Source organism: Chelmon rostratus, chromosome 19, assembly GCF_017976325.1.
Source record: "Chelmon rostratus isolate fCheRos1 chromosome 19, fCheRos1.pri, whole genome shotgun sequence".
In the NCBI taxonomy this organism is placed as follows: Eukaryota; Metazoa; Chordata; class Actinopteri; order Chaetodontiformes; family Chaetodontidae; genus Chelmon; species Chelmon rostratus.
This window is the reverse complement of record NC_055676.1, coordinates 15868670-15978648: the sequence shown is the minus strand read 5'-3', so window position 1 is coordinate 15978648 and position 109979 is coordinate 15868670. Positions and strand designations below refer to the sequence as shown.

Genomic DNA, 109979 nt, shown 5'->3' with positions numbered 1-109979 from the left:
ATTGTAAAAACATATGAGCCTCAATCAATCAATCAATCAAACTTTATTTCTACAGCGCCTTTCAACATCCAAAAGGAGCACAAGTCGCTTAACAAAGAAGAATAAAAACAACAAATAAATAAAATAAATTAAAACAACTAAAAAGAATTTAAAAAAACACACAGTCAGAAGGAGACTAAGCCTTAAACGCCAGGCGGTACAAGTGCGTTTTAAGATGACTTGTATTTATTTATTTAAATGCAAGATTATCACAGATTTAACACACATGTCTACATTTTTGACACAAATAACTAACAACTTTTAAGAGAAATAAATCACAACAGTATGAATAGAAGCATAATAATTTCCAGATTTCAGACATTTTACATGGTCTACAATGTAAAATTAAAAACTGGCACACAATGCCAAACACTGAGGCTCTTCAATAGCTGAATGTATCTGATATTCTAGAGCTTTTCTACATGTTCCTCAAAAATAAATAAAGCTATGCATGGTGACAGTCCCTAACATGACAGTAAACTGCTGATTTATATGAAGATCTGTTCCTCTCACTTGTTTGTCCTGCCAAAAGCGGCAGCTATTGTTATACGTTGATCATTAACTTGTGGTTATACTTTCCTTTATTTGTCACGCACACAGGTAAACAGTGTGTGAATAATCTCACATCTACTTTCACAAAGTGATTGATAAACCTTGGCAGAGAGCTATTTGTTGTTATTTAAGCAATTAGCAGCGAACTGAGTAGTTGGATGGTAGGACAGGAGGTATATGGCAGATCAAAGGTGTGAATGTATATACTTTTATACAATTTTAAACAATTTTGGTTCATTCATATTTCTCAACCAAAAATCCCGACCTGATGTCTGTCGCAGAATTACACATGTAAAATGTCAAATAACTGCAGATGCAAACCTGCTGAAAAGTCTTTTCAATGTAATCACGACCCCTTGTGGATGATGAGAAAAGTGCAGCTGACTTTTTTTTTGCTTGTGCGTGGTTCTGACGGTTTGTGGATGTGTACATACCATGACTACACCACTGTGATTTATCAGGGTCTTCAGTCGGTACTGCGGACAGCTGGAAGACAGAGCTCAGACAGATTGACTAACAGCCAGACCTGCATGCAAACATGACACACATCTTCCAGAAGTAAGTTCGACACCAAGAACAGACAAAATGACACACAATATAGACAGATAGACAGACAGACAGCTGAGTGGAAGAACTTCCCCCCGCTCCAGATGGCGACAGAATATGTTCGCCACCACAGTCAGAGGCTAATTAACTACCATGGTGTGATGGAGACTCCAGCAGGTTGCTACACCCCCCCACCCCCACCCCCTTCTTCTTCTTCTTCTTCTTCTTCGTAGTCTCCCTTTCCTCCCCACTCCCTCGCCCACTTCTATGTCTATCCTTAGTCGTCCCATAATTACTTTGTTGTCCTCCTCACATCACCCGCAGCACCGCCCGCCATTCATTGCTCCATTTCCCTCCCATGCTGCTGTGCATTTTCTCCACGCAGATGCTCCATATCCTGTCGTCTGCACATGAACTCACCTGTAGCTTTCTTCTTTTGATATGTCTGGAAAAAGTTCAACCGTTGATGCGCTGTCAAAGCAAAACTGTCAGAAAACTAGAACTTCATGCAGCAACACAGTCAAATATGTATCTGTCTTACATTGTAATTCAATGTGCCTGCTGAACAGCACATTTGAGGCTTGTGTGAAGAGCAAAGGTGTAAATGTTTGTAAGATTCAAAGTAATTTGCATTGTTGCCAAGGAAACAATGGTGTTGAACTGCTATATAATTTCTGTATTCTAAAAATGTCAGCACTTATTGCAACACACGCAACACTTTGAAACGTTGTTCATAAAAACGAATCCATTAACATGATTTTTTTAACTTTTTAACGTTTGTCTCTGCTCTTCGTGTTATATTAAAGAAACCCACAGAGGAGACATGATTGAACTCTTTCTCATGGAAACTTTTATTGTTTTAATGTGTTTAGTCAGAAACGAAAGGGGTGTAAGCAAACAAGGTCATACAATGACCTCAGTCTCATTTGCATGTAGGCAATAGCAGACGTTTATGAGCATATATGAATATACATATAAACATTAATCGTGTTACAAGTTTATTTGGCCACTTTTCCTTTTGTTGAAGTGAACTTTGCAGTTAATAGCCAGACTAATGTTGGTTTGACTGTGGTACAGTAAATTGTGTGGAGAGAGAGAAAAGAAGGAGAAGCACAGGCTGAAATTGGCCTTGCTCCTCAGGTCGCCATGCACAAAGCTGAATCCTCACCAGAGGGATGGTACCAAGGCACCAATTAGCAGTGGAGAGGGCGCATGATGATATTTCCGTGTGCTTGTGGCCTGGGCAGCTCCGTCTGTGTGTTATAAAAGGCAAAACCATAAACATGGAATTAGACAGTACAGGCCCCACAGCTCTTAAGGTCACAGACTCTGCCCTCCTGTAGCTTGTGAGAGCAATGCTGCGACACAAACAACACCGGCCAGCGAATGGTTATTATTGTACGTACGGTTTTATAACAGGGCGGCTGATTATTTGTGCTTGTGTTCACTAGGCCAGCGGTCCTGATGCAGCGGTGCACTGTGGTTCTGCTCTTTTATTGTTAGGTCGAATAGGTGCAGGAGATAGGTGTGGGAGAAAGATCACTGTGAACTACATAGAGAGAAATGAAGTGGGTGGAAGTGACTGAACTTTTCTTTGTGTAAAACACACATGGGCTCACACACACACACATTAACGCTCAGACAAATAAACACACTGAAATTGGCCAGGGTTCAATTTGTTGAGTAACAAAAACATGATAGCTTTCTAACCAGCAGGTGGGGGCAGTAGACAGATCATAGGACGGCTGTGCACTGAGCAGCGCCATTATGTTGGGCTCTAAGTCGGAGATCCAGCCTAATGTAACCTACATATACAAGGGATGTAAAGAAAATCATGAAATACTTCATCAGTATACTGTAACACAATATCCATGCAATAAGTACTGCTGTTGTGGAAATTAATCCAATCTTTTCAGGCTGTCGGACATGTGTTTGTTCAATTGCATGGTAAAAAAAAAAATAGGAAAACATCAACAAACAGGTCTATTAATTTAAAGATTTCCCCACAAACTTTATCTACAAGCAGCAGCCTGAATAGTGAGAGTGGATTTTTCTACCTTACTTGGGATGAATCCTCTACAGATCATAACAATTTATACATTATACGAAAGCACAAAGCCTCACGTGTCTATCAGTGTTAACCATTTTAAGATCCCAATATCACAGTGACAAAAGTTGCTTATTTTGTAACAGCAGAACATACCAAACAGAACAGTAAAATAAAAAAAGAGGAGAAAAAAACTCACATTTTTGCCATGTTTGCATCACATATTCTGACCTTTTGTTAGTAAACCACAATCAGGAAGGTGGAGCTGCAAATATTTTCTTTATTGATTAATCAGCCAGTTATATTCTTAATTTATTGGCAACTGTTTGGTCCCTAAAATGTCCTAAAATAGTGTCCTTGGAATAAGCAGGACATCAGTAAATATCAAACTAACAGTCCATAATGATATTTTCTGTAAAGCAGTACATTTTCACATTTGTGAACCTGCAACCAAAATGTTTGGCATTCTTGCTTGAATAATGACTTAAATGATCACTAGTTGCCAATTTGTTTTCTGACCATCAACTGATCCCATGATTCGACTAATCGCTCTATTTTTTTGTGTGTAATTTTTTGGCAGAAGAAGTCAATTTATCCTGGATCAAATGTAAAACCAGGGATTATTCAAGTTTCAATATAATTATTTTGTAATAACTAATTAAAGTAGATCAAACATATTTATTTGCTCTTCACTTTGTCCTTCAGCAGCTTTCTTCTCCAGGAGCAGAGGGGCCGCCCTGCTCCCACCCACCCCCCGTCCTGTCCCCGGCAGCCTGACACTCCCCCTGCTGTTGAACTGCGGTAGAGCGTGGACCGTCTGAGGAGTGCGTTGACAACTCCGGGCCGTGTGTGCCCGCCTGCCTGTATGGTGAGCACCCGTTGAGTAGGTGGGTCTGCTGGAAGGGAGTGGGAGAGGTGGGAAAGGGGCAGATGGAACACAGAAGGAAGTTCACCAGCGACACATAGTGTGTCAGAAAGTGGAGAGGGACGGAGAGGGAGGGGTTCAGGGAGAGGTAGAGGAGGCAAAACTGAGAGAATGAGGGGACAGATATGCAGAGAGAAAGGGCGGCGGGTGGTGAGAGGATGAGGGGGGGCAAGGTGGAGTAAAGGATGGAGAGGGGAGGTGAGAGATGTGTCAGGTACCAGAGGGAGAGGTGAGAGAGACGCAATGAGCAGCAGGGGTAGGAGGGAGGGTGACAGGTAGGGATGGAGGGTGGAGGAGTTGGGGGGTGATAATGATGTCAGGTGCAGGAGGGTACTGGGACGGGTGGATGGTGGAGGGAGAGATGTCCTTCTGTGACCTTCAACAATAGTGATATTTGAATGTGACAGAGAAAGTAAATGAAAAAACGTGATATTTGTAGCTCTGCAGCTTATGTTAAAATATAATGATCCATCTGACGTCTGTTGGAAGGGTTGAAAACTCCCACTCTTAAATTTGACTTTGAACGCAACACCTTTTAGTCTTGGTATCCCACCTGAGAACGTACCAAGCTATAAATTAAGATATCAGTTAAAGATTTTGCTTTTGGCAGCAATAAATAAATAACACTTTTTTAAAAATCACTTTTTCCTGGTTAAAGCCTCAGCCTCCATGTATAGTACAGTGGAGACAGGATTGTGACCTTGAGAAGATCACAGCGAAACTGCAGCTGAAAACAAGTTTATTTTTGAGTTAATGCAATAAAAATGATTAAAAAAATGAAATAAATTTTTTAAAGAACATGTTATTTGTGTTCAAAAGTCAAAGTCTATATTAATTTTTGCACTATAAATATATCTACAAATTTTTGCTGAAAAATAATCAGCATTATCATTAGAGATTAGAGTATATAAACTGAAATTCAGTCAAGAGCCCCTCAAGACATGGTTTAAAAGACGAAAGAACATAAACATAAGTATGTAAGAATATGCTTGGAATACTAATTAAGTATATATATATATATATACACACACACACACACACACACACACATTAATAATAATAACGTTAACAATTCTTAAAATGACATCTACTCCTTCTCCCTCATTGGAAAATCAATATCAATGATTATTTTAATTTCAAAAGTTTAACTGCTGTGTACATGATGTCTCCTACTTCACTGAAAAGTCCATCCTCGGTGTAAAAGCGCACTGGTGCACACTTACATTTGAGCCCGCAGCCTTCTAGTGTCAAGCTCTACATATACATCATTCTTCACAATGAAGCTCAAACATCCAAGTGAAGTAACAATGAGCACAGCACATTTGTAAAGGAGGTGTGCTTTAAATACAACTGTTCCACATTGCTCAGAGTACAGAAGACTTTAAGTAATACTTAACCATGAAAACCCTCCAGATCTGTATTCTCATGAAACCCAAAAACAGACACTACCCAACACGATGTAATGTTTTAAAACTATTAAACTAACTTTTTCGTCTGAACGCTTGTGACAGATGTCGGTGACATGTTTCCTGTTCATTTACGTCAGCCTTCAGGGATTTTTCATTATCCCTCATGTCAATGTGCTGGCAGTTTAACCTAGTCTAGTCTCGCTCATTTGTGGGCTATGTAGGAGCATTATGCTGTCTGGGCATGAGTAAAAGCTGGAGTCATTTCAGGCATTTTGAGACAAAAGGAAAGTTGAAAAAAATGTGAGGAATTGCATTTACAGCCTTGTGTTAATACTCCAAGTTAAATGTGAATTTGACCTCCTTTGAGAATTGCTATTTTTTCTAAACTTATACTCTGGGATTTCCTGTGTATTAACATTGCATACATTGATTACCAATAGCTGTCTCTCTTTCTTTCTTTACAAATAGTTCTCTCACACTCTTTGCCCTTGCTTACTGATATGAATGAGGTCTGATATAATGTCTTTACTTTTGATTAAAAAGTAGCTTTTTAACAACAGCCATTTTTGTCTAACAGTAACTTTCTTTCCCATGCATATTTCTTTGCATGATGTGGCTACATGGTTTCACTTCACTCTTTTCCTCCTGTGTATGGGTGTGTGCGTGTGCACGTGCATGCAAGGACACGTGTATGTGTGTGTATGTGTGTGTGTGTGTTGAGCAAGAGGACTCCAACTAGGGGTGTTAAAACCGAAATCTCAGCCCACTGACTGACCTTGTCTGAACTGTACAGGGCATGCAGTGATAGCATGAGGTGCCTTCAGGTCAGAATAGGGTGTTAAAATTACCCAACATAACATCTGTGTGTGTGTGCTTGTTTGTGTCTTGTCTGGGAGTGGGGGGGAGGGGGTGAAAGGAGTGTGTCTGGTTATACCGCGTTCATGCCCAGCCAAACTACATCCCACACAAGGCTGAGAGACTGTGGGCTCCTCTGGACCTTTTTTTAATTAAAACTCCTCACTTTCTTCTGTATGTGTGTGAGAGGGCATGTGTATGTATGTGTCATGGCTGCAATCATGTTAATGCATTCAATTCTCACGGATGCTAAAATATATTTATTTTCCAGACGTCTCTAATGTGTGTCATCTGCATGTTAATGAGGTCAAATCTTTTTCTTTTTTAATAAGCACTATGTTGCTGCCATCATTGTGGTCAGAATTGCAAAGTTAATCAATACAATTAATATAACTGCGTAATTAAGATTACATTGTACTAAAATTAATATACAACAATAGCTATTTGTTAAAATATCTTTTCTTTCATTTATTTTGGATCTTCAAACTTCAGTGGATCCTGTCAGCTGTTTTATAACACATGGTATTTCATTGTGGGCTGAACTTTTTAACCAAAGCAAATGAAGGTTATAGATCAAGCTGTGTCATCAGATGGTTCACTTGCACATCGAACTGGCTCAGGTGTGCTCTTACAGCAGAGAGTTGCTATGGTATTCACTTGAATTTATCTTTAGTTACTGAAGTCTGAGTTATTTTAAAACCGTTCTGCGTCAGTGTGACATACAAGCTTATATGTCTCTTCAAAGGCATTTAGATGAAACAAATGAAAAACGCTTATATGTTCTATTTCCACTGATTTTGATTGTGTTTAAGTGACACAATAAAATAACCTGAAATCTGTCTGTTTTAATCAAAAAAAAAAAGAAATACACCCAATAGTGTATGGAACTCCAGAGTGTTCAATATAAAATAAATGAAAAAGAAATAATGAAATAAATAAGCACATGAATGAATTATGTAAAATGTATACAGAAAAATAAATACCTGTGCAATAACTGAAGGAATACTAAAAACATTATTATAAAATGTTATTTTATTATTAATTTACATAATTACATTTCATTTCTGATTTTATTACACATTGACATTTCAGCCAATCACGTACCACCTGCCTCTCTTAAGCTAGCAAGCTCAACTGCCACCAAATTTAGCCAGTTAGCACCTGTGAGCTAGAGCAACAACAGTGCCGGCATTATTCAGAATCAGCACCAATGGCTGCTGTACATAAAAACAAAACACAGACACAGTAACTGAACTTGACAAAATTGCTTATGCTATCATTGTTTTTCAGTATTAAAGTAAAGTGTGAGTGTTAGCACTGACAACTACCTGTTTGCTAGCTTGACCAGTGTGACAAGACATGAGGTCTTTGTTTATCTTCACAGAGCTTTGTCTTTCTCTGAGAAACATCATTAGATTCAAAATGTGACAGAATTAACCAGCTAACTTAGCTGCTGCTGTTAACACTGGCTCTTCACATTGATGTTGAGTTATAAATTAAACTCACAAGCCCGCCTAGCAAGCTCGGCAGGTAGCATACGCAGTCTTGTTAAGCTAGTAAATACGAGGACATTAGTTAGTGTCTGCGTGCTGTGTTTATTTATAGCAGCAGTTAAATAGCTAGAACTATAAGAGCTATAACTAGAAATTTGTGACTCTAGCTAACAAGAGCTAACAGTCTGAATCAGTTGTTAAGCATGCTTGCCGAAGAATCGGGACATGTGATGAGCATTGTGGAGTTCCACACAAGGGACATAGCTGCTCTTATTAAGTCTGCAAAGCCTGAAGTAAATACTGAAGCACCAAATTCAAACCCTTAATAACAGCCCTGCAGAGACAAGTTAAGTGTGCAAGAAGTGTGTGCATGTACGTGTGTGTCTGCTGTTGGTCTCTGGCCGTCATGGTGGGGGGTGGCAGTGCAGACCCCAACTGCACTGTAGCTGTGGCTAAAGATGTGATCAAAAGTACAACGTTTTTCATGTGCTGATATATACAGTATGTGTACGTCTCACTGAACCTTCCCAATACTGTAATGTATGGTGCTTTGTGGGTTGTGTGTACAGCAAGGACAAGGTATAGGTATCTTTTCATTGTGAACAAATCGTACTCAAAAGGCACACAATGTAGAGGAAGACAGCAATATGCACCCAAGTTTCACATTTATTCTTTGTAATGGAAGAGGTAAATGCACACTGACACGACGTGCAAGCAATCTGATTGGTGTTTATTGCCAATAGTCACTGGTTCCAATAATTTGGACAGAGCGTGTGCGTGTTTGTGTGTGTGTGTGTGTGCGATTGTGACTCATGCTGGAACATGCCTGTGTTTCAGATTTCTGAGTTTTCTAGTCAGTCACGTTCTGTTTGTTGGCAGAAGTGGCAGTTTCATCATCATCACGAATACACACACATACACAAACAAGCAAGCGCAGTCATTGGGTTTAAATGAGGCCACATATAATGTTCTTCTCAATGTACACAGCATTCAGAGAATGACATTTGACATACACAGTGATGAGATTTCATTGAAACTACCTTTTTCTAAAGACATCGTCCCTATGAAAACTGTTCACACTGAAGTCTGTAGGCTGCTCAGAGTATCTGGGACTTTCTCGCTGTAGAGCTGTGCTGCTGTTGATTTTTTAAATGTGTTTTTTAATGGTGTGAGCAGCACAAACAAATTTACATTCACCTATATTGTATTGTGGTGGCAGCTGAAATAGCTGAAAAGTACATACATTTAATCATGCACAATTAAGCACAGTTTCTTGAAACTCTGCCTCACTGCAAACAGTGAAATGCTAAAGCGCCAGTAATAATTAACCAATAACAGAATATATAAAATATAACACGCAGGGGATCATTTTTCTGCATACCACTTCCTTTACTGGTAATATGATTATCAATGCAGATATTTTACTTCTAATGGAGTATTTTTAAATTGTGCTATTGCTTCTTTTACATCAGTAAAGGACACATATCTCAAAACCTGGACAAATAACTATCTGCACGGCAACATAAGACATGAGCTAAGTGTGGAAATATGTTGTTTTTTGGAATTTAGGTGAACCGACCCATTATGATGAACACAAAAAGATGTACTGTCACTGGTTATACATCTGAAGGCAGGGCTATCTCATAAAATTTGAGAAATGCTTTTAGATTGTGAGTGACGCACTGAAATATTTCTTTCACTCCGGGTTTGTGGAGAGTGTTTTTAATTCGCAGTTAACCGTGTGGCTGCAGGCCGAGTGGCCACTGCGGTGGAAAGGCAGCAGTCAAGAGTCCCTTTTTCATGACCTGTTTGGGTGAGGAACTCTGCTGACACACAACCAACATTTATGTGCATACAAATACACTCATGCTCGGACACGCCCATGCTGCATGTGCACAAACACACACATGGCATGACGCACACACGGGCGCACCACTTCATAATGGCAAAACATGTGTGGATATGTGCACAAAAATATACAGTAAATTCAACGTATGCAACAGATGTATACAGGCATGCACGCATGCCCGCACCTCAGCACACACACACACACAAACACACACTGTAGACACACACAGTAGACACACGCACAGTATTTATTCTAAGAGTGTATCCCTCCCTGATGACCGGTTAGGGTAAGGAGTGCTGCCGGCAAAGCGGACCAATCCAAGTCATTCTACAGTTGATTTACTGTCCCACCACCAGTCCACTACTGTATAATTACCTTAACACACACACATGCACGCACACACACACATGGGCACAGGATTACACACGTAATTACACACACAGTCCCAGAGCTGAAGCACGCACTTACTGTTCACACATATGTACACACATGGATAAAATGTGTAACACAAGGCTAGAAAAATAAACAACAAACAACGCATGGACAAACATGGCCGCTACGCTGACACAAAACCTTTGGCTGTTTTTTCTGTTCTAATTCACAGGGTTTAATTATTGTTGCTGTATGTGTAGGTGATCATTCAAACAAGAGCTCGACTTTAGCTTTTTTATTTTTCAAATCTGGTTAGATAGAAAATCAAATGTTCCTGTGTCTGTTTCTGCAGCAAAAAAAAAAATCAGTAACATATTCTTTATGTATTATTTAGTTTCATATTCAGAATCCAAACACAATATTTGCTTGTACAAGAGAAAAATGGAAATAGGAAGTAAGAACTTATGGTATCACTGAATTTGCAATATTTAAACATTTTATTTTTAATTTTTGTTACATTTTAATCCCCCCCCCCCTTTTTTTATTTCCAGGAGGTAATGTCATGTTGAGTAATTTCATAAACTTGATTTTATATTTTTCTTAATTTTTAAGTGGCAAATAAATAAAAAAAAATGTTTTCTGATCTAAAAAGTCAAATCCAGTCAAAATAATCAAATGGCTGACAATGGATTTATCAAACATCGGGCCTCCCAAGGACCCAGAAATAAACAAATAATCAAAAAAACAAGCTAATTTGTAGTGGAAGTGCAAAGATAAACAGTGTGAAAAGTAGAAACATACAATCATTACATTAACTTCACACTCATGCATGCAAACTGCATTCTCTAGAGACTCTGTCTATATCTGAGTGTCACAGGCGTCTACAGCCTTTCCCAGCATGCATCTGGTGGACAGGAACAACCAGGAACAGGTTATTTAGATATTTATTTAGATATTTAGATTTAGATATTTTTAATAAACTACCAAAAAATGAGTTTGCACCATGTGTACTGCACAACGCATCCATCTTATCTTTAATATTGTTGCGAAACAGCCACTCCAATGTAGCGGCTTCCCCTTTACTCATGTAATTTTGCCCTTGTCCTCGGCTGAGCCTGCCTGCCTGCCTGCCTGCCTGCCTGCCTGGCCCAGTCCGATTTGTCACTCTCAAACCTGCAATTGTATTCAAGGCCAAATATAGGGGTGGGAATGCTAGGGTGGGCTGCCTATGTGTCACACAACAAAGCTTCGCACAAGGGTGTAGCCCTCTCCCTTACATCCTCCCACCTAACCGCCCGGCATGGCCAAGTTGTTTGCATGGAAACGCGCCTGTGTGTGTGTGTGTGTGTGTGTGTGTGTGTGTGTGCAGTGAGGTCCAAGCTCTCCCCACCCTCCTCTCCTCTGGTGAGGCAGGGAGATTACTCCCTCCTCCCTCCCCTCTCGCTGCTTTATTTGGAGTGTTTCTCAAAGATTCGTGTCCTGTCACTCCTTCTGTCTGCAACGCTGACCTTCGCTGTTTCTATCCGTCCCCCTCTTCCTCTTGATCCCTCTGAATTTCAGTTTCGCCTCCGTTTGAAATCCACGTCGACTCACTGACTTCACCAACCAAATTTATAGACCATCTTCTTCAAATTCTGGTCAAGTTTTTAGGAGTCTCCACAGCAAGTGAAATAAACACCAGCGAGGAAGCGCCGGCTTTTTCATGGGCATGTGATTTGTACAAAGTTACAAGCCGTTGTAAGACATGAATTGGAAGTTCCCTATTATTACATGGTAGAAAAAATGAGTGGCCTTTAATGTCAAGACATGGAAAGGGAGATGATTATGGTCTATGTGCCAGGGCATCCCGATTATACGACCACAAAAACCCACACTGAGTCACATAGGTCAAGATAGGATGTGAATGAAACAAACACACACAGAGAGACAAACACACATGCACACACACGCACACACACACAGATGGCAAGAGATCAGAGTGAAACATGATAATTTTATCACATAAACAAGCAATAGTTTTACTTTCTCACATGATTTACATATATTAATCAGCCTCCGTCTCACCTGTTTGCTGTCAGCAATGAGTGCATCTCCATGAACACACTAACTTCCAGCAGAGTAATAATCTCATTAGGCAATTTGTTGACTAATTTTGGTGACATTCTGGGTTTGGGATCTGAAGTTTTAATTGCTAAAAATAATTGGACACAATTTGACGTTTTAGCTCTGTAACATAAAGCCCCAAAGTGCTCATCACAAATACAAATTTGTTCATTCATATTAAAATACATTTTACATTTTGTAAAATGAGAAAACTTCATCTGCATATTTTGTGTTTTGCAATTATGGTCCTCTTTTCTACAGTATGGGGCAGTACTGGATACTAACATAGTATATGTTTGTTCAATACATCTGTTTTTGCATGCCAGCAGTTGGTATACTTTCCTGATGTGTGTCTAAAAATGTAATTGTTTTTTGTTTGATTAACTTTTCTAACTAATTTTACATTTCTAAAATTTTTCACAGAAACTTCTGCATATGCTGCAAAAAGCACATGATATCAATACTATGTGATCTATTTTAATATTCAAACTTAAAGGGTGAAATCATTTCAGCTTTTACCAGTGCAGTTTCTCATTTAAATATATGGGAAAAAAAGTTTTAGTGCTTTTTCATGAAAAACAAGTGGTGTTACGTAAGCATTTAAAGGGGTTTAAAATTCGGAAAAATAATCATTAATTAGCTAGTTGTGATCAGGATTGATGTTGGTTGAAAGATTTAACTAAACAATATCAATATATAATATTTTTATGCCATTTTTTGACAAAACATTTCTGTTTGCTTTCATATTTTGAGGATGCTCTTTTAATAATGAGGCCAGAGGGTACTTCTATTGTATGTTAATATGTAATCCAAAACACACTAAACATTTACTATATGGTGTTCACATACAAAGTACAAGTGATTACATTTGTTTTCAGGCACACTAGCTGAGTGGCTCTAGGGATGGAAATGTTGGCCTCTCATTCAACCACTTCCGTCCAGACTGAAATATCTCAGCAACTTTTAGATGAATGAAGCCGAATGTGTTTGGTGATCCCTGACTTTTCCTCTGGTCCACCATGATTTTTTTTTTTTGTGTGTGAAATAATCTGACAACTGATGATTGCCGTGACATTTTGTACAGGCATTCAAGTCACCCTCAGGATGAATTTTAGTAACTTTAGTGATCTCCTGACTTTTCTTCTAGTACCATCATGAGGCCAAATTTGTCCATCACTTTGGTCCATAACCAAGGGCCTGCTGCCACATCTGTAGTTTGTGTTTAGTTCTAATCAGCTAAACTAAGACAGTGAACAAAATTAACATTGTGCCTGCTAAATATTAGCATTTTTTTCACTGTGAGCATATTAGTAGAATGATATTAGCATTTAGCTCAAAGTAGTGCTGTGCCTCAGTACAGCCTCACAGAGCTGCTAGCATGGCTGCAGGGTCTGATTTATGACATCCATCTACAAACCTGCATGCATTACATACAGTACATGACAAAGTGTCCTGAAACATTATGCATGTGATTTAAAATCTATTTCCAATAAAGTCCACAAGTGTGACCTGCAACATTTTCTTCAACACATGAGCTAAACCCAACATACTGGCATCATTTTCATGTGGGTATGAATGTGGCTGCTAAAAAACAGGCCGGCCTACTTCTTCTTAAGCGCTTTAGAGAACTTCTTTCTTTTGCACACGTGTCTCTGAACTCAACCAACAGGTCTCACTTCCATGCTTAATTCCAGTCCACACTCCCTGCTCAACACAATGAGACATCAGAATAATTTGTCTGACGAGCAGGGAGGCACATGGCGCGCCCCACACTCAAGTGCCCCTCCGCCCCATGATGATACTCCTGAAATATGCAGCGTGTGTGACAGCAGCTACACCTGTGATTCACCTGTGCATGTCCGCGCCCCTGAGATATCCCTCACCCGTCACTCCCCCCACCCTGCAAAACCCCTACACACACACACATATATACACAGGTCACCAACACCACAGAGGGCTGGGAGGGGGTTCAGTCTGGGTTGAGGTGCAAGACGCCGCCTGCGCGCTTTAATTTTCACCTACCCCACCATGACCCTCTGCAACTGGTGACACAAGTGGCCTCCTGCTGCACGTCTCTCCTGTTTTCCTCCTCTCATGTCTGTCCCCTATTCCTGCCTCCTCAATTTTCTCTCCTCGCCGGCCATTCTTTTCTTTCCACAGCTATAGTTCTTATCGTGTCTCATGAAAAAAACAAGACACAACAAGTCCTCATTCAGGGTAGCAAAGCAATATGACAAACGGGAAGCAAACATTCAAAGTATTAGTTGACACAAAGAAGGGATCTTTGGCTCATGTCTTTCTCCGCCTCTCCTTTTCTCTCCTCCCAACTCATCCACTGGCAAGGTTACTGCTGTATCCAGTTGGGTGGATTGTTGTTTTTTGTCATTTGTATACCCATCGTTTCAATGCTGATGCATGTACAGATTTTAAATACCTCTCAAATGCATTTGTGCACTCATGTTTACATGCACATTTGCATTTATACATGTATACACATGCATGTGTCCTATTCATTTGGGTGTGTGTTTTTGTGTCTCTCACAATAGTCATACTATGAGGATCTTCTGCACTGTGTGCAAGTGTGTGTGTGTGTGTGTGCGCGTGAGTGTGTCTCATCAGCTGATGAGGTGTTTACTAGGTTCTGTCTCTAGCCTGGAGGGAGCCCAAGCACACTCTAGTCCCAGCCACCACACACTAGAGTAATTGGCCTTTTCACACTGCATAAGCTTCATTACCTGCACCCCCATTTGCAATGCAGAATGTAATGTGCCACAGAGTATATGGAGTGAATACATAAACAGTTTTGGTTTAATTCATTTTTGGGAGTGTTTGGGGTGTGGAGATCACAATGAATGATTTACAGGGCCCGCTAACTGCTGCAAAATTTCCCCCCTGCACTGTCATTATGGCCTGTTGAGTTACTAATGGCTCAGGTTCAAATGGTCATGTTATGTCTCAGTAGGTGTTTGCTATATAGAGCCAGCCAGTCTGTTGAGGCAGGTATTCAGTCAATTATTCAGTCGGTTTTTCAAGGGGTAACAGTGAGTTTCTCTTTTCTGGAGCCAAAAAAACTGCAGCAAAAATTAAGCTTAACAAAAGTTAAAACTATTCTCTGCAGGGATTGCTGTTACTGTTTGTAAACAAACTGTTTTCTTGGATGGGTGCTGCTCACAGTCTGGCACCTGGTTCTGACCTCAACTGCATGCTGTTATTGACTGGGGGCTAGACACCCACTGCCCAAAGGCTGCAGCTCAGAAACGTCCCAAACACAGAAAAATACGAAGGAAATAAGAAAATATAGGCAAAGGGCACGGTCTCTACAAAGAAACTCACCACTTCGCACTGCTATGATGACTGAGTCTATACAGTGTCTTTTATCAAAATCTGGCACAGTCTACCTCAGTTAACAGTACAGTAGGTAAACTAAGCACAAAATAGCTGCATTATGTTGGAATGTTATAAAACTGAAACCTGACACTTTAACCTATAAAACGAAGCTTGCAACCGAAAGAAGACTTTTGATACAATCATTTTCCTTTAATGAAGTTTCTGCTGGGTGGCAGTTTTTTCTTTGTCTTCTGTGCTCGCTCTGCTCATTCTAACTACTAGGTTCTCATTTAGATTGCTCCAAAATAAACTGCTGTTTTGCTACTGGAAGCTCAGAAACTATAAAACAGCAAGAGGTTCAATTTTCGGTCCTAAAATCTAACGACTTAAAATACTGCTTTTGCATATTCATCATAGTAGTCAATGTTGTATATCACTCAAACAGTGCTGTCATTTCCTGCATATGTTCCATGTGTAGGGTAAAGCATGAATGTAATTCAGCATGTGATTGTGAGACTGTGTTGCCAGAATCAGTGAGACATTGTGTGTATGCGTGGTTTCACAACATCTTAAATCTGCCCTTTACTCTCCTGAACCACATTGAACTACATGTTTAATCAATGCTGTTAGAGAAAATAGATGTTGAGTTACTTGAGTATTTCCATTTTGTACTACCTTACACATCTGGACAAGCAGAGGAGGAAACTGTGCCTGTGACGTTTTCTCATCACAATTTAGTATCGACTCAGCTCGCTTGGAAGATGATACCAAAAATTTCACCATTTCGTATTAAAGGCTGTACATTTAATCAAGTATAGTACTGCACTTGTGCTTAACTTAGTGTTGCTACACTACATCTACTCCACTACATTTCACAGGGAACTTTAATACTGACAGCTATCACTTTTCAGATTAAGATTTTAAATAAAAACAAATGATTAAATGAGTTCTTTCCAACATTTTTGGCTTGTGACCTTTTGTCATATTTAAGATTTCTGTTTGTTAGCAGTTCCACCAAAGAGACATTTCCCCTCTAAACTTGTCACATTGCTTCCTTTCGCTGGATTTAAGTGAATATAAAGAAGTTAAAAAGAGCTCCATCTAAGCCAGCCACAACAGAAAAATGCTGCTAACTCATTAATACAATCTAAAACAATCTAATGTAGTCATATATAACAGTTTATCACTAACAGAGGTCATGTTTAACATTTTATATTTCAACTATATTTTGTTGTTACTTAAATGGGTTTTGAGTATATAACTCTTGCTTGTAATATTAGGAATTTTACATTATTGCATCAGTATTTGCATTGAAAAGATTAATATAAGCAACATTGTAGAGAATCAAGCGCTTACCCTAACAAATTTCAGTTTCCTCACACCTCTGTGTTTCCTGTTCTGTGCTTTTTTTTTTCATTTTTGGCTTTTTGTGAAGCCTGTGCTGTACCATTAACACTCTACAACCAGTCCTCCTATAAAACAATGACAGTGGTGAGGCCATATGTGACTGCTAATAGGCATAGGATGTGAGGGTGAGTAGCTGATGCTATTTTAGTCTGAGCAGGGATAACTGGCTGGACTGTGAGACAACCGGGAGGTGCAGTAATGGTCAGCGTCTCCTGGGGGTCTAAGGGTGAGGTCAACGCCACCAGGCCGTGCCTCTGCTTCTCAGGCGGGCAGGAAACGCATCGGAAGGGGAGGGGTGGACAGCGGGGTGGAGGGATGAGGACATGGAAAGAGCACAGGGAAACTGGTGAGAGTGTGTGAGAGCGCTGGCTGCTGCGCACACACTTGGATACACCTGCATGGGGGCACACACATGCACACAGACACACACACAAACACACACACACACACATCAGTTGCCTGCTGCGTAGTTTCACCCTACAGGAGAGAAAGGGGAAGCGCCTATGCATCACCATGGCGATAACCACGATCAGATCTCCTTGACAACCAGTGAAATGTCCCACAGCCAAAATCTGACATTCTTAATCAATTACTCTAAGTAGGCCTGTGTAATGTTATTCAGAGTGGTGGACAGTGGGGCTTGCTGTATGTGTAGCATACACTAAAGGTGAACTGAAATTTGAATTGTGCTCAGTTTTTGTGAAAATCGCACTGCAGATGTTGTGCATACATGTTTATTGCTTTTCAAAAGAAGAAAAAAACATTTTTTTGACATATTTGTGGAAACAGTATCTAAGCGTCAAGGATCTGGGCAGCATTTGAGAGTTGGCGTTTCAAGTCATGCTAGCTGTGGTGTGCTAATTGGATTACATCATTTCCCTCTTTTGACCTCATGCGGCCCACCTATTCTATTGTCTGCTCTACTTCCGGTGTTGTCTCCTAATTTCCAGTTGTTGTTGCATCATGAACACACGTCCACAGCGTCTGCCCTTATCGGGTCACACAACCTACTACATTTCTCAAAGTTGGGAAAACATGTCCACATTTTTGACATCCACTGCAAATATCTGGATCCACTGGATTATTAAGGCCATCTTTAGTCAAAAAATTTTCTGCTGCCTTACAAATAGCTCAAACAGATTATTTTATAGTCGTAGCAGTAACGTGATGTTTTAATGTAATAAAATGTAGATTTTATAAGTAATATAATTTAAAGCAATCAGCTTCTTATGCAAAAACATTTCCCATGTAATCAAAAACTGATGTGTAAGTAGTAGTGTAACTTACCAAATGAGCGTGTTTTGGATGAGGAACTACTGTATTAGCACACGATTTGAATGACCACACCCTATCGTATCATATTTTATAAACAGTTCAAATTTAATATACAACGAATGTGTATTTTGGACATTTTCTTTCCACTTGTCTGAAAGATGACATGGTATGGATAGAAAATAGCTCAAATTTTCAACATTGACTAGTGCACAAAAAAATTTGGTTTTGGTAAAAACAATCTTCAAATACATACACAGTCGAAAACAAACACAAAGGATGCATGTAGTGATTTCTTAATAAAAATGAAGTCAAATTGCAGTTTGACTCTAGAAATACATAATCAAAAGATCAAACACAGACGGTTGCACAAACACACAATGCATACGTGATGTTTCCTAATCTAAAGGGGTCATCGTATGTACATCCTTCTCATCTTTGCTGTCAGTTTTTGACTCAGACACGAAGTGGAAAGGCCCACCTCATGATGGCCTGACATGGTCTACCCACAGTACTGACCCAGAAAGTTGTCATCTGTCTACATAAACGCAACAGATAGCAGAACTCAGACCGGGTGTTCTACTTGTCTTCTTGGAAAAAGAAGGAACATGATCTCAGTTTTATGAAAATATCAAAAAAATCAGGTGGTTTCTGAACTATCTGATGAAAGCTGCAGCAGCTTGTGCAGGACAGAATGTACAATGCCTATCAGACTCGGTATTCGCTGTATTCACTAATCGTACCTCATCTTTTACACTGTTGAAAGAGGTAAAGAAGCACTTGAGTCTGGTGAGGAGGCCTGGCATGAATCTAAATGTGCCGCCAATGCTATGAAGCTAAACAGCTGAGGAGCAGCCTGTGAGGTAACTAACCCTCTCATATACAGCAGAGTCCTGGAGACTCTTGAACTGAAGCGCGTGTCTCCTCCTGAGGCTCGGGCAGAGGGACCTCCCCTGGCAATTCACAACTCCAGCAACCAGCATTGTCTCTCAGAAGAGTAGATCTGATAGATCAGTACAGTACAGAAAGGGAACTACGGTTTCCCCCACAGTTTCCAACATGTAGGTATGCCCATCCAGTGATGCAGGAAGTATTCAGATCCTTTACCTAATACTCCTTCACAAGTAATTCAGCTACACAAAAGTATCTAAGTCTAATCAGGAAAATTACAGTGTTAAAAATAAAAGTACTCAATGCAGAAAATTGGCCGCTGTGACTGTAATACTATTATATATAATGGTATTATATTTTTTGACTGACGCATTGATTTGATGCAGGACTGTCGTAGTCGGTTGAGGTGGAGAAAATTTTGAACTAATTTACAGGAATGCAAGTAATTATACTAACTATTGTATTCACTGATTATTTTCTTGATTAATCAAGTAATTGTTTGGTTTGTAAAAATTCTGAAAATAGTGAGAAATGTCATCATAATTACCCAGAGCCCAAAGTGACACCTTCACACTGCTTGTTTGCTCGTTTGGCCCAACAAATAATGTGAAATTCAAAATCATTAACAATGAATTAAAATCACAAATCCTCACACACAGCTTGGTGAAGCTGGAACCATGAATGAGTTTAAGTGAAAAGTCCTGATTAATTTTCTGTCAGTTGACTCATCAATTAATCGACTTCATCAATTCATCGTTTCATCATTTAATTAATAATTTATAACAAAACATGTGCAAAGCTGTGTTTTGTGTGCAAAAATCTTAATTCGTAAAATAACTCAAATACATGCAGTGAAGTAACAAGTACAATATTTCTCTCCCTCCATCTATCTTCATACCCTTCACTGAAAGTCTTTAACAAACAATATGATCTGACCTTCAAATTGCACCAAGTCCAAATCCAGAATCTAGAATGGGTGTATGTGTGTGTGTCAGCATGCATTTGTGTGTGTCGGTTGATGTGTTTGTGCCATTTAATGGTGCGGTGAGAGGCCCAGGAAGGATTCTGGTGGTCCCAGTGTGGACTCGTGTGCCGTCGGCCAGAGGCTGATGCCCAAGGAACTAAGCTGATTAGAGCTTGCTCGCGCCACACAATACAGCAGCTATGACCAGTGCAGGCTCAGAGGAAATGTGTGCACCAGCACAATGCATAGACTAACCAGTATACAGTTTGTAAAAGATACATTACTGAAGACTAGAACATTTTATCCAACCTGTTTACTTTAAACTAATAGTTATTTTAAGGAAGCGCTTTAGAATTCTGTGTATCTGAGTAGGATCAGACCCTTACAGAAGGAGCATGCGTCCGTGCTACCATTGTTCTGTTGCTTGATTTCACGTGAATTTCTCACCAGCAGAAAAACTAGCTCACCTGTCACTCATACCTACCGGCTGAGTGGGTAGGAGACGGGAGAATGCATTCTCCTCTTAAAGCTACCTATTGTGTGACATTAGTCAGAGAAAGCATTCACATGTTTAAGTCACACATGCACGATATGTGTGTTATGTGCGCGTGCAGCAGGTGCAGTTCCACATGTAAGACTCGTGCTCAGCCGCTCGGAGTCAGTTCTTCAGTAAAAAAATATATATAATAATATAATATATACAATAGATAAAAGCCCTGCATTCAAAATTGTGCTATTAGGAAATTGTACTAGAAGTATGAAATGTAAAAGTGCTCATCATGCAGAATGGACGCCCTCAGAGTATTATATTATGTATATTATATCATATCACTGTAGTCAGTTTTCAGCTTTCACAAATGACAGACATTTGGTTTCTAATAGCTGAAGAAAGAAAAGAAATGCTTCAAACCTGAAGTTTATCCTGACAACTGTCTAGCGTAAATGTCTCATATGCAGAAATAATAAATAATAATAAATAAAGTTTGATTGATTGATTGATTGAATGGCCAACTCAGTCTTGTGTGCATCATCCATGTATGTATTATATTACTGGTTTATGAATATGATCTTTCATACACTGCTGCAAAGTTTATTCTATAATAAACTTCGATGAATAAAATGAAAATACTCAAGTACAAGTACCTCAAAGTTGTACTTAACAGCAGTACTTGAGTAAATGTGCTGGCCCTCAGCAAATCTCCAGGCTCCATCTGTCCATCACTTGCAACATCCTCTAAGCATGTTTCCAATACTCCACACTGTCTAATGTCAGACATGGCTGCTGTGCTTTGGGTGACTCCACTTGTATTTCAGCTCACTGTGTCAAATCACGACACTTTCCCACTATTTATAGCACCGACAATGAGTACAACAGCCTTGGCCGTCCTGGTACACATTACACTTTTTGTCTCTATTACGGCAGAGTTTCACGTCAGCCTCCGTTTTCCCAGTTACTTGTTTTTGTTTGACACATCAGCCATATGCGCCGGCCACAGCTCTTTGCCACGATGCCCCTTCCTTCCTTCTTTCCTTTGTCCTCAGCCTCTTCCTGTTCTGCTTTCTTCATTCTCCTCATACAAGCACAAGCATGCAAAGATCCAGTCCCAACTCCTGCATGCACACCATCCCATTGCAGGATTGCTCACCGTACATGAAGTTTGACTTTAAAAACAGAACTGCAGGTTGTTACTCCATCCCTGACCTCCTCCCTCTTCAGACTGTGTTGCTCTATAACAATGTCACCTGCCCTCCTTCTGCCAACAGACAAGAATCAGAATTCTCACATAAACAAACACTTTTCGGCATTTGCTGAAACTACTGATGCTGTTGTTCTCTTAAGAGGACAGTCTCGCTGGTTAGCATAGCCTCCTTTATTTCATTTCTCAAACAACATGTGTTCACATTTACAGTATGAGGTCACATGTGATAGCATCATGATTGGGTATGAAAGGCGCATTCTAGAATGGCTCAGTCGTTCACAAGCATGGATGGAGCGAGGTTCACCACTTTGTGAACACATGAAGAATATTACTACATGAGCTCAGGAACACTTCGTAAAACTGTTGTCTGTAAACACAGTTAGTTTGCAAATGACTGCATTCTGTTTTTATTTACGTTTTAATCATAAAATAATTCAAAAGCACTCATGCTTAACTTATTTGCGCAACTCTGCATTAATGCATGAATGTTATTTTTTGCTTTATTATTACTCCCTCTGAAATTATACACCCAGTTGCCAATTTATTTGCCACATCTAGCTTAAACTAATGCAGTCTAATACAACAAATGTCCAATGAAAAAGCTCTGGAAAGCAGAGAGCACCAGACATTAAATCTGTCACCCTCTTCTGTCTTCTTCTATCGTGCACCCTAATAAGGGGAAATACTCCCTCATGCACTGTAAGCATGCATTGTCTTGCCTACTGTGATAGTGAGTCCCTGTCAAAAAAAAAAAAACATCACTGACTCCTCTTGTTTTCTGTCTGTTATTCAAGATGATGACACCTGATATGACGCCCAACCTCAGGTCTTACGGAGGAAGTACTGCTTCTGAGAAGTAGATGTGTTTGGCAAATTGATTTGTAACCTGAGCCATTAGATGAAGTGGAATAAAAGGTGCAAGTAAAAAAGTGAATTAACACACGCACATGATGCATGATCTGTATATTTGCTGAGTATGATCTGTTCATTTTCCCAAATTGAGTAATAAAAAAAAAAAAATTAAATAACAATTTTCTTGCGCTGTTCCAGATATAATGAACTTGAGGCTCAGTTACAGAACTGCACCGCTGAGGCTTCGTGAACTCTGCTGCTCTGGTTGAAGGATCATCTCTGCTAACACTGAGCCACCCTGCTGGGTGTGAGTTTTGTGATTAGCAAGAGTGAAATACCAGTACCATCTGTCGAGCTGCCAAGCTATACCTGACAGCACATGACGTCTGCGATCGTGGGCTGACATCTCCAGGCATCTCAGTCGACGCTCGTTTGAGGCCTAGGATGGCCTGGACTTCCTGCCTCTTGCCCAGTGCATGTTGGGAGAGGATCTGGCTGCTTGTGACCTTGAACAGTGAAAGTTTGAAATGTTTGAAATGTTTATTTTGCTGACCTCTTTGGGGGGGTTTCAGCATAACCTTGATGCACAGCTGAGGTTTCACTTCGCTCTGCTTTTTCTGAGCACAAGCATGACTTTTCACTGTACTTGTCCTGTGTTATTTCAATTCATATTCTGCTATAAATAAAAATGTATAAACACAAAAATGAGAACAGTAAAAACAGAATTGTAGCACCTCTCTCATATTAAACTGTATTAACTATAATATCTAGAAAACCGCAACCACAGTTCATACATACAGATACAATGAATTAGGGTACATGTAATTAACTTATGCCTGAAGTGTTAATGATGCTCACTGATGACCTAGACCTGATGATGTCACAAAACTAGTGTTTTACTGTCCTTTGTATCAAGAGTCACCTAATTTAAATGATGTGTGGGCAACATTCTCGCACTTCTAGTAATAAGCTGCTGAATGTTAAAACTGAATTCTAATGTGAAGCCCACTAGGTAAAACATAACAAAATACTGCTTGATTTAAATGCAGAAATGTGCTTTTCAGGCGATCAACCACGTTAACCATAAGGTTAAATATGATGTGCACTAACGAGCCATAAGCTCATGTCCTCTCTCTCATAAAATTATCATGTAAAACTGATAACAAGCCCAGAAGGTGAGTAAACTGTTGAGTGTTCAAGAAACACAACAACCATCTGCGATGCAGTTTCCTTTCCACCTCCCCCAGTTCACACACGTCTTGCAACTTCCTTCTGTATATGTGAAAATGAGGGCGATCGATTGAGCTGGAGCTGAGCGCAGGGAGATGTTGATGGTGTGCGGCTGGGCCCTAAGCGAATTGTTGATAGGTCGTCAGGTCACACACCCACCCACTCCTCATTTCCCAGACTGCACTGCTGACACGGTAGAGCTCAAACTAGTGGTAGGCGTTGCTTTTCAAGGTGAGGCTTGGGGTTAAGACTTATCTTCATTATCTGCAACTTATTGGTTTCAGTTTATATATATATATTTATTTATATATTTATATATATATATATCTGCCGCTGCTGTGTTTCACACTTTCACACATTGTCAGCAACACCAGGGTCCTAAGAAAGATGGGTATAGGGACAAAGTTTATATGGTGTTGTGGTATGTGTGTTTGTGGGTATAAAAAAATGAATCCCTCTTTCATATTTTGCATACACCTTCTTCCAGTTCCTCTAACTTCAGTCTTTTACTTAATTACTGTAAGATGAACACGTGCAATGTGTAGTAAAATTCAGGTCTGCAAACAGTCGTGAGGAAGCCGCTTTGAAAAAGAGCTTTACAAGCTACCAATTACTTTACACAGGGAGAAGTTGAACTAGAGCAAGGCTACCCTCAGGAGAAACCTAGTTTGGTTAACTAAAGATACTTAGAAGAAGTAGTTCAAGCTTCAAATTGACATGTGATGCAAAATCTTAACAAAATATGACTTAAAAAAGTCTCATGGCAGGTCATAACCAAAAAAATTAAATACCCCACTATTCATGCAAAAGTACGAGTACCAGCTTTGGTTTTTGTATACAATTAAAAATGTCTGTCAGTTGAACTGTTTTGCTTGAGCATGGCCTTGGTGAGTCGTCCTCTGGTTGAACACTGAGCCTTTGTGCATATACTGCTTATACTACTGCCAAATGAATCTAAACTACTAGTTTAATTACATCTAGTTTACTGCTCACTGTCTACAGATAAGTTCAAAGCATATGAATATCCTGCTCTTTAATAATTTAAAAATGAAGAGAAAGGTTTTCTCTTTCTTTTCTTCCATCCCTATTTTTACCCTGCTGTTTGCAAATGTAGGCAAAATGCAGTGGTAATGTACAGGTACTTGAGTACTTCCATCTCATGCTACTTTATACTTTTACTTGAGATTAATACTTTATATAAAACACATGTTATAAGTTTATAATATACAGTAGTTAAAGATTACACCTGTGCTGTGGAACTCAAAAAGCAAGTGTGGGCCCCTCACATGGTTTCATTTAAATAACTGTTTGAGGTCTAAGCAGGCAAAACTCATAAACAGTTCACAAAAAAAAAACAAAGAGTGTGAAAAAAGTCCCAAAAAATGGTCATAGATATGTGGCACAACTTTGTTTTTTGTGACAGTTGGAAGGGCGGCGAGCCAGAGGTTGGGAACCACTGAGCTAAACTACATTGCTGTGTATAAAGTTGTTAAAAGTAGCTCCAGCTCGACCAGCTACAACTGTTAAATGCTGCTTACTAATTGCATTAGTATTTAACAATGTCTCATATAATAATATATCGGTCACAGGGGCCACGTTTGATACTTTAAGTACACTCCATGCTTTTAGTACTTGTGTTGTTTTACTTTTGAATGCATAATTTTAGTTGTAATGCAGTATTTTTTAGATCGCTGTGCTGGTACTTGGATTGGAGTACTTTTCCACCATTGTGAAGCTCACATGCTACATACAAAACAGAGACATCCTGCATTTAATGTTATACAACAGCTGAAAGTCTATAATGCTCTCTTTCTTTAAAACATGGCAAACCCTTCTGCACTTTGTTAATAGGATGAAATTTTCCATTTCACTGAGCGCAAAACACAAAACCATTAGACATCATGTAAACCTTTAATCGGTCCCAGTGTGTCTGCATGTGTGTGTGTGAGCGTGGATGTGTGTGTGTACCTGCGTGTGCAGGTTGAAGGAGAGTGAGGCCTATTTTTAAATGACGAAAATTGCTTTAAGGGCACGCAACACAATTGGCAACCACCACTGTCACCACAATTGTCCTTGCCATATCCAAAAAAGAGCCAATTTTGTCAATTTTGTTTGGCAGCTTCAGGAGGACAGCTGCTACTTCATGGACCTTTATTATAAAGCTGATGGGGAGTGTTGAAGCTGCCTCAGCACATCGAGTTTGGGGAGTTTCAGAGAAACGTACGCAACTCTTAAAACAAGTTCCTCTTTTCGTCAATGAAAGACTGATCACGATAACACTGTGCGACTTCTGGTTAATTAATCCCTGATAAACAGAGCACAAACACTGAGTTGGTTTTGAGTATGAGCTGTTGTTGTGTGAGTCAACTCCTCTGTTCTTGTGGATGACTTTTTCTTTTTCATCGCTGAGTCATCTTTTCGTACAAATGGCTGATGGATTATTTATACAGTAATTGAATGAACACAAGAAATGCTAAATATGAATTTTATGGAGGTCTTGTCTGCACAATATTGTACGTTTATACTGCAATTAAGACATTGGATTCTGAATGTAATTGTAACTGTGCTCCAGCAGACATATGTTCATTTACAGTTAAGTCTGGAGCCAAATCTATACTCCTTCCAGCTCTGTTTTGTGACCCATCTCAATCTTCAGATCATCTCATCATCTAAGCAGACCCTCAAATTGATGCTTCATCCATATGTGAAATAATTCTTCCTACGCTGAGACCGCGTACGGGGATAGGTTGTGTCAAAAGTCCAAAAGTTTGAAATAGTAAGCAAAAGACTTGCCAACGCTAAGGGATTGCATAAAAATGAACACACTGAAAGAGGTGGGTAGAGGGTAGCAACTGAGAAAAATAGAGACAGATGGAGGGAAGGAGATGTAGAGAAGAGAGTAAATTAAGAAGAGATGGATGGATGATGGATGATGGAGGGGGGAGGGAGGGAGGGAGGGAGTGATAGAGAGAAGCACAAAGAGAAAAAGAGAGAGGGATGAGGATGAAGTGTGAGTTTGGCTCAGTGAGAGCAGCTGTATAGAGGACACTGTGGGTGGAAGTGGTAGAGTCGTGGGTGAGCTCAGAGTTTAACTGCCAACCCTCCCTGGTTTCACAAACTGTCCGTCACACACACACACTTGCATGCATACATGCTTACTTGCACATACATACACACTTGCACGCAGAGTTTTAGCTTGACAACCTGGAAAACTTTCCATCTCACTCAGTATATGCTAGACACGAGAGGAATCTATCCCCGTAACGAGTAGTATGCGTTCTGTGTCACCCTGCTCGTACTGGCTGGCTGTTACACGGCGGGGACAAGTGCGTTATAACTACAGTTATTGCAACGTTGGCGCATGAAAATGAGGGAAATTCTGTTGTGTGCTTGTTTTGTTTGATGTTTTGAACAGTTTGCAGACCACAACCTAGTACATGACTGGGGTGGGAGGGCGTGGGTGCGGCGGGGGTTTGCTCAGCTTCTGCCCATTTGCGCCGATGTGTGCAGTCAATTGTAGGTTGCTTCTTCTTGCCGAGACTTCTACTATGATAAATAATGAGAGCAGCAGATCCTGAAATAGAGTACCCCCCCTCCCTTGTCCCTGTGGTCCGCTCTTGTGAAGCTCCCGTCCAGCCGTGACTTTTCCAAGCGATCCCCTCCCTGCTGCCTCCTCCGTTATGGTTAGCATGCCGGCTAAATCTGTAGCCATGCGTCTGTAATTAGGCTTCGCCTTTGCTGGATTGAGTGCTACACACTGGCAGCTGGAAGGCCGGGGCACTGCAAACACACATGCACACACGCACAGTGACATGCATGAACGCATGCACACAGGCACACGTTCTGCAAAATAAGTGGATGGAGGGTATGCCAGGACAGCGGCGTCTGACTGTTGAAAGGGGGTAAAGTGCTGGGGTTAAAGAGCAAAAGCGGCTAATATGGAGCAGAAAATTCTCATCATCAACCATCTCAACCTGGCCTTCATCCTCCTCTGTCTCTTCATCAGCATAATTCTCCTCACTGCATCAATTTGCTCCTCTTTTGATTATTTTCCTCTGAGTGTCTTTCACCCTTTTATTTCTCCTCTTATTTCATCCCTATCTCCTCCTTTTCCCCCAAACCCTTCTGCCCTCTCACTCCCACTTCCTCAATCTCCCTTAGACCACCTGCCTGCCATCAGTTTTCCCTCCCCAAATCATTTCCATCATTCCCACTTCTCTTCTCTCACCTCTTCCCCTGCTCAACTCATCCCATCCCAGTGCTGTTGAGTGTAGAGTGGGCAGGTTGACCTGGCAACACTAAAAACCACAGTAGTTATGAGAGCTTTTTACTTCCAGCTATATATATTATCAAAAAAAAGCAAAAAAAGAAAGAAAGACAGAAACGTGTGATGTTACCTCAGCCCTGCTGCCGCCCAGTGAGGGGGCTCTAGCGCAAGGCAGCACGCACATGCAAAGGCACATGCTGATACACAGAAGCACAAACACCTGCAGGTATGCACAACCAAAGCATGTAAGTCAAACTATGGTTCCCATGCTGCAAACACACAGTAACCTCTTTATCAGATGTTAGTTCTGTTAACACTTAAACCAGTGATACAATAAACATTGGCATCCATAGCGACTGACAGCCACCATGTGTCACATACAGTGAAAATTTTAAGTGAAAGACAAACAGGGGCCACGTGTCTGCAATGAGTACTCATGCTTTTGAAACTTAAAACAACGTCATCTTTGGAGACAGTGATACAGATCAGTGCTAACTGATCACAAATTGAGGCACTGTGCTGTACTGCCCTATAAAAGTCATGTATCTTCCTCGATCAAACTACCATGAAGATGTTTAAATAAAACATTTCCTGTCCTTTCAGCAGTGTGTGTTTTTCCTTCTCACTAGCATGGCTTGACACCCGTAACTTGTGCTTTTGTGGCCTATAACTGCCTGCTTGTTTCTGACCAGGGCCTCTGATTCCCTGTTGAGATGAAAGGCATCGAGGCCAGTCATTTGTGTCAGCGTGTGGTTTCATCAACCCTGCCAGGGCGCTCTCGAGCTCCGCTGGTCCCTGTAGTCACATGCCCCACCAGTGGCATGGCTATTTTAACTGCTCTGAACTGCAAAACCCACAATCCTCTACTGACCAGCGCCCTCTCCTCTCTGCTGGCCATAATGATTATGTGGATATTGATAGACCAGGGGGATTATTATCATTCACTGAATATACTTTTATATTGTCCCGCATGTGACTCGCTCAATCTGGAATACAGTAAACAAGTAATCATGAAGGAGAGCTGTTTCCGTCTTTCACTCTCTGTTTTTGTCCCATTGCCCCGGGACCTGAAGTTGCCCTGCAGTATGTACATTAAGAGTATTTTAGCTAAGAATGCATAGCTATACTCAAACATATCATAAGCCGCAAAAAATTAGAAACTTATTGAAATAACCCAAATAATAAATCAGTAAGATGAATGTGTGTTGAAACAAATAAAAGTCACAAATTTCCGTTTGTGTTTGTTTTGTTCTCACTTCAGAATACTTCAGCACAGTTAATAAAATCAGATACCCAAATTTGCTGCTGCGTGGATCTGAGGTCAACACCATGCACTTTTGCTTGGAGAACAAAATATCACATTTTTTGGAGTCTAAATAAAACATTTTAATACAGCCACTCTTGGCCACATATTTGGGCCAAGACAGCTGTGAGCTGGATTCCAACCTCTGATGAACCAGCACTGTAATATGTTTTAATTCCATTTAGCTTCAATGCTGCAACGTGTTTTTCATGAAGAGTTGAAAAAACAACAAGTGATTCACATGCCCAACTGAGATCTGGTATTTTACCACTTCAGGAGGAAGGAATGCAGATTTGTGCCATCTCAAAGATATAGCAAAACAATTTGTCTGCAAATCATTACATTATTAAATTATTCAGAAGGGGGCGTATGACATTCAGAGAGGGAAAAAAATAACTAATATCAAAAGAATGTGAAAAAACAGTTCTGACTTTATGTCAAAGACATCTAAGCATTGTGTTGCAGAGATAGCTACTGAAGCTAGCATGCTAACCAGCTAGCTGCGGCCTTTCCTGTCTTTGTAATACCACTTTGTACCGCAAGAGGCGATAGTCTGAAGTATTGCCCACTGTAGTTTCAGCTGGGAAAGGTATGCAAATTTGTTATGTATCACAAGCTTTTTTAGTCTAATTCATAAATTAACTCACAAAATGTCAAGAAAAGAAACATCCTTATACCTATTTGTTGTTTTGTACAACAGCTTTACACTTTCTGAATTCAAGTTTTTCTCTTTAACCGAACTAAGATGAGCTTAATTGCTGAGTTAACTAATTGTAACACACGCTTCTTTCAAACTTGACAGAAACACAGTAAAAGCTGTCGATCGGGGCAGACTCCAGTCAGCTATTAGGGCAACTAGCTGCACAGCTAACGGAGCTTATAAGCTAACGGCAGCTAGTAGCTACAGGCAAAGATGCAGCAAAGAGCACAGCGAGCAGCTGTTTGCTGTGATATGCTGTCCCCTGTTTGTTTGGAGCAGCCTCGACAGGTGGTAGTTTTTTACACAATGCACCTTTAAATATGCATTGAAAAACTTTGATATGTTTGATATATGAGGGAAACTTTCCCTCTTTCTTTTAGTCTCAAGAGTTGTTGTCTCATCCCCACCAGGCAGGTGTATCTGCTGAGACCCACAGATATAATGCTGTTTCTGTTATACGGCCCTACTGAGAAAACCACAACAGACTGATGGCAGGTATCGAGACCTGCTGATAACAGACACCTTAACCTTTAAAGCTGTCTCTCTCTCTGTGGAGAGGAATGAATCCTACACCACATCCTGTCAGCCCCACATCATCGCGGCCTTGACAAGACTGCTGCAAAAACAGCACGCAATAAGCAGAGCAAAAAATATGGGCCAACAGAAGGATTGAAACCTCAAAAAGATGCTTTGTGAGCCCACATTTTTTCTTTTATTTCATTGAAAGCAAATAGGACGAGCATGGAATCATGTTCACATTTCCTGCTCATTAAAAACCTTCGTCAGTCGTCTCTTTAGTGAAGCAGCCACACTGCCTGTCCCTCGGTGATGGCGTTATTGCCCACCCAAAGCTCTCCCACCTCCTCTCTCAGTGGGTCAGCTGGGCCCAGGGTGTGTGGGATGTTGCTGTATGTTGAGGGAGAGGGAAACTGTGTGAAAACTGTGTAGGAGAGGCTAAGAAAAACATTACGGCCTGGCAGCAGTGTTGTAGGGAGTGGAGGACGAGGAGGAGATCAGGGGGAGCAAGGGAAGGGGGGGTGGGTGGAGCGCATGGGTATGGGTATGACAGAGGGGAAGGTAGGAGTGTATGTTTGTGTGTGTGCATGTGTGTGTAGGGGGTGGGGGTGGCTGCTGAGGTAATATCTCTGGGAGTGTGGTTAGATCATATTCCTCTCCCTGTCTTCTCATGCTGTGGGTGGGGCTTTGTGGTGGGGCTGGCTGGAAGAAAAGGAGGGGATGGAGAGACGGAGAAAGAAAGAGCAAAAAGAGGAAGAGAGGTGGGGGAAGTAGGAATGGATATGGTGAAAGACGAGTGGAGGGGGTTTTGAGATGGGCAGTGCCGGCTGTTCTCACAGAGGCAGCGCCAGCGCTACGCCCCTGAAGTGGCAAGACTGGTTCACACGAGCTCCTCTCCACCTTTATCTTACCCCTTCTTTTCTCTCATTGTCTGTCTCTTGCTCTCTCCCACTTGTTAACTAACGAGATTGTTTTTGCAGTTTCAACATAAGTTGGATAACTTAGAAAGGCAAAAAAAAATCTGACGGTACCAAAATGAAACATGCCAAGCAGACAGAAATCACTCTGATTACTTTGAAGGCATTTTTAGCCATGTCAGTACGAATGCTATATGTTCAGTCCACACTACTATTGGATATACTGCCATGACATCTGATACATTTATTCCCAAATGATAAATCTAAACGACTCTGGCGATCCCCTGACTTTTCATCTAGCGCCACCATGAAGTTGACATTAGCAGTTTTAGGTGAAATGTTATGTGAACCATTTAATGGATTGCCATGCAAATTTGAATTTGTCCAGTACTTTGGTTTATGATCATATATCCGTCAAACTAATGACATCCTTATCAGCCTCAGATAAACTTTGTGTTTAGAGTTGAATGTCAAACGTTACCACACTAAACTAATATGCACAATATCACTCGCCAAATGCATGCTAACATGCTTTCAATGACAATGTTAACATGCCTTTTTTTAGCATTTAGCTCAAAGCACTGCTTTAGTTAAGTACATCCTCATGGAGCCACTGGCATGGCTGTAAACTCTTAGTCTTGTTTATACTATGCTAATATTTCAATTAAAGGGGCAAGACATTCCTGAAATGTGATAATCTTTGCCTAAGATGAGGGTGAATACAAATTTGTCCATAACTAAATGTTCAAAGCTTCTTTATCGACATGTTGTTGTGGAATATATCTGCATTTGCTACACTTGGTGTACTTGGCAAGAGCTGTCCAGTCATTGTGTGGAGGGGTGCCAGTGTGGTGTCAGATTTTGTATGAAGGCCTTGGTGCAGTAAATGGTAATGTGCACTGAAGATAGAGATGTCCTACCACTCTCACTCCATGAGCTGAAAGATGAAGAAGCCCCAAATACAGCATTTCACTGTCATTAATTTTGTTTCAGACATGCTAATGTAATCTTTGCCCAAAGAGCTGTTTGATTTTGTATTACCCTGTCTGAAATTGAACAAATAGATGTGTTAAGAGAGCAGATACAGTCCTTGTAGGATCAAAAGTATCCATGACCATGACCATGACCATGTAGTTAATGCACAATAAGGTTATCTACTTTTAGCCAGTGAATACTGATAGTGATCGTGATAGTGACCTTACCTCATTTTCAATGATGAGCTAAGTGCCCAAGTCAGATCACAGCAACATCCTCTCTGGCTTTTACCTAAAAATAGTTGGGCATTGGTGACAATGACATGCTGTGCACCATTAACCGAACAGCACATTCCAATCGTGCACATTTTTCCGACTGTACAAATTCATAATAGCCAGATTGTAAATAATGGGAGATATGTATCCCTTTGCAGTTTCCTTCTTGTTCAGAGAAAGATACATCCAGCTGTGATTGTTTGTTTATTGGATACAGTTTAATGCCAAGATATGCAAAGACTCTTGTCCTAGATAAGGGAGTCTGGACAGGAGCTAAGTGTTTATTCACGCTGGATGTAGCCAGCAGGTATACTCTGTCACACTAGCAGGAGCTCAAGAACAGACAACAGCCTTCTGTACTGTTGGTCTATTTTAACTTAAATGGTTGGTAGTTAACAGTTCAACAGTTTCAGAAAAATCCTTATTATCTTTATTGTTGAGAGTTAGATGAGACGATTGATGCCACTTTCACTTCGGCATGTTAAATATGAAGCTACAACCAGCAGTGGTTAGTTTAGCTTAGCATAATGACTGAAAACCACTAGCCTCCCAGTACCTCCTCAGGTTGAGATATATCATATTAAATAGTGACAGTGGTAAAGATTTACCTCCAAAATAAGACAATTTCCAAAAATGTTGAACTGCTTTAAATGGGATGCCCTTTGACCTCTTTAAAGTATATTTCACAGACAGCTTCCAGTCTTGTCAGTATTGGTGTCCAGTCAAGTTAAGCAGTCATGTTAGCAAAATTGGATTTGGAATCAGATACAAACATGGTTGTTCCAGTGGTTAATACAGATTTCCTGTCCAGACAGTCAAGTACTCCACAGTCTCCATGGTGACCATGGCAGTGAGGGGATGAGCTAAGATCACACCTATTCAGGAAGATTCCAGTACTACCTTTAAAGCGTTTAATAATGAGTTCATCTCCTTCAACTGTGGTTAATCTCCCTCAAGGTCAGGGAAGTTGAAGACATGAAATTCAAAGTTTTGAACTGTGCTGCACTTGGCAATGTTTGAGGACTACTGGTTATGCTCCGGATACTTTCATCGTTTCCTTTGGCAAAATGTAAGATGAAGAACCTGTGCAACCTTCTGTACCTTTTATAGGTCAAAGTAAATCTGTCCAGCATAACTGTGTTGAGACAGTGTTCTTCAGTTGAGCTCTTTGATCCTCGCCTTTCCCTTTCTCTGTCCTCACCTCTTTCTTTCGAGCAATATTGGCATCTTCCCCATTTCTGGCTCCTGTTTTGGTGAGGCATGTTAAACTGGTTTTATAATTATAATAGCCTATTTATGGTTGCACCAATGGGAGGGTTTCCTGGTATGTTTTGAACTGCTGATGAATAGTAGTGTGTTAGCCCCTTCACCAACGTAAACCTGCCTTCACTAATCCCACCTTGTCACGAACACTCACACCCCAGGGTGTGCGCTCAGGTCTGTCTGTGTGTCTACCATCTACTAATACCAAAAGTGGCTAGAACTTGAATTGCCAGTCCTGGTCTAGTTATGATATTTAACACAGTGTCAAGGGTGACTACCAAAAGCTATACTAAAGTAGCTTACATCCACAGCTAAAAAGACCACAATTCATCACACTTAGATATATTACATAGATGAAAATAGTCTCAAAAAAGGTGTAGTTTTGAGGCATTTTATTTCTGAAAGGCTAAAACATGCCAACCCTATTGTTTTATGCCATGCCCTTTCCTTTATGTATTTATTACACAGCTCACAGTGCCTCCTGCTATTGTATTTACTTTAAAAAATTAACAATACTGTACAATGTTTGGTTACTGTATCCACTTCTGGCAAAGTTATTCATCGATGTATTCGCTTCATTGAATTAACTTTTTAAACTGAAAAAGTTACATACATACTTTTATTAGATTGCACATGGAGATGAAGATGTTCTATGCCTGACATTAAGTAAATCAAGATAGGGCAAATAACATGTCTATTTGGACTGCAGGACCATGTAGGTGGCTATAAACAACCCATTAACAGTGTTAACTGGTCTGCCTGTCTATTGACACAAATGATACGTTTAAGTTTGTACTCCTGCCATACACCGTTGGAAAACTAAGATTCTCATGAATCGACTGATAGAAACCATCTCAAGACACAATGACAACAGCAAGTACAGTTGACGCCAACATCAAACCAACAATCGTTTATAAAACTGAAGAAACTCACAGATCAAGTCCCATACAAATCCAACAATCAAATCTAACACTCTGGCAAAAATGTCCGGTTACACTGGCAGAGGCACAGATGATCCAGTTCAGTAAAATACAAAGTCTAAAGCACTATAATAATCTACAGAAAAATTAATAATTTAAATAATTGAAATTAGCTGGCAGAAGTGCTAAAAGTTTTTTCCATTATAACTCCACTGAGCATGCCAGCATAGGCAACATGTTGGTCTCAAGATGGCCGCTGCACTCTGACCTTTCAATTGACTTCTCACTTGACCAATTAGGACCTTCCATTTCACCACTACAGCCAATGACAGTCCGAGCTGAAAGGAAGGGCCTCGTTCTCTTCTTTGTGTACGGAGCAAGCCATTTGCAACTGATTGGGCACATGACTGGTGCTTCATATTGAAAATGAGGATATACTGCTTCAGTGGGTAATTTACAGCTGAATCAAGGAATTCAGTGCAAATAGGGATTTTACACACGGTTTGAAATGATAAATACTGTAATTGGCCAAAATATCAAGATATCTATCCTAAATATGAGCATAGATACCCAAATTATATATGGCAGAAATATTTTCATTCATGTTCTGTGGTACAGCTTTTATTGAGCTTGGACTAGGGTAAGGCGTCATGCTGTGGGCTGTGGTTTTACAGATATAGTCATCTGCAGGCATCTTTTTGCAGAGAAAAGTATTTATGCAGAAAAAAAAACTAAAAACTGCTCAAACGTACTCGATGGCAGTAGCACTTAAGGTGATTCTGACTGCTGGGGGTAAAACTTTGAGTGTTACCTTTCAAAAGAGACCAAAACCATGCATGTACTCCAAATGGTTCAAGATCAGTTTTCAATTTACTTTGGATATGCCATGGATAGAAGTTTAAGGGTAATTTTAAAGGAACGGTGAGAGGATCTAAAAAACGTTTTTTTCATGGAATCCACTACCATCGTGGGACTTATTGTAATGTTGAGAAGGACTTAAAATCTGGACACCGACTGTAACTATTGTGGAAGACACAAAGAGGTGGTAGATGTTTGTATCTCAGGTGTCAGGCACATGTGGCCTGGTTTGAGCCTTTGGAAGTGAACAGAGCTGCCAATAATGTTGTTGCAAACTGACACCTCCCACTCACTCCTACACACCTCTGACCCATGTTACTGCCTCTAGTTCTACTTGGCTGTATGGACAATTTTTTTTGTAGAAAGAAGGGTGGACATATATTTGGCATTGAACAGACAGAGGAACAATAGACAAAGAATATATCATGAAAAAAGAACTTCTTCATTTCATGGGACCTGAATACGTGACTGAATACTTTCTAGTAATTTCTATAGTTTAAGTAACACAATGAAAAGTAACATAATTCACAGTTCTGTGGCTGAACGATGAAGGTTGGGGTTCTCACTGATTGATACCAGTGGAACACACACTCTGCTTATAAGAAGCAATGCGCTTTTGGGCCTTAACTGTCATAACTGGCCTTTCAGCAACAGCCTGCACCCTGTCCATGTTTCTACTCAAGATGTCCTTTTGTTTCAGATGCCTCGCTGAACCCCCCCCCCCCCCCCCCCCCCCCCCACCCCCCACCCACCAAACAGTACACTTTTAAGTTAAGGTCCTCAACTTCAGTGATGGGTGCCTTTATCTCCCACTCTACAAATTGAATCTTTCTTCTTCTTTCTTCAATATTTCAGCATAGCCATGAGCTATTCAGCACCGACCATGCCATGTGACTGTCGGACACTACTGGGAGAAGCACTCTTGCACACAATTCACTACAGGTGGTTATTTATGATGAGAAGACTGCGTAAAGGTGTCCACTGCATAGTTTTATACAGTACATCTGAATATTTTCTTGCTTACATATGTTTGCATTTGCTTGTTACGCTTTAGGATGCAATCTTTGAGCTTTATAAATGAGCCCCCAGGACAGAACTTAAACACATAAAACATGCCTTTTCTAACATGTTTTTCTTTCTTTCTTTAATTTAGAAGCTCACTTTTCACATGTCTCTGTGAAACACACAGTACTCAATGACCACCACTTAATCATCGTCCATAAAACTCCATCTACGTTCTTATTGCTGTGTGGGAAGAGGAGAAGAGCCTACAGTACAACACAGAAATCTCACAACACAACAAATGCTATTCATAAAACAGATTCCATCACCCAAAACATGGCCTGTGAGCAGAAGCAGGTCTATCTGACAGATTTGGTGGATAGGATGGTCACACCCACTCCACAGGTGGCAGGATGAAAGCAACAGCAGCATGTGGGTGTAACTCAGAGTTGTTGCTTTGTGTACTGCAAGCCTTTTTCTTTACTTCATTCAAAGGGGGGTAGTCTTATACCCTGACCCCTAGTCTCATGTACAGTACAAAAACAACAACAAAAAAAATAAATAAAATGAAATATAAACAACATGCTAGCAGGCACACTCAGAGACATAATTAAAAATTCCTGATTCTAATCAGTGTTGGAGGTCATATTTATGCATGGAGAAAACTTGTTTGTACAAAAACAGAATTTGCACAAGATTATTCACTTTTAATTTGGAGAGAAATTCCAAATTCTCAAAACTCTGTCTTTGCTCTGCTGCACTGCCCTTGATGTGTCTCCTCTTGCTTAAGTTTCGAAGAAGCCCCAGTAATTAACAGGGTGGTAAACCTTGCCAACGGATTTATGCTAATGATTGTGAACAATCCCATCATGTTGTTCTAAGGAGCAATGAGAAGAAGTTTTGGACAATCTCAAAGATTCATGGCTGGACTTTGTGTGAACTTTAAATTGATTTAAACCTCAAGTGTTGAGGCCTTGTATTTGTGTGTGCCCTGACTGAGAGCTTATGGATTATTTCCTCTGGTGTTCTCCTGTGAAAATAATACAGTTCATCTAAACAAATGCATCACTTTATATACAAAAAAAGACAGAACAGTAACAGTACAGCTGTCACCTGAGAAAAAAATATGTATCATGGGTCTTGTCTGGCTTAAAGAAATACTTCAACATCAGATGCACGTATTTGATTTCTTCCCCAGAGTTACATGTTAAGACTCTTATATCTGTAAGTTATATTTGAAACCATAGCCAACGGTTGGTTAGTTTATCATTAAGACCCACAGCCCATTGAAACAGCTAGCCTGGCTCTGTGCCAAGGTCCGCCTACCAGCACCCACTGTATAAAGCTCACTCAGTAACATATTATTTTTTGTTTAATCTGTACAAAAACCACAATTTAGTGAAATCCTGTAAAAATCTGTTTCTGTAAAACCACAATCTGTCACTTGCACAGAGCCAGGCTAGCCGTTTTCTGCTGTTTTCTGGTCTTAATGCTAAGCTAAGCTAACCTTGCTGTAGCTTCATGTTTAACTGACAGACATGAGGGTGATATCGATCTTCTCATCTAACCTTTAGCGAGAAAGCCAATGAGTGTATTCCCCACTATTACTGGTCCTATAAGAAAACGGAATATAAAGAAGAAATGAGGTCTTTCTTCATATTAAGAAGACTTTCCATAGTATGACTTTGGACAAGGTGAGGGAGCGCTGCGCAAACTGTAAAGTTTTGGGAGCATTCCTGTACTGTCATGAACTGATATTACAGAACTTTTTACCCCTATTACTCTGTTTGTTATGCTTAAATTGCTTATGTGTTTGCAGCCTGTTCATAAGCAACCCATTCTCATTCCCATAGCATCAAATACTGCTTTAACATCATCCTCTGTGTCTTGTACAGATGCACAGGTGTCCTTGAGTGTCTGTATGAGACGCTGTTCAATTTAAACCCATTCTTGGCAAGACTAGACAATCATCAACAAAGCCTTCCTGCCAGAATGCTTTATGACAAGTGGTTAAAGCAGAGAAACGGTCACAGCTTAGTTAGGTTTATGTAAAAAAAACGACCTGACTAGGTATGTGAAAAGAAGACTTTTGTTTTTTTTCTCCTGTCATGTCTTTGTTTGATCCCTCCGTTCACCTCTCCCTCCTCCATCTGCAAACTTTTTTGCTCTCTATACTACGTCACCTTGCTCTAGGTGTCTAATACTGCTGCGGAGGCATAAATAAAAAAGTTAGTTCTTAGAGGTGAGATCTGTATGTTTGATTTAACAATGCACAATATCAAGTAACTTTTTCCAAGTAAAACTGACTTTGTTACGGATTATCATGGTTTCAAAATCCCCCTCCCCCCACCCCACCCCATTCAATTCATGTTCAAACAATATTTTCACTGTGCAAATATGCTCAGTGAAGTTAAGCAGCCACATGGGAAGTTGCTGCATGAGACAGGACACAAAATGATCAAACCTCTGCTGGGCGTGTATATCTGTAAACAAATGTAGTGTACTTGAGCCTAGGCTCTCAGATCCTGCGAAAGACAAATCTAGAAAAGAGGGTAGGGCTATTGCATTCTTTACTCACACTGGTATGTGTGAAGGTCTAAATTTAGCTCATTCAAACCCTAATTTATCTGTTTATTGCTTGGAAAACTTGGAATGAACTAGAGTCAAATTCAAATCTAAAGTTAAAGTCGACGTTCCTAGTATAAACCTGCTAAATGAATTCTTGTATGGCATCCAGCATTTTTCGTGACGTCTGGGAAAACCCCTGTGTGATGCCTCAGTGGCATGGTTTGCATAGGAAGCACAAAAAAACACACCACTTCATTAATTTTCAATTTCACTTCACACTCACAAATGTGTAATGTGGCTCCTGGTTTCTTCATTGACTCTTCGGGTGGATGTCCTCCAACATGGAGCTCAGAAAGTTTGAGGCAGTGGCTCCCAACCTTTTTTGGCTTGTGACCCTTACAAATGAAGTGCGTGCTTGTGATGCCTCATCACCCAAGCAGTTCAACCCTTCTTAAACTGTCGATCTTTAGAGATCTGAAATGGTAACACTATCCAGTATATCATAGTGTTTGAGCCATCACTGCCGTCCAGACTGTAATTTCTCAACTATTGCTATTCAATTTTGTACAAACATTCTTGGTGCATATAAATACCTGCAGATTGGGTGCACATATTTATGTTCCCCTCAGTGTAAGTGATTAGAATCACTTCAGTGATCCTTGAATTTTCATCTAGCTAGTTAGTTTATAACCAAATACCTGCAAAACCAATGACATTCCCTTCAGCCTCAGCTGCAGTTTTAGCTCCAATTAGCAATTGTTAGCATGCTAGAATGCTAAAGTAAGACTGTGAACATGATAAACATTATACCTGCTTTAAAATAAGCATTTATGGACACTATGAGCATGTTGACATTAGCATTTAGCTCAAAGCACCACCGTACTTACATAAATAATCACCTTTTAAGCTGATATGCTTGCTGATACACTTGTTATCATCAGTTGCCTACTTACACTTGCATCAGTTATGGAGCAACATTAGCATTGCTCTGTTTTGGTCTCCACCAACTTGTGAGGAAAGTATCTGGCTTTTTAGCTGATTAATGCTCCACCACGTTCACCTGCTAGTTGCCAACTATGTATGTGTGCTGTTTGGATTTTTAGAGCTAGTTCCCTGAAAACAGCTGCCTGCTGTGAGATGATGCGATGAGAACAGTGAGTGAGAGCTAAATCAGCAAAGTTGTGGCTGGACAGATAAACAACGAGCTGAAACTCACTGAGCTCAGTAAATTTGAGAGGGGCCGCAAGTACTGATCACGACAAGTGACTCCTGTCACATTGTTTTCACATTATTATTTGATACATTATTATTGGAAAAATATTGATTATAGCTGCCTTAAATCAGTTGATTGTTTTTCACAAGCATTCATTATCTATTATTCAATTTTTAAACAAAAAGAAATACACCCAAGCTTTATTCACCAACGCTGTTACAGAATACCATAGATTATATGTTACTTTACTGTACAAATGTCACAAAATCACAACTTTTCTCTGGAGTGTGTTTGAGAATCATCAGACCCCATGATGTCTAGTGCTCTCGTATCACTTTGTATGACTTTCAGCAGCATTTACATGTGTGTCATGGGTGATTACACCCTCTTATTATATTCCCATTACGCTGCATTATGAGCTTCAGAGCAGCACAATGGCTCTTACGTCTTGCCAGGTACGAGCTGGTACACTGAAGTACACACCCAAATACACTCAGATACTGTCACCGACTATCACACGACCTTTCTTCGACTCTTTTCACTTCTCCCCTGATATGTCTTTTGTTCGATACCTGATATGAACCCCTCTAGCTCCTGTTTGCCACAGGCAAAGACCCACCCACTGGTTCAACCCTGCACTATTCTGCAACAACCTCTTCCCCATTTTTTTCCTCTGCCCTGTTTGAAATCTCAGTGCAGGCGTCCAGCCGCACATCAGCCAGATCCAGTCTCAGTGCTCAAGTTTTCCAGCCCTTGCTCCTGGCTTGGCCTTTGCCCCAGCTCTCCAGCCTCATCTCTGGCTCCAGACCTTCAGGCCCTGGTCAGGCTTACTATGAGTCTTTCAACCCTCCACCCCCTCTGTCCTCCAGCCCCAGCACCAAGGCTAAGCTCTGTCTATTCCCAGCCATAACCATACCACCCTGTCCAAGCTCTCAAGCAGGTTTTTAGGCTTGGCCCAGTGAGTGCATGTGTGTGTGTGTGTGTCACTCCCCTCCCCTAAGCACAGGTGGACTTGTAGGGAACGCTGCCAAATACTTTTGGTTTAGGGGAGGGAGGGGTGTTGGCTGAGGCTGGTGGGTGTAGCAGTTTTTGTTTTGTTGTGTTTCTTAGATAACCGTTTCATGGAACGGTACCTTTTCACTCCTCCAAATCACTGACACACCTTCAGAGCAAATTTGAGTTTCTATCTCGCCCGCTCTCACTTTCACAAGTCTGCCAGAGCTGAGACAGTGTTGAGTTTCCTGACAGGGAGTGAGTGCACAAGAGAGGAACTGAAATCAAAACTTCTCTTCTTTAAAGGTCAGTAACATCTAACTGTCTCTTTCACTCTCTTTTCTTTGCAGTTTTTTTCCTTCGGTTTACGACTATTTCATATATCATAAAAAAAATCCTAATGAGAGGTTCATATTTTCTTTGTGTTGGTGCAAGATTTCAAAGCATGCAAGAGCTGTCGGCTACCTACTGAGCACCAGAATCAGACTAAAGGATGGCTGACCTTTTGTAGAATCAGGTTCTTCTGTGCTCCCATTTTAAGTTGCAAATCGCTCCATGTCTCTAACTTTTGTAACAGGACATACAGTAAAAAAAAAGGTATGCCCAGTTATTCTCAGTGCTTCTAGAAACTTTGCTGTTTGTGTATGTCTTGCAAACAGATGTGCACACAATGAATGCCTCCCCCTCCACACGACAGCCACACAGCGAGGAGGACGCAAGTGAAAGCATGACAAAGCTTGACCAGATTGACTGATATGGTTTTTACTATTGTTATCGCAGCTGTAGCTTGCATAAAGATGATTTATTGTACACAATTTAGATCTCCATATGACATTTTTACGTGTCATCCTCAAGATTCTGCAAAGTAGTAGTTGTAAGATTAAAAGTAATGCAGTCTGTGATGTGTGACACAGCAGTAATACCCTGATGAACAGGATGGAGTCTGTCCCCCAGGTCCCAAGTCACTTTTTTTCTTTTCATAATCAGTTAGAGATCAATTTTAACAACTGAATTACTTTGTCTGTACAACAGATGCGGGGTTAGAGGTGTGACATTCAAAATTATTTCACTCTTTCCGTCTATGACCCCCCCACCCTCCATCAAATCGCATGAGTAACTGTGAACCTTTCAGAGTATAAACACATCTTGCTGGCTGATGCATCAGTTATCGGTTTTGCAGTGTTTCAAATCTTAGACACTTTGATTAGATGATTAGAAGAATTATTATACAATTAGCAGAATTTGGTATATGTCAAGTGTCAGTTTCCTGTTTGTGAGTAAGACAGAGCTGTGGGGCTTTAGTGGTTAAGTTCAATGAAACCAGCAGTGGCTACACATGTAAAATCTTTTAGAAACTATCGGCAGTTATTCACAGATCACTTCTGCTCCCAGTGAAAACAGGTAAAAATAAATTAATACAGCTTCTGATTAGCTGAACCACATAAGTAACATGATGCTCATACATATACAGGCAGTTGTTTCTGTTATCAAACACATGATGGATAAATCTGTTAAACTGGTAAAGAGAGGGTAGTTCCTTAAAATGTAAGCTAAAAATGTGTGTGAGTGTTGTTGTGAGGTAATAAAGCATGACAAAGGTGAACTCTCATCATTAGTGAAGAAAAAAACAAGCAGAACCCATTGAGCTGTGTTCTGTCACAGTGGGGGTTAGATGGGGATAAAGTCTAGTAGACACCACCACGCCTGCTCTCGTCACACACCCTGACTACAGCCCTCTGTCTGCCTCTATCTCTCTCCAGGATTATATGAATTGAACCTGATCCGTTTGGTCCTTTGTTACAGGGCCTCTGTGAGTTTAACAAACATTACCTGAGGCAGATTTCATTCATGCTTGTACAGTCTCACCGATAGTGGACTGTATAGCCAATATATTCAAGGAGCTTTATAAAGGAACTGATGTTGCTTGTGAACAAAAGAGCCAGTGTGTAAAAGCGCGTGAGAGCGGCAAAGTGCTTGATTGATAGAAAGAGAGACTCGAGGGTTGTGGATGCGTGTGTCAAGTGAATGAGGATGTAGTTTCATAATTGCAAATTGATGCAATGTGTTCACTGTGAGGCTGACAGAGTGAATGAGTCCACACGCCTTCTTCCCACCTGACAGCGTGTGGGCATGCCCGTATAACAGCATTTACACGGGGATGCACAATCTGATTTTAACCTCCTATGACACAGATGTCATCTTGTCACAGTTGTCTAAGCTCAGATTCTGTGTTTTCAAATCCTGCTCAGACAGCTAAAACCGAATCTTATCGATGCCAAAAACGGCCATCCAATTAGCTACGCTCAAAAACACTTCTTGTATTCAGGTTATTATACGTATCATGCATGTCCACAATGGCCCGAGTAGCCGTTCGTGTACATGCGTGCGTGTCCGCCCTCCTCCGTAGGACTGAGGTCCAGGTTTTGTTGTGTGTGTGGAGTTGGGCTGGGTGAGTAAGCCACCCCTCACAGATGAATAGAGGATGGGAGGAGGCTTGAAGAGGCTGCCGTGGGTGGGAGGCCCGAGCCCTGCCAAAAAAGCTCCTTCTGTGGGATTTGTGTACTTTTGCGTTCCTCACGAAACACAGCGCCTGGCTCAAACGACAAAGCAGCCAGGGAGGCAGGCACTCGCGCTCCCAGAGGTCGGCTCGATCGCACCCTCTCCGCTTTTCAAGCTATATTCTTTCTTTCCGTTTACAATTTCTCCATTTCCACCGCGCTCCTCTTTTCTTCACCCGCTGCTGTCCCTGCTGCTGCTTCTCATCACTTTTCAGTATTATTCTTTCATAATGTGACTGATTATGACACAAATATTGACACAAAGCACACAGTTATGAGAAACTACATCACGCCTCTTGTGATATTAGAATTTTGTTTATATTATTCTTAATTTGAGCAGAATCCCTGCGAGAAGTGGTGCTTTGCATAAAACATTAGTTTTGAGGTATATTTGAAGAATTAATTTGCAGAAACAGATAAAAGCCATTATTAAAATGAATATAGCAACACAGTTTGATTGATATTCCCTTCAGTGCACAAAACCCCCATGATTTAGGATAATAAATCAAAATGGAGATATTGTTTTTGCAAATGAACCCTTCATTTTTATTTAAAATCCTTCCTTCATTACAAAAGATCATCAGCTGCTCAGACACAATAACTTTTCTGTTCATGAAATACTTTAAATGTTTATTTAACATTTTATTATTTTTTAATTACTTATAATTACATAGCACTTACGTTATTTTTATACCAGCTAAACCAGAGAAGAAATGTGTCTTGAAGTGTTTTTCATCCTTAGAAAAATTTTCATTTGTCATACATTTCTGAAATGCCAGAGGAAGCCACAATTTGTAATGCGGTTGAAGCATTTTATATACAAATTGTGGGCGTTTCCTGAATGTTACCTAGATAATAGAAAATAGGCCCCTGTAACCACTGGCAACCCACCTCGCCTCAGCCTAGTGACAAGTGAAAAGAGACATGATTCTCATCTAAGCAATCAGGCAAAATTATCACCTAGTAAATTAGAAAATTAAAGATCTACGTTTATAGAACCGAGCGGCAAAGACGTTTCAGGAAGCATCGAGTCAGATGTCATTCAGCATCAGGGAGTTAGGTGAAGAAAAGAAGAAAGGGAGAAAAAAAGAGCATGATTTCATAATGTCTAAAAGAAAGATCTGGGTTGAATAAGTGGGTCCACCCACCTGTGTGTGAGAGGCAGCAAGAGAGAAAGCAGGGCTGGATGGCAGTTTTAGAGACATGAGTGTGTGGGTTAGGCTAGCTGGCCTGCTTATGCTATCTAATCACTGGGAGAGAAAGGAGAGCAGCATGCCTTGATCCACCCACCCACCCCAGACAAACAGCAGTTAGCCTGTTAAGTACTATATGTGGTTGCCCGCAGCTCTGGGCCGAACATGGGGGAACAGAGATAAAATGTGACAGAGTCTACAGGTAACAGACATTCAGCACAATTATGTCTCATTCTGTGCTGGGGAGGAAGAGAGATGTGTCAATCTGGAAGCTACTATGGGTCACGACGGCATGTGAGAGTGTGTGTGTGTGTGAGTGTACGCTTGGTGTGTGTCACTGGTGAACATGTTGGCCATAATCCAGCAGGTTTCAGGTAGATATAAAACTAATGAGAGTTCATTGACTGATTTTTAAAGCAAATTAGCCAAATTTGTTTTAACCTAAGGCAAGTTACTGGAAATAAGTAATGGATTCACTCATGAATCCAGCATATACACACTGGTCGGGGACAAAAACGATCCTGTACGTTGAATTTTCTTTGTCTTCAATTATCAGCAGCCTCATTAGCATGATTTATGTTGCCTCTGTGTCGTTTACACTGCCTCTCTTTTGAGTCAGATACAGATTAGTTACCTGTGTGATACCTGAGTGGGTGGGACGAGATCGGGTCTGAGTCCAAAAATAGCTGACCTATGCATCACACTTGCGTATTTGCGAGTGTGCATGTGGGTGAATGCGGTCCGCCACCTTGTGCATGTGTGTGTGTGTATGTATGTGTGTGTGTGTGTGTGTGTGTGTGTGTGTGTGTGTCATGACAGGCATCTGTCTCCCCTGCCCTGCAGCCTGACTGGTTTTAATTAGGAGGTGCCAGAGTGCCCGAGGGCTCTCCTGCTGACACACACACATACACATGCGTGCACACACGCAAACATGCATACACACACACACACACACTACCCGAGGGCAGACAGAGGCTGTCCCACCAAGGCTGGCCTCCTTCTCGTTATCACCATAAGGAGTTGTCCTCATTCACCCCACGACCCTCCCAACACGCTCACACACAAATATTCACGGCAAGCAAATCAAATGAACACAACAAGCATTGAAAAGCATTCAGAAGCAGCAGTGTGGCAGTGGTGGTTGGAAGGTTTGACTCCTTCTACATTTTGTCTGCAGTTTTGAGTCCAGAATAAATCTCCATACTTTAGCAGTGGCCTTAAACGTAAAGAAAAATCATATTTGTCTTCAACAAACATCAGCACAGACATTCACGTCCTCACGCACAGCAGTGAGTTCATATACTAAACATCATGGCCACCTGTAAAACACTGCAGCTCTGTCTCCCTCCGTGCTAGTTCTAACTATGCAGCTTGTGTACTTTACCTCCCTTCTGGCAAAGCGTCCAATACTGATTAGGATGTTTGACAATCAGACAAAACAGTAGAAAGTAACAGACAGGTCAGCAGAAAGCATACGCCCTCACCTCAGTCACCCGAATGGCATGCTCCAAGGTGAGGTCTAATGACCTTCGTGCAGAGGCAGATAGGTATGTGTCTCTGTGATTGAGTGACACAGCGAGTGTGCAGCAGGTCTGCACACATGCTTGCCTCCATTTGTGTGGAAGCAACATTGGATCTGTGTGTATGTCTCTGTCCTTGGAGACAGGGGGTGTAGACCTGGGAGGCTGCTGCGATGCTCTATCTCTGCACTGTGGGGAAATGACTGCCTCCCTTTCCTGCTTCTCTCCCACACCAGGCCACACCTGGCGTCCAAGGCACCGGGGTAAAGGGCATGTGTTGGCCTGGTTGTGTTTGTCTCTACAGTTATTAATCATGGGAAGGTCTGCTAAATACTTTCCTGAACTTCTTTTCCATGTTATTTTGCCAGGTTCTCATTGCCACATAATTTTAAACCAGTTGTGTACAGTTGGCCAGTAAATTGTTCTAGTTTGCAGCACCCTGTAATTAAATCTGCCAGCATGTTTCATCAAAAGTGTCTATTGGGTGGTTGAACAACTTCAAAAACCCCTTCCCCCACATCGATCCAACACTGGAATTGGGTGGGCAGTGTCGGGCAATTTCATACCAACGTTTATGCACACTTTACACAGTGACTGGCCAGCTGTGTGTAGGTGAGGAAGCAACTCTAGCACTCTTTTCATTCTTGACACAACTACTTCTTCCACTTTAGATTTGCACAAATAAGTGGAACAATTTGAATGCTACTTCCAAGAGTGACTGTGTGAGCCCGAATCCGAACAAATCCTCCAGATTAAACATCAAAACACGACTTTTGTCCATGCCCTCCACAGTAGCACATATAAACCCTTTCTGATCTGGTCTGATCTCAACGCTATGGTTACGGTTTGGTTCAGGTACAAAAACGACTTGGTCAGGTTTAGGGAAACATCATGGTTTGGGTTAAAATGACTACTTTGTTAAGGTTTAGGGACCTTCGTCATCATGGTTACAATAATAAACACATGGTTAAGGTTGGGGGACAATTGTGGTCAAGGGTTTTCAAAACAAACCATGTTACCCTCACTTTGAAATGGGGAACAATTAGCTGTTGCCTGTGTCAAAGTCAGATGCTTTACTGAGCCATCAATCCACCCCAAAAGTCTACCAACGCACACTCTGTGTACATGGACAAGTCACCTGACTTCCTCCTTTGCTCCCAACAGACAAGAATCATAATTACTACAGCCGCTAGACAGCTTAGTCACCTGAATGCAAACGCATGTCATTTTAGGGCACTTCCTGAAACAAACGACGTTGTTGATCTTTTTGGGAGGATAGTTTCCGTTATCCTCATATTGAAACACTTAAAGCATCTCTCCCATGTCCAACTTTTCTGGGACTGCCCATTGTTCCATTGTTCCGATATTCCGAAACCCTAATAGTCTGAAAAATATCTCAATGAACTGAAAGCTCATTTGTCCGACAGCCCGTTATCCTGAAAACAAACGACCATTGCGCTGAAGGCCCGCTGCTCCAAAAACTGACCGTGGAGCTCTGCACGATGAAAAATGACACTAAAGGGTGACGAGTAGGAAGTAACAATGTATTGCACAAACACGCATTGTGACTTGTCCGGTTATCACGTCCAGATACAGATCGTATTCTAAGACCAGGTGTAAATGGGGTGTTGGTTCCACTGGTGCAGTATGTTGCTGCTACAACACAGATATTCTGATGAGTTCTTAGCTTTGTGAAAGCCAATTTTAGTCAAGTGTAGATTCAAGATATTTTTCTGTTAGAAGTCTTCTTACTGTGTTTGTGATACTGTACAGTAGGCAGAGCTGAGTACAGCATCAAAGTCTCCATGAGATCAACTTTACGTAACGATGCTTCACACTCCATCCCCCCCTCCAAAGTGCCAATCTGGTGCCCTGGTACGTGCATCTTGCTGGGCGCAGCAGGTGGCAGTAAACAGGTACGTTGGGACGCCAGACAGACAGACAGACAAAACAGATGACTCTTACTCAGCCCCTTGAATCCTCATGTCTTGTCACTGTTACTGAGCGACAAGACTCACCACTTCTTAGTGTAGCCTAACACTTCGTAGAACTTGCTCTTTAGACAATAACGTGATTGATTTCATGCTTGTGTTACAATACAGTACATAACAATGCTGCAAGCATAATCACAATGTATAGCTGCCCTTTTACTGCGTGCACACATTGCAATTGGGCTAAAATGCTCATGAAATTACAGCTCTTACACACTTATTTTGCACCATTAGACCACTGGTTTGTGTCAGTCCCATCCTATGACAGTTTGCAGTACAACAGACTGCAGTTTTAAAGAGTTTAGAACAAAGCAGTCCACACAGGTACTACTTACAGTGTGTTGCTATGACGGCAGTGGTGTGTTTAGAATAGATAGCCAATCTTATAGGATGGCAAATGTTGTTTTTCTGGCCATCTGGCTGGCCTGCTTGCAGTTAGTGGCTAACCCTGTTTATATATACTAGATGCCAATGTGAGCTGACCTCAGCTCTCACCCTGTACAAAACAGTGTAAACCACCAAGGCATGGGCTGTGGTTTGCCTGAGTCCGTGTTTTCCCCAGGGGGAAGTGGGCATAGCTGTCTGATGTACACTCTGATGTCTACTTGTTTGTGGAAGTCACCTCAACACAATTTGACTGCTTTCACAGTATGATTGTCGACTGTGATTTATGAGTGTTTAGAAATAATTTAGTAGATTTGAAGGTCCAGTAACCACAAAGATAATACAATGACTGAAGCATACTCTACCTTCATGAAACTGCTAGGATTTGTTCTTAATTGTATGTGTCATTACGGTAAGAAAGAAAAGCAGTGTTCTTTGGGTGCACAGTAAATCAATCAGGCAGTGAAGCCTCGCTGCTGTCAGCAAACTTATTTGAAAAAGAAAAAGTACAATGGGCGTGGTTTAATGATGTCATACAGGACATCATTCACATCCTGTAAATGTGCTATGTCATAACATTTGGCCAGTCTGTGAAAGCAGAGGAAACACTTTTCTGTTTCTTGCTGTGTCATAAACACACACACACACACACACACACACACACACACACACACACACACACACACACACACACACAACCTGTGGAAGCAGTATTGGAAGCCATTCTCTGTGTCATTGGGTTTTGTTGCCATGAGCTTCTTACAGCAAACTTGGCTATCTTTCTCCACATTTTATTGACGTTTGAATATCTCTCCAAACAAAGGTTTCGCCTTCTGTGCTGAAGTCTATACAGCTTTTTTCTACACCGTTCTCCATAAAGTCCCTCCTCCTCTTCTCAGACTGAGGTGGTGGCGAGCTCACCAACAGTTATCTTGCCTTGGTGATTTCTGACTCAAAACAGGAGTCTAGCGTTGGCCTTCTGCTCCCCTCAACATGGTTTTTGAAACCTTGGTTTTAAAAAAAAAACCTTTCAACAAAAGGAAAATAAGTCTGCACAAAGTCACTTTTGGTGCTTTGGTGCTGTGCCAGATATAGCCAGCTTTTAAGTAATATTTCCGTTAAAATTAAAAACACCATTCGCTGAATCAGACAGTTTTATAGGGTTCTGAATGCAGGGTGACACACGCCATTGTGTTTTAATGTTTCCAGTAATTAGTCTGTTGTGACTGAATATTTGTGGGGGCCACTCTCGCCTCTTCGACCCTTTATTGTCTGAACACATGCACAGAGGTTTCAAAGAGCTTGTTAAATGTTAGTTTAATTATAGGTAAGAGAGAATAGAAGGAGTCCATTTTAAACAGGTGTAAAACTGAAACTAAGTGGCTTGAAGTTGCAGTTGTGTTTCTGCCTCTGTATTACTGCTTTTAGTCCTGTACATCCCAACTTGAGACTAACCAACAGAGGTGCACAAAATAGTTTTCCAACTTTTCTCTCTCTTTCTCCTTTCCTTTTTTTTACCCTCCCTCAGTCTCCCCAAACAACCCCTCCAAGTTTCTTTGCCCCGGTCCCTTTATACCAAAATCCACTCTAACACAACTAAAAATTCATTTTGTCTGACCTAAATCAGAGGGTGTCTGCGCCATGGGCTTATTACACAGTGCGCTTAAACTTGTGTTGTGGAGGAGGATGGGGTATTATTATCTTCCAGCTACCCACCCTGCTATAAAAACTAGTGGTGCGACATCTCCACAGCGCAGTGCTGCTGCCCTCCCTCCCTTCCTCTCACTCTCTCGCTCGTCCTACATGAGCCACACACAACAGTACAGCCTGACTCTTAACTCCACACTAGCCACTCTGCTACACAGACAGACCCAAGAATCACACTCTGCTCTCCTCTGTTGCGCTGCTTTTGCTTCTCTCCATTGGATATTCCTCCCTGGGTGTTTCTTTTTTTTTCCATTTTTTGTGAATGGGCATCCGTAGCCAGTGTGGGGAGCTTGTGAATGGACTGACTGCCTGGCTGACTGATTGACAGGCAAGGCAAAGAGAGAGGCAGCTGTGTTTCAATTAAAAAGGGCAATGCTGAGAGGTCAAGCGAGGAGCAACAGAGCCTCTTAGTAGTCTGGAAATACAAAGACACGAGAGGGGAATCGTGAAACTGAAGGTACGGTAGGTGATGGTTGCTGAAGGCTGTGGAATGCTGGGGAACGTATCAAGACATGTGTGAATTTATGTGGATGCCAGAGTTTTCGAGCATGCACATGGGTGTGTGTCTGTGCGTATTATGTCCTTAATAATTCGTCACATTGTTACAGAGTGTGCATGTGTGTGAACAAGCTTGCACTTGTGTGTGTTGTGTTAGAGTGTGCACACGTGTATCACTTAGCGTCCCTATTTACAGAGTGTTTATATGAGCCTCCTGCTCTAGATCATAAAGGCCTGACAAGGTGCAAACAGGTCAATAAAGTCACTTAATGACTGGTGTAATTATTTAGGCTGTGGTGTAAATATTGTGCTATAAAATTCTGGAAATAGCATGAGCGTTTATAGCATCACAGCACGTCTTGGAAATGTCAAACATGGTAGTTTTAGTGGACTTAAGTATGTGTTTTGTCTCCAACGGTAATTATACATTTCAATTTTAGATATTCCATATCTATACGACTTCTCTTTTATATCCAAAATAAATACACAGGTAATTCAAAAACTTAAAGGGGATGTTTGTTAGTGAGGACAGAATAAAAACATGTTATGGATTTGAGGCTGAGCTGTAAATTACTATTTACAACAGGCTTGTTGTCAGCCGACTTATAGACCTCTTACCTCATGTAGTTACAAAATGCCATGACCAGTATTACTATTAAAACTGTTTACCAGCTGTTGTTTTTCATTCACGTATTAAGATTTGTGTACGCTCACTAAATCCTTCCAATGAAATTATGAGCACACAAATTTAAACAGTTGTTAAAAATGTAGGATAAAATTGTCGTAAGTAGGAAATGAAATAAAGAAATTGCATTTAAAAATGTAAACTACGGGTATGTTGTATTGCGTGGCTGGTGTATCAGTTGCTGGTACATTTATGAAGTCACTTTTAAGAGTACCTGGAGCTAAACGCCTACTCAACAGGCTCACAAACATGACAGGAAATGTATTACAGATCAATGTCATACCAGTGACATGTTTCCTTAATCACATATTATAACTCTGATTAAGTCTCATTAGCTGCAGTCACCTGTCACTGTGAAATAAAGGCTGTTAAGTTTTGTTCCTGAACTTTTTTCCAAGTAAAATTCTCAATATGCTATGGTAATAGTGATTAAAACTGACGCCTTTTTTTTGAGGGACTCATTTTTGAATATCAGAAAAATACAAATAAAGAAGCATACATTTTTAACCAAGACTGCACTATAAAACCTTTTTTATAAAGTAGATGTTTTTATTTTACATTGGAAGTGAATTCAACATTTTTCTGTTGATTTCAGGGTCTTTATTCAGACCGAACAAAGACGCAGGGAAAAATAAGGTGATGTAGAATAAGAAAAGATTTGTCCTTCGTTACACAATGAATAGTCAAGAAGCAGCATTCTTAATCACTGAACCAATATTCAGCAGCGAAACCATAAACCTTTGTTTACTTTGGGGGTGAGGGATAATGGTGTGTAGCTGTGGGCCCCCCTGAAGGCTCGAGAGATGGCACTTAGTGCAAACAGGCTCTTTAAGGAGCAGAGCGAGTTGAATTGGCCTCCAGACATCTGGAGACCAGATTCAGCGTGTCCTAATATATACAAATCAAGCAATTTAAGGCCTAAATCATTGATTATCTGCTGATGTGACTGTAGTGAACAATTCAATATAATAATGAATTTATTGGTACACCTGTTGGAACATTTTAATCAGAATCTATGTTGTTTAATTTAAGGGGGGGTTTATGCTGGTAGATTTTCGGTAATGTGTTGAATCCGCAGGCCAATTTTCAGTAATATTTAATATAAGTCAGTCTATACTTTAATTAATAATGTGTGTGGCAGAGCAATAATTTCCTTAAACACCCACTGCGTAAAATGTTGTATAAATGTGCACCAAACTTCACATAAATAAGTCACTTTTCAACTTATAAGCAAGACTTGTGCAGTTAAATGCTCAAATTTGGCCCCGACATTTCATCATTATTGTAAAGATAAATCCACATCTCATGTTGTGTAATTGGCATTATATACTGTTGACCTGCTCTGACAGCAATTAAGACACAATTTAAAAACTCTTCCTATGCGGCCTATAGGCTCCAGACAGTTATCATTTAAAACGTCAACCAAGGAAGTGCCTCCTCGAGAAACAGGTGCACTGGTGTTTTACTGGTGATAATGGACTACCTTCCACAGTAGGTCAAATGAATGTCTCCTCCTAATAAGGGGGTGACTTTTGGCTGTCAATACTATAAATTATTGGCTGTGCAATTGTCCGTCTGTGACAGTTGTTTAGCAGGTGTTTGCTATGGGCAGTTGGTGACAGGGGTAAAGTTTGGCTGCTGGTGGTGATTTAGCATGTGGGTTAGGTGGATGCACTGGCCTGACAATGATGAACTAGGCTTTGGGTGTTGCAGCTTACAGGCCAAATGAGTGTCTGCCCGTGACAAGGGTTGAGATGGACATTAGCTGCTGATTTGTGGCCTGAGCGGTCAGGGCTGGGGACAAGTTAGCCGCTCTACTCTGGGCATAATGATGATACAGCTGCAACGGGGACCGGGAGAGGAGGAGGAGAGGAGGAAGAGGAGAGGAGAATGATTAGGAGGAGGAGGTGGCGGTGGTCAGAGCCGGGAAAGCAGATGAAGTTCTTGGGAGAAAGACGACACTGAATGGAGGTGACACATAATTTGGGGTGGGAGTGCTGAGTTGAAAGTGTTAGTGACTAAGTGAGGCATGAGAGGAGACGTGGCCGGTACAGGCAGGCGGAAAGAGAGACAGACAGAGAGGCAAGACTGTCCATTAGAGGTCAGTTTAATAATTGAGTTGAGCTCGGTATGAATAGTTTTCACGCATGGAGCTGAAATTCCTGTTAAGTAAATTAATTCAGCGATGAATGTGCGATCAACAGAAATAGCTGCCATAGCTGACGATAGCAACAAACTAAGACTTTCACTTATTCATTAAGAAACGGTGTCACCTGATAATGGCAGGTTGTTTTATTGCACCATTAAATGGTGCAATAAAACAGGTATTGAAGAAGTTGGATTGTCCTTCCATGACTCTGCTAGAAGAGTCAGATGGATAAAGAGCCAAATTACTTAAACAGTAATTATCAGAGCCCTTTCACAAGGCGTCCCCACCCTGGCTGCTCTGACGGGTGGAGGGGTGTGTGTGTGTGTGTGCGTGTGTGTGTAAAGGGTTAAGGCTGTTTGGCTGATGAAATGTCGCTCCAGGACCTTGTGGTGGGAAAGCTGTGCCCTCCTCCCCTCCCTGTCTATGTGGCACATCCTCCTTAGATCCTCTCCACATTGTAATTAGGGGCCGGCCGCGAAGAGCTAGCGCTAGCTAGTGGCAGGCAAACAGTGGGAACCGAGGGGAGTGGTGCTCGCTGGGGCACCAGGCGAACAAACAGCAACAGGAGCACGTGTCCCATAGTTCCAGGAGTGGGTGGGATGGATCGAGAGCAAACGAATGACAGTGGGTTCGCCAAGCCCTCCCAGTCAGACTCTTTTTCTCTCCCTCTTATCCACTCGGTGTTGTTCCAAGCTCGGCACTATTGTTTGCCTTGGCAGGCTGTTACAGGGAGGGGCCCCTCCGCTGGTGTTTGTGCAACCTGTTAGGGAACTTTTAGGGCCATCTGATCTCTCACTTGCTCTCTCGCTGGTGATTCTCTCACCTTTCTACCCAGGCTATTACTGTTATGGATGTTGTACACATGGTGTGAAATATAATAGAAGGATATCGTTCTATCTCTGTAGAGGCAACATTAATCTGCAGAGGACAGGATCAGTGAAAGAAGTTTCAATGTGGTGTGTGTTACAAGAGTTTATAGTACAGGATTTGTATGAAATTTAATACAGATAGAAGCCATTTTCCTTTCATTATTCATTATTTCTATTTTAAATATATCATTTCATCAGCTGGACACCGCCAACTTTCTCCGATGCTCTTTAGTTCCAGTTTTCCCATCAAGGTAGCTCAAGGTAGTTCTGTGTAGGTCTATGGGCCTATAGCCTATACCACCACCCCCTCTATAGACGTTTTAATTATGTCCACACTGTATCAATGGTATGAACACAGCAACAGTTACCTAGCAACAAGATCGACAAGAATAAACTACATGTAAGATGGGTATCCAAGTTGTATACCTGCAGGTTTAACTGAGGGATTTTCTGAAACTGTTTTTTTTTTTTTTCCCTCCTATGGTGAGATTCGCTACAGCACAAAAGAGAAAGCAAGACACTGGGGATGTGTGTGTGTGTGTGTGTGTGTGTGTGTGTTTGTGTTTAAGTCTGTGTGGCTTCAGCCCTGGCTCATTTAGAGCCAGTCAACAATGCAGCTGCGGTGAGCGGGCCCGCATCAAAGTATTTATCTACACATGCCTCCAGTGACCACCGAGTGTGGACGGCTAAGTTTAAGCTCTATTCATAGATGTGAATGAATGAGCGCCCTGCCAGAGGAGGTTTTTTCACTGTAACTGTAAACAACAGCACAGTGAATCAACAGGTAGGAACTAAGGCAGCGGTGGAATGACGGTTTTAAGAAAAGCGAGTGGACAGATTTTGTCTGTGCATCGAGGCAATATCTGCTGTATTGAGCTCTTAGTCACTGCGCTGTAAATCAAACAAGTGCGGCGAGGGCAGGCTGCAAAGTAAGCATTTTGACAGGATACAGTATCTAGAGTACAATCTGACCTCCTTTGTCGTTCGCTATATTTCTCACCACATCCCAATCACACACTATATTGTTCAAATGAGCTTATCAGCTTGCTTCGCACTCATTTCTGGTGGAGAGAGACAATGAGGATGGCCGTTATCACAGAAACTCTGGCAGACCTATCTTCAAACCTTGCTGCGTGTTTAAGTGTCAAACAGAAAAAAGTAGCGTTTAACTGAATATCTAATCAAGACGATGGACTTCCCAGAGTCGCAGAGTTGCAACACGTTCCTACAAGATATCATAATAGCACAGTCAAGAATAAATATTACCCGATGTGATGTTTGCTCAAAATGAGACATGCTGTATTTACCACTTGTTGCCTTTGCTGCGCAGATGGCACACAAACAAGCATGCCTACAGTATATTTCAATAAAGCGAGACTGTCACTCATTGTGTTAACAATATCAGCTTCGGTTAAGAGAATCACTCTATTCAAATATCAACGCTTTTAAAATCCTTCACCTAAATATTCCCTTTCAAACTGAGGTGCAGGTGTGAACCGAGCTGTGGACCACCCCTTTAAATCAGTGTTTTAGATCCAGTTCCATTATCTGCTTTAACATGCCCTCGTCACCTTCCTGTTGGCACTTCCTCCTCAGGAGAATCCCGCCTGCAAAATCGAGTGCTGCTTCATCCCTGTGAAAACTAAAATGTTTATGATACTGACTCTGTGTTTGCTAAGCGAGCGAGAAAGCAACAATGTGGACTGAAGAGACGTGTCACTCACTGCTGTATATCATCGGGAAAGTGACTGTGTCCAGTCATCAAATGCCAACATGAAATCAAACAGGATTTGTGCAAATTAATCACTGCATAATGTTCCTCACATATTTTCACATTTCTCAAAGGCTCTTCTGTCCATGTGCAACAAAAAATAGCTACAAAATAAGATCTATTTTTTCCCCCTTTCCCACATTGTGGCTGTTGTCTTATCCAAACCCTTATGGCATTTCTTAATCAGCTTGTTAAGCTTCATTTATGCAGGAAGTGTCATTGAGATCAAAATTGCTTCTGCAAGAAAGACTTGAGATTGAACTGTACAACATGAACCAACATTTAAAAGTTTTATTATTAAATATTATCTATATTAATGTTATTTTTTTAGCATTTTATTTTTATGATAGTGCTGCCATATTGTTTGTGTGTTCTAAAAAATGAGCGAGGAGATATGTCACTCTTTTTTTTGCATTAGTCGCAACTCGGGAAATGTGTTAAAAATCTTTTTTGTTGTGGGGCAGAGTCAATATTTTTGGATCCAGACGGAAAAAAGAGTCTTGAAGGATTCTCTAAATACTTTCAAAACTGCTGTTAAGTGTTAAATGACCTTATGGGCTTTTGAAATATTACCAGGGGTTTATCTTTCAAAACAACAGACGCTTAGCTCGCTGACTCGAACAGAGTGACATTACATGAGAGGCAAAACACTAGACACAAGACTGTTAGTAAAAATAAAATTACAAGAGAGGATTAATGGAGGCTTTGAGAGCAAAATGTGGGCTCCGCAGAATAATGCCTTTTTCAGTTTGACCTTATTTAAGTGTCACTAAACAGCTCATTGTTATTGCCTTCTATCTAGATAATCAGCAGAGACAGAGAGGAGAATGGTTCATCACAGAGAAGAGGACCTGATTGGGATCCCCTTCCCGAATCACAGCAGCGATGTCCTGTGCAGCCTCAATGAGCAGCGTCGTGAAGGGCTGCTCTGCGATGTCATCCTCATCGTCCGTGACCAGGAGTACCGCACCCACCGCTCCGTTCTGGCCGCCTGCAGCCAGTACTTCAAAAAGCTCTTCACAGTGGCCACCACTGACGGCGGGGACCACCATCACACGGCGGCCGTGTACGAAATCGACTTTGTGGCTCCGGAGTCTCTCACGGCCATCCTGGAGTTCGCCTACACTTCTACTCTGACCGTGACGGCGTCCAACGTTAAAGAGATCCTGAACGCAGCTCAGATGCTGGAGATCCCGTGCATCATCAACGTTTGCCTGGAGATCATGGACAGCGGGGGCGGAGGTGGCGGAGGAGGGAGATTGGAGGAGGGAGAGGAGGATGAGGAGGAAGAGGAGGACGCGGAGGAAGACGAGGAGGAGGAAGAGGAGGAGGAGGACGAGGAGGAGGATGTGGGGTCGAGAAAGGACGAGCAGGAGGAGGACAACGTCAGCGAGAGGTCACTGCAGTCGTCGGAGAGCAGGGAGGAGCAGACGCCACCGGGGACGGAGGACTCGCCGCCTCCCAGCACCTCCACATACCACCAGCAGTTTGACCTGTCGTCCCAGTCTCAGTCTCCAGACACCATGAGAGGAAAGCAGGTATGGTTCACTGGGTTATTTTTGTCACTAATCTTGTATTTACAAGGCAAAAATAAGACTTTACATGAACTTTCCTACGTTCAAAAGGCTGATAGCGCTGTCTTGTTTTGTAGGAGAGTATGGAGAGTCGGGCTTTGAAGGATTTCTCCATAGAGTCCCTCCTCCAGGAAGGGCTGTACCCTCGTATGTCAACACTGGACAGGAGGGCCAACTTCTCCCCTCTCCTCCCAGGCTTCTACCCCTCCATGTGGGCCGCCGAGTTCCCGGCCTTCCCGAAGCAGCTCCTGGATCCCAGCCACCACCAGCATCCCCACGCAGGAGTCTCACCACAAACCAGGCTCCCCCACGCCTTTCCCACCTCTGCACCACTTGAGGCCTCCAGGCCCCTTGATCTAGCTGTGAAAAGAGAGATCATAAAGGAGGAGATGAAAGAGGAGGTCCCTCTCAGTCTGCTCCACGGCAACTTCCTGAAGGATTTCGTCAACTCAGGCCTGGGCAGCACCATGAACGCTGGGTCGGTGCCCTCAGAAGGTCACGCTCTGGGTCCGATAAAGGACGAAGCTGACTTCCGGTCGTACCTGAGCTTCCTGAGCTCCGCGTCCCACCTGGGGGCGCTGTTCCCCCCCTGGCAGCTGGAGGAGGAGAGGAAGATGAAGCCCAAAGCGTCACAGCAGTGTCCGATCTGCAACAAGGTCATTCAAGGAGCTGGGAAACTGCCGCGACACATGAGGACCCATACGGGGGAGAAGCCGTACATGTGCACTATCTGTGAAGTACGATTCACCAGGTATGTAAAGCAGCACTTCTTATCACATCATCATCACTTCACTGCTAGTGTGCACAGAGATTCATGTTCCTCTGCCGTTTGACTACAAAGGACCACGTTATGTAAAACAGCAGAGTTAGCGGAAAAGTACCCCATGCTCTTTTGACTGAGGTTAATCTGTTTTTACCAAATCTGAATATCAAAGCGCTTGAAGTGGAAAGCCCCCTCCACTGGTTTCTTTGCATTAGTGACATCTCACTCACCTACATCCTCCTGCTTTGGCACATTTTCCACCTGTGTTTTAGAGCAGAACTTTTATGTTGTCAGTGGAGACAAATCATCTTTACTGGCTTTTAAACTGACTTCTACTCGACCATATCTAAAAGGCAACAGAAAGGCAGTGTTGTAATTCATGTGTTAACCTTTCTACCCACAACACATTGTTTGAAAGCATGTGGTTTTGTTCTTTTCTCAGACAAGACAAACTCAAGATCCACATGAGGAAGCACACAGGTGAGCGTCCCTACATCTGCCTTCACTGCAACTCCAAGTTTGTCCACAACTACGACCTGAAAAACCACCTGCGTATCCACACGGGCGTCCGTCCATACCAGTGTGAGCACTGCTACAAAAGTTTCACACGGTCCGACCACCTACATCGACACATCAAGAGGCAGAGCTGCCGCATCTCCCGCCCCCGGCGAGGACGAAAGCCAGCTGCTTGGCGATCCACACCCACCAGCAACTTCCTGTGCCCCCCCACTGCTGCCACCAACCGGTTTGAGGAGAACGGGTTAAGCCCCGCATACCAGGGAGTCAAGAATCACGGACTTGGTGAGATGCTAGGCCTCGGCAACAGGGGTCTGGGATTTAAGAGCGGGGACGGCGCGGGCAGGGAGGAACGGCGAGCAGAGGGGAAGCGCGTCGCGGAGGAGGAGAAAGCAGGAGCAGGGAGGCAGAGAGGAGTGTTTGCCTTCGCCTTGGCTGGAGAAGAAGTACTTACCCACTCTCCATTTTATGCTTCGACCTCTGACCCCTGGACCATGAGACTGGAGCGTGCTCCGCCCATCCCTGAGCCGGCCAAATGAACTGTAGAGGGAAAAAAAACAAAAAGACCAGAAAGAAAGTCTCCTTAATCTTTGTGTCTGTTCTGCTCCAGGAAGCTAAAGCACCTTTTTAAAAAGTGAAAGAGTGAGATCAATGAACCTTTTGAAGCCTGCTGATGTGGCTGTAGTGAAACAGACCTTTTCTTCTTCTTCTTTTTTTTTTTGGAGAACACAGTCTGACTAAATAATTTCACAGATGTCATGTTGAATAATTGTTTCAGCCCTGTGAATGTTTACAAATATTTTGATAGCATTGTAGAAGAGGCGAACAGTTTGACACTGCTAATGAGGAAAACATATCGGAATGCTGTTATATATATTACCTGCATTATTTATCTATAAGGTTGTCGAAAATGCTATTAATTCCAAAACTATCATTCTACAATGTCCTCTAAAGCAAGATGAAATGAGACTTTTATACTGGAAAGTATTCATATGCAAGAAAATATAAATCTACACAAAGAGCAGGACCTTGCTGAATTGGTGACTATGGTGAATGTAAAACAAATGACTACACGTACAAAAATAATCAAACATTTATTGCAGAGAAAGGTTATTACAACATTTCATAATGAAGGAGAAGTGGTGTAGACACAAATAAATAAAGTAAGTAAGCCTGCATACAAACGCAGTGATTTTTATTTTGGACAGTTGTGTTTAAGTGTAAAAAAAAGACCAGTGCTTTTACAACAAAACAAAAACATTAGAAATGGTTTATCACAGCAGGGCGTTGTCTGGCACATGTCCTGCAAGTACGTTTGATTCAAACATGGTTATTTAATAATATCTCCAAACAAAGGGAAGCCACTTGAAGTCTAATAAATCAGGATGTTTGATAATGTGCTATTATCCTTCCACTGCCTTGTTCTGATTTAAGCTCCTCGTCTGCACTATTGTACATAGACACAAACTTTTTGGCCATGGTGGTGTTCATTACGGTTGCGTTGCTGATGATGTAAAAAAAGAAAAAAAAATTATATTGCTCTTAAAAGACTTTGAGGCATCCATCCAAAGATGTGTACTTTGATATTTCACAGACTTGAATGAGACTTTGTTTTAATGTTCATGGATATGTGTCTTCAGAGGCTGTATATTTCTGACTAATCAACTGCCGCTTTAGCTATACAGTATGCTTGTGTTTTTTCTGCTGCAACAAATCAAGAGGGTTTTAGCCCCGTTTTTCATATAATGTTCATCTCTGAGTTGTGTATAAAGCGTTCAAAAATTATTTGAATTGAGATGGGAAAGTATTTTCTTGCTATTTATGCGTATTTAAATGAATGAGCCTTGGCTATATTTTGCAAATCTGTTTTATAAAGACACTAAATGTTGAACTTTGCTCTTGTTCGGGAGTTTTATTTTCATAAAATTACCAAGTTGTGTGTGTGTGTGTGTCTGCGAGTATTTGTCTGTGTGTGTTTGCATGTCTGTACTCTTATCTTTCTATCTTTGTGAGGACCGATCTGAGATTTAGAGCTTGATAGTGACAACGTTTTTAGAGTTTGAGGACATTTTGGTCGTCTTCACTTCTGTAAATCACTGCTTGGTTTTACAGTTAAGGTTAAGATTGGGGTTAGGTATGTAGGATCAGGACCAAGGAAATATTCTGTCACAGAAGATAGATAAAATTCCCTAAAAAAACAGTTTGCACATTCAATTTAATAAATAGAAATGAAGTTGTATGTGAATGCACAGAAAATTCACCAAAATTAAGTTTGTCGTATTTAATTTTGGATAAATAACCCAGCAGCAATATAAAAAATAACACCAACACGGGGTCAAAACAACCCATTTTATTGGTTTTGATTGTTTTTTTCCCCCATAGGTAATGGGTAAAGTTATCTGAGTCCGTGCTATATTTAATCATACTGGGTCAATTTTTGACGCAGTGATTTTTGCCAAGCAGATTTTTTGTCACATTGTATTTTGACTAAAACTATGACAAGTGATTTAGTGAACAAATTAACTGGCAGGCATTTGCTTTCTTTTCTTTTCTTGACCAGTGCCACACACAAGAGCATTTATGTTCTAAACTCAACAAGAAAATAACAAAGCACAAACAATAATACAATAAAATTACGACAAGCACCAGAGTCGAACATGACTGATCCCTCTTTTTAAATTGCTAGTCATGATCCATTTTGGTCTGGAGGTCAGGAGTTCCACATATTGATCCCCTGAACAGATAAAGATTATCCATCCAAAGACAGATTGATGAAAGGTTACCTTACCATTGCCTGAGAGGTCATGTGACTCAGCACCTTAGGAGCCTGGTTATTTTGGCTTTTATGGATAAGTTTGGTATGATAAAAAGGTAATTAAATAAACATACTCATTATCTTAAGAACAAGACAGTGGTGGGATCACATTGGCTTCCTATCCTAAATTTTAGTTCCACGATTATATATAATCCTAAAAGGCTTAAATGTCTATGTTGCCATAAAAGGGTTTGTAAATTTAGCTTCATACAGTAAATCAAGCGTAGGTTTGTTAAAGTGGATACTCTACACTTCCTGCCACTATCCTCTACATTGTTCACACATTGTTCATAGGTAGGCAGCATTTAGTAGTTTACTATGATGTTAGGTAGCACAACAGCTGAAATCGCTGCGAAAGTCAACTCTGAATTTGTCTCACAAATAGTCATTTATACAACCCTGATTCCAAAAAAGTTGTGAGGCTGTATGAAACATAAATAAAACACTGAATGCAATCATTTGCAAATAAACTCTGTTTACCGACAACAGTTTTACGAAGTGTCCCTGAGCCCATGTAGTAACATCCTTACACGATCATAGTGGTGAACCTCGCTCCATCCTTGTGAACGACTGAGCATTTCCAGGATGCTCCTTTTATACCCAATCATGATACTATCACCTGTCACCAATGAACCTGTTTACCTGTGGAATGATCCAAACAGGTGTTTTTTGAGCATTACACAACCTTCATCAATGATGCTGATGAGGTCAAACCTTAAATACATTGTCTTTATGCTGTTTACAATTGACTATATGTCAAAAATGATTAGCAAATTATCACAATCTGTTATATATTTCTTTGAATCTGGGTTGTGATTGATTATAACACACAGAACGTACATTTCTGATGGGTGGTTTGCTAAATGTGTCAGAGAATCAAATATGATTAATCAGAATTAAAATCACTGTTGCAAGGAAGACTCCTACAATATAATGCATGTGAGCTATGTATGACTGATTTAAGAACAAAATTGTATTAAGTTACGATTAAGTAACTACACAGTCAAGCTGGGGTATATTGGGGTAAATTCAAGATCATCTTCCACACAAGATGCTCATCACATATACATAATACTCTTTAAATGGGTTTTAAAGAGGTGGATTAATGGCTCAATAAATTATTCAGCAATACTGATGATCATACTGATGAGACCCATTCAGCCCTGTCTCTTTATATTGACCCTGTGGCTTTAAAGTCTTATAGCTGTATCAATCTTTATCGTCAGAGCAGTCACCGTGGTGCAGTTCTGTTATTGACTGAGAGTTTATTTGTCTTCTAAATGCATGATTACCACGAAGCAAGTTGAAGAGCTTTTTTCCCCAAAGCACTTGGTTACAACACTCAACATGTTTTCTCGCAAAAGCCATTTCATGACTTAAAGTGTTAATTTCATTGGCTGTGCTTCACACAGTACAGTAGAGCGCTCGTCTGTTTCTTCGCCCTGACCTCTAGTGGAAAATGAGTGGTACTGCAACCGACCCTGTTAATGTTTCCTGATATCAAAAGAATATCCAAAATTAGATGTTTGTCTGAATACACTGTATTCAATGAACAGAATCAGTTTCTAAGATTGATGTTGAAGTCACTCACATACAAATCTGAATATAAGATTAACAAATTAAGAACTAGTGTTCTTCTCACTGTTTTAAATGACTTTCCACCCAGTTGCTCATTAAAGTAACAAACTCTCATTGGCTGACTTCCTTCCACCCTGATACAGCTTTGTCCCTCCAGAGGGCACTAAAGATTTAAATTTGACTCCCACACAATGAATGATCAAAAATGAATTTGACTTCAGTAATTCATAATTCATGAGCTGCATCAGTAATGAGTCACAGAAGTATGTGTTGCAGTGATGATGTGCTTCTTCCTTTTCACGATTTAAAATTCAGGTAAAACAATAGAAACATAGAGGAAGAAGAAGGCATAAAATAAAGAGACTGTGGTAGAAGCTTTTTATAGGACACACATAAAGCACAAACCACATCCTTTAATGTGGGGCAGAGACGGTCTGCAGCAGCTGCTTCCTGATGGTTTACTTATTTCTTTGCATAGCGTTTATTAATGTGATGAGTGGCTGCTGTGGAAAAACTGTGCACCTACAGTAATGGACTGAGCGGTGACTCATGAAATGTCACAGGATAGTAATAATAATAATAATAAAAGTCGCTCACTTTTAAAATGAATTCACACTCTTGCAGCAGAATTCATTTCTGTGTCAACTTGTTAGGCCGTCAGCCACTTTTTAAGTTTAAGTGGTATTTTAAAGGGGGCTACATGTTGTAATGGAACAATATGAAAGAACTTTTGTGCAGTTCGATCTCATTTAATCAGCGTCCTTTCCCTTAAACTTGTCTTGACAGATTCAAAAGCCCTGACTTGTAGTTCAGGAGGTCAAGTGATGCTCAAAAGATATTTTGGGAAAGGTTGACTCAGTTCTCTCATATTACTGTAAATACCCCATGCATGCGGGAACTATTTTCAGCAGGGCTGCCTTGTCTATATGCACTCGTGTATTAATGTTTAGAATAACACGTAGCACACTTTCTATAGTTAAACTGAAACTCTAAAATAATACTACTGCTGAATAAACTATATTATCCATATAATCGAGGATATTTCAAATAGCAACAAGCTCATCTGCAGCTGACGCGGTCAAAGTTGCAAAAATAACAAAAATAACAGGTGTTTTCTTTTATTCAGTATGTTATTAATGATGTGTCACGTTACGGATAAATGTCCACCCAGTCTCTCCTCAGAATCAGCAGCTGTCAGTATTTGCTCTGCACAGAGCGTTTGTTTTCAATCTCACTACCTCCACAAGTCCATATTGGGTTAGTTGCAGAGGACACTGAGATCCTGTGTCAACAAAATAAGACAAGAGAGGTAAGAAGTCTTCGCGGAGCATAAAAGCAGTACAAATTTTGAATAAATGCTAAAATTAAATAAAATGTTTTAGTTGGTTTTGGACTATTTAAAGTAAAGAAATATGCTGCAGTTTATGATATTTTCTGTGCAAGTGGCCAGTTGGGTTCATCAGCTTCTCTAAAGTTGTAGCTGAGGTCATGTAAGGTCTGTAAAGTCTGTTTATCTTTCGAATGTACCATAGTTTTCATACTTCAGCTACCACAGAATGAGGCATCCACAAGCATTTAAAAAGAAACATGCAACATAACCTCTTATCAGATATTATTCGAGAAGTAAAAAGAAATGTCCACTGTGCTTCGCTCTGGCCAGAGAGGGGAAACAGCTCTATTGTTTTGGTTTCACAGTCAAATGTGAATTCTGGAGACTTGATTTGTGAGGAAGGATATAAAGAACAGGTCTCCTTCAAAGCAGCTATCATCACTTGTCACTGCAGGAAAACCACAGGTGTTGTTAATATCATGGCTTCCTTTTCAAGTGCCCCAGCGAGCCGTGACAGTGAGCCAGCATGCACAACAGCAGGACCCTGAAACTGAAGAAGCTAAATGTTATTCAGCCATCATTAATCTCATCGTTTACACCTGTGCTTTTTCAGTTTTCACATATCAATATGTTTTAATGTGAAAAGGATCTCATTACTGTTGCTTGCTGCCTGTAATGACCTGATTTCCCCAGCAGGGGATTCATATAGTCTTATCTTAACTTGTCTTCCACCAGATAAATATTCAAACTAAATATCAAACTCCAGAATATTTAGATAACAACAGGAGGTCTTATTCGGCCTTATTTGCCTGGTGGCGTGAGTCGTCAGTCTGAATGCTCAGCAACTGGAGCGGGAGTCAAGGACGGACAGTTAGCTGTGGAAACTTTACACCCACAAGACAAAGTGTAAAACTTGTCTGTGTGTACATGACTTCCTGAACCCCAACTCTACTGAGGTGTGACTTCCTGACCCATTAACCTACAGTCCTTTCTGGGTTCCTCTCTCTGTTGTTACTTAAGCCACCTCTACGGCCCGCGCTGCCTTGCCATGCCTGGTTGTGTGTGTGTGTGTTTTCTGCTTGCACACACAAAGCGTTTCTAATGGAACATCCTCTGAGGAAGCTGCGTGACAATGCAGCTACACAATGCAGCTACAAGTCAGACCACAGGGACTGTTGGAGGTAACACGGTCTGATGTTCTCTGTGGGGTTTCTGCAGGGGCCACTGAGGAAACACCTTCAACACAAAGAGCCTTGAAAAAGCAACAGCTCGCCTGTGACAAGAACTCAGATATAAGGAACAATGCGTATGACATAACCAGAAAGCAGCTCACTGACATCCATGTCAGCAGCTCCAAATGTATGGATCCAAATATTCCAGTGCTGATGGAAGACTTGAAAAAAAATATTTTTTTGTATTAGATTATATACTGGTTACATACAAAAACAGGTCCAAAAGTTTGTTTTTGGTTTTGAGAAAAGGGAAGTGTGCACTGACTTCACCTCGAACACTTCCTTTTTAAAACTAGTTAATAAATATACCAATGCACCTGAGAAGAGGCTAACCTTGCAAATACATGATTAACCAAGAAAAGCATACTACCACCTTAGAAATTTGACTTTGTCTATGTTTTGCCAAACAGTTACTTGATTACACATTCAGCAGATATGTAGCAACATTATCATTCATGTAGAGTCGCGTTTCTGGCCACCTGGCAAACGTAAGTCCAATATTTAGCCCCTTTCAGTTTCATTTTGGTCTCCACCAACTCCTGAGAAAAATGTCTGGCTCTTTAGCCGCTAAACGCTCCACTGTGTTCAGCAGCTTGTCGTTAACTGTGTCTGTCTGCTGTTTGCTGCCGAGCAGGTGGTGTACGGTGGGTTTTTAGAGTTTCTTTACTGAAAACAGCTGCCTGCTGTGGCTGAAAATGATGCTGATGAGAGCATTAACAGTAAAGCTGTGGGCTGTAAAAGCACAACAATGAGATGGGAGACGTTAAACCACGCAGCTGAGGGGAATTGTAGGGTTGGGTGCTAATCCTGTCTGGAGTCATCGCTATGAGCGATCCCTTTCACATTACACATAGTAATTTGATCACTTGTTAATATAAATAATATTGATTTGTGCCACTCAAACAATTTATTTTTGCAAAATAAGGATTTAGTGAAGCTCTTGGTTTTCGTGTTTCAAGGTTTTAATATCAGCGGGCATATCTTTGTTCTCACTTTGCACAATATGAATGGGAGAGAAAGCTGAGTCATTTATTCACATAATGTGAATGTGTTAAAGCACTTTGATGCCATTGACATTTACAGAAACGTGTGCACAGCAGCACACAGCAGACATTCTTTAACACACCATGTCTTGAATTCACAGCATGGTCTTCTCCAATAGTGCCCAACAATTACATATGTGCAATGGATCATCAACTGTCTCTGTTCAGTGTGGATGAGCAAGGGACTTTCAGAGTAATGCCGGCGACAAGATGACCTCTCAGCTTTTGTCTTCAGAGACTTTTTTCTTTCTTGTTTGTGAGTGACCTTGAAATAAATTTCACAATTCACATTCAAGGGAAGCTCTCTCCGTGTACTTTATATACAGTATAACTGTGTTTGTGTGTGTGCAAGAGAGAAACAATGACATGCAATGCTGAAAGTTCCTTTTTTCTTGTTTGTGTGGCATCACCATCACAACAGAAATTTTTGAAATGAATGGCTACTATTGCTCGTGGTTAGTTCTAAGTCAAAGCTGCTGGTAGGGGCGGAGGGGTGGGTGGAGATAGAGTTAGGGACAGCTTAGATCTGCGCATACTACATGAAGGCAAAAGAGTAGAGTTACATCTAAGCCAATGGAAGGCATGAAGGAATTTTTTCATGGAAAAAAACTTCTAAATATGTTCATTTGTTGAGATTTTAGGGATTTAATCAAAGCCAGGTGCTTTAAAAAATACTGGGAGGAAAGTGAATTATCTTAACTGTTTAATGACTGTTATGAAATAAATATGTTTTGGATTATTGCATAGCAGTTTGCAAGTCTATATGAAAGACCATCTTGCAGCAGAGAGCAATAACAGATCAAGTTCTTATAACTGGATGAAATGTTTAAACTTCCTGTCTCTTGTGGCTTTTTGACTTCACAGCAACATCCTTCATTATGTTAATAGACATTACAGAATACTGTGTGTAAGACCTCTCCCTCCGCTCACTTCAGGTTCTGCATCTTTCTCAGCTGCAGACAGTTTGTCAGCTGCAGTCTCCGTCTTTTGTTCGTCGGCACCAGACAATCACTCTGACTCCAAGACAATCCATCGACAGTCGCCAATGGCAGACTGCCTTAAAGTGTGTGTGTGTGTGTGCTCTGAGAGGTCCAGGGTCAGGAAGGCACCAGTCATACGGCCTCTAATGAAATATGTATACAGTTTGGGAAAGGAATACACAGCTGGAAGGTTTTACTAGACAAAGCATTTTCACCTGTCAGGTCAAGTCCCCACTGAATGGGTCGGGAACGTCAGAATGATGACAGACCTCAGGAAGTAGGATACAATGCATAGACATCTACAAGAAAACATCACAATAAAGTTATGTCTCCATGAGGACTGATTCTGCTTTTATAGTTTATTCATTCTTATTTTTAACAACGAAGAGATGGCGCGACAGTGACTGACAATACTTCATATACAGTAGTATTGTATTTTATGGTGTGGCTAAAACTGGATTTTTCAAAAGAGTAAAATTGGACATCTTCATCATGATCCACCTCTTAATGGATCAACACAGAGACACAAACCAGTCATGGACAGCTGAAGAGCTCAGCTGCCCTTGACTGACATTTCATAAAACCGTTGTCAGTAAACACAGTTTGTTTGCAAATGATTGCATTCTGCTTTTATGTATGTTCACACAGCATCCCGACTGTCTTGGAATCAGGGTCATATAAATGGGCTGAGCAGACTAATGTCATTTTTTAAGTTAAGCTGTGTGGTATGTTTAAAATCATATGATAATCAGAGTTTAAATAAACTAAAGAAATATTGCTGTTATGTGGACTCTTTTGGTACAGAGTCAATGTGCCACTAATATCACAAATTACTTTAAATCACCGGGTCATCCTGGGTCAGCTGCAGCAAATGTGGATAGAGAGACCAAACCATCTGACTACTTCCCCTTTTTCACCATAAGAGAGGGAACTGATTCCTCTAATAAATAAGAAACCTGCTCTGCTTAAGAACAAAAGTTAAAAAGTCTTTAAAATGGTAGCTATGTAATTTTTGGGCAGGAATCCATTCCCTCTCTTGTGGAAAGTGTGTGACTACTCATGCATCAGGATCTTGCTTTCTCCTATTTTTTATAGGGGTTTGCATGTGTTAGGAGCAACTATAGAGACAAATCAATGTTCAACATCACTGCATTAAAATCAGTGGATATGTAAGATACACGCAGTGGCATGCATGTTTGCATCTACCACCTAGATGCACAACAAGAGTTTGCAGTACAGTTTAAAGTACACCTACATTTAATCAGGCAAGCTAAAATGGTTTCCTGAACACTTACTATGCATCTTAGTAATTTCCTCGCTAGCTAAAGAGCAGTTTTATTGATTCCCAACAGGAAGCAAACATAACAAAGATTCTTTCTTGAGAAGAGTCAGCCTTGAGTCAGCCTTTGATCTCAAATGAAAAATATATTTTATTCTGAGTTTAACTCTGTCGCTATGAGATGTGAACACAAACATAGAAAAATAAAAAATATTGCATAATATTGGACAGCAACACCTACCATGCTGTTACAACACCTCTGTGTCCAGTGGATGTAAAAGGAGATACGGCACATTGATCCAACAGAACATGTACTTTAGATAATCTTATTATATAAAACTCATGTTCTCTGACTTGTGCAGATAAGCAACGTGAACACGTTAACAGAGGCTTCTGGAGGTAACTGGTTTTAAATATGCTCTAATGGGTATAGCACTAAGAAATTAATGGAAAAACAAATAGCAGTGATGACAGAAACATTGATTTGTGGTACCTTTTAGGCTAACTAAGTAACCAATTTTATGTGGCTCCCCAGTATTTGCTCACCTGCAATATGAGAGGTGAACTCTTCAAATACTGGTTTTGGTTGGTTTAATATGTAGTTGTAATGATTTATAAGCTTCTGTGATCATAATATCATAATGAGAAACTGTTTAACTGCCAACTTTTTATTTTATTTTAAGCGTAAGTGTATGTTAACTGACTCTGAGGCTAGTTTGAACATATTTTTACACTGTGGTGATGACACCCACAGACAACATGAGCTTTTTAGTGGGTTAAAATAACAATAGAGTTTATCTCTGTATCAACAAAGACTGCAGAGGAGTTAGAGTGAAAGTGCAGGTGTAGGTTTGCCACCTACTGCCACCAATTTAGATTATTGTGTTAAAGTGGAGCTACTTGAATCGCTGCCAAAACTATGAAAATAGAACACAGGTTCAATAAAAAACAGAATTTTCCTTTTACAGTTTTGAAAAGGATTCTTATTTATTCATGCATTAACATGTTATACATTGGATGATGATTTGTTTAAGTGATAAAATAAGGAAACGTATGAAAGAAGTTCTAGGGAATAGCAACTGAGTAAAAGATCAATAAATATAATGCAAGTAAGAATGTTGTATTTGAGGTTTTATATGAATGCAGGCTCCAGACTCCTCTCTGGGTTAACAACAGTGTAATAGCCATCCATTCAGCAGCAAGTCAGGCAATGACCAATGACTTGCGGACATCAATACAACAAGCTCTGAGTACTGTAGACCTAATGGGCTTGAAAGAGAAAAGCAATGCCCAACCTCATGATAAATGGGCTATTGCTGTACGCTCGCATCAACTGTCTGGAAGGCCAGTGCAATTGCACTCAACAGAAAGGGAAGGAAACGGCCCGCTACTGAATGCAGTTGCAGCATAATAGCCTGGACTGACAACTCTGCAGGGCCAAAATGAAGTCTCGAAATAAGGTCAAGACAGTGATAAAATAAATAGCAGGAGCTGCATTTACAATATGAAGCACTGCTAAGAAAAGTGGTCTCAAAATCTGTCTGATCATCAAGGGACTAATCACACTTCCCGTTCTGAGTACAAATGGGAAATGTAACAGCTGAGTTCTAGTGAAAGCTATAATAGTAGCCAAACATACGAAGAAACATGTACGGTACATAGAAATTGTTGCACGTCAGAAAAGCCTTTAGTGAGAACTGACCACTTCCCTATAGGCTTAATACAAGATAATAATAATGGTATCTTGATACAATGGGAATAAAAAATAAAAAAATACGATCGACAGATAGACAGAATAGAGTGTTAGAGAGCTATAAATGCCACAGGAAAAAAGATCCTCATCAGTCATCCTTTTGAAGGGTTTCTAAGGGTTTGAAGGTTTAACTAATGGTTTCAGATATGATGCATGAAGTAAATAATGTTAGGCATTATAAAGTCATTAGTTAGAATGCCTGTGAATATTCTCATTCATCCAGGTCATTGTAAGCTTTAGGGCATTCAATCGTTCGCAACTGGACCTCGTCAGTTTGTCTTGGAAGACGTTTTGCCTCTCCAGCAGGCTTCATCAGTTCATGTGCACCAGACTAGATAGGACAGTTCTAATCTGAGCTCTAGGGACTACAGCTGTCCTATCTAGTCTGAATGCCCTAAAGATTACTTAGAATGTATAAACTATAAATGGTGAATTATTAGGCAGTGGTGCAACAAAAACTTGTACTATCAAAACAGTGTGTGCAATTAACAGTTGATCAACGGTTAATAACTTCAAGCCTGAATACAACTCAAAAATGTTCATCTCAACAGTCAAGTCAAGTGTTTGTTATTAAATGTAGTCAAGGATCAAACATAAACTCAGATTTGAAGGTTCTGCAACCTATAGGATGCTTACACATTCTAGTCAATTTAACATTCTCATCACACTCCTCACTCTCTACCACGACCACTATGTTCTTTGCATGGTCCATGTAGAATGGCTTACTCCTTGTAAATATCAGCAGCTAGCAGCAGACTGGCGGTAACTGAAATAGGAAATGACCTGCACACATTTTTTTTTCTTAGGATGCGTATAAAAGTCAGATTATTAATCCTATCACAGCGAACAAACGTTCTTGACATCAAACCAAAGTAGGTTAGGGTTGGGTTCAGAGTGGTCATTAAATGGATTGCTCTGTTGGATGATTCTGTTGCCATTCTGTAAACAGATACACATATATGGTAATGTGTTTGTGTGAGTGAAACTTAGACATTTACAGCAGAGGACAGTAGCAGTCTCCCCCTGAATGACTGGCTATTTTGGTACAAACATTTTCCCACCAGTGTGGCAGATTTACCCGCCAAACTGAAAATCTACCTGCATATGGCGCTTGGTGGGTGTTCATTTTGGACCCTGTATCATAGTCACTTCAAGATGCTATTGGAGTAAAATCCTACATGGTGATCCTACGTGATGGGACTATATGAAACTGTATTTCTTAAATTTTGATGTCATGTGCACGTACATGGAGGTGAGGAAAATATTATGCACGCTCACATGCAGCAGAGCAGGCAGTAACCCTGGCTGGGAACCATGCAATTATCACGGAAGCCCTCAAAATGAGTCTACTACAGAAAAACTGTGGCTGCTGGGTTTTTTCCATGTTCAGTGTTAAGTGATTTCAGTCCATTAAATTTATGCTTGTATGGTAATGGTAGCCAGTTTGACACTGGATAGTCTGTTGAGGAGCCACTGTAGTATTACTGAAATCAGACCCATTGGCAGAATCTAAATAAAACCATCCAATTAATCTCTTAGCTGGAAGCAAATGAAATGGAAAATTAAAAGCACTGCACTTAATGGTGAAAGAACTAAAGGTAAGAGCACTAAATATCTCTGCAAAAGGAAGTGACAGAACTAAAGACCTATTTCTGTTTGTGTGGGCTTCTAAAGTTGGCAGATCCTAGACTAAACTGTGCCACAGCTGAAATTATGCCTCAGTAATGTCTCCGAGGCCTTGTTCTGTTAAGTTGCATGCAAAAGACCGCTGTGCCTCGAAATACTGCCGCCACAAAAGCCACAGGGCAGGAGGGGACTGCCCGCCTCGGATTTGTAGCCCAGACTCACGGGGTGTGTTTTTGCCTCAAAATGGTGAGGGTGAAATTAAAGGCAGGGTTGTCATGTAATTGCACATGGATGTGCCACTGCCCACGGCTCTGACCCCAGCTCTTGCACTCTAATGAAGGGTTGAGAGCTTGGAGAGGGCAAACCCCAGGAAAGTAATGGCTACAGTGATGCCGGCCAAATAGATTTTGTAATGTGCTTATAGTACTAAAGCGCAGGGCCCTTATCTTTATCCTATCCGGCCATTCTCATTTAACCATAAGTTCTCTGCTTTGAACGAGAGGCTATTATGTTACCAGTCACATAAACTGCATTATAATCAATTATGAATGACCTTAGAATGCTTTATATGTGTAGGCATTTGTTAGTGTGCACTGCTTTTATATTTCTTTATGATTAATAATGGATATTCTGATATGATTATGCCGAGTCAAGAGTTAGTTAAATGCTTTATATCTACAGACAGCAAGCAGATCCTGCACAAAGCTCTTTAAATAAAAGTATATATATTTCTACATCAAATATCTCATCTTGAATCTTGATTGTATTGTTCTATTTTTACCAGCAACATCAAACAATGTCCAATGGTGGAAAGTAACTAAGTGCATTTACTCAAGTGCTGTAATTAAGTACATTTCCACTACTTCATGCTTGTAATGAAGACATTTCAGAGGCAAATGTTGCACTTTTTACTCAACCACATTTACCTGACAGCTGTGTTCATTTTACAAAATATAAGATTGTCCTACAAAATATGATGTATTTTAATAGATTAAAATATCCAAATATATAATAATAATGATCTCTATTGATGGAGCACTTTTCCAAACCCAGGTCACAAAGTGCTTCACACAAAGCAAAAACTTCATAACATGCCGATCATAAAAGCAATTTCTGATCAATTAATAAGCAAATAAAGCTCATACACCAGGAGAGTCAATACAAATCTGTAAATAAAAAACTGTACAAAGCAGTACTAGTTATGGCTCCACCTTGACCAGCTGCACATTAAACTGCTGCTTCGAAATTAACGTTTAAGTATAATACTGAAATAATGTAATATATAATAATATACCAGTGACAAGGGACATGTTGCATAACTACCTCTTTACTTCTCTAATTTACTGATTATACTTCTGTAGTTTTACTTCAGTAATTTTTTTATTGCAGGACTTTTAGTTTTACTTAGTGCAGTTTTACAGTGTGGTGTTGCTACTTTTACTTAAATTAAGAATGTGAATACTTCTTCCTACCACACACAATGTCACACTTACTGCATACTGTATAAGGTCCAGGGCAGGCTGTAGTTGAGCAGTGGAAACTTTCCCTGAGGAATGGTTTTACCAGCTGTGAGGCCAGCTACCCTGAGAGAAGGAAGGTTATATAGTACAGTACTTTCAAATGTGGGGCTGCGGCTTGTCAGTCTGTACTTAAATAATATAGCATTATAATGGCAGGAAATCACACATATGGTGTATTAATGATTTAGAGGGGAGGTACAACTCCTGATGCTGGAAATTGGCAGCAACAGCGAACTTAAATTACTGTCCCACTGACAAAGATGACAGCAACATTCAGTCTCGCCTAAACCCGAAAAAGTGGTTGCCTACAAAGTAATATTTTAGTGAGGGTGGTCCTGCAAAAGTGAAAAACCCTCCACCCATGCTCCTCTTCAGTAGTCTATGAATACACATAGATGTAGACTCACTCTAACCACATATTATAGGTTTGTACTTGCTGATGGTTTCATATTTGGCTCAAAGTTTATGTAAATGCAGATGTGAGCCCAACTTCACTGCAGTTTTTTGAAAAACCCAAGGTTTTTCCAACCATGTGCCCGCTCTGTTAATCCAGCTGCCTTTACGTAGACCCACTCTGTGATTGGTCCCAGATTTGCTGTGGGTCCAAAGTAACTATTTGGCTTTTTCCCTGAGATTTTCCCATTGCTGCTGGCAGTGCGACCTGCAGGAAATGACTGAGAATTGTAACTGTAACAATGCTAATGGACCAATGCCAGACCACAGCTGTTTATTCAACCACACAAAACATTCCTCTGGGTTAATAACCACAGACACTGGAAGAGATCTACTCTTTAACGATTTGGTCTGTGACACGGTACAGTATGTGCTTCGTTTGGGGAAAGTTGCAGGCAGCAAAATGTGTGGCTCCGTATAAAGTAAAGCAACAAGATTCTTAGCGTTTGAGTCATATTCACATAGTGGACAAATCCAGTGCACAATGCTGATGACTCGATTATTCCTCGTGCAATTTCTGGATTTTGTTTGGAAATAAAGTTCAGCCTATTGTTTTAGTCACATCCTGGTAATTTTATGTTTAGTCTCAGTTAGGAAAGTCTTAAAGTCTCTGCAGTGTAGATTCCCACTTTGCCACATCTGTTTCAAAGCGGCATCATTTGTCTTTCTGCCTCCCAGACTCTCTGAGTCCTTCTCTTCTCTGCCAGCCCTGCCCATCCTTCCTGGATATGAGGTCATGACAGAAGGACCAGAACAAAGGATGGGCTGCAGTCATCTTAACTTAAACTCTTACAGCATATTGTGTGCTTGCCCTTTCTCTTTTTATCCATTTAAATGTATATATATAAATATGTATATGACGTGAAAGTATATCTGCAGAGGCAAGGCTTTTGTTGCATTGCATTCAGATGAAATCTTCCTTTACTTCTTTACACATAACATTACTGTGCACCTAGTTATTTGACAACATGGTCCTCTATTCTGTTTACATTTTGTTCTAGCTATTGTTAAATAACAATTAATCAATATTATTCACAGATTTTTGTTGTATTTTGCTTACTACCTTCCTACCTTTTTATTTATGTGACTGCACTACAATTTCCAACTGGGTTTAATAAAGTAGTCTAATCTGCCTGCATTACCAAATGTATCTGTCCTTCTCCCTAGCCAGCTAGCCGGCTAACTAGCTAACTTAAGTAGCTAACGCTTTTACATACAAGTAAGCTAGCTAGCTACCTTAAATTATTCTCAGTCACAGACTCAAAAGCTTGTAAAGCAAAGCAACACAAATGAACTAATGTCTGACATGTATTTGAAGATAAGTAACACAATTGGCGGAGATACAGTAAGCTAAATGTCTGAACAGATAAGATATGCTGACAAATTGTTTCTTCTGTTATGATGTTTTGGTACAATGTTAAGGACAAACGTATTCCTGAGGGGTTTATCACACTCCTGGGGGACATTTCAACGTGTCTGGGACGAAAACAGTGAGAATGAACTGCTGCAACATATCTTAAAAACGCTGCGAGTTTTCCACGTACCTCCTGCCTCTGCCATGCTTCAGGCATTGAACTGACCCTTCAGCCGACCCAGCCTCTCCGCTCTCCCTGCCCGGGCTGCGGGAGGGGAGGAGGGGGAGGTGTGACTTCCAGCCAGCCGTCGACAACTCCGGAGTTTAGAGATCAGGAAAAGATGCGGAGCTGCTCTCTTCCACCGAGCGACGGACAAAGAATTAAAGTTCAGCGGCTAATCAAGGAAACACGGGCAGTCTACAACACAGCAATGAAATGTGCGTCTTAAACTTTCAGCTACAGCCTGACTGCGAGCATCCCACGGTGAGTTACAACACAGCTGTCTTTGGGAAAGTGCTCCAATCGGCACAAAGAGACTAATTACATCTGCGCGGTCTAATTTAACAAGTTAAATCGATTATGTCTACAGTGTGTGATTGTTATTGAAAATACAGCTAATTTAACGTCTTAAAAGCCGAGGTAAGATTAATTTATGTCCGAAATGAGCCTCTGGAAGTATAGGCAATGAAAGAACTCCATGTAAACAAACAAACAGCATGATGATATAATATTTTAAGGTGTAAATCATATTTTTTAAAAGTTTTTTGCAGGTATTTCCCAGTTTTAATAAGCTCATGTTTTCATAAGAGCAAGGAAAGCTGTATTATTCGGTTAAAACCCATCAGACAACACCGGGAATTGCTGTGTTACTGGATAATGACTGCATCTGGCTGCTTTCTGTGATAACTCAAATGTTCCTCACATCTTCCACCCCAGCTGAACACGTTGGATCTGCTGACACTGGACTCCTCGCTCTCTTCTGACCTCCAGTGTCAGCAGCCGGTGCCTTGAAGATGGTCAACCCTCAGATATACCTCCACTACAACTACACGGGGAAGCTGGACCACCGGCCCACCGTCGGCACAAGCCGCGGCACCGTGGACACCAAAACCATCGTGTTCCTCGTCATATGCAGCTTCATCGTCCTGGAGAACCTCACCGTGCTGACCGCCATATGGAGAAACCACAGGTTCCACAACCGCATGTACTTCTTCATCGCCAACCTGGCGCTCTGCGACCTGCTGGCTGGAGTCGCTTACCTGGTCAACCTGCTCCTGTCAGGAGAGAAGACCCTGCAGCTCTCACCTGCGCTCTGGTTTGTCAGAGAGGGGAGCATGTTTGTAGCACTTGGTGCCTCCATTTTCAGTCTCCTGGCTATTGCAATAGAGAGACACCTGACTATGATCAAAATGAGGCCTTATGATGCCAACAAGAACTACAGAGTGTTTCTGCTTATAGGGACCTGCTGGCTGATTGCTATATCTCTTGGAGCTTTGCCCATTCTAGGCTGGAACTGCCTGGACAACCTGCCCGATTGCTCCACAGTCCTCCCTCTCTACACCAAGAAATATGTAGCTTTCTGTATCATAGTTTTCATGGTTTTGCTCTTAGCCATGTCAGTCCTGTATGCCCGCATCTACATCCTGGTGAAGTCCAGCAGCCGAAAGGTGAGCAAGCACAGAAACTCTGAGCATGCGATGTCGCTGCTGCGCACCGTCATCATTGTAGTTGGGGTCTTCATCGCCTGCTGGACGCCCATCTTTGTCCTGCTCCTGCTGGATGTGGCCTGTGAGCAGCGCTGCCCCATCCTCTACAAGGCTGACTGGTTCATTGCGGTGGCCGTGCTCAACTCGGCCATGAACCCGGTCATTTACACGCTGGCCAGCCGCGAGATGAGACGGGCCTTCCTGGGTCTGGTGTGTGGCGTTTGCTACCGGAAGAGGGCTTCTGTCAATGGCAGCGGGAACAAGCAGTCTCTGGAGCCCAGCCGCAGCAGGAGCAAGTCGTGGAGCAGCCAGAACAACCCCAACCAGAGCCAGCGGAGCTCCAGGCAGGCGGAGCTGGAGAAGGAGCAGGAGACAGACACAGGCCACGGCCAGGTGTCGGTGGTGGCAGGAGGGGCTGCTCAGGCCGTCCTCGAGAGTGACAGAAAAGACTGAAAGAAGGGAGCGAGATATCTACATTAGAAAGGTGAGGGTGGTCCTAATGTATAAACTCATCGAGTTGTGATTGGTTTAGAATGAGGCAGAGGCTGCAGGGCAGTGCTTTCTCCTTTGTGCTCAATATTCATATAACTGCATCATCCATAATTGGGAAGCTTATTAAAAATGTCCACAATGGGCATTGATTAGTGTATACCGCCAATATGTTCATTGACACAGTCAGTGTCAACTTTGTCAAATACAGGTCATATTTCATCACCGCCCAGTGAGAAGCATGTATGTCCACATTTGGTGATTTTACAGTTAACTGGAGGATAAACCCATTACTGGTTGCGAAAATAAACCCAAAAAACAACTGAAAAACTCTGGATTAGCTGAAAAAATGCATTTTTCTTAGCTCATGAAAGGTGGACATTTTGGAGGTGCATGGAGTTGCAGGACAATCATGATTTGCAAATGAATGGTGCTCTTGCCCTTGACAAAAAAAGCCATTAACCCCTGTGGTTACAGCTGTGACCATTTCAGACAAATAAGAAGTGAAAAAACACCTGCAATGAATACAAGTGCAATTATAGTTCTGCAAAACAATGGAATGAAGAATGATTGTAGACAGTTATTAGTGTAATTACAAACAGTGGAAATTATTTATTATTCTATGCACACTCTTCTGTAATTTTGTATTTACTCTATAATCCTACAGTATACTGTGCAGTTACTGTAATGAAAACTGCATTATAAATTGTGTATATATGTGATGTAAATGAGATAAAAACATGCTGCAGAATCAAACCTGCTACACTTTGCATTATATCAGTAGCATCATGTTCAGACTGCATGATATAGCTGTACTAACAATTAATGTAACTGATGCAGTTTGTTCAACATCAGTAGTTTTAAGTGATACTATGGCTCCATCTGCTGGTTAATAATGGTAGTTAATATCCTCAGTGCTGGCCACATATCTTCACAACCTGCTGCATGTTCAGAACAGACTCTCTTAAATTTTCTTTTCAGTGCCAGATTGAAAGTGTTGCGAGTATTTAATTATCTAATTATCTAGAAGTGGAAACGTTTAATATCAACCTTAAAAGCATGAAGATGGTAAACTGAGGGACAAGGCATGTGGATGCAGCACGTGAAACAGAAATAGTTCACTGTGTGCAGCTGTTTGTATGATGCAGTAGATTAGCTTTGACACAATGAGTAAAAAACGAGTAAACATACAGTGTGAGGATGACTCACCTGGATCACCTCATGTAGCCAGTAGAGAGTGCAGTTCTGCCTTGTTCAGTGTTGTATCTTCCTCATTCCTTTGAGAAAATAACCTTTATCCACATTACAAATAGATAAATATCATTTTCTCATTTACTTGTAGTGGCATCCAGCCATGCAGGTACTTTTTGCTTTTGCATGTCCAGGTTGTGAGAGTGCTGCAGCCACCACAAAACAGTGGAGGCGAATGGATTTTTGTGTTGCTCACAGCATTGACAAAATAACATTAAAATATTCAACAGCATCGTCTCTGTACAGCAACGGCATCCCTGCGACTCTGGATTATTCAAAAACCTCAGTGTGAACCATCTTCATGGGAACTTTTTTTTGTACAAAAGGTCACTATTAAAGGGGACATATTATGTATCTTCAACAATTTTATATGATTTCCTTGAATCCACAGTATTTTTATTTTCCTCCCCTTCTTTTTTCACTCGTATTGAAACATTTTTGGTTGGTGTTGCACACACCAGATTTTAAATAAATGAATTCCTTACCTGCCTGGTTGCCCCCTAAAAGGGGTAAAACTAAAAGATTGCTTGTGTCCTTGTTGTCACATCACAAAGGGCAATAATTCTGAACATCTTGTTTAAGCCAAATCCATATGAGGCCAAACCCATTTTTCCATAATATGTCCCCTTAAAACATTGTATTCTGCAGATTGTCCAGAATAACAAGGACACTGTTTATGGATATTTTTTTCACGGCCAAAATAAACAAAAACAATCTGCATGGCAAAATATCACTAGAAGTGAGTGAGAAACCCTGTTTTTTAAATAAGCATGAACCAACCCTTTAAAATTTTAGAGGAAACTGTGATGATACCGGCTAAATGCTGCATCTGTTATAAACTGAAATGTGTTATTATGGCAGCAGAGACAACAACAGAGCTTCTACACATTCACGGTTTTATTGCCAACAGTCATACAGAATAATGATAAACCCATACAACCAAAAGATTAAATCTGTAAACATCATTTGGACTCATTTCTTTGTTTTTATTTCCTTTTTTTTTTACTATACCTGTTCCAAAATAGTGAGTTTCTGTGTGATTCCCTCCGACAAAGATTTATATTTAGATCTGGAAATGATACATTTATAATATATAATAGAGAGGGAGGGAGGGAGAGAAAGAGACAGAGAGAGAAAACAGTAGTCTCAAGCAGCAACACGCAGCAGGGCAAAACACAACCTCTAGTGAACAGGCATGCCCCATTGAAGATCAGCTATTGCACTTTGAAGAGAGAGAGAAAGAGAAATAAAAATACCATTTGTACAAATAAAAGGCACATTTTCATCAACAGAAATCTGGAAAGAAGCCATGTTCTTTTTGTATCCCAGCGTGTTTGGTTGTATAATTTCTTTATGCCGCACAGCTAATCGTCATGTTATCAGAGAGATTCAAGTATGGAGTTGTTCCTGCTTCCTACGCTTTGTTCAAAACGTCGCGCATTTGGCCAAAGTGATTACGAATTTGCTCTTCAGCAATAAAGACTAAACCCAAAAAGAATTCTTTATATTGGCATAGTGCTTTGTAAAGATTTAGCGCATTATTCCTTCTCCCGAGATATTAGATTTGATGAAATTATGTCACAAAGTATTGGACAAAGTAAATGTTAAAGGTGGTAAAAGTGTAAAAAAAAAAAAAAAAGAAAACAATTATTCTTTGTGTCCCTTTCTTCTCTTGTATCTCTCAAAATGCCAATATTCTAGGCTGCTCAAAGGGACACAAGGAATCAAGGAAAGTCTTAAGCTTAAACCAAAATGGACCCGATGCTGGATATTTCTGTACTGCTCTTTGCTAAAATGTGTGTTGTTGTGAGATGCATGTACTGTACACTCCCTCTTGCAGCAAAATACAGGCACGTTATATTACATTGCATCTGTCTTGTCAAACTCATTGAACACATGCTGATTTTGGTTCAACTGAAGTGGTCCAGTGCATATCAAATACAATGCCCCATTCATTTGGTATCCATCAGAGTACTGACAATAGTAAGGATGAGAGCATTTAAAAAGTCTGCTAGCCAGAACTGCTGTGTACTGTTCTTTCAAAATTTGGATTTCCGCTCTACAAAAACAGTCCGTATAACCTAAATACAGTAAACTGTTCTGAGTGGACTGCAAAATGCAAATGAAGTCTGACCTGTCAAGCAATAATGGCTGAAAACTTGCTTCTTAGAGTTGGATTTTCCCCTGTACTGTACTGCAATACACAGCCAGCATCCTTTGCTACTAATAAGTGATAACACAAGAGAATTGAAGTGAGTGTGACTGACAGGGGTAAACAAACATGTCTGTGCTGACATCTAGTGGCAATAAAGTAGTCCTGCCATAAGATATCCGCACATCAGTAAGTGAATGTGATCTAATATTAAACATTCTGCATTGAGTGCACACTGTGGGAACCCAGCTTTTGTCTAATCTAGTCTCTTAAGTAAAATGTGTAAATTACGTCGCAGCACATTGGTAATTCATCGTCTTGGTGCAACTGACACAGATGATCTAACCCATCTAACGTTCTGATTGTGCTATTCATTTGTGATCGTTCAAATGAAAATAACTTTCAAGAGTTCACGAAAAAAAAAAGCCGAAAATGTTAATCAAGAATGTGAGAATATCCATTGCATGACTCAAGCCCCAGAACTAATCATTGACTACACACCTAAAAGAAGAATCCAGAGAAAACCAATTCAGAAATAATCACTGGTTGAAAAGCATAAATATTTTACAGTGTCAGCATACACAAGCACCTCTTTCAAATAAAGGGGTATCAAGGTCTACGAACAATGTCCACGAGAACAGTTGGTTTTAAGTCATGCGACTGCAGTGACACAAAATACTTCATAAAAAAAGTTTATCTTTAAAGCCATTGACAGCACTATGAAGGATGTCTGTTTGTATCCCAACACTTTGTGACTACTGCAAAGCAAAACACATTCAGTTCTAATCCCCAGTAAAAGCAGATTTCATATAGTGACTAATTGAGTGAGCTGTCACACTATTGGTGAGATTAAAGGACATTTTCCTAAGGTAATTCATTATAAACAGCATTTGTTGTCCAAACTGTTTTGTTTCCCCAACCTCTTAGCCAACGGTTCCTGTAGAAATGTGGTTGTGCTTGACAGACAAAACTAAAATTTCAGGTTTTTATCCTAAAATACTCTTGTTAACACCTCTTTGAGGTTTGATTTGCACTTCATCTAAACTACAAGAACAACTGTCTTTTTTTAAATCTTTTAAAACACCAAATCAAGATATTATGTCCAAATGCACCTATGTCTTCTCAAAAATATAGCATTTCAGTCATCACAACAAAATAATAACAGTTCTATAAATTTTTTTTAATCTTAAACAAATCTTGCGTCTTCCAGTGCCTCCAGTAAGGTAACTGTAGGCCAATTTCACAAAAACACTGTCAGCCATGAAGCCTTTAAGCATCATCTCTTCATGTTTCTTCTTCAAGTTTCAGGACGGTAGGAGAGACTGTTCAGAGCTTCCTATTTCCCATCAGGCATTGCAAGCATCACTGTTTCCTTCCAACTGGCTGTAGGAGACACAGTTCACTCCCAGCTGACACAATGGGCAGATTGTTGTCACGGTGATGGCCAATAAGATGGCTAATGCTGTCAAATACATGATCTTTTGTCCGTACCTTTGAAAAGAGAAAGAGATATTGTAAATGTTTGATGTTTAGCAAAGATAAAGTTGAGTCTTTATCTCTTACACATTGAAAAATGCATGCTTACTCATTAAAAACTTCACAAATCTCATTTTTATCAACAGTATCTACCTGAAATGCTGTAAGTCCTTTAGCCCCATCTTACCGTGCCCTCAGGGTCCACCAGCAGTAGGTGTTTGGCAAGTCCATTGTGCATGCCCGTCAGTACGTAGGACCCTGGGTTGGTAGTGCTTTTACGAACCAGGAAGTCCCCGTCGTCTTTCAGCAGTTTTTCAGCATCACGGCGGCTCATTTTGCCATGGTACCACGTCTGGCCCTCCAGCTCCTCCTGTGCCCGGAAGGCCAGCGAGCGCACAAGAAGAGGGCTTGAGTTGTCCACAGATGCTGCCTTGTGAAGACCAGAAGCCTGGGACTGGGCTTGCCCCTGGGACGGCGGATGGGACTGCGACTGAATGGCATCCTCGAAGGGCTCTGGTATGGGTGAGGGCAGTGCCACAATTATGAATTAAGAGAGGGGGGGTAGCACGATTTTTATCTCCACCTCCTGCAGCTGTCAAGCCTGGTAAACTACTGTATGCTAACCATAAAATCAGCTGCTATAATTATTAGTATGAAACGTTAAACATGACTCTGGGAAGCAGAAGGTCATTATAGCTCTGAGCTTTGAGCCTGAGAACAATGTCTTAAAGGTCCAGTGTGCAGGATTTAGGGGGATCTATTGGCAATAATAATATTCGATTCGTATGTTTTCACTTGTATACACTCACCTGAAAATAATGCTAATAATAATAGTGTTTCATTACCTTCAAATGAGCTCTTTACATCCACAGAGGGAGGATGAGGCGAGTGGTATTCAGTTGGTTGCAATCTGCAATCTCACCACTAGATGACACTAAGTCCTACACACTGGCCATTGTGTTACTTCACAGTGGTAAAAAGATTGTAATTCCTCTTCTTCAGTATATGGAGCAATGTTTAAATGAATGGGAATTGTGTATTTCACGCACAAGGTTGAAGCAATGCACATTCCTGCCAATGGTTTCACACTGTTCCAGTGATTGACAGGTGGTGGTGATGCACACAGAAATCCAGCAATGTTTGGGAAAAAGGCAGAGAAGAAGAATGCTGCTAGCAAGTAAACATGAAGGTAAACTATGCAGGTTTTAAAATGTTTAAAAATGGCTTTACAAATACTTAATGAGGAAGCAGCTGCACATTTTTTAGACCCCAAGGATACACACAATGCATTTTGGCATCTCGTGACGACTCAAGTCAGACTCAAGTCACAAATTTCAGGTGTTGCTTGTGTTTAAACCAAAAGGGATAAAGCAAGCAAAAACCCTGTAGTGGTGCACAACCACCATTATATAAAGATACGTGAAGAAAGAAAGGACACCCTAAACTTCTGTAGCCTGTATAGCAGCTACAGAGGTTTATTTAGCGAAAACAGAGCACTAGATGATGATGTGCTAAATATATAACTTATGCTTTAGTGAAAATGCATTGCGTTTCTCTCTCTTTTCCCCAGATTGGGGGAATCTGTAGCAGATCAGATTTTCAAAATACCCTGCTATTGTCTTGTTTATTTCTTTTGTTAAACATGCAACATTTTCACTTACTGAAAACATAATAAAAAAAAATGTTGTAGGCATATAGTAGACCTAGATTAAAAAGTTATTTCCATAAAAAAATATCCCCTTAAATTTAAACAATTTAAGAACATATTTATGGATTAACTTTTCGTGAGCAGTACACTTTATCAGTGGGATACCAAGGTGAAAATGACATTTCTTTATTATATGTATTTTACTGCCATTTTTTCCTCCATCTATACACTAAATCTGTATGTATATCTGTAAGTAAATACATCTGTATACTTACACACGTATGTCATATAATTTGTAACTTGATGCAATGATATGCTGATGACACAGTATTGTGCATGTTAAGTCGGCAGGTTCCATTCAGTGTCTAGATTTGTTCTCTATCTCTATACAGCAACTTTGTGCACTCACAGAGGCAGAGTCACCAATGAACCTGACCTGGCATTTATTTGGATTGTAATAAGAAACTGGTGTACACAGGACATGTACAAAGGGAGAACATGCAAACTCTACCCAGACCGAACCAGGGCCATATTTCAAACCCAGGTACTTCTTTATATGAGGCGACACAACCACTAAGCCATTCTGCATAGCCTCTTATGCCACTTTTACACCAAAAATAGCCCAGATATGCAGTTTTTTTTTTTTTAAAAAGCATGGGTAAACCTGCTAAAAATAGGTGATTGACTCCATTCCCATTACCAGTAGACAAGTTTGCCTTTCTGTTTTTTTTTTCCCGCTTGTCACGTTCGACACGTTCATCAGGTGTGCTGACAATACATGAATACGGTATTCCTAAAATACCTGCAGATATATTTTCTCTTGATACTCTCAAACAAGAGCTAATGGTGCAAATCCTCACTGTTATGACTGACTAGTATAGGCCAATGACATTTTTAGCACTATATAATAAACTGTTATATGGTACTGCTTTCATATCAGAACAGTCACATTTGAATAGTATAGTTCACTGCTCACATGTAATTTGTGCCATGGATTCTTCATACATTATTACGCACGTCTTTACATAACTGATCTTTCATGTGTAATAATAGCAAGGTTACGGTTGAAGTTGACAGGAGGAAAGAATAAAGCTGTGTGCACTGATATTAACACTGTCCCCCTATTGTCTTCATACTGGCATGGTGTTATTATAATGCTGCACTGAAGTCACTGAGAAACAAAAGCTAGGAAGCCCTCTAATTAAGAGCTCTGACTACAACCTTGTTTCCAAAAAAGTTGGGACGCTGTGTAAAATGGAAATGCTATCATTTTCAAACAAACTGTGTTCCTGAGCCCATGCAGGAACATCCTTGCAATCATGTGTTCACAAAGTGGTGAACCTCGCTCCATCCTCGCTTATGAACGACTGAGCCTTTCCAGGATGCTCCTTTCATACCCACTCATGATACTATCACCTGTTACCAATCAACCTGTTTACCTGTGGAATGTTCCAAACAGGTGTTTTTGGAGCGTTCCACAACTTTCCCAGTCTTTAGTTGCTCCTGTCCCAACTTGGTTGAAATGTGTTGCTGCATCAAATTCAGAATTTACAAAATCAATGAGGTCAATGAAGTAAAACACGAAATATATTGTCTCTGTACTGTTTTCAATTGAGTATATGTCAAAAAGGATTGGCAAATGATCACATTATGTTCTATTTATATTTTACGCAGTGTCCCAACTTTTCTGAAATCATCTTACAATGTTATTATGAACGCAAGGCGATGATCCTTTTCTGATACTCTGTAATGCTTCAACAGGTGAGACTTGATTACTTAGAGAAACTGAAATTTCAACTACGCACCAACCAGCACTTACTCATGTCAAACAGGTCCTTCGGTGGGCTCTCTTTGGCTGCAGCTGCCATGCCCTTTGTCACATTTTCTGCCTCTGTCTGGAGTGCCGCGAGCACCTGGGCGTCAATCTGTTGAGTGTTCACGTACGCAGGCATCTCTCCTGTTTTTGGTGCTTGACCTTTACTCTCGGGCAGACTGCTTATATCGAATGATCCTACAGCAGAGATGCAAAGAAACAATCATAGCCACAGTGTTGAGTTGATGTAATTCTGCAAAATTAAACACGTCTTTTGTATCTAGGTGGTGGGAAGTGTGGTTTTTCTTACCCTGTTGTATGAATATGGACTTTCTTTCATCTCCCCAGTTTTCTCCACAGTGCCGCCCCTGGTAGTATGTCTGATCTACCGAACCTGGGCCTATCTGATGACAAACAAACACATTTATCAGTTAAGAAACATTACTCAATTAAAAATGGAAATCGTGAGTTGATATTTAAAAAGACTCAACGGTAATGATGTTATTGAGATCACGTCCACGTGAGACAAAAAGTTATTCTGCTTAACTTCCTGAGATTAATCGACATAAATTGAGTGGTACCTGGCATCCATCTGGTGCTGCATTCTGATTGATCAGCCGGGTGTCGATGAAGCCTCCAGGGGGTGGCATCTTGCCAGGGATGTTATTATAGTAAGGATGTTCTGCTGACTCCTCCTCTTCCTCTGTCCATGTTAACTCCTCCATGTTTAATACCCTGAGGGAAATGTTTTGATAATGAAACTCAATACTGTCTGTGGTCAGTTTGTTTTTTCCCCAGGATGGCGAAGTCATGACAATCAGAGGCAGAGAAGGACGGGTCAGGCCTTTGCCATTCTGGGAAAAAAAATATTGCATCTGTGTGTGTGTGCTTGCGTTAGTGGACTGTACTTTTGTGAGTGTTACGTGTGTCAGGAACACCTCACCTGTCGTGTGTGGAGGACAGTTTGCTTGAGGGACACTGCAGGTACTGCTGGAAGCGAAGGTCAAAGGCCTGGCCGATGGTGCTGATGACATCCTGGGCCAGCCCATCAGAGCACTCCAGGATGTGACAAGCTGAGGATGGTGAGAGCAACAAATTTTAACGAGCCTGGTGCATGTGAGATGTGAGATATCTGTAGTCATAAAGCAATGAACACCTACCTCTTCTGTTAACAGGGTCCTTTGCTACATAGGCAACATAATCTGTTGTGTCCTAGAAACATGAAGACAAACAACATAAAGACATTTCAACTGTCGTAAGACTCCCCAACTATAAAAAACAATAATACCTCCGCAAATGTAATTTTCTGGTCAAGTCACTTTTATTACATATTAGGTTTTAATAACAGCTACTGGAAGGCTGACATGTACTTTCCAAATATGGAATAACTAATTTATAATGTTATACAATTTGGTTATCGTTACTAACATAGCAGCCATATTCAAAGAAGGATATAAAAGGTAAAAGGTCTCTGGTGAACAACATACGGTATGTCAGTAAGGCTAATCAAATCTAGACTATATATGAATTGTCTACACATTATGATGACGCATTCTCTGCACTCTAAATAAAGGTACTGCATGGAAGTGCGTTCAAAAAAATCTCAATCAATGGAGACGAGGTGGAAAAAAGGACTTTTGAAAATTAATAGTGTCAAAAAAAAAGTAAATCAGCTAAGGTTTACATTATCACAAGACACAGGCCATTGAGTTACTTACAGGGTCTCCACCTGATGCAAAGGAGATGGACTGCATGTGATGGTTGGCTATGATCTGTCAAAAGCAAAATTATTCAGTTAGCAAGTTAGCAAATTCCACTTTATACACACCAATAGATACAAATGCACATGCATTTATTGGACACACATAATACTTTAAAATGTATATCAGAATTTAGTTAATTTATTACACTGTGAGGCAGCCATATCGGAAGTATTTAGCTCTTTTCAGGTGTGGCCTTTCAAGAATTGGTTCAACATTGAGAAACGCACTTATTGACTTTCTTGCCAAGAGATAGATGAGAAGGTTGAAACCAGATAATGAAACATTTAATTAACACTGTATTTTGTTCTTCAAATATATACAGAAATGTAAAGATGAAACGCTGTTGTTTGACGGACTGACTGAATTTCTTAACATGCAACTTCAATTTCTCCAAAGACTTCAAGCAGTGGGGTTAATAGCACCGTTTCTGTAACATATAATTAACTTTCTGTTTAGATGTTTTTTTAAAAGAATAGTACTTGGTCAGCTAACCATCACTGCCTGGTTAAACACACATCTGACGGGCAGCTACAGTAGGAACTTGCATATATAAATTATATTTTGCTTTATAAATCCAGCCTGCTGCCTAGTTAGCAAGTGCCAAGAAAGGCAATAACCAGCAAATTGTTTACTTTTTCAAAACTCAGAGATCAGGACCAGAGAGAGGGGGTTAGATCACTCAGGTTCATTCTCCAGATTTGATGCTTTGTCAACAGCTTCTCCGGAGGAGAGAAGTTATTCTGTCTCATGTGAGTGTAAGACTTGAATTATTTTTTACTTTGGCACCATCTGTCTGCTGTATGAAGAAGGACACTGTGGTAGACCGTAATGAACAGTGTCACCACTGACCACTCTCGCCACAAAGAAAACTATTTCATTATCCATTTAACTGGCTAAATATAGTGATGTGCTTCTGGAGAGTCAAGTTGTGGCCTCAGCATCTGGAGAGATCACACGCTTTTGCTTGTCTTCCTCTTTTAACTTTTATTGTATAAACCTCCTTAAACAAACATCCATAACTCTCCAAAAACCATACTATACTGGCTAAAATAAGATTTCCTCTATTGTGGCAAATTGAATTAGAAAACACGTGTCCTCTGATCACTGTTTTCATCTTTTTTGGTTGGAGGTGGAGAGTCATTCTTGACCTTGGGGACACATACTGTAAAGTGCAGTCAGTATTCTAAAACATAAGGTCCACTTACTTAGCTATTCACTGTGCTTTTGAGCAGATCCCATGGTTGCTAGTATCTTTTTAGTATTACTTGCGTTGACCAATTACTAACACATACAGTATAGGTGGTTGCTGGGAGGCTTCTGCAGACCCTCTAATACAATGGTGCTACTATTTTATTACACATACTGTCATAGTTGCATCATGTATTTTTAGCACATCCATGTGGCAGAATCCTATATCTTGTTTGTAAAGGCTGCTTACTGACCTGTTTGCCGTCAGGGGTCATCAGGTTGAGGCTACTGGTGGAGATATTTAGGTTGATAGACATGCCAGCAAACTGTAGGTTGCTCTTCCCCAGGATGCTGGACAGAGCTTTGGACGGTGGCTGAGAGGACACAGACAGACACAAACTAAACAAACGTCAGCAATAAAGTCTCTTTTGGTCCATTAAAGGAATCGCTCTTTTTTTGTGGAAAAAAATGCTTGTTTGCTTTCTTGCAGGGAGTTAGATGAGGAGACTGCTACATCATGTCTACACAGTAGATATGAAGCAGCAGCTGGTTAGCAAACTGACCTGCTTAGCTTAGCTTAGCCCAGCATAAAGGCTGGAAACAGGAGCTGGGTGGCCCTGTCCAAAGCTAACAAAATCCATTTACCAGCTCCTCTAAAGCTGATGGACATATTATACTGTATCTCCTGGCTAATTATTGCATGGGTGCAGTGACTTCCTGGAGTCTCTGCTGGGGCCCGACCAAGAAATAGTCTGCCACATTTTTTTTTCTTGTTTTTACACTTTCGCATAATTATTGAACTTTAGAGGCACTGGTAATTTTGTCACATTTGGACAGAGCCAGGAGCTCTGTTTCAAGTGTTTGTGCTAAGCTAAGCTAAGCAGCTGCTGACAGTAGCCTTATATTTACTCTGCTAATAAGTCATTAAGCAAACTTCCCAAAACTGTTCTTTTAAAGAGTACAATCCATTGAAGCGTTATTTCAACAAATACAAATAAAAACAGAGGAAATATCATTGTTCAATATTTGGATCAGTGGCAGTTTTGGCCATGCAAATTTCATCTAAAAATAGGGCGCTGTGAAGTGCTGGATACTTAAGATGCTGTTGATGAAGAGTGGAGGCAAAGAGGCCAGATAGAATTAGCCAAACCCATTCAAAATCCTCGGTACAATGCTGATGTCACTGTAGCGCATTTGTCACACAGCCAAAATAACATTATCTTATATCTTACATCTATTCTGAGAGAGAAACTAGTCAGCGCTGATTCTGTGTTATATACTCTTCCCTGACATTTGAACAAGCTCTAGAGAGCAGAGTAATGCTTCATTTCACACCCCACATTCAGACACAGTCTTCTCACACTCCGTGGACACACACCATGCACATGTACGCACACACACAGAAGACAGACATGAGCACACACATGCACGCACACACACACGCTAGCTCAGCTTCCTGATCACAGATATTGTGCACTACATGAGTCACTAAGCACTGCGCGCGGTGTGCAATGCATCGTGGGCTGGAGCTACACCCACGCACATACAGTCCCATACCTCTTCATCGCTCTCCTCAGCCTCTCTCTTCTCTAAGTACAATCTCTCTCTCTCATCATTTCTTCTTCGCGCTATCTGTCTCCGTTTTCCCTCTTTTTACATTAAGGACGGATGAGAGAAAAAGAACTTACAGGGGCGATGCTATATATAGAGCGTGGAAGGGTAAATGAATATCTAATGCTGTTTCCTCTTTTTCTCTCTACTGTACCATTCACTAACATTCATTTTCTCAGCTCTCTCAGCGTGGGCATCACTTTGCCCGTGATAACTCCATCTCCCTCCCTCTCTGTCCATCCATGTACCTTTCTCTTCCGCAGAGCTCCTTTGGTCCCTGGAACAGCCTCACACACCAGGCTGATGGCTTCCCTAGAGGGTGGGCGAGAGGAGGATGAAGCCAAGATGGTGACCATAGACAGCCGCGGAATCACAGTAATTTTGGCATTAAGTTAGACTGTATTAGCTACTATTCATGATTCAACACTTTGCCAAGATCACAAAAACAATGTATTATCTTGGAAGGAACAAGAGTGTACAGCCATGTAGTGTACAGCGGCTCTGTGAGGCTGTGCATGGGCAGCAAAACTGTCAGCTAAATGCTAATGTCATCATGCTAACATGCTTTGACATGGCAGACATGTTTCATAGTAGTCCATACAGTAGTCATAACATTTCACTTAAATTCTCATGATGGTCACGGGATGCCAAAGTCAGTAAGATTCATCCTCCACGGAATCAACACAGTGTTTGAGTATTTGTTGAGATATTTCAAAGTGGATCAAAGTGGTGGATCATTCAATCCACATTTCCATCCCTGGAGCATTTTGAAGATTTTGGGTTCCCTTTCTCTCATATATAGAATATTTCGGTTCAGTCAAGCAGATTTATTTTAGGGCACATGAGCTGGTATATGTTTTTTTCTTTTTTTTCATGGTTTCTAATCATTATTTAATAATCTATTAATTCTGTCTTTTGTTTCCTTTAATTATTTATTATTATTACAGCTAGTATTTTTCTTTTCTTCAGTTACACCTTTGCATAGATTGATCTGAGAGTGGACGCGACTATTTGGGAATCCTTGGGAAATAAAATGTTGGCCAGAAGTACAGTAAGTGCATTTATATATTTGTGCTGCTGCTTTTTTCCTTTTAACTTACTGTATTCCACATTGTCCTTTATCTAATGTCATTATTGTTTTAATTAGAAATGTATCAGCTTATTATATGACTTATCCATCTACAACTGAGAGAAGAGACAAGTTAAAAGTTAAAGAATAAATGAAAAGAAATAAATACACATAACCAAAAGAAAAAAGGCTGGATTTACAGTACGCCTGAACTCTACAGGTTGTTACACATAAAATGAAATCACCTTGGCCACAAGAGACCTGAGTCAAGATTCAATATGCTGTGCAGAGTGTTTTATATGGTGCCACAGGGAATATTGCAAATGCACTGCACCTCTTGAAACAATGCAGCTGTATCTGTTATACAGCACTACACATCACAGAGCGAAATCTAAAACTGTCTTTAAGATGTGAAGTGAACTGCTTTATCTGCAGCGGCCGTCGCCGTGCTATCATTTTTGTTTAAAAGACAACAATATGTGGTTAAACAGTGGCTAAAGATAGAGCTGCTTTCATGCAGAAAAGTCACATTCTCCTCTGAGACAACATGAATATTGGTTTCATGACAGAAACACAAACGTTAATTTCTCTATCCTTTCTACCTGGATAAATCACATACAGCAGTAGGTTCGTTTAGAAAAGGGGAAATCTAAAAATAGCAACAGCATGAGACATAGCTTTATGTCTCTGTTTGTCTATCACTCTCTTTATTAGAGGGAAACAGAAACACACACACACACACACACACACACACACACACACACACACACACAGTGATAGAGAGAGAGAGGGGGCCTACTGCTGTGTGGCCTTGCAAGCTAACGCCAGTCTGGACTGACTTCAGGAAGTCAAGCATAAAAGTGGACATGACACAAACCGATTCACTGTTGGCCTTTGTCTCACTGCACACTGGTCAATGATTTCAAAGATGGTGTGCACATGGAGTCACAGAGGAGTCCATGCAAACAAATAGTGACCACACGCAACCTGAATGTACTCGAAATACATATGATATCAAGATCCTATCGCATTTTTAAATAGGATTTCTTAGAAGATGTGGATTACAGACAGAACCTTATTAGTACAGAGAACTTATGTATATTTGCTAAGGTAAGACAGAGAGCTTCTTCTAAATGTATTAATTACTCAAGGGAGTTTGGATATAAGGCCTTGGGACACAGACACGAGGCTATATCTTTAATTTAGGCACTGGTCATGTCAAAGATCTTCACTGACCAATTTGAACTGATACTACAGTTCATAAAGTTTGACAAACAATGCAACAAATTCATTACCCGCTTTCTGACGTTGCTCTACATGTTCTCTTCTTTTCATTGCTTTTCTCATTGCTCGTCTGCTCCAAAATTTGCTCCTACTTTTTTTCCTGTACAAGCTCTTAGTCACTATTATCACTGTGTACCTGCTGAAGTACAAAAGTTACAAACCATCACAAACTCAGGTAGAAGCGCAGGTAAAATTAGCATCAGATCTGTAAAATGTTCAGCAAATATCCAACTTTAACGTAACTCTTTATCAGTACATGTTCAAAGTTTGGCATTAATCAAGTTAGCTAAGACTGCGTGGTAGCTAGTATCTGCAGGTTTTGGTGAATTGGACTCAATCAGCTTGAATCTGTGCAATTTTATAACTAAAAATGTTGCATTGTATATTTGGAGCTTTAGTATTTAGTGTTTGTTTTCAACCTGGTATAAACAACAGTTTTTTGGATTTAACTGGCATGCACACGTGAAAAACTGTTTAAGACTCTGTAGTTTATTCATCACCAGAGAGTCGAGGCCCTTACAACATAACTCTTGACGGAAAAGTAACTGACTAGATCTCCCATAACCTTTTAGAGGTTTATTTTCTTTGAGTTTAACATGGTGGCAGTTTTATGTGCTGTACACAGTGAGTGGTTTTGAAATGTTTGAGAGCTGCTATTGCTACATTTTCTTCATCAGAATCCAAACATGGGCCATTAATTAAGAGGCTCGCACATATTTATAAAGCTTTTCACTTTAAATTGTCTACAGAGAAACCAAAAGGGTATTCTAACCCAAACATGATTTATTAATTCAAAATATGGGTTGTGGCCAAACGTACCTGTCAACTTCAGAGATGATTTTACAGAGTTAACAAATATTGAGTCTTAAGGAAATCTACTGAATCCCGAAAAAGTCAGAAAACTTGGTGTGGACATACCTTGTAATCTGTGATCTTGTGGTGAAATCCAAGGATCTCATCGATCGAAGAACTTCTATACAGCCCAGATACTGCAAAGCAAAACAGGTAAAATCATGTTTGAAATACGAACATATTCAATAAAATTACAAAAATTACATTCAGACTTTCATGACTAGCACATTATGACATTATGATGTACTGAAAAGCACAACTCATTTGTTTGTGTTACCAATCCAAACTCACTATATCCACATAACTGCAATGTATGACAAATCACCACAACATGAACTTAATATTTAGAAACCAGGGGCAGAAAGGGCAGCCATGAAAAGCTCATTGTTTCACATCTGACTTGTTGTTTGCACATACATGATTTCTTTTTCTGCAGTTAGCTCAGTGTTTCATATTTCTAACCTTACAATTTTAGATCTTGTGTATCAGAAATTAGTTAGATTATATATATGATTTTACATATTTAGGATATAAAGATTAAGTGTAGAAAAGACACAACGTCCTCCATGTTGGAAACAATACCATTTGAATTTGTTGTCTGTCTTTTTTAATTGATATTCTCAGTAATCTCACAAAGGCTGCAAATGGTAAATATGGATCCTTTAAAATGTGGCCATAGATATTAGTCTAAGACTATTTTACAAGCTTAGGTTTCACAGCAATAACTGTATTAAAAAACATATATACTGCAATATAACTTATTGTATTTTAAAATCAAATAAGCTGCTAAGCGTTTTGCAAAGACACTGGTTGAGCTCCATGGCTGAGAGGTGGAGCCTGAAACCTGGTCGGGCACTGTGGGTTAAGATCAATTTAACAGGTTTGTGTCAGGACTTCAGTTGCCATAGCAACCACTAGTGGCGCTATGGAGTGCAGTCCCTGATCTGTTTGTATCTTGCACATATGCACACGGACACACATGCGTGCCCAAGAGCGTGTGGCGACGCAATACAAATTAAATTGCAGTTTCATGGCTAATCTACTGACCAAGATGCTTGTGGCAAGAAAAGGTAGTGAAGAAGACTAGGCTAGCTAGCCAAGATGGGTGTAAACAATGCCAGTGGAAGGAAATGCAGTCATTCTTTGTGTAATATTTGACTGTTAGGCCTCAAGGACACATAGAAACAACACTCAGAGATAAATTTGCTTGTTAACAATAAAACTCCACAGGGTAACTTTAAGTTGCTAATCTTGGAATACCCAATACCCAAAACACTGAGTGTAACAGACATGACTAAATATTTAATTTGTTATTTCAGTTATTATCCTTTCATCCCACCTTCATCTGCTTGTGCATGTGCAAAGAAGAGTTGCGAGCAGACCTAAACCTGTATTACATCAGCACAGGTGTTTTCATAAGCTTGCTGGTTTCATGGTTTTCTCCTGCCTAGTTAGAAATAGAAACATGCAGCAGGAGCCTGACATACAGTTGATGCAAAGTTGTAATAAAACATGAAGTCAATGCTTGTTCAAAGTGATTTGGAAGCTGCACCAGTGTGTCACTATGCCACATGAGGTGACTGTAGTCCTATCCCATAAAACTGTCTTCAGTACCAGCCACCTACTCACATTACAACACCTCTTCTGATTAATATTGCACCGACTGGGAACATTTCGTGCTGACGAGTTCCCATCATTATCAGAATCACATTCATAATCTGGCTGTAAACAAAATAGACATCCAGACACACTAACGTTACAAACACTGACTCTATTTCCACTTCTTTTCAAAGAGAAGTAAGTTATTAGAATCATAACTTTCATATGAGGGTGCTTCTCTCCAGCGAGCGTTTTGCAAGTACCAGCAAACAAATACCATTTTGTCAACATGACGTCTGCAAATTTTTAATGTTACCTATTTTTAGAAGCGTGAGTTTGAAGTGCACAATTCAGCAGGGCCAAAAATATATCTTCTAAAATTGGTGGAGACCTATTCTGAGCACAACATGAAGACATTTCTCTCTCATGCTGTACAACAAACAACACACAGTAAAACTGAACTTCAAATTAATTATGAGAATCAATGGGAGGCCAGCTCTGAAGAGCTCATAAATGATCCCACTGAACAACACAACGTACAAGTGATCATGGGTAGCATGCACTAACAAAACATACACATACACAGTGGTGGCTTTAAAAACCATCTAAATCCGCAAGTCATAGATCATACCATTGTTGTTACTTACTGGAGTTTAAATGTTGTGCTCATTTACACATTTCATTTACTTACAGATATAAAAAGTAACCAAAAACCAAACTAGCTGTTGTTCCACAATGTGAACAGTTGATGCTTTAGGAAGTATTGTATTTTATACAGTCCAGTTCTGCATAGTCTGGACAGCATATATCAGGTCAAAGGAGATTAATATATGTATGTATGTGAATAACTAGAAAAACCTGCATCAGATGACGAACAGACATGGATTACAGCATGAGCAGTAAATAATTATAATATACTAACAATGTAAAAAGGATGGTGATCACTGTGATTAAATAATTAACAATGCATCACATGACTATGAAAGGGGTCACTTGTAGTGATGACCCCACAGAGAATTAAAAATCTGCAATTCCCCTCAGCTCTACAGAGCTTCATTGTTGTAATTTTTGGCTAATTTCAGCTATTTGTTGTGGGACAAAACCTAGACTGAATGTTTATATATATATATATATATATATATATATACACACACACACACACACACACACACACACACACACACACACACACGGCTACCATGGGCTAAAACTGTGAGTGTAAACAGTGTCACTGTCAATCAATGTCCCTTTAGAGTAATGGTGCATGATGTGCGAGGAGTGACCGCATGACGCTAATTAAAAGTGCTGTGAGCATAGCACCACGTTGAACTCAATACACACAGGACTCAAACCACAGGATATGCAGAGGGTGGGGGAGCACAGACTGGACCCATTTCCCCTCTCACAGTGTGGATGCTTTCAGCAGCATTGACTGGACAAATAAGCGCTCCCGTCCTTAATGCAGTTAATGGAATGTCACGCTGGTCACAGATACTGTTGGCTTTGTTCATGTGAGTTGTAGTAGCTGTCATATGATGGCAACTTGATTTGGAATATAACACATTTCACTCAGCAATGCTGTTCTGTCTGCTCATTCAGGCCCCAAAAAACTAAATGTAATGTTGAGGATTTACGTTCAGGCAAATGCACACTTCACTGCTACACTACGGTTTCAGTGAAAATGGTTTGTTCCATTTTTTCATTCACTTTGTACCTTGAAGAGCCAGGGCTCAGCATCATCACTCCTCACGCCAGTGACTCATTGCTGGCATGATGACATTCACAGCTCTCGTAGTTGTGCGCCAACTTGTGCTCCTTTAAATGATGTATGATGGCTGAACGGCATTAACGTGAGATACGGATGTGATGAGACAAACATGCGCTGCATGTCTGTTTTCCTGTTCCACCATTTCACTATCTGCGAGCTACAACAGCCATACAGCTCATAGGGATGCACAATGTACAGAAATAACACATCACCATGGTTACAAAAGCATAACGCTGCAGCTCCACATACACAAGATGGACAGAAATGCTGTATAAATTGAAATGTTTACAGCATGCTCAAAATGACACTGACTATTGCTGTTTTTGTTTTCCTATCACAGGTTTTTGCTTTACTTTTTCCAAATGTTTACCTTTTCTGAATGATTCGACGTCTATTTTCTTGTTGCTGCTCCTTCACTCGGCCTTCTGCTGTAGCCAACCTACATACACCCACTCAAGGGCATGTTGTGATGTGCCATTGAAACTACATTATCTCTCTTTTATCCCCCCTTGCAGAGAGCTAAGCTTGAGTCATCGAAAGAAAAGAGACAATGGGTAAAGAGGGAGAGGACATAAACAGAAATGAGACAGAAAGACCACCAACCTTCACAATGTATGTCACTCCTGGACCAGAGATCTTCTCGCTTGAGTGTAGCCATCCTCTGGAGGGTTTGCTCACCAGTCCACCACCTCCACCTGGATTCCAGTCCACTCTGCCGGGCTGGAGCTCGTCCAGCCTGCTCTTCTTGCTCATGCTGACGGCCAGCTCCAGCTGTGAGCAGGGGGTTGAATGGGAGGCCGAGCTGCAAAGAGAGCCGCCCACACCAGAGGCTGCAGATGCCGTCGCTGTCGCCACACCAGGGCTCGGGCCACTGGAGCTGCCTGAGCCCGATCCCCCACCCACCTGCAGCTTAGACACAGCCAGGTCCTTGACAGCCGAGGGCAGACCCTTGATGCCCAGCAAGCTGCCTGAGTTGCTGAATTTCAGGCTGGACACCTTGTTGATGAGGGTACAGAGGGTGGTGCCTCCATCTTCCAGGTGGTCAGAGCCGTGGCTGGTGGGGGTGCTGGAAGCAGTGGTAGTGGAGGAGGACTGGACCTCAGTCTGGGGTGTGTAAGATGTCTCGGCTGCAGACTGGGGGGTGGCCGAGACCTTGGGGTTCATGGACAGGCCGTGGAGAAGCTCATCGACGGAGGTTACTGACTCATTCCTGAAGCGGTTGTATTTGGTACGGTGAAGCATACCCTTCTCTCTCTTGCTCTCTCCCCTCTCTCCACCAACCGACACGCACAGTCTGCCTCTTTCACAAGTGTGCTGGCAGACGTGGCTGAGCCGTGCTGATTACCCTCTCCTGTAACATAGCAGCAGCGGTACAGGCAGCAAACGCCTTTTAGCAATCACAGGCCACCTGACTGTAATTTTCTCTATTGAGGTTACAGTGGTGGTAGTGTTGAGCTGCTGCTGCTGCTGCTGCTGTCGCCAAAGTCCAATCTGCTCTCAATGAAATCCAGAGCTGCAATCCAATCCGTCAGAGAGAAATGTACAGACACAATCCCTGGAAACACAGCATTGAAGCAGAGGAAGAAGAGGATGGAGAGAAAAAGGTCTCTAAAAGGCTGCCAGTGTTGTGGTGCAGCTTGTTTGGTTTCCAGCGGCGATGCTGTTGCTGCTGCTGATTTCTAGCTTCAAAAATCCAGAAAGTAAGAGAACAGAGAAAGGTCTATGTTGTCGATGATCACGGATACTGCGAGGGAAAAGCAAATACTCTCTTCTGACTGCTGCCTGCCTGCCTGCCTGCCTGCCGGCTCAGAGCTAAAGCATGACTCACTGATCTGAGAAAACCTTCTCAACAAAAGGCTTGCTGAACACTGCAAATCACTTCCTGTCGGAGGGAGAAAAAAAACCTCCCACTTACAGCACACTAGAACCAATCAATTTTTAAATTCCCCTGTCTGATATTTATTCCCTGTAATTCTGTCCTTATTTGTTTTTTCTGAGAAAAGGAAATGAAGAACGAGAGGAAGCTTAATTCTTTAACTTAACATAACTACTGATAATAATTCGCTTAAATTGATGTTATATACGATTAATATCTTACAAAATGGATTAACTGGTACAAGCTGCAATGACATGCACAAAAAACTAATCACAGAAATAATAATAAAAGAAATAAGTAATAAAAACTAGCATCCATTTAATTGACAGACACAATCAGAGCATCTGCCAAAATATCTTTGATTCAAGAATAAAAACTCTATTTTAAATGTTTCCTAAAGCTGTCATTTACTTAAAGGATTTAAAATAAAGCTCTATAAACTACTGAAAGCAGCAATACAGTGAAATTTAACATGACCAGAAATACGCAACATCATTAATATATTGTCCATTTCATTTAGAATAGCTGCAGAATACAGGCAGACTTCAAACCTGGTTCTCAGTTATGTACGTTCAAAAACCTATGACTACATGCACTTGTTGTTTCTGCAAAAAAATATTTATAACCAGGCATTAATGCAAAAAAATGAATAAAGCTATTTTTCCATAAAACTGTTTTGAAACCATTTGTCTAACGTGTAGTACTAATTCTCCATCAGCATTCTGCAACAAAGGAAAAAACATTCAGTTCACAACTAGGAAGCAGATATAATCTCACAGCTTGTCTAAAATACCAACCAGCAACTGGTCCAGGTTCAACTACATGAATGATACTAAAAAAAACCCCAATATGAATGACATGTTTCTCAGGCAGATGAGTCAATGAAACAACCAAAAGGATAACAGAAAAAGCCCATGAGTCTCCTTAAAACCAGCAGCAATGAAGCATCTTTGTCTCCCCGGCAGCGGAAAGCACACAGCCAGACACCATTCATGTAAAATGTCCTCAGGAGCATCTAGCAAAGCCGAAAGACTGACACTCATTCATAAGCAGCTTCCGCTCTCACTCTGCTGCAGATTTCGCACTGCAGTCCCTCCCAACATCTCTCTTTCCTGCCTGGCAAATATAGGAAAAAAAAAAAAAGACAGCACGTCTGCCTTCTCTCCTCAGAAAAAAAAAGGCAAACACAAAAGCAGGGAAGAAAAGGCAGGCCCTCGCAAATCAAAAGAGGAGGCAAAAAGACAAAGGAGGATAAGAGCAGAGGACGAAAAAGCATGCAATATTTAGTCTTTTATGTGAATGAAATAGCAGGCTGGCATACCAATGTTTCTGTGAATGGAAGCAAGGCCTTTCTGCCTCTGCAAGGCAATCCCTTGGGATGGCATGGTCTTATCCAATGAGAAGCCAGCTGGATGACTCATTCAGGGGAGGCTTGCAGAATAGTGGAAGAGACCATTCCTGACGCAGGTGTACATATTGTTTTCTCTTGACTGCCCTTTAAAAATAATACGTACGTTGTCTGATATGAGATATTTGCACAGTTTATTAAAATAATCATCTGTTTGCAAAATAAGAAAGAAGAAAAACATCCAACCAAGAAATCAAAAGTAAAAATGCCACCCCCATGATTTTGATTGTGACCATTATTAGCTTTTTTTTCTCCACATTTATGTGAACAGTTACCACCTACACATTTAATTAGTAATTTACTGTTTATATGTATGAAGGCAGATACAAATGGAACAAATGCACAAGGAAATAAATGAATTTGGCTCAAAGATATAGTGTGATAAATATTTGGACAACATTTGTCTTTTGAAAATACATAATAAGCATCCAAAATGACATCCTGTGTGAAAATATTTTCTGTTTTTGCTGGAAATTTTACTATTTTATATTCTAAAGTCCTACATTTCACCCTTTGCAGGTTTATTACCATTTAAGACAGTGATCAGTAACGTTTATAAATCTTTTTTTCTGCTAGCAAACATATTTATCTTAGCTGATACACTGGTTAAATGTAGCAAGCACAACTGGTCAAGCAAAAGTATCTGTTATCTGCTTGTGTTTTAGTCTCACCTTGCTAGTCGATAAAAGAAAATAACTTGAGCAAAGACAAGGTTACACTCTGTCAAAGTGTATTTGCTGCTGTTTGAAAGACTGACATTGTACAAAAGTCTTAAAATCATCATCATCTTGTCTTGCTGTTATTCGTCATATTGATTTAAACATGTGCCACAAACTACAAAATAATGCATGATTGTATGATAAGCTGGGATCAGAGCAAGCTGAGTCAGTATGGATGGAAGCTCAGGGATGTCAATATTAAAATGAAACAATTTGATTGTTTCATTTTCACTTTCAATTTTTGAAATACCACTACAGCCTAAAATACTAACTACACTGACAAATCATTTTAGAAGACTTGTTTTGTGTAATCTGTCAAAGTAACTCACAAAATCAAAGGACAGGACATAAAATCAAGTTGACACTCCAAACAGTAATTGTAATAATAATCCTGGCTTAGCAACCATACCTGGGCATGGCAGGTCTGTCAAGTATTGGATTTCTCCCATGGATACAGAGGACTGGATACAGAGCAGCAACTCAGCTTAGCTAATGATTCATCCCAATGGCCAACTGTGGTACTGCAACACACAAATAAATACCCTGCAGCCAACTATTTTCCCATAGAACAGCATTATAAAAGAACTACTGACAGGACACGTCCTTCTGCAGACAAGGTCAGTTATTCCTCTTCTAGGTTTTTATGTTTGTAAACTTTCTCAGAGTCTAGAAAGACAATTTTTATGCATGTGATGCAGAAGCAAACACAGAATCTAGCACATCCATGATTGATTGATTGATGACTGACACGTAAGCATTTAGCTCTTTAGTCTGGCAAAGCCAGCACCATTTATTCACATAAATAGCACCAAAAACGTAACAATTTTCCTAAGCTATTGCACCATTGTCTAAATGTAGATGTTAGAAACATTGGCTCAATTCCCCCATAAAATGGTGGAGTAGCTGAATTGGACTGCATAGCCTATACTCATATTACTGTGTCCATGGGGACAGAAAAAAAGCTCTACTCACGCATTGTAGCGGTGAAATAAATGATGGCTGGTCACTGGGTGCATTTCCCGCGTATTGACTGCTGCTGTGAAGATGTTAATGGGCTCAGTCATCCCTCAGCAGGAGTTGGTGATGCAGTGGTGTGCATGGACCACAGTGTGGACCTTCCTGTAGTGTATGATGGAGTCTACCTGTGGACATATAATAAATAAGATGGCACAAACATAAATAGGGTTCTGATCTGAGACAATCTTGAAAACTTACTTGGGGTCCTTTTGCCTTTCAAAATAAGAGCACACTGACAACATAAACATAAATGTGTCTTTCGCTAATTTCAAAAATCATGTATATTTACAAAGAACATAGACAAAATATACATATAAGTCATTCAGATAATTGCCCAAAGTTCATAGGATTTAATAGATGTGAGAGTTATTACTTTTAGTAATTTAGTAAGTAAGAACACATTCCAGTGCAATTAAACACGTGGTTTGATATCAGTTTTCCATCTCATTTGTCAGATGTACATTAAGAGTGAATGAGAAAGGAGAGACAGAGGAAAAGAGCATCCATTGGCAAGGAAGGCAGCAGACACTTCTCCACTTGACTACTGTTGCCAGGTTACCAAAAACATTTAAAAAAGGCAAGGGTTATTTTGAGACTAGCTAGAAGCAAAATAACCAATGTTACAGAAAGAGCAGACACAAGGCAACTGGTAAAATGTGACCATTTCTTTTTTTGTATTATTTAAAAAAAGGAATTATTCATCAGCAGCACCAAAAGCTCCAGAGATCTGGCTCATGATTTCAGTTTGTAATGTTTGAGGAGACTTTTAACATTCACTATAAAACATGGACATATGGTAGCCTAGAGACGTTTGTAGACTATAAGCAATCTTGTTAAGTTAAAGGCAAATCACATTAATGCAGCTTTTAATTTATTTGACCTGTCAAATATATTCTTAATAAGCAGTTTTCTTTCATGTCAACTAATATTCATTCGCCATAGTCTGGCCAATGTTTTCCATATCCAAGATTTCACTTTTACAAGTGCAGCAGCCTTTTTTTCCCACATGAAATGTTTAAAATCATCAGTGCTAAACTAGAACTGGAAGACTGTTGGGCACTATTCTTCAGTACAGTATGTCATCTTCCCAGAAAACTAGCATATTTTACTGGATTGCTGACATGAAAACTACATTTATTGTGGCTACAAGGTTTGGGTCAACAACAAGTTATTTTGAAGAAGTTATTTTTGTAAACAGATAACGGTGCACATTGTGACGTCACAAGCCAAAAAGGCCCATTTTCAGTGACCTAAATCACAGCTTGTGTGTGGATGAAAGGCTAAAATGCATTAAAAAAACACACTTTGGAGGGCATAATGTTATATTCATATTCACCATCTTAGGTAGCATGCTAACATTTGCGAATTAGCACTTAAGACGAAATACAGCTGAGGCTCATGGGAATGTCATAGTTTGCAGGTATTAAGTCATAAACCAAAGTGTGGCACAAATTGAAATTTTGACCTGATGTTGGCATATGATTAAATGTCAGGATATCAGTATAGTACCACAATTCATCCTGAGGGACATGAATGTCTGGTCCAAATGTAGCTGAAATCCACACAACTGTTGTTTGGATATGTCACTAAAAAAATACAAACGTGAACCTCATGGTGGCACTAGACGAAAAGTGAGGGGATCCTCACAGTCTTACAGATTCATCTGCAGGAGAGCATAAATATCTGTACAAATTTTCATGACAATCCATCTAAAACCTTTTGAGACATTTTAGCATGTACTAAAATGGAGGACCAACCAAATGATTGACATTGCCATCTCCTGCACCATGTCACAAGTATGACTAAAATCCAAAGGTAGGTAGCAAAATATACAGAAGATATCATAGTTATATTAAGATATGACATAATGAAATAAAACTGCAAGGGGCTAACAGTTAAGACATTCAAAATGGTTTGCTTGTAATAAGTTCAACATCCAAGTAAGTGCAAGCTCAGTTTTGTTTAAATAACATCGGGGGGAAAAATACTGTTTGTGTATTGCCCCTATCTGCTGCCACTCATTTGCTTTATTACACTAATATGTCTGAACACAACCATCTTTCATTGCGGGTTACATTGCACTACCACTTTTGCTGCAAGTTATGAAATGATGTCAAAAATGGTTGGCCTATATTTCGTTTATATAAATCATATGGACCAGACAGATCTCTATGTTTGATGAAAATATAAATAAAAGTTACACAACACCATTATGTTCACACTGAATGGAATTTCAAGACCGTAATTTTCTTGCCCTACATCCTTGACCTAATATGAGCCCGTTTTTCAATAGCATTATTTCCTGTGGTTACACAATTGTGTATCATGTTTCTTAAAAGCTCAATGATACACAATAAAATGAATAGAAGAGGGGAACAATGTTGGAGAGCAGAGTGATGTAAGAATTTCCTGTGTGGACAATAACAACCACAGCCTTGAGAGCACATTTTCATAATCATGTCTGGGGCATCATTTCAGCTTTCTGTGAATGGTTCATTAAAAAAGCTGCAGAAACAGCAGAAGCACGATGGGATCATATATGCATAAGTGTATGCGTGTGCAACCCTATAGACACAGTAACCTTGCACTGTGTACTCTATCCAAGCCATTTAGGTAAACCAACTAACCAAATGCTATAGCATAGCATGTCTCAAGAATTTATTGTTTCTTGTAGTTTATTAGTTATTTGCAATACTAACACAGTACAAGTGCAGTACAAAAGACCTGTCCAGTACCAAGTACAGAGTTTTTCCAAAAGGTGTTTGAATAAACCAGTTACTATTTATGTGACAGAGAGGTAGTCTATTCTATGACCGTTTGTGGCAAACCTGGTTTGACTATATATATATACAGAGAAAAAAGAGAGCGAGATAAATATGTATATTAAGGTACATATTTATTGATATATGGAAAAGAATAATATGTATATAATAGAGGTTATATGAATCATCTAACAGTAATTCATCTCTCTGACAAGAAAGTGTGAAACAGCTCACCTGTGATTTGATGGCAGGGAATGTTGTGGTCACATGACCAAAATGATCCAACCAAAGCTGTTGTCTAATTTAAAGCAATAAGCCAGACATGAGTCCTCCGTTTGAGTTATAAAAATAACCAGATTTAAAATGTGCCTCACAGCCAAATATACTTTTCGGACAGGTATAACAACGACCACTACGAGCACGGGTGAGCAATATTTAATATAATTTTAACTTACTCCAAACATGTTAGCTAGCTAGTTATTAACTAGCTAGCTTGACGTTAGAGCTGCTAACGTTTTTCTGCAGTCTTCACGCTTGATGCCTTTTCTTCAGTAAAACAGAAAAATACTTTTTGAAAACACTTAAAATAAAGTATCAATCTGACCTTATCGCGCATGTCGAAGTTTGTGTTCTTGCGTGGAAGGGGCCCATTGCTGATCCGTGTGTTTTTTTAGAGTCGAGTACCGGTGGGTGTTTCCCGCCCTTCGACATCAGGGGGCAGCAGTGAGCCTATTACGGTTTAAAGCACCACAAGCAGGCGAAGAAGAAGTCTCTGTATTTTGCAAGGCAAAGATGAAATTTACGTTTCATCAGAAGTGATTTCTAACACTGTGTTTTGGTTTTATAAGAGAACAGAGTTAAAGAGTGACTACTAAGGGTTGTTTTGATAAATGTACCCCTGACTGATGATCTCCTTTAAACACCAACCACACCAGACTGCCCCCCCCGACTGCGTTTCTAATGTTGGCACAGCATTATAATTATTATTAATAGAATATAATAAAATAATAATATTGAAATATAACACCACCACTTGGTTAAGCACAGCCCATAAAATTAACCTAATTTACAGCTTTCTGACCGTGCCAACCAATCCTAAACATGGTAAGTTTAACAAAGACAGGTTTCACTGTAGAGCCATTAATGTAATGTAATGTTGTGCGTCTTTACAGTCCTTGTTGGAATTATGGCATGAAAACTGTTTGCATGAATGTTTACATGCACATTTAGCTGGTCACAATTGATAAAACTTTTTTTTATTTCTGTTAAGGCTGCACTCTAATATATCAAACATTGAGCATAGTATTTAGATAACTTTGCTGCTGTGACATATGAGTCATAGCCTGTTGGATAACCTTTTTTTGGGGGGCTTGTGCTCCTTTACTTGGCCACAAGAGGGTGATGTGACTCTAGTTGTGGCAGATGGCACCATGAAAAAAATTGCATCACTCATGCTGAGCAGCAGAAAACATTTTTAGAATTCTCCTCATTTGCGGTTGCATTTTTTGTTACACATTAAATGTCTTATGCTGAACATAGCATTTAAGGTCTAACTTTGTCCAGTTATTCCTAGTTATATTGTTAGTAAAGGCCCATCCATCTATAAATCTGAGTAAAACGTAAGTCTTCAGTCACTGTACCCTCTGAAAATGTCATAACTGGCTTCTGAGGAAAGATGCGTGGTGAAGGTCAGTTAATAATTTAGAAAGTGTGCTGTGGAAAGGGCTCACGTGGCACTCTAGTTTTGTCCTGCAGGAGTAAAACCTGTGTAGAAATGGATGTATTATCAGAAAGCAAAAGTGACGAATGTGCGCAATTCAAACATTGCAAAATTTAAAAAAAAGTGATGCATTGAAGCTTAAGTCAATGTAAGCAACAGATTAAACAAACTCCATTTATTTCTGCTACAAAGGCAAATATGTAGTCAGAGGTTTTGGGTGAACAAAAACTGACTACAGGCAGAAAGCAGTGAGGCACAGACTCTATTATTTAACCTGTGTCATCCTTGGCATTTTGATGATGCTGAGGCTTTTATTGAAAATTCACTTTCAGTGATATAATCTTGCTTAATGTCAAACATAAGAGGTAGACTGTGGCTGAAAAGAATCCTACTTCCCACAGTAACCTACTCCATTGAATAAGCTTGGGCTTTGAATCTGTGGAAGTTAAAAAAAACTTGTTAAAGACACTGTATAATCTTAGGTGAAAACGTCAAACTGCAAGGTAGATTTGAAGGACTGTACTAAAGCTGTGCAAGGCAGTGGAGGTGCAAACATCTCAGACTTTTGTAAAATAAACCAGACTATTAACAGGCCTGAACTGTCACAAATGCTGCATCACTGGCAAATACAGATGAGTGCCCCCTCATATGCCATCAGTTTTATTGTTCCATTGAAGCACTGTTTTCAGGATGTTCTTTGTCATCAGTAAAAACAGACTCAAGCTAAAAGCTTCATCTCCTCGACAGTTTTGGAAGAAGTCCCAACAACATCATCGCAACCAGGTGAGCCCCTGCAGAAGGCAGGTGTTGTGAATTCTTTGCTGCACGGTCCATCAGACTCCGGCGTAAGAAGTGAACACTCGGACATCGTATTCCATCTGTTTATCATACTTTCAGTGCCAAAGGTGTGGTCCACCTGGGGCAAAGGACCATGTTCACAACCAGATTCAGCCAACAAAAGTGAAGCTTATGACATCCTCACAGAGCTCAGTGGCCATCACAGCTTTCCTGTGGAGGGAAAAACAGAGTTGTACTGTGCAAGTAGAAGAGGATGTTCAGGGAAATTCTTTTTAGTGTTGCAAACAAATGTTTTTAAAGTTAAACTAGCCCGATTCTACACCTCTGAATCACTGCCCACATCTCCAAACTTACCAGTAATTCAAATAATTAAACAAAATGGTAATTCAGTCTGAGTCAGGCTAAATTTAAGGTAGTTTACATTTGGAAACTGCTTTGATGTGAGGGAGGTTGCATGTTTTTCTGGTCAAACTAGGTCAAAACTTAGTACATCTACGATCAAACTAAACTAAGAAACTTTGTGTTTATCCAGACTTGTAAAGCTAAAGGTACAGGTGGATGTTGAGTCCCCTTTAATGTAAAAGGCACAGCTGGAAAAAAAAGAGAAGCCTGTAATAAAAATCATAAAGTACAAGAGGGAGAAATAGCTGTGATGAAACTGTGAACTCAGATCTACTAAATATTGATAGATCCAATGAGTTTATACTTGTGCAATCCTTTCATTTAGGCATCTGTACCACTGAATGTGTTTAATAGATCATGTGGAACAGAAGATGTAGTTTAATGTAATGTAGTTAAATATGGCTAAAATTAGTTAACAAAAGAGCTGCAGGATGAGCTTAACTAAAATTCACACTGTGAAAAAAACATTTTCAGAACACAGTTTATTTCATGGAATATCAATCAGCTGGCTTCAGCTTTGTGTCTTCATTATTTGCTGCTTCCCCAACAAATCTGAACTTTGCACTTCTCTTGTATTGCTGAGAAGAAAAACCAGAACTGGCAGACAGAGTTTAAAGCAATCGCCTGCAGCCAAACATGCAGAGCAGGTTAAAACTGATGCACATGATGTGAGTCGACCTGGGCATCGGCACAGAAACTTTTTTGGGCGAAAACACATTCACATGCAAGAACATAGACCTACCCAGGCCTTTTCCCATCTTTTTAGCAGCTGCTCATGCTCTGTGAGCGCACCTCTCCATTGGTTCAAATCCCTGGTTGGAATGCTCTCCTCATCTGTCAAATAACAACAGCTTTTATGGATA

At 40.5% G+C, this 109979-nt stretch overlaps 3 protein-coding genes across 4 annotated transcripts; 2 read left to right on the top strand and 1 right to left on the bottom strand.

Annotated features, from left to right (window-relative positions):
• Positions 1 to 41824: 41824 nt before the first annotated feature.
• Positions 41825 to 61670, top strand: LOC121623176 (zinc finger and BTB domain-containing protein 7C). Of its 2 annotated transcripts, none has more exons than XM_041960371.1 (4): positions 41825 to 41909; positions 57731 to 58466; positions 58580 to 59253; positions 59708 to 61670. In XM_041960371.1, the coding sequence occupies exons 2-4, from the start codon at positions 57756 to 57758 to the stop codon at positions 60318 to 60320; spliced, it is 1998 nt and encodes a 665-aa protein (XP_041816305.1). In that variant the 5' UTR covers positions 41825 to 41909; positions 57731 to 57755; the 3' UTR covers positions 60321 to 61670. The 2 variants fall into 2 exon arrangements, with proteins under 2 accessions (XP_041816305.1, XP_041816306.1); XM_041960372.1 differs by lacking the exon at positions 41825 to 41909 and adding an exon at positions 51082 to 51413.
• Positions 61671 to 77114: 15444 nt separating this feature from the next.
• On the top strand, positions 77115 to 81906 carry LOC121622973 (sphingosine 1-phosphate receptor 3). The gene is made up of 2 exons (XM_041960067.1): positions 77115 to 77228; positions 77682 to 81906. The coding sequence occupies exon 2, from the start codon at positions 77759 to 77761 to the stop codon at positions 78902 to 78904; it is 1146 nt and encodes a 381-aa protein (XP_041816001.1). The 5' UTR covers positions 77115 to 77228; positions 77682 to 77758; the 3' UTR covers positions 78905 to 81906.
• A 1799-nt stretch (positions 81907 to 83705) lies between these two features.
• shc3 (SHC (Src homology 2 domain containing) transforming protein 3) lies at positions 83706 to 99656 on the bottom strand. Its single transcript, XM_041960697.1, has 13 exons — positions 99018 to 99656; positions 95114 to 95184; positions 92091 to 92154; positions 90486 to 90605; positions 88999 to 89052; positions 88441 to 88492; positions 88224 to 88353; positions 87862 to 88015; positions 87591 to 87684; positions 87348 to 87478; positions 87287 to 87314; positions 84007 to 84332; positions 83706 to 83834 (listed from the first exon to the last, which is right to left on the bottom strand). The coding sequence occupies exons 1-13, from the start codon at positions 99654 to 99656 to the stop codon at positions 83706 to 83708; spliced, it is 1992 nt and encodes a 663-aa protein (XP_041816631.1).
• Between the last annotated feature and the right edge of the window lie 10323 nt (positions 99657 to 109979).

Excerpts from the sequence above, each read along its gene's own strand:
- shc3 (XM_041960697.1), bottom strand. The coding sequence starts at position 99,656 with ATGCTTCACCGTACCAAATACAACCGCTTCAGGAATGAGTCAGTAACC. Across the intron at positions 89,053-90,485 it reads TGACCCCTGACGGCAAACAG|ATCATAGCCAACCATCACAT; the intron begins GTCAGTAAGCAG and ends TGCTTTTGACAG. Across the intron at positions 84,333-87,286 it reads GAAGGACCTGTTTGACATGA|AGCCCTTCGAGGATGCCATT; the intron begins GTAAGTGCTGGT and ends CACCCATACCAG.
- LOC121623176 (XM_041960371.1), top strand. The coding sequence starts at position 57,756 with ATGGTTCATCACAGAGAAGAGGACCTGATTGGGATCCCCTTCCCGAAT. Across the intron at positions 58,467-58,579 it reads ACACCATGAGAGGAAAGCAG|GAGAGTATGGAGAGTCGGGC; the intron begins GTATGGTTCACT and ends CTTGTTTTGTAG. Across the intron at positions 59,254-59,707 it reads TGTGAAGTACGATTCACCAG|ACAAGACAAACTCAAGATCC; the intron begins GTATGTAAAGCA and ends TTCTTTTCTCAG.
- LOC121622973 (XM_041960067.1), top strand. The coding sequence starts at position 77,759 with ATGGTCAACCCTCAGATATACCTCCACTACAACTACACGGGGAAGCTG.